Source organism: Bos grunniens, chromosome X, assembly GCF_055505025.1.
Source record: "Bos grunniens cultivar Pamir isolate PY7600 chromosome X, Bosgru_T2T1.0, whole genome shotgun sequence".
Classification (NCBI taxonomy): Eukaryota; Metazoa; Chordata; class Mammalia; order Artiodactyla; family Bovidae; genus Bos; species Bos grunniens.
In genome coordinates this window covers 24,294,423-24,438,601 of record NC_141194.1, presented here as the reverse complement: position 1 = coordinate 24,438,601, position 144,179 = coordinate 24,294,423, and the positions used below count along the sequence as shown (strand labels likewise).

The 144,179-nt window shown below is 39.0% G+C and overlaps 1 long non-coding RNA gene across 2 annotated transcripts; it reads left to right on the top strand.

Moving 5' to 3' along the window:
- The first annotated feature begins 28,219 nt into the window (after positions 1-28,219).
- Positions 28,220-135,565, top strand: LOC147339996 (uncharacterized). Of its 2 annotated transcripts, none has more exons than XR_015159479.1 (3): positions 28,220-29,363; positions 40,473-40,584; positions 57,630-58,900. It is a non-coding gene; the product is annotated as an uncharacterized LOC147339996 (long non-coding RNA). The 2 variants fall into 2 exon arrangements; XR_015159478.1 differs by lacking the exon at positions 57,630-58,900 and adding an exon at positions 133,339-135,565 and having other exon boundaries at positions 28,322-29,363.
- Positions 135,566-144,179: the final 8,614 nt, after the last annotated feature.

Sequence of the window (144,179 nt, the reverse complement as noted above, 5' to 3'; positions counted from 1 at the left end):
TCATTGGAGAAAACTCTGATGCTGGGAGGGATTGGGGGCAGGAGGACAAGGGGACGACAGAGGATGAGATGGCTGGATGGCATCACTGACTCGATGGACATGAGTCTGAGTGAACTCCAGGAGTTGGTGATGGACAGGGAGGCCTGGCGTGCTGCGATTCATGGGGTCGCAAAGAGTCAGACACGACTGAGCGACTGATCTGATCTGATCTGAGAGATGGCAAGAGTGCCATTGTATGTTGAGATGTGTAAGTCTGTGAAGGGAAATGTATTTTGGGAGTTATTAGTATACAAATTGCCAGTTGAAAACATAGAATTAAACTGGAGTGCTCAAGAAGACTGTGAAAAGAGGGGAAATGGGTGTCCTAGGATTAAGGCATGGTGTATTTAATCACTTACTGGCCTGGTAAGGGAGGTTGATCTTAGAAACAAGATTAAGGAAAGGCATCCAAAAAGAGTAAAAATGTTCAGAAGAGGGACTATCATAGTAACTTTAATCATAGATTAAAAGTGCTACTGAGATTTAGATGAGGATTAGGTAATGATAATGTTTAACATTTATTGAATGAGTATTGTTTGCCTGGTACTAAGTACTTTACCTGGATTGATTCATTAGTTTTCAATAATACCATGAGATGAATAGTACTGTCTTCATTTACAGATGAGGAAAACAAGGCTGAGAGAAAGTAAGAAACATACTCAAATTAAGACTGTTAGTAAATGGTGCATATGGGATTAGAACTCAGGTGATGTGAGTCCAGAGATTGGATGCTTAGCCCGTATGCCCTGTTCTATCCAAAGGGTCTGAAAAAATATCCACTGATTTTTTCTTTATTATGAAGAACAAACCGGGATTTATCAATCCAGAAAAGACTGAAGGCTTTGAAGATGTGCTTTCTTCTATATACGCATTTGAGGTTCTTTTGAATGATAGAATGAAGTAATATTGACTTCACTAGAGCCTACAAGTTTGAGGAGTCATGTAAAGGTCCTGAGTGACAGGAGAGCAAAATAAGTGATAATGTACATGGAATTTTGGTTGGTTTTGACATTGCGTTAAAAAAAAAAATGACATTCCAGTTTTGCTTTAAGAAGATTAAGTCCAATCTCTAGCTTCACTAAAGTTGCATAAGCAAATCATATCAAAGAGTGTCATTTTCAGTTGCCCCATGGATTGATTGATGTCAGCTTCTTTGATATAAAACTCAGTTTTTAAAAATTTGGAACTTTAACTCTATGAAAATGGTAGAAAAATCTCTTCTAAATCTGGTGCCTAGCTTTCTTCTGGAAACTTAATTCTTTTCCACTGCCCTGATCTGTAGAAATTATTGTGTTATTGAAGGGGACCTCTGGCCTTCTTACCTGTTACCCTCTCATTCTTCTGGAATACTATGACATGTTGAAACAGGAGCATGTGCTCAAGTGTACCATGGCAGATTTAGTTGTGGATTCTGCCTGGAGAGTTTAAGTGAGGACTATTCCACACACAGTTAGGAATATCCCTCTTACTTGAATTAAGTAAAGTGTGTTCACATTTGGACATCATTTATTCCTTCTTGTACCAGATATCTCTAAGACCACCTTCAAGATAGATGATTTTTTAGAAGAATTCCCAGAAACCAGAAAAGCTATTCAACTCACAAATATAGTTTATTATGGCAAAGCATATAGATTAAAATCAGGAAAGGGAAAAGGTGCTTAGGGAGAAGTTCAGGAGACACCAGGCATAAACTTCCAGTTATTTCCATTCCTGAGGAGTTCCACAGTCAGTTCTTGATTCTTCGAGCAATGATATGTGACAGCACATACCAAATGTTAACAATCTTGATCTATTGGCATGGAGCAACTCATCTCCATCACTGACCTTAGCTACTCAGTCTTTAAGCCTCCATGGAGATCAAACTGAGACAGTACACCTCAGAGCTCCAGGCATACACAAACAGACATACACCACAAACAACCACTGTTAGAGTCAATATCTGGTATGGCCCAATGCATCAAATGTACAAAGATACTCTGACCAGGCAGGATAGTCCAGAGGCTCGGAGGCTACATCCCAGGAGCTGGACAAGGGCCAGTCTGAAAGACCCATAGGCAAGTGAAGGTTTGGGCAGCCCGGGTCTTGCAGTTAACCATGACTGCACAGTATATACATATATGTCTAATATTTTTGTCCTATATAGTTTCTTAGTGTTTTTTTTATATATGAAAATTATTTCCAACTATGTGTTTATTTTTCTATTTTATAAAACGCTTGTTTCAATTCTAATAACTTTGTTGTTTAGCTTTGCCTACAAATATCTGTAATCATAACTATTTACACATCAGTGAAATAATTATCTTTGAGTACTATCTGATATTGTTAGGCCTTATTTCTTATTTTTGTCTGGTTAAATTGATTTGAACCTCTGGGAAGGCTTTTAGATCACTGGGGTGATAATTTTCTCATGTATTACTAAAAATGAGAAAACAGACAACCCTTTAGCATATGCAAAAATTTAGCATGAGAGAACACAGAATACACATTTTTATGAGTTAAATAGTTATTGTGATCAGTTATATATAAGAGATTGAAAAATGTGACAAGTTCTTATGTAGTTCTATTTCAGTAATTCAGAAAATAAAAAAAAAAATAATATATTCTAGGAAAAAATTATAAAGTGCTTCAGAAATGAGAAGAAAAATTAATGCAACATGATAAGTACTGAATAATATAAGACAGTAGACAAACTAGAAAACACTAACAAAGACATGGCAATAAAAATTGAGTGCAAATAATTGATTAATTATGCATTTGTGTTTTGCTTTTCTCACTGTTCCGTCAGCAATTTTTTTTGTGCCCCTTTAAGAAACACCCCCAAATATCAGTCCAAGTTAAAACTGACACTTCTCTACACTCCAAGGGAGAAAATACAACTCCATCAATCATTTATCCATCCTCCTGGCCAAAGTGCTTGGTCTAGGGGTGAGTCCATAATCCCCATTAGGTTGTTTTCTTGACATTGATGGAAAGACATGTTTTTTTTCCTGTCGCATTTGGTAAAGTTGGACAGTATACGCCAAGAGCAGAGGCTCACAAGCCTACTGCACAATAAATCCCAAGGGGAATTTTTAATACACCTGTTACCCAGGTCAAAACCTATATCAAGTAAATCAGAGTTTCTGGTTTATAAAATCTGTGCTTCAGGTGTGTTTACAGACTCCCTAGAGAATTCTAATTGGCAGTCAGTGTTAGAAAACCTGTGGTCCAAAGAGTAGTGGTTCTCTACCTTTGGTGTGGATCTGAATCCTGGTGGCCTGAATAAAATCCAGATTGTTTGGCCCAACTACACCATTTGAGTTTATTTTTCATTAGGTGAGCTGGGTGGGACTGGGAATTTGTAGTTCTCTTAATTGCCTAGGTGATGCTGATTCTAGGACCAGACAGTGAGAATGATGCTTTGCTTCTGAAGAGAGAAAAAAATTGAAAGTTAAAAAAAGGACAGAAATCTCAGGTAATTGAAATGCACAGGTAGATCTGGATGGTGGACCTCATGAGAACTTGCATTTCTTAGAAGGTTACAGTTTATGTCACTGTGGCATTTTATGATCACATTTTGAGACTGACATTTGGTCATTATAACTAGTCATGGTATCTCCTGTGTTGTATACTAAAGCTTAGAAGTTTCGTCTCAAGGTATTCAAATATTTCTAGTCTAACAATAAAGAAACAGGATCAGAATTAAACAGTTTACTTGAAGCCCCTAGGAAAGTAATTGGCAATCACTGCTGCTTTGTGGTACCTTCAGGCATCTCTGCACACCTCTTGGGGAAGATGGAAAAATGCACCAGGTGTGCCAACAATTAAAGTGTGGGGAGTGAAGGTGCCGTGAGTCAGATAGCTTGAATACCTGCATGGCTCTGGATGTTGAAAGCCATAACTCCAGATTCCAAAGGCCAAAGCCATTCATGCCAGGCAGCCTTCTGTTCTAAAGTGAGGTGCTCCTTTATCTTGCCAGGGACCTGACCAAAAGTGGTCCTACAGTCATTTGCTTACTTCTCAACCCAGAGACATATAAGAGATGAGGTGGAACAAGTGGAAAGAGTATTGCTAGGGGCTTGTTCAAGATAGCAATGTTCTCCATCCACATGGTGAAGGGAGAGAGTCTGCTTTCCCCTTGTTTCACACCAAGTGCAAGTGGCTTCAGAAAGTCCACCCCCAGGGAAGCCAGCTTGGTAGTAAACTCATTGCAGATACAGTGAGTGACCTTTGACTTTTTACAGTAAAGAGACTCCAAGAGAAAATCCACTAATTCAAAGATCCCTCCATGGTGGCTCAGAGGTTAAAGCATCTGCCTGCAATGTGGGAGACCTGGGTTCGATCCCTGGGTTGGGAAGATCCTCTGGAGAAGGAAATGGAAACCCACTGCAGTATTCTTACCTGGAGAATCCCATGGAGGGAGGAGCCTGGTAGGCTACAATCCACAGGGTCACAAAGAGTTAGACGCGACTGAGGGACTTCACTTTACTTGAATTTTAGATTTTTATTTGAATTATTAAACTTTTCTCTGAGTACAAGCAGAAGGTTACCACCCCAAAAACAGCTGAAGGAAGTCATACATGTGCTGTTTTTCTGTATGTACACTTAAGGCTCATGGAGTGGTGGGACGAAGTAATATTGGCTGTTCTGCAGTGTTCAAAATGTCAGCAATCAAGACAGGTTTCTCTCAGGTCAAAAGAGCACAGTAAGTGTTATATGGACTTTGGATTAGTTCTCAAACATTATGATATGGTATGTCCGGAGAGTGTGTAATTTCCTTGGTTCTGTCTTGCCACAACAAAGATTTGAAATGGTGGACCAGTGTTACAGCTCTGTTACAGCTCAGAGTTTCATTCAACAAACAAAGGATAGTACACCCTTCAGGCATGAGGGCAGGCCAACCGTAGAAGAGAGGCCTCAATCTTGGCTTCCTCTTTTTTGTCTCCTCCCCCCTGAGCCTGACCTGTGCAAATTGGGCTAGCCAAGAAGGGGGTGTGTTTGTTTCACCTGAAGATTTTACTCCAATACATGGATTTTCCTTCTGTTCCATTTTTGTGGGCTTTTCACTTTCTTTGTCTTTTAGCCACTGCCATTTTGGACTCCTTTTTCCTATTCTAACTATCTAACAATAATAATCATGATCAAACAAAAGGGTGTTATCACATAGAAGGCTGTTGAAAACCTCAGATGGCTGGACACCCCTCCCCACGCCTTCTACCATCCATTTCAGTTCAGTTGCTCAGTCTTGTCCGACTCTTTGTGACCCCATGGACTGCAGCACATCAGGCCTCCCTGTCCATCACCAACTCCCAGAGTTTACTCAAACTCATGTCCATTGAGTTAGTGATGCCATCCAATCATCTCAGTCTCTGTTGTCCCCTTCTCCTCCCTCCATCAGTCTTTCCCAGTATCAGGGTCTTTTCAAATAAGTCAGTTCTTCTCATCAGGTGGCCAAAGTATTGGAGTTCCTACTTTCTACCCTTAGAATTTCTGATTGAAAAGATCTGAAGTTGAGGCTGAGGATTTTCACTTCTAAAGACTGCATAGATAATGGTGATGCTGTTGGTCTGGAGCCCACACTCTGAGACCCACTAGCTGAACATTAAGAGCTACTATTTGAAGTGAGATCATCTGAGAATAAAACCAACAGAGATAATACGGGAACTTAGAGAGTCCTGGTGATAGAATCTGAGCACTTAGATCAGGAATGCTAGAATAGCAGGGATTCTCACCATATGTTTACTTTTAATTTAAATTAAATTGCATAATTGAATTTTAAGTGAAAGCATCCAAAGCAAAACAGAATTCTAAATTAAAGCTGCATTAGAGGTTGCATTACTACTGAGTCTCCAGCCCCATACAGAGGTCAAACTGTCACAGCAAGACCCAAAGCCTCAGGCAAACAAAAACAGACATTCCCATTGTTATCATAAGCTATCTGGTATGACCCAAAGCCTCAGGTGTATGCAGGCACTCTTATTAGGCAGGAGAATCAGAGGACTCAGAGTTTTTCTACAAGGAACTGGACAAAGGCTAGTCCTAAAGAGCTTTGGTATGTGGGGACTTTAGGCAAACCAAGCATGCTGGGTTGGGACCTGTTACAGCCCAGTTTATAAATTCTTGTTATTTTATGTACGGTGTCCTTTATCCTGTATACTTTATTCAACAGTTTTGTTATGAATGAAAATGTTTTATAAAACTGTAAAGTATTAATTTGCTTCCTTATAAAATATTTATACTAATTATACTGAAGTTTGGTTGTCTGGTTGTGTTCACAAATAATTAAAATCATAATTATTTACATGTATACAAAAATCTGTCCAGATTACCTTCTAATACTGCTAAGCTTTAATTCTTAGTCTGCTGGAATCCATTTGAATTTGTGAGAAAGCTTTTAAATATTAGGGGTGTTAATATTTGCATTGTGAACTTAAATGAGAAAATAGGGAAGCCTTCAGCCTGTTCAACAAACTTAACATGAGAGAAAGAGAATAAGCATTTTTATAAATTTAAAAAGCAGAATAGCAGTGATATTCAAGATATTTGAAAGTGTAACTTTTTGCAATTCTGTATCATTAATTTAAAAAAAATAATATTTTTCTAGAAAAACAGGAACTTAGATTTTGCTTCATGATTCACAACTAAAGGTGAATGTAGCCATGATAAGTCAGGTTTATCCTCTGAAAACACAAACAAAATAAAAACAAGTAGGCAAGCTAGAATATACTAACAAAAACAGGACAATAAACATTCTTATCAAGTTGTTATTTAATGAGAAACTTACTGTTTATTCCCTTCCCCCACCCTGGTGCAGTTTATATTAATAAATCCACTTTTAGAACCACTCAGCCGGAATTTCAGGACAGGTTGTTTAGGAGTTGACACTACCCCATATGCTATAAATGAGAATGCAGAGGGGTCCATCAAGCAAACTTCTGTCCCCCAAGCCAAAGACCTTTGAGTTTGGCTGAGCAAATAGCCATGTTAGGGCAGTAAGAGGTCTTTTCCTGAGATTCCTAGGAAGATAAAGTCTCTTCCCATGTTACTTAGTAAAGTTTTACAGGATAGGCCTAAGGTTGTGGTTCCCAAACTAACTGCACATGTTAATGTCCAGGTAAAAGGTTAAAACACCTGTCAATTAGGGCATACCACACCTCAAATTCATGAGAAATTCCAATTGTAAAAACCATGTATCAGTTGTTCCAAAAGAATCCACAGAGGATTCACATTTATACATTATATTGAAAACAAGTCGTCAGGGAAGTAGGTTTCTCAAAATTTGGCATGCATTGAAATTAATGGAGTGCTTATTATTAATAGAATCCACATTGATTGACCATACTCTCCCCTCAGACTCACTACCTATATAGGTGTGGGTGAGTAGGGTTGAGAACTGAAGTATTTACCACGTGCCCGGATATTACTGCTCTGAGGGCCATATTTTGAGAAGCACTGCTCCACTCTTAAGGGAAAGATTGAATATGCCACTTAAAAAATTGCACTGCTAATGATGAGAGTGTGTAGCGTAAGAGGTTTTTTACTTTGATTTCAAAGAATAGAATTTTAGGCTACTTAGGTCTTCCAGATAGGCTTGCACATATGGGCCACCTGGAAATTAGATTCCAAAGACTATGGTAGGTTATGCCAACGCTGATGTTTTGTGGAACACATTTTTTGAACTACTCATGAAAATTAAGTACTCTCCTTTGAATATTTTTCTTTATTTAAAATTTATTTTATTTATTTTGGCTGCAACTGATGTTCATTGCTGGGCTCAGACTTGCTCTACTTGTGACGATTGGGGGACTTTTCCTTGCAGTGCACAGTCTTCTCACTGAGGTGGCTTCTCTTTCTTGTGAAGCACAGTCTCTAGGGCTCACAGGCTATAATAACTGAGGAACAGAGGCTCAGGAGTTCTGGCTCTTGGGCCCTAGAACTGGGCCTGAGTACTTGTGACTCAGAGGCTGAGCTGCTTTCAATCATGTGGTATCTTCCTAGATCAGGGATGGAACTCATGTCTCATGACTGGCAGGCTGATTGTTTCCCACTCAGCCTTTTTGAAACAATATAGGAGGGATTACTATTTCCTGATCATAGTAGAAACTTTTGATTCTGGAGGATACTTTAAAAAACCTTGGCACTCAGGGGAGGCCCTGGTGTGCTGATGGAAATGCCTGTGGGTGTACCAGGCCCCCTGAGAATTTCTGAGGAGGTAGTCTGCGTATCATGGGTGAGAATGTGCTCAACTATGAAGTGGCCACCTCTTGCTGAGGAGGAGATAATGCAATTTGAGAACACATCCTCAACTCTAGAGTCAGGGTCTACATTTGCCAGAGGAAAATGTTGCTGTTTTTCTGATCAGAAGGTAATGAAAAAGTTTATTGAAAGAAGCAAAAGTGGTCAGCTTTTACTGTGCCTTTACAGATATGTGTGTTTGTGTGTGTGTGAGTGGAGGCGGGGCCGGGGGGGACCCTCTGGGAATTCGTAACATGAAGGATTTCTGTTAATGTGACTCCTTTTCGGAGAGGATATGTTCAAGAGTATCAACAGTGTTTCCTCACCCTCCGTTGAATGTTGCACACTGAGTCTGACATTTGTTTAAAGAAGTCATGAAGAAAACTACCTGTTATTTTCCAGGAGTTATAGTATGGTTGTTGTTTTGTCATATGATTTCAGTTTCGATGCCTGAGGAAGGTATGGAAATCACACCCATCGAGCAATAGAGAAGAAGCAGGGAGGCCTGGCGTGCTGCAGTCCAGGGGTTTCTCACAGAGTCGGACACGACTGGGCGACTGAACTGCAGAAGAAGTATAGAAGCTGATGATCAGATGGAAGTGACTGTCTCAAGACCCCAGAGAAAGACTTTGAAGGCTTCGCATTGCACTCAGACATGCTGGAGCCCAAGCGTGGCTGAGAGTCCTGATGCAGAGAGAGTTTGCAGCTGTTGGGCATCCTGGCCTATGCCCGTCTGGGCAGCTCTATGTCTTCTCTGTGGCCAGCCTGGCCCAGGGCGGTATGCAACCACTACTGCCCGGTGGCAGGTGGAGGTATGCTTCTTTGCCTCTTGGGAAGACGATAACCGCACAGAGCATGCCAGCCATGACGAGTGTGGCCAGAGCAGTTGCCGAAAGGGCGACATGCCCCGCAATATTTGCAGGGTTTGGAACACTGCAAGCAAGAGCTCCGCTGCCTCATCACAGAGGTGGACTGCAGACTCTCCCTCCTGTTCTAAAGCCAGGTGCTCCTTTCTGTTACCTAGGACCAGCCTGTGAAGGGTTCTTAGGTTGTGGATACAGCTTGTCGCGGGTAGCCATGTTCTGTAGCCGCTTGGGAGGGGGAGACCGCCTGTCTTTTCCTGGTTGTGAGTCCAGCACAAGAAGCTTCTGAAAGTTTGCCCGAAAGAGGCCAGCTCAGCCATTCCCTCGCTGCAGACACACTTGAGCGGCCTTGGGATCTTCAGAGGCTGTGAAACTCCCCCAGGTCATTCGCTGGTCCCAGGATCCCTGGTTCACCTGTGGGCTCTATTCGCCCTAAGAATAATCCTTCCTTCAGAGTTTGAGAAACTGTGACTTGCAGAATTCAGGGACAGAGGATCCTGGTGTACCAGAGCCCTAGGTTATTGCCAGGAGTCAGAGATGACTTGGCAACTAGGCAAGCAGTGCCCACCCTTGCTTGCTTTGGAAACCTAGCTCAGTGATTAGAGCCCCTGAAATCCCCAGGCAATGTGAGCCATCTTCTTCCAAGTAGACACAGGGAGTGTCCTTTCAACCTGTGCGGACAAGTCGCTCTTCGAGAAAAAAGACTAGTCCGAAGGCTTCTTTAGAATGGTGGCCTCATCCATGGCCCTGGCGAATTAGCTTTTTTCAGTTGCTCAGTCATGTCCGACTCTCTGCATCCCGGCTCCTGTGTCCATGGAATTTTCATGGCAGGAATCCTGGAGTGGCTTGCCATTTCCTTCTCCAGGGGATCTTTCCCAACTCAGGGATGGAACCTGTGTCTCCTGCATTGCTGGAGGATTCTTTACCATCTGAGTTGCAAGAGTCCTTCGGGAAAGTTTTCTCTGAGAACAAGCAGAGGTGGCAGCCCCAGAGGCAGCTGAAGGAAGCCCCAGGCTTGACAGAGTCTGCCCGCCCAGGGAAGGCTCACCGAGTTCTTTGAAGGTGTGCTGTCGGTTGCCTGAGCTTCTGAGAAGACACACCACTGTGAATGACCCTCTGGATTTCCTCACACCCCAGTAAGTGTTCTCTGTCATGGCATGTGACTGTTTTTGACCCAAGAGTGTGCATACTGTTTTTCTGGACACGGATTTTTCGAACTCTGCTGTCCTCTTGAGTCGTAGAAGCCGTGTGTCCCAAGTAGGGCTTGGTTTTGTGTGTTCCCTCTGGCAGAGGTGATGCTAGAGCTGTTCCTTGGAGGACAAGGGGCAGAAGCAGGGAGGCAGGCTGGAATTCCGCCACCGAAAGGGGCCCCTGTTTGGAACATGTCCGCCTTGGCTCATTTTCAGTCAGCTTATTGGGCTGGACTTGTCTTTTCACAGTATCCCCGTAGACCACAGTGGTATCTTGTACACGTTCAATGTAGACAATGCTTAACTGATTTCACCTCTATAAATGTGGATTTGCCAAAGACCCATTGGGAAACTAGAGAGTCAGAAACCGTAAGTCTGCTGTGTAGTTACCGGAGTCGCACCCACCTCACCCATTTTCAAACAATGAACAGAAATGAATTCCAATTGCATTATAGAAGTGTAGCATCAATTTCATTCATACGTATGTATCAACGACAAGCTGTGTCACGTCCATAGCCATGTGATTACTTTCATGGATGTCCCACCTTACGAAACAGCATGGGTGAAATGGGGAGTCTCCCAAAATCGTTCCCCCATCATGCAAGCCAACGTCCCTTGAGAAGGACCAAGGACACTGTCTGGTTGCATTTCTGTGAGGTCAGTCTCTGAGAATCGCGGAAGCCATGCTTTTGCTCAAGCCTTCTGCTAAAGATGGGCTGACGATGTTTGAGTCACGATCCCCTGATTTTTGACATGTCATCTCCAACGTTTAAGAAACCCTGTGGTCACACTGTATCACCTTCAAATGAACCAGTTCTCCAGGACTAACAGGCATGTCCCCTTGGTATTTATAACATGTGCCTCGGTTTCTTATTTTCTGATAGTATTTCAGACAACGCATCGAGGCAATATTTCCTCAAACCCTGGCACTCAGAAGAAGGCCTGGTGTGCTTGTGAGAAAGCAGGTAGGTGCCCCAGGCTCCCCTCAGAGTCTCTGAGGAAGTGGTCTGCATGGTGTGGGTGAGAATGTGCACAACTACGAGGTGCCCAACTCTTGCTAAGTTGGAGACCACGTACTTTGTGAACAACTGCTCTGCTCTAGGAGTCAGAGTCTGCATTTCCAGTGAAAAGGTTGCTTGTTTTGTAAATGGAGGGAAGAAAGCAATTTTGTTATGTGAAAGTAAAAAACAAAATACCATAAGATGTTTCGCTTACTGTGGCCTTGCAAATAAGCCTGTGTCTTATGCCATGGTCCACAAGGTATCCTGAGACGTTTGTTTCTCATTGTATTTCAGTTGGCTGCCTAAGCAACATGTCAAAGCATGTGCGGTCCTACAGGACAAAAGTTGAGGACTGGACAGAAGTCAGTTGTCTGAGGCCCTTGGTGCAAGGTGGGAGAGCTCCAGTGGCCACCTGGAAATGCAGGAGCCAAGACCTGGGCTGGAGGCCATGATGGGGAGCAGGTTTGCAACTGCTGGAGGTCCTGGCCTGTGCCCCTCTAGGCTTCTCATCATCTTCTCCATACCCAACATGGGCTGCAGTAGTATGCAGCAAGAGCTGCTCCATGGCGTTTCTGATGTGTATCCTTACCCTACAGGGGAAGATGGTGAGTGCACCGTGTGTGACCACAGGAAAAAAATGTATGGCGAGTGAATGTGCCGTGGGTGAGATGCACCCTAAATATCTGCATGGCGTTGAGCACTGAAAGCAGTCGCTCTACTGGCTCATCACAGAGTCTGACCCCAGACTCCTAAGTACCCCCCATTGGAAAACGACCGGCCCCTCTGTCTTACCAAGGACGTGATTGAAACGGTCCTTCGATTTGGGAAACGGCTTCCTCAAGGCAGCTGTATTACCAGCCTCTCGGGAGGGGGAAGAGAGTCTGCTTTTCCTTTGTGTCAAGTCAAGGGCAGGAAACTTGGCTCAGCGGGGCCCTCACTGCAGACCCAGGGGTTTGCCTTTAGCCTTTGCAGACAGGATGCTCTACAGAAGTGTTCAGTAGTCCAAAGACTGCTTTCTGGAATGTTGGCCTCATCGGTGGTATGAGCAATAGTCCTTCATAAGTGTTTCCTCTGAGAACAAGCAATAGGTGGCAACCCCGGAGGCAGCTGAAGGAGGCCCCTGGCTTGGCCATGTCTGCCCACCCAGGCGAGGCTCACCGAGTGCTTTGAAGAAGTGCCGTCAGCTGGTTGGGGGTCTGAGAAGACACACCACTGTGAAAGACCCTCTGGATTTCTTCACACCCCAGTAAGTGTTCCCTGGCATGGAGTGTGGCTGCTTTTGTCCCAAGAGTGTACTTTGTGATTGGGGACATGGGACTGTGGGACCCGGCTGTCCTCTGTGAGTCGGAAAGTCCGTGTGTCCCAGCTGGGGCTTGCTTGTGCGTGTTCCCTCGGGCAGAGGTGATGCTAGTGCTGCTCCTTGGAGGAGCACGTGGCGGGAAGCAGGGAGGCGGGCTGGAAAGCCGCCACCAGAAGGGGTATCTATGAGGAACACGTCTGCTTGGGCGTGTGGTCGGTCAGCTTACTGGGCTGCCCTTGACTTTTCACAGTATCCCTGTACACCACAGCGGTATCTTGTGCACATTCAATGTCGACAGTGCTTAACCGAAAGCTTCTTTGGGAAACTACAGAGTCAGGAACCATGAGTCTGCTGTCTAGTTACCCCAGTCGGACCTATCTCATCCATTTTCAAACACTGAATGGATAGTATTAAAGTTGAATTCGTGAAGAATAGTATTTTAGCATCAATGTAGTTCATATGTACATAGTGACTACAATGTGTGTCATGTCCGTGGCTGTCTGATTACTTTGTTGACAGCCCAGCCTGCCTTACCATACAGTTTCCGTGAGATGGGAAGGCTCCCAAAATTGTTCCCCCATCATGCAGGCCAGTGTCCAGTGAGAAAGACCTAGGATGCAGTCAGGTTATGTTTCTGTGAATTTTATTTCTGAGAGTCTCGAAAGCAATGTTTCACTCCTGCCTTCTGCTAAATATAGATGGATAATGTTTTTGAGTCACAATCCCCTGATTTACCACAGATCACCCCCCAAAATTAAGAATCCCCTTTGTTCTGGCTATTTCACCTTGAAATGAATCCGTTCTCCTGCAGTAACCGACATGTTAGCATTTTGTTTATAAATTGTCCCAAGATTTCTTATTTTCTGATAGTATTACAGACAGGGTGTCAATGCAATAATTTCCTCAAACCTTGGCACTCAGGGGAAGCCCTGATGTGCTTGTGGCAATGCAGCGTGTGTGCCCCATGCCCCCCTTAGAGTTTCTGAGGAGGTAATCTGTGTCATATGGGTGAGAATGTGCATGACTATGCAGTGCCCAGCTCTTGCTCAGGAGAATAGCATGCACTTTGAGAACAGCTGCTCTGCTGTAGTAGTCAAGGTCTCCATTTCTAGCAAAAGTGTTGCTTTTCTTGTAAATGGAGAAGATAAAGCAATTTTTTATGTAAAATAAAAAATAAAATATGATAGGATGTTTAGTTTACTGTGTCCTTGCAAATTAGCCTGTGTCTTATGCTGTGGTCCACAAGTTATCCTCAGACTTTTGTTTCTCATTGTATTTCAATCTGGCTGCAAGAGGAATGTGTTAAAGCATGCCCTGTCCTACAGGGCAGAAGTTGAGAACTGGACAGAAATCAATTGGCTCAGGCTTCTGGTGAAAAGATGGGAGGTTCCCCTGTGTACATGAAAAATGCAGGAGCCAAATCTTAGGCTTAATTTCACGATAGGGAGCAGTTTTCCACCTGTTGGAAGTCCTGGCTTGTGGCCACTGGGGCCGGTCATTGTGTTCGTGGCCAACATGGGCTGTGGTAGTATGCAGGCAGAGCTGCTCCTTGGCATTTCTGGTGTGTCTCCTTGCCTCTTGTGGAAGATGGTGAATACACCGAGTGTGCCCACAGGAAAAAAAGTATGGTGAGTGAAGGTGCCGTGTGTGAGACATACCACAAATACCTGCGTGGCTTTGAGCACTGACAGCAACAATTCTGCTTGCTCACGTCAGGCCTGACCCCAGACTCCATCCTGTTCTAAAGCCAGGTGCTCCTTTCTCTTTCTGAGGCCTGCCTGCAAAGGGTTCTTAGAGTTTGACAATGGCTTGTTCAAGGCTGCCATGTTTTCTGGCCGCATGGGCTGGGGAGATAGTCTGCTTTTTCCTTGTTTCAAGCCCAGTGCCGGAAGCTTCAGGTAGTTTGCCCCAAAAAGGCAAGTTGAGCAGTTGTCTCACTGCAGATATGGCGAGTGACCTTGGGCACTTGGAGACCAAGAACCTCCTCCAGTACGTTCACTTGTCCGGGATCCCTGCTCCCCTGTGAACTCTACCTTCCCCCGGGCAATAACCCTTTCTTCAAAGTTTCTCTCGGAGAATAATCAAGAGTTGACAAAGTCAGAGAGCCTGCAATGATGTTGCTTCTTGGCTGTTTCTGCCTGTGCACTGGAGCTTCCTAGTGTTCTGGAAAGAAGTGGTGCCACCCACTCTAAAGAACATAGCCTGCTACAGCCAGAGGAGAGCCAGTGGATTCCAGAGAAAACAGTGAGTCTCTCTCATGTGGAATCTGGTTGCTCGTCCTCTGGTGACGTGCTTCATCCTGTGAAAAGAGCATTGCTGTGCCCTCTTGTTCTCACACATTAAATGTGTTAGTAGTTGCATCCTTTGTGCAGGTAATTTTAAAGGGGTGGCTTGAGTGACAGATTTCAGTAATCTGTGATGCCACATTTTAGTCTACCATTTTTATGGATTATACATGTGCATAAAGGAAGAGAGATAAATCAAAACACCCATGTATTAATACATGGGCCATTGCTTAATTTCAGAAATGTCAGATTAGTGGAAATGTTGCTATATATATATCATCTTTACATTTTTTAACCTTATTTATATAATTTATTTTTTATTCCAACTCTGAAAAATGGAATTTTAGTTTAATTTTTAAAGACGTAAATTTTTATTTAAATGTACATCCACCTAAAGTTAAATTTGCAGTTTGATAAAGAAAATCTCATAGTATCACAAACTTTACAGTATTCTGTCATAGAGAAAATATTAAAGTTTTAGGATTTTTTTAAGGAGAGGTGATTTACTTGCTTTCATTAAATAGGTCATGAAAGGTATATTCCAAAATTTTCAAAAGATAAATATATTTGTCTTTTTCAGATGTCTGCCTCAGTTGTAGGTTTAGTGCCTATATAGTGTATTTGTTTAAATTGCAAATGAGATTATGATAGTATAACAGGATGTCAGTTATATAAAAAATACTACAATTTGGACGATAGGCTTACAAAACTGTCAGAAATAGATTTTTTTTTTATTGTTAAAATTGACTCATCCATATGTAAAATGCTCAAATATTTGTCATGGTGAAATGCACTTTAAAAAATATGTTTAATATTTATAAAATGGTTTTCTTTCCCAGACTGTCATATTGGATATTAACAAAGTATTATGCCCATTTAGGTATGTCTTTTATTTGGGGAATTACTCTGTAAAAAATTGATAGTTTGTCATATTGGCCATTTAGTGAATTACTTATTTGAAAAATTAAATTGAAGAACCTTTCCTTCAAGTAAGTTGAGCTAAAGATGGACTCTGCTGCTGCTAAGTCGCTTCAGTCGAGACCCCATAGACGGCAGCCCACCAGGCTCCCCCATCCCTGGGATTCTCCAGGCAAGAACACTGGAGTGGGTTGCCATTTCCTTCTCTAATTCATGTAAGTGAAAAGTGAAAGTGAAGTCGCTCAGTTGTGTCCAACTCTTAGGACCCCATGGACTGCAGCCTACCAGGCTCCTCCATCCATGGGATTTTCCAGGCAAGAGTACTGGAGTGGGGTGCCATTGCCTTCTCCAGATGGACTCCAGTGGACATCATTAGCTTTGCTTGTGCAGAAAATTACCAGTGTGTTGAAAAATCATGTTGCAGGTTTACTTTGGGCAAGTGTACTTCATAAAATCCCCATTTATGAGATTTAAGAAGAACCAGTGTCATCAGTGGTGCTGTGGAAACCAAAGTGATCCAAACTGGGCCCAGTTCCACTGTCCACTGGATTGATGTTAGATACCCTGATACTTGACTTAGCATGCATGCACGTTCTCTGATACTACATAAACATCTGTTTGTCAAAATTTGGCATCATAGCTTAATGTATATTGTAGAATTATGTCATCTGAATCTGCTACTCTCCTTCTTTCTGGAGTGTTGACTCCTAAGTCCTGTCGGATCTGTGGGAATTCCAGTGCTCTCCTTCAAGATGAAGTCCTGTTGAATAAGAAGCATGGAATCCGATCTCCTTCAGCATACCTTTCTTCAGAATTTAGGCAACAGCCAGAGGGATGTCAGTCAGGATAACTTCACTTCAAACTGGTTGCTGCTGCTGCTGCTGCTGCTAAGTCGCTGCAGTCCTGTCTGACTCTGCGACCCCATAGACGGCAGCCCACCAGGCTCCCCCGTCCCTGGGATTCTCCAGGCGGGAACACTGGAGTGGGTTTCCATTTCCTTCTCCAATGCATGAAAGTGAAAAGTGAAAGAGAAGTCGCTCAGTCGTGTCCGACTCTTAGCGACCCCATGGACTGCAGCCCACCAGGCTCCTCCATCCATGGGATTTTCCAGCCAAGAGTACTGGAGTAGGGTGCCATTGCCTTCTCCGTTCAAACTGGTTATTCTCATATAATTGGAGTTGGGGATCATTTAACACTGTTCAGTGGTAAAAGAGCCACCTGCAATGCAGGAGACATGGGTCCAGTCCCTGGCCTGGGAAGATCCCCTGGAGATGGAAATGGCAACCCACTCCAGTATTCTTTCATGGAGAATCCCCATGGATGGAGGAGCCTGGTGGGCTAGAGTCCATGGGATCCCAAAGAGTCAGACATGACTTGGTGACTAAAGGACAACAACTAGACCTTGTTTTCTTTGGAATCCTAAGTCTATAATTAGAGCCACTAAAATCCCCCTGCAGTGCAGTAGTCTCAGGTCCAATCCCTGGGTGGAGAACATCTCCTGGGCAAGGAAATGGAAACCCACTTTCGTATTCTTGCCTGGGAAATCCCATGGAAAGAGGATCCTGGTGAAATGCAGTCCATGAGGTCACAAGGAGTCGGACATGACTTAGTCACTAATCAACAACAGCATATCATTTCCTCATCATACTGTCTGGGATCCACTAGACTACCCTCAGGTTCCATGTTTCTTTAGAAGGACCCAAAACTCAGAAAAAGCTGTTAAAGCCTTGCTTCTGTTTTATGGCAGCACAAGAAGACTCATTAAAAGGAGCAACATGAAATGGGGTGGAAGGAGGAATCCAGGAGCAACTGGGTGCAAATGTGCCATCATCCTGTTCACTGGCATTCCATTCACTGAACTGAACTCTGTCAACACTGACCTTTTTACTGTGTGTTGCCAACCAGGTAAGATCTCCCTAATTTTGGTCCGTTAATCTGGAGAGTCCCTATGATTGATTTTATTAGCCCCTCCTTCTCCAGCACCAGTGTGATGAAGATCAAACTGATACAGGTGAAAGTCTCAGGTCTAAACCAACAGACACGCCCCCACAGTTACAATGATAATATCAACTATGTGGTGTGGCCCAAACCTTCAAGTTTACAAAGATTCCTATCCTCGTGGACTTCTAAGGGCTCAGTGGAGCATATCCATCCTCATTACTGGAGACCTCTGCCAGATACAGGTTTTCAGCCACTCAGGCCCACCAATATAGAATTTTTACAGCAGAGTTTATAAATTCATATTCTTATATATGGTACTTTTTATCATATGTAATTTATATTTTGAAATAAATGGTTGTATAACTATTGATAGTTTTTTTTAATTCTAAGAATATTTTAATATTATAATGATACTAAAACATAGCAACAGAATACAAATAGAATTTAATATCTTACAATAATTTCCTTTGTCCTGGAGTAACATTCATTCTAACAATGTACTTTCCATATTCATTTCTTTTTTTCTCTTTTTTTAATACTTCAATTAAAAATATTTATTTTATTTTTTATTTATTTTAATTGGAGGCTAATTACTTTACAATATTGTGGTGGTTTTGCCATACATTGACATGAATCAGCCATGGGTGTACATGTGTTCCCCGTCCTGAGCCCCACTCCCACCTCCTTCCCCATCCCATCCCTCTGGGTCATCCCAGTGTACCAGCTCTGAGCACCGTGTCTCATGCATTGAACCTGGACTGGTGATCTGTTTCACATATGATGATGTACATGCTTCAATGATATTCTCTCAAATCATCCCCCCCCGCCCCACAGAGCACAGAGTCCAAAAGACTGTTCTATACATCTGTGTCTCTTTTGCTGTCTCACATATAGGGTTATTGTTACCATCTTTCTAAATTCCATATATATGCATTAGTATATTGTATTGGTGTTTTTCTTTCTGGCTTATTTCACTCTGTATAATAGGCTCCAGTTTCATCTACCTCATTAGAACTGATTCAAATGTATTCTTTTTAATGGCTGAGTAATATTTCATTGTGTATATGTACCCCAGCTTTCTTATCCATTTGTCTGCTGATGGACATCTAGGTTGCTTTCATGTCCTGGCTATTATAAGTGCTGCAGTGAACATTGGGGTACACGTGTCTCTTTCAGGTTTCCTCAGTGTATATGGCCAGCAGTGGGATTGCTGGGTCATATGGCAGTTCTATTTCCAGTTTTTTAAGGAATCTCCAGATTGTTCTCCATAGTGGCTGTAGTAGTTTGCATTCCCACCAACAATGTAAGAGGGTTCCCTTTTCTCCACACCCTCTCCAGCATTTATTGTTTGTGGACTTTTGGATAGCAGCCATTCTGACTGGTGTGAGATGGTACCTCATTGTGGTTTTGATTTGCATTTCTCTGACAATGAGTGATGTTGAGCATCTTTTCATGTGTTTCTTAGCCATCTGTATGTCTTCTTTTACCATTGTAGCAATTCTTTGTATTCTAATGTTTCAGTCATTTTGCAATGCCTACTGATATATAGTCATGATTATCAACATACCCACAAAATAATTTTGAGTATTTTCTAGTGTTTATATGCCTCAATACCTATTTTTGTCTACTTCAGTTTAGTTCAACTTTAAAGAATACTATTAAATATTTAGTGATAATTTTTATACTGGTAACATATATGAGAATATATTCGAGACTTCAGCAGGTATAACAAATTTATTAACCTGACAGAAAATGGAATAAGTGTTTGTATGAATTACAAAATTATTGTGAGAAGAATATATGATAAGTGGAAAAAGCTGTGACAAGTCCTTATGCATTTCTATATTAATAATTCAGAAGACAAATATTTTTCTAGAAAAACTTTGGATTTTCCTTTGCAAACGAGAAGAAAAGATGAATTCAACAGGATAATCTTTGAAAGAACAAACTGAACAAAGTAGAAAATACTAAGAAGACCTTTGTCAATAAAAATTCCTCCCAAACATTTATTTAGTTTCATATTTGTTGTTTGCTATTAACACTACCCTGTCCCCAAATTTTCGATTCTACCTTTAGGAACCACTCACCATTAATTTCATTCTAAGTTATTTTAGTGGAGTTCACCCTTCCCCGCACACTAAGGGTAAGAATGCAAAGGCTCCATTGATCAATCCTTTATCCCCCTTCCCAAAATATTTGAAGTAGAGGTGAGCACATAGCCCATCTGGAATCAGTGTGAGGAGGTTTTTTTCTTGAGATTTCTGAAGAGATGAGGTCTTCTTCTGCTCCCTTTGCTAAAGTCAGGCCACATAGGCTAGAATGGAGTTTCTCATACTTCCTCTGTATTAGAATTGTCAAGGTAGCTTTGAAAATTTTTGTTTCCCAGTTACTCCCTCATTTCAAAGTGATCACAGTCGCTGGTTGTAAAACCAGTGCTTCAGGTTTTTTCAAAGAATCACCTGGGGATTCCACTTATTAGAAAATTTAGAAAACCAGTGATCCAGGGAAGAGTGTTCTCAAACTTGGGCAGACATTCTTTGGCTTGGTTGGCCCAATCTCACCCTGTGAATTTGTTTATGTAGACTTTCTCTAGGTTAGATTGAGAATTTGCCTCTCTACCTACCATTTAGCTGAGGCTGATCAAGGACCACAGCTTGAGAATAACTACTCTATGGCAAGATTTGGGTATGCCATTGAGAAGGGTGCTCTACTTTTGAAAAGAGAGAAGTATGAAAAAATATGTTTTTAGGCTAGAATTTTTAGGTTACTGATCCCTACTGGATTGTCTGATTGGGTAGAACACCTGAGAATCTGCTTTCTAAGAAGATTCTAGGCCATGGTACCGATGATTTCAGGAATCACCTCTTGACAACTATTGCTCTTACACAACATCTTGAGGCTGAAATTTGTTTAGTATAACTAATAATAACTACTATGTTATATGTCAAGAGTTATACTAAGGCTTTGTGTATGGTATCTCATTTCAGTTCACTTGCATAGAGAACATTGAAGTATCTCGTCACCAAAAATATAGTGGCGATTAGAATTAAACTACCTTCTGAAGCCTCCAGGCCAAGAGGTGGCAGAACTCAGATTGGAACCTAGAAAAGCAGGACCCCAAATCTGTGCTCTTAAGCACAAGGAGGAGGAGGTTTCACACCAGATGAAGGTGCCTACCCCGTGTCCTTCTTGGCAGGTAAACTCTTTCTTGATGGTAAGTTGCAGGCCACAGCAGTGTGTAGCCACTACTGCTTTGTGGTTTCCCTAGGCCCACTTCCTCACCTCTTATTAGAGAGGATGTATCTACCCATACTGCCTATAGGTAAAGGTGGTATGAGTGAAGATATTGGCGGCTAAACATATCCCTGAAATCCTGCATTGAACTGGATAATGAAAGCAGCAGTTTTTCTTCCGTGAGAATTTGTTGGAGATGCTAGAGTCTGAATCCATACCTCCCAAATACCCCTATATTTAAAGTTAGTGGCAGGTGATCTTACAAAAGAACCGGGCCAAAACTGGTTCTGCAGGCATTAACCTGTCACTCAACTAAGCAGTATAAAAGAGTTGAGGTGAAAGACGATGCAAAGACTTGCCACCCTGACAAGGCATTTTCTCCACACCATTAGAGGAGAAAGATAGCTTTCCCAATGTTTCAGGCCAAGTGCAGGGGACCTCAAAAGTTTTGCCCCCATCCAGGCCAGCTCAGCAGTAAACTCATTACAGACACAGTGAAAAGAGGCTTCCCCGAGAAAGTCTGCTCATCCCAAGATAGCCATTTGGTTGCTTGGTTCAAGATATGACCAGAGATGATCTATTGTTAAAAGTATTCTCTGAAAATAACAAGGCGAAAGAAAGCTGAAGTAACTAACAGTTGTGGCTCTTTCTGCATGCACATTTTAGGCTCCCAGAATGACAGGACAAAGCGATACTGGCTGCTCTGGAGGCTCTGAAACTTCAGTGGTGAACAGAGGATCCTCTGGTGTCAAAAAGCACAGCAAGTGTTATCCCACATGCAGTCATTGGGGCTCTCAAGTGTTAGCATGCAATATAATCACCGGGGACATTGTTCAAACTTAGCTGCTGGACACCTCCTCTGTCCCCAGAGTTTCTGACTTAGTCCATGTAGAGTGGCGTCTTGGATTTTGTATTTCTAACAAGTAGCATAGGTGATGTTGGTGCTGTGGTTTGGGGAACCACTGTTTAACATCTAGGGCTACTATTCGAAGGAAGGTTTTCTGAGAATTAAGCCAACATGGATAAATTGGGACCCTAGATATTCTTGATGATGTGGTCTGAGTGCCTACTGTCAAGAATGCCAGAATAGCAGGAATCTCACCATTTTTCTTTTAATTTAAATGAAATAAAATAATTCAATTTCAATGAAAGCATCCAAAGCAAAGTAGAATTTTAAATGATAACTAGTTTAAATGTGTATATTCATTTAGCTTAATTAAATTCGTCATTTAGTTAATAAATTGATCTTGTAACCAAAAGAATACCCCCAAAATCTGTAATTACAGGGTCCCTTAGGAACTGCTGTAATTTTGTTTCGTGAAAAAAAAATGTTGGAAATACTGCAGACTACTGCAAGAGTAAGTTTCAAAATTTTGCAGAAGAGAAATGACTTTGCCTATTCAAAATGATTCTTACTGAATCATATAATTAATTCCTCAAAGCCAATATTTATCAGTGATACATACATTAATTTGCAAGGAAGAGTTAAATTGATTTAATTAAAGTACTATATTTGAAGGCTAAAATATTTAAAGATTTTTAAAATATGAAATAGCATTTTAATACTAAGTTAAAATAGACTCATATTTACATAATATGTTGAACATTTTATCATGGTGAAATTCTTTCTGAATGTATGTAGTGTTTAAAATAATGTTTTTCATCTTCATATTCTGAAATAATGGACACAGCATTATTCTTAAAACCATTTTTGGTATACCTTTATATTTGGTCAGTGGTTTTAGGAAACTATAGCTTTGCAATGCAGGCCTTTGCAAACTGACCGTTCGTTTAATGACATATTTGGAAAATTCACTTTAGGTAGGTTGGTTTTTAGTAAATTGAGCTACAGATGGACTCTTGGACATCATTAGCTTTAACTGCTCAGAATTATTCCTGTTGTTTTGGAGAACTGCATTGCAGCTTTCCTTTGGAGAACTGCCCTTCCTACAACTGGAATTGGTGAAGTTCATGTGAAATTAATTCTTTCCTCAGCAACACTGAGTTTGTATAAACTAAGCTAATAAAAGGGTATGATATTCAAGTAAGCAATGAATGAATTGACATTGGCTTCATTGATTAACAAGCTCTTTTAAAAATAAAAAAAGTTGGAATTCTGACTCTATTAATATAGTAGAAAAATCTCTTCTAAATCTATTGCTTTACTCTCTTTCAGAACATGGATTCTTCTTTGCTACTGACCTGTTCTATAGACTTTCCAGTGCTTTCAGGGAAGTCACAGCAATGTCACTTCATTTTCCCACCAGTGATGTGTGCAAACATGCGTCATTTTAGTGAAGATAATCCCATCCCCAGTTCCATTGTGGTTACATAAACCAAACTGGTCAAAACAAGCATATGCTCTTATTGGCTTTGTTGATATATAACCTTGTTTTCTTTGGAATCCTAACTCTATAATTACAGTCCCTAAAATCTTCCTGCAATACAGGAGCCTTGGGTTCAATCCTTGTATCAGGAAGATCCCCTGGAGAAGGAAATGGCAACAAACTCCAGTATTCTTGTCTGGATCCCTAGTTTGGGGAGATCCCCTGGACAAAGAAATGGAAACCCACCTCAGTATTCTTGAATGGGAAATTCCATCGATGCAGGAGCCCGGTGGGCTACAGTCCATGGGGCTGCAAAGAGTCAGACATGACTTAGCAACTAAACTGCAGTAAAACCTTGTTTTCTTTGGAATCCTAACTCTATAATTTACAGTCACTATATGACAAGTAAACCAGCTGTCTTGCTTTCTGCTGGCAGATTGATACCCTACTACTGCTCTCATCAGTGATACTTCTGCTGTTGTTTTTCTTATGTGGCACAATGAAACAAATATGGGATCAAGGTACCCTGGACGAAGATTTGGCCAGATCTTTGTTCAGGACTCTAGGTGACTAGGGGATGTAGGCAAGATCCCTTCCAACAACCAGTCAGCAATTCATTTGTGTGTGTTGGTTAAAAAATATTTTAGGGGGACTTCCCTGGTGGTCCAGTGGCTTAGACTCCATATTCTCAGTGCAGTGGGCCCAGATGTGATCCCTGGTCAGGGAACTAGATCCTACATGCCACAACCAAGAGTTCACATGGGGCAACTAAAACATGGCATAGCTAAGTAAGTAAATGTAAAAAAACGTATATATATTTATTTGGACATATTCTGGACCCATCAGAAACCTGGAACAAATAAAATATTATATTTGATATACTGTTATTTGTGTTTTCTATTTTATATACATAGCATAATTTTGACTGATAAAATCTTTAATACCAATAAAACTAATTTGATTCACTTATGCGGTTTTGTGACTATACAATCACAAACTACTATTTACATTAGCAAATTCTGTTTTATGTAAAACTGAATGTTACCTGTGATAAAAATTAAGATATTGGATTTAATAAAATTAAAATATTTCAAAGATACCATCAAGAAAGTGGGAAGAAAACTCACAGACTGGAAGAAAATACTGGCCATAATCCACACTTTTAATTTATTTTTTCCATTCATAAAAGGTATGTTAATCTGGGTTGTTATGGACTGAATTGTATCTCCACAAAATTCACATGTTGAAGACCTCACCTTCAAGGTGACTATATTTGGAGACAGGGCTTTTAAGGAGATAATTAAGGTTAAATGAGATCATAAAGGTGGGGCCATGATCTGATAGGATCATTGTCCATAAAAGATGATGACAAGATGCCAAAGATCTTTCTCTTTCCATATGTGCACCGAGGAAATTTCATGTGAAGAGAGTGAGAAGAAAGAAGTCTGCAAGCCAGGAAGAGATGCTTGACCAGAGACCAATCCTGCTGGCTCCTGGATTTTGGACTTTCAGCCTCCAGAACTGTGAGAAAATATCTCTAATTTACCCTGTCTGTCCTATTTTGTATGGCAGCCTGAGCAAACTATGCATGGGACAGTGCTTGATACCAGCTGACAAAAATCAAAAGTCATCAACAGCTCACCCCAACACTAGACAATCTATAAATGAATGTTTTAAGTTCTTGTGAATTTTTCCTGCTAATCATACACTTTTTGCTCCATCATGCTAGTACTTCCATAGTAAAGGCCACTTTTACTCCTCTGCCTTACTAAGATATTGACATCTGCTCTCCTCCACTGATCTTACCATTAATCCACCCAAGTAAGCCAAACACATTTCTCACACTGTAGTTTTAGTCAACCATTTTAAATGAAAATCTGATCACATCAATATACTGTTTCCAATTTATAGACCAGTTTAGATTTATTATCTGCCTTTTCTCAACTCTCTAAATATATCTGCACCATCACCTTATGGGGCTTATCTTTGTTAAATGAAACAAGTACAGAGTTCAAATGAACAATTGTTAATACTATAAGGAGTGGTGCTAAGATATGCAGAATATAAATCAAAATAGCTATGGAATTTCAGAGCTAAACAGTTTCAATAGAAGAAAGCTCAAGATGTTCATACACAGTATGTGAAAAGAAGGGTGTCTAGATTTTTTTTTTTTCTGTAACCTTCTTCAGGCAGGATATGTTTCTTAGTCATATCCACATCACTGGCTTCTCAGATGTCTATCTCAATAAAGGCTCTTATTAATAAAGATTAAGGAGCTGACATTTCCACTAGGAAAACACCCAGAAAAGTCAAGAGTATAGCTAAGAGAGGAGTAAAAAGGCTGACTCCATCCCTCACAAAAGAATGAAGACTTTTTCTCCCTAGACTCATAACTTCAACAAGTTGCTCTTAATGAATACATATTTTTTTTCAATTCCTATATTCCCATTTTAGTGTTTTGACATTTCTTTCACTAATTTTTGCCTTTAATTAAAATTATGGTTCTCTTTCCTCAGATAATAACCCCTGGGTGAGTGGGACTGTTGGTGTTCAGTTGCTCAATCATGTCTGACTCTCTGACCCCATGGACTGCAGCACGCCAGGCTTCCCTGTCCTTCACTACCTCCTGGAGTTTGCTCAAAAGCATGTCCGTCGAGTTGGTGATGCCATCAAACCATCTCATCCTCCGATGTCTGCTCCTCCTGCCCTCAATCTTTCCCATCATCAGAGTCCTTTCCAATGAGCCGGCTCTTCACGTCAGGTGACCAGAGTATTGGAGCTTCAGCTTCAGCATCAGTCCTTCCAGTGAATATTCAGTGTTGATTTCTTCGAGGATTGACTGGTATGATACCCTTGCTGTTCAAGGGACTCTCAAAAGTCATTTTCTTGCACCACAGTCTGAAAGCATCAGTTCTTTGGCTCAGCCTTTTTTATGGTCCAACTCTTACATCTACACATGGCTACTGGAAAAACCATAGCTTTGTCTATATAGACTGTTGTCAGCAAAGTGATATCTCTGCTTTTTAGTATGCTGTCTAGGTTTGTCATAGCTTTTCTTCCAAGGAGCAAGCATCTTTTAATTTCATGTCTGCAGTCACCATCTGCAGTGATTTTGGAGTCTAGGAAAGGGTGGGTGGGACTAGTGGGATGTAATCTCTTCCTTTAGAGTTCCACACTTAATAGATGGTTATTGCATGTTTACTGAATAAAAATCACAGTGACATTTTTTGACCATTTGTATTACATCACAAATAAAGATTTATGTTTCAGTCACCATGGACATGGTTTTTGTGAAATGGTCTAACATGATTTTTACCATGTCTAAAACAGACAAGTGATTAGTATCTAAATTATTTAAGAAACAGCTACAAATAAAAACATATAATCTCTAATAGATAAGTCAACAATTTACAAAACAGGAAATCCAAAATGTGAAAATAGCATTGGTAGAGTTGCTCAAAGTATACAGTTCATTCCCAGAATGTTAATTGAAACAACAGTGAGTCAATCAGAATTTGTAATAATAACAAATTGGCAGCATTTAAACAGCTAGAAAATGCCAGGTTTGAGTGAGGATGAGGATGTATTGTCCTACTGGTACACATTCTGTGGAGCAATCATGCAGTACATTATCAAACTAAATGTATGTGACCAATCATCTAGCCATTCTACTATGCATATTTCCCATGGAAGTCCTCCTGTAGGTCCGTGAGGAAAAAGGCAGGACGATGTACATCACTTCGTTAGACCTTGCCTGGACTGCTCTTCTGAAGATATCCCCATAGTTTATCCTGTCTTCTTTTAGGTTTTAAGTCAAATGAGATCTTCTCAGTGAGAGTTTGTTTGACCAATTCATTAATTTGGGGATCTTTGTCTCATTCCTCAAAAATCCTTATCCATCTCCCTTGCCTTGTTTTACTCCATATATTTTTCAACACATGGAATATGCTTTACTTATTTACTTTTTACATAGCCTTATTATAATCTAAGCAACATTTGTTGTTGCTAGATCTCCAGTGGTGCAAGGAGTGCTTGACACATAATAGGTGCTCAATAATTTTTTGTTGACCAAATGAATTCAGTCCTAAGAATCTTAAGACTTCAAATACAGATGTGATGTTGCACCTTTCCCAAAAGATGCAGTTTCTCTGGGTCTTGAGGTAAACAGATCAAAGTATGAGCTTATCCTGACTTTATTTTCCCCTGTGCCCTATAACAGAGATAAAGGGAAATGGAAAGCTACTCCAGATTGGTTGTAAAGATTCAGAAGAAAAGTTTTTGTTCACATTCAGGTCTCATAGCCTATGAAATCTCTTTCAATTATTACCATTTAAGAGAGTACCTAAACTGAAGTGTTTTTAAAAAAGCAAATTTTAGTTTTTACTGGTTGCTTTTTTTTTGCCACAGAAAGCCAACATCTGGCAAACAGGGGTCTGTAGTTAACTACCATAGTGATTATTCTGTCTCCTACAGCCCATACTCATGTGCCACTCTCTGAGGCACACTCACAAAGAGAAGTGGACAAGAAAAATTCCCTCAGTGGGCATAAGAGGGTGTGCACTAAAAGTTCTCTCCACTTACAACCATTACCATTCTTATTCATAAAGAAATGATACATGCTTGGAGCCAGTAACCACTATATGCTAATTCCTCTTTACTGTTTTTCTAAATAAAATATACTTTAAAAAATTACTGTTATCCCATTTTTTTCCCTGCAATAATATTTCAGGTGTGTTGAGGTGGTTAAATTGGTTATTTTTCACATAGGCTTTATCTCATTGCTAAACTGTATTTATAGAATGATCTAATTATTAGAGTCTAGTACAGCAACAACTCTTTTAAGAACTTTCTATTTCAATAGATCTCTAGACTTTTCTTGTAAAGAAAGGAGCAGTTTTGGTCACCTCTTATCACATTGGCATTAGGCAGGGTTACCTCAAAATAGGTTAAAGCTAACCTATTTAAAGCTATTAAAAGGTCTGATTGAATTTACTGAAGGGTTTATATAAGAGGTAAGGACAGAGTTAAGAGAACCAAACAGAAGTGCTGGAACCCTTAGAAAACCACAAGCCACAGTGGGAATCCTTTTACTTCCCCTAATACTGGGAGGCAGCAGCGGGGGGGAAAGATGATTCAGAAGCCTTTCATAGCGTCAGGAAGGAATATATGCAGGAAGATAGAGTTTTAGAGGAATAAAAGTAGCTAAAACCCAAACTGCAATAGCATGTACTACCAAAACTGCCTGTAACTCACTGCAGACACACAAGCTCTCTTCCTAAACAAATAGAGGACAGAGTGAACTGCAGGTTCTGCCCCTAGAATTCCCTTCCCCATGGTTTAGCAAGGCTCTCCCTCAGTGAGGCTGTGATGTAGGAACCTTGTGCTTCCAGCTGCCTCCAGCATGCAGGCAAACTCATTCACGAGTCAGATCCATGCTTTATCTGACTCCTGTCTGCAGGAATGCCCCCCTGGAAGCCAGAGATGTGGGTTGGAGGGAGAGGTCGCTAAGCCAGAGTAGTGGGGACATTAAGAGCCCGTGCTCCTCTTAGTTACTTCTGCTATTGAAGCTGCTTGGATCCGGTATCCTGTTTCATTTTCCTTTAAAGAAATGGAATACTCACATATAAATTCAAATGTATGAGAATATGGGTCAGATAGCACGTAAATCTACAATGGGAAGCTGAGCCCACCTGGGCACTTGATTGTCCATACTCAGATGTTCATTCTCGGTCTAGAGGTCTAGAGCCAATTAAGGGTTGATGGTCAACTGCTGCTGGAGGAGGTCAAGAGGATGTGACCTCTGATTGACTCTCCAGGTGTAGCCTGGAAGTCAGAGGCTCCACCCCTTCTGGTGGTGGTGGTGGGAGGTGTGTTCCGCATGCTGCTCCCAACAGCCGGAGCCATTGCAAGGCGCAGCCCTGAGAGAGTCGGCTATGTTGAGACCATCTGGATTTGCGGCTGAACCCCGTTAATGTGGCCACAGAAGCTTCTAGGATGCTGGAGGGCCGGCATGGAGATCTCATTATGTGGCACCCAAGACAAGCCTCGGGGGTAAGTTCCTTCGCTACTTAGACCTGCCACCTACCAATCTGGAGTGGCCGTCTCTTTCTTCAGTCTCCCTGGCCTCCTGGTACGGGGCTGTGTTGCAAACCAACAAACATGGACAAGTTTTTGGCAGAATATAGAATAGCCCTCCTCCAACAGACGGGGTGTCTGACTTTTGTTGTGGTTTGCCTACATGCCACAGAAACTTGGAAGCATCCTGAGGTCACGTGCCAAGGCGTTCTGAATGCCAGCCTGAGCTGACTGTGAACTCTCTCTTATTTTTAGCCTTACTCAAAACCAGCTAGCTTCTGAGTTACCTAAATTCATCAGAAAAGCAGTCATAAATGTGGAATGTATGACTGCAGAGTTCTAAGAACTACACTACTTGCTTCATTGTGGAAAAGTTGAGTTGCTGGAACTTGTTTCTCACTTTAGAGGGACTATCCCCATGTGCCATAGATTAATGGATGCCTAGTAACTTCGGTGATGTGGCCGATAGGTCTATATTTTGGCATCTAGGGTGCTGGCTGCCTCTTTGTGAAAAGACTCAGTTAGCAAGATCAGTGTAATGGGCCAGAGGGATGTGAATAAAACCCCAGCAGCAGAGCATTGTATTTTAAACAAGGCGGCGATGCCGTCCTTAGAGAAAACAAGGAACTCAGACTGCTGCCTTTGGCAAGGGAAAGCAAACTTCTGATTTGCTGTACTGATATGTATCGAGAAGAGTGTTTGCTAGGTTAGCTCTGTATTAGGTGTCAGTGTTGAGATGCCCCAGCTCTGTGAAATAGGCCAGTTAAATGACATTCCTGATGCTGCACCTTTTAAGTTTTTGCAGGGGGCACCAATTTCTAAGGGGCTTCCCAGATGGCTCAGTGGTAAAGAATCCACCGCAGTGCAGCAGACACAGGAGATGCAGTTTCAGTCCCTAGGTCGGGATGATCCCCTGGAGTAGGAAATGGCAACCCACTTCAGTATACTTGCCTGGAGAATCCCATGGACAAAGGAGCCTGGTGGGCTACTATCCATGGGGTAGCAAAAAGTTGGACACGCCTGAGCACATGACACACACAAGTGGCACTAATCTTTGAAATCCTCTGATGTGGTAACGTGTTGGCTGACTATTTTGGAAGACAGACACAGTTCCACAGTCGTCAAATTGGCTCTTCTTTTCTTAATAGTTCTTACTTCACGCATCCAGGAAGCAATGTGAGGTTTCTCCTAGATACTTCATAAACCTTTGCCAATATCTCTTCAGTAACTAAGGAAATAAGCACAGACTAAGTCTGTGGTCTGTCTGAACCCACTGTTAGGTGGATGTAGCCCGAGATTCATTCTGTATGTGATTTCCCTGAGTCTACACTTTGATCAGTGGCATTACAACTCCCCAGGAATTAGTGACAGTTCGTACCTAACATCTAATAGTTCGCCAAAGTTTAGAGTTTTATTTTCCCCAGTGCCCATACATCCAAGTAAATGGCTGTCATTCCCTCTAGGAAGAGGCTTGAAGGAGTCACTGCAGTCAATCCTGGCTGCATTGCACAGTCACCATTCAATATGACTTGGGCTCCCAATCAGTCAAGGCACTCTGGGTCTTTGATCTTGACTTGAATGTAGGATCTGGGTAAATTTACCCACTAGGGTGATGCATCATGCTTCCACTTGCTCTACCAAGAACTTGAAATATTACCAGAAGGTTAGCCTAAAACAACATTCCACTAACCATTCCACTGGAATTTAGGATCTGGTAGTGTTTTATCTTTGTTTAGGAAACCTGAAATTGTCCTTGCTTCTTAAATCTACTGAATTACTAAATATCTTTCAGTTGTATGAAGTACTGCTTTACTTTTATGATTCAGTTCCATCATTTCAATGGGAAGGAGGGAGAAGGACCACCATGTAATAATTTTATTGATGACTATTTATTCATTTGCCAACAAATATTTATTGAATATCTACTACCTGCCAGACATTGTTCTAGGTACTGGAAATGAAGCAGTGAGTAAATCAGAAAAAATACTGCAGTCTTCATATACAGCTTGCATACTGGTGTGTGAAGACCAACAGTAACCAAGATAAATAAGTCAAAATATATTGTATGTTAGATGATAACAATACAAAGTAAAACAAACTACAGAAGGGGAATAGAAGTAGTGAGAGAGAAGAGTTTGTACACTTGAAATTTTGAATTGGTTGGCCAGATATGTCCTTCCTGTGAAGGTGACATTTCATTGAAGACCTGAAGGAGGTATGAGAGTGGGCTCTGTAGGCATCTGGGGTCAGAATAGTAAGGACAGAAAAGAGCAAGTGTGTCTACACCTCAAGGAGGGAACATGCCAGGCACGTTTGAGAAACAGGGAAGACTAGTAAGTGATGCATAAATAATTGAAGAAATATCTATTTAAGTATTAGTAATGGTTAACATGAACACTAGTAGAATTCAAAACCATTTGTACTTTTTCATCATTAGGCAGGATGAAATCAAAATCAAACAAGTTTCTCATAACTGTTTGAAAGCAACAAGGGAATGTTGAATGATACAAAGGAATGCTTACAAAGTAGGCCAAACGTAACTGTACTTTGTGACCCTAGATCTGTAACACGATATGACTGTGTGTGTGCTCAGTCGTGTCTGACCCTTTGCAACCTCATGGACTCTACGCTGCCAGGCTCCTCTGTCCATGGCATTTTCCAGGCAAGAATACTGGGGTGGGTTGCCATTTCCTACTCCAGGAGATCTTTCCAACCCAGGGATCGAAACTGCATCTCCTGCATTGACAGGCAGCATCTTTACCACTAGTGCCACCTGGGAAGCCCTATAACACAATATATCATTTTGAAATAAAATGTAAAGCAGCAAGGAAAGTCACCAAAAGGTTTTCTCTGAGTTGTGAGCCTTGAGTTAGAAAGATCTTCCTCCTTTTCCTTTTCTGTACTGTCTAGTGTCTACAGTTTTGCTTTGCTTTCTCTAAAGGAACTAGAATACAGGCCTACCTCATTTAATTGTGCTTTGCTTTGTTTTGCTTCACAGATACTGCCTTAAAAAAAGAGTTTAAGATATGAGGCAGCTCTGCATGGAGTGTCTTTTGGTACCGTTTTTCTAACAGCATTTGCTCCCTTCGTGTCTCTGTATCACATTTTAGAAATTCTTTTTTTTTTTTTTCATTAGTATTATGTTTGTTATGGTGATCTGTGATCAGTAATTTGATGTTACTGTGACTTGGTTAAGATTCAGATGATGGCCCACACTTTTTAGCAATAAAGCATTTCTTAAGGTGTGTACATTTTTAAAGACATATTGCTACTGCACATTTAGTACAATACAGTATAGTGTAAACATAATAACTTTTATATGTGTTGGGAAACCAAAACATTCGTGTAACTTTATTGCAACACTCGATTTACTGTAGTGGTTTGGAACCACAGTATTTCCAGGATCTGCCTCTATAACAGTTAAGAGCTAAGGATTTGAATCAGACCTGAGCTGAAATGCTGGAGCTACTTGATCTACTGTTACCTTGGCTAACTGTTCATATCCGTAAAATGGAGATAAGGATAATGACTTTATAGGATTGTTTTAATGCTAAAGGTGGTACTGTTTTTAAAGGTGTTAATATAGTGCCTGATTGTCACAAATACTCAATGGTAACATCATTATAAATCAAAAGTATGGCTCTTGAAATCGAATACTTTTTAAAAAGTTATTGGTTTAACTCAAACAATAACTCAGACATGTTAAATGATACCTCTCATCACTCAACTTAAAACAGAGATCTCAGAGTAATTTCTACTCAAAACTCTCTTCATGGATATCACTTTTTTGTTGTTATTTTTTTTTTTTTTGCATCTGTGGTGAGAACACTGAGGATCTATTAATACTTTCTTTGCAAATTTTGAGTATATGATACAGTATGATTAACTCTAGTCACCATGTTGGGCATTCAATCCCCAGGACTTACACATCTTACAGGTAACTGAAAGTTTGTTCTCTTTGACCAGTTTCTTTAACAGTTCAAACAAAATCCACCTTCTGGTTGATAAGTGTATAGATAAGAAAAGATGTTTATTATATTTACAAAAAATAGATTGTTTTTCTCACTTTAGGAGTGCTACATGACTTTTATAGACTCTTTGGAACAGGTGGGACATCTGAGGAAAAATATGTCAAAGATAACCACTATAATATGTATATGTTTCTGTCCAGTATTTTACAGTATGTATTTAAAAATTTTTTTCTTAATCTGAAAGATGTTTAAATTATGTAATTTGATTAATGCAAAATAACACTTTTGAAATGTCTTAGTTTTTCATAACTTAAGCCAAATGTTCATGTTATTTTTTTTAACTAAAAGAAGCATTTAAAACATTAAATAATAGATACTTAGATTTAGGTTCCAATAAAATTGGAATCACATTTTATAATATGACCAGTTCTTAAAAAATTGCTCTTGTATAACGCCAGACAAATAATATTTCAAGATAAAGTTTAATTAAATGTGTTTTGTTAGAATTTTAATCTAATTTCTTTCATTTTCTTCTATAAGATTTTAAAATGTAAACATAAAAATGACACACTAACCAAGAGAAACTGTAACCCTTCCCATTGTTTTAAAGTGCTTATTCCTAGCTCATGCAAGTCTGTCAGCACGTTTTCAATCTAATCTACCAAGGTCAAATGCACTCTGGAGATATTTCTTAATGGAATTTTCAGGCGAGTCAATGCTATTGTACAGTAGACTAAACAATTTGATGACCAGCACATTTAGAATATATATTATGTAATTTCAGAGAACTTTGGAAATGCAGAGGCTCCTTTCTAATGCTAAGCAGTATCTTTGGCCATCCGTTCTGAAGAAATAGAAAAAAGAATTTTGGTGACTTATTTCCAGTTAGACAAACTGCAGATGAATGTTGAGTGTAAATTTATTTCTTTCAGCTATTACATCAGTAGGCTAAAAGCCTGTACAAAAAATATTCAGATGGACAGTAAGGAAGGCAAGATACAGCAGCTCGAAGCACTTGGCTGTCGTTAATTTGTTAACAGTTGTTCATGCATCAATATTATTAGATGTTATGGAAGGTAGATCAGGTCTCCATCCATTAACCAACTTATGAATATGACATTAAATTAGAAGAACTTTATTTTATGTTATTAAGTAGCAGGTTAAGCTATGAACTATATGTTAAATAATGCCATATTTTAAATAATGTCCTGATTCATTTAAATGTTATGGCAAGAATAATATGTATCAGAATAAAATTTGATGTTGAACAGAGTTATTCTATTGTTGAAATAATTTTCTTTCTTTTATTTGATCATATTTACTATGTTTCTCATATTTCTCCATTGTTTGGTCTAGTGTGTCTTTTCTTACCTCATTTTTAATTCCTCTTGCTTTCCTAACACATTAATGGTGGTTTTAAAAGCAATCTCTCTATATTCCCAAAGTCTCTCCCTTGAATATCTTCATCTACTTATTTTATTATTTTATTATATATATGTATATAGCTGGTATATATATAGTATATACCAGCTATATATAGATAAAAACCAAATATTAGACTTTTATTCTAGACTTTCCAGTGGCCAATTTCTAAGTCCCCTCTCTTTCTTTCCCTTTCCACTTAGTTTACTATTAAGTTTCAAAATATCATCTGAAGTATCTCATCAGTTTCTTCTCTCCCCTTCAGTATCCGTTGCTTTAGCCATAAACAAGATTGGTAAGAGCTATAGCTCTCCCCAGTGATAGCCAATAGAACTTTCTGCAGTATCTTTGTTGTCAGATATGGTAGCCATTAGGGGAGCTATTGAACACTTGAACTGTGGCTTATGCAATTGAGGAAGTGAAACTTTATTTAATTTTAATTGACATTAAACCTGTGCACATAAGGCTAGAAGCTACTGTATTGAACAGCACAGGTATAGATTGGTGTCAGAAGTTCCAAGATAAAGACTTCTGGATTTATCTTAAATCCAAGAAAGTGGACATATCACTCTGCTGCTTAAAGACTTTCCATGTTTCCTCTTATGTTATTACATAGTTGGATTCCAAAGGCTCACATATAAGGTCCACGTTGATCTCATTCTATAACACTTTTCTAGTCAAGTTTACATTAAACTTGTCGTTCTATGCTGTAATCCATCCAAACTGAAATCTTTTTGTTCTGAGTCCATGGCTTATGCCTTCTCCACACTCATAATTTGACTCATATTGTATTCACCTCTAGAAATTCTTTGCCAAAACTGTGTTTCCAAATCATCTTAATTGCTTTTAAGAAAATTTCAAATGTATTTGGAATTTTAACAGCAGAATACATTTTGTGAAATTGTGTATAATGAAACCGTTTCTCCACCAGTTACATCAGTGGACCAGAGCCAGTTTATTTCAGAAGCCCCAGGGTGCCTTAAGACTATTTGTCTCATTATCCCTGTTATTTTCCCCTTCAGGGAACTGTCCTTAATAAACATTATGTTTCTTCTGCTGGTTAGTTTTTTTAAAAAATTATTATTCAATTTATTTAAACTAAAAGAAAAAAATAAGTTCACCCATTTATCTGACCACACCTGCTACCTCTCTACTCCCAACCCTCACCTCTAGCAACCAGAGGCTCTGTTCTGTCTACGAGCTTGGTTTTTTGTTTTATTTTTAGGTGCTGTATATAAGAGAGATCATATGGTATTTGTCTTTCTCTGTCTGACTCATTTCACTTAGCATAATGCCCTCAAGGTCTATGCATGTTGTTGCAAATGGCAATATTTCATTCTTTTTTATGGCTGAGTAATATTCCACTGTGTACCTACACCACAATTTTTTCATTCATTCATTGATGAACACTTAGTTTTTTTCCATACCTTGGCTGTTATAAATAATACTGCAGTGAACGTAGGGGTGCATATCTTTTTGAGTTAGTGTTTTCATTTTCTTCAGATAAAGACCCAGAAGTGGAATTGCTAGATTATATTATAGTTCTATTTTTATTTTTTTGAGGAAACTTCATACTGTTTCATGTAGTGTTGCATCAATTTACATTCTTACCAACAGTGTACAAGAGTACCCTTTTCTCTAATTTCTCTCCAACACTTGTTAATTCCTTTTTTTTTTCTTTTTGAATAACTGCCGTTCTGACAGGTGTGAGGTGATATCTCATTATGTGGTTTTGATTTGCATTTCTCTGATTAGTGATATTGAGCATCTTTTCATGTACCCTTGGCTATTTCTATGTCTTCTTTGGAAAACTGTCTATTCGGATCTTTTCCTCATGTTATAATGGAATTAACTGTTTAGTTTCAGCTGAAGTTGCCACTAATTTTATGAAGTTTTTCCCAATTTCCCCTGTTAAGAAAGCTCTCCCTCCACTGAATCAGTCTAGTTGTCTTTATTTCCTCCTGCTGCTGCTGCTGCTAAGTTGCGTCAGTCGTGTCCGACTCTGTGCGACCCCGTAGACGGCAGCCCACCAGGCTCGCCCATTCCTGGGATTCTCCAGGCAAGAACATTGGAGTGGGTTGCCATTTCCTTCTCCAGTGCATGAAAGTGAAAATGAAGTTGCTCGGTTGTGCCCGACTCTTAGTGACCCCATGAACTGCAGCCTACCAGGCTCCTCCATCCATGGGATTTTCCAGGCAAGAGTACTGGAGTGGGTCACCATTGCCTTCTCCACTACATCTGCTTTGTTCCATAATCTTCAGTCTCTGGTCTACTGTCTAGTATATAGAAACATGCAAAATAATGGATTATCAAATGATTGGTTAACAATAACTGAATTAATGTGGAATTTTGAATTTGCTACTCTTACTATCATCAGAGCATTTCAAACGCAAGTAATTACCTCATTAGATACATAAGAATTTATAAATGTATTTCATATATGGAAATGTGTTTTATTTTTATTTATATATATTCTCTCAAATATGGAAGTAGTCTCTTATAGCTAAAGGGTTTGCATATTTTATACAAATTGTTTTCTTTTTATGTGCATATATAGCACATATTTTTGTCTGATATGTCCTGAAAAAAGCAATTTTAATTTTTTAGTCTTCTGGATAATTGGCTCTGTTCTCCATTTTATTTCTCACATGTAGAGCAGTCTCAAACATCATAATTATATGCTACAAAGCAAAACATCATGTGAAAATATTTATTTGGAACCAGAATATTATGTTGAGAGAATTTTCCCACCATGAACATTTGTTTGCCATCTGTATTCAGTCCAAGCAAGTTGCTCATTACTATTAAGGAAACTTGGATAGTAGACCCTCTAACTCCTTGGAACTATTAAACTATAGCAGTTACCAATATAGTAAAACTATGACGCTCTGATGCGCTGTTTAATGTTTTGTGAACTTTCTCTGGAATATCCTGAGATGTTCACTTATTCCCTAAGAAACAGTCTCAAATAGTAAATAGGTATATTCATATTGGGCTTCCCTCATAGTTCTGTTGGTAAATCATCTGCCTGCAATGCAGGAGACCTGGGTTTGATTCCTGGGTCAGGAAGATCCCCTGGAGAAGGAAATGGCAACCCACTCCAGTATTCTTGCCTGGAGAATCCCATGGACACAGGAGCCTGGTGGGCACAGTCCATGAGATCGCAAGAGTTGGACACGACTTAGTGACTAAAGCACCACCATATTCACATTGTAAATACAAACCACACAGTCTTTAATGCTTTTATTTCAGTGGTAAACTTTATATTTGTATGACTACAGAAATGAATGATTCTTGGGACTTTCCTGATGGTCCCATGGTTAAGATTCTGCATTTTTGCTGCAGAGGGTGTAGGTTCAATCCCTGGTCAGGAAACTAAGATCCCACATGCTGTATGAGTCTTCCAATAAAACAAAACAAACTCAAAATCTGTTGTAAACAGTATTAAATGACAGGCTGTACTAAGGATTAGACATTAGGCATTAGACAGGGTTCAGTTGCTAAAGAAGACTCACAGCACCAACATGTTAAGACTTAAAAATGTGTCAGTTCCTTGCATGGAAAGGCCCCAACAAGGCACCAGCATTAAAGTCCAGATACACGTGTTCCCCATCCTCTGGGCTTTCAATTTTGTTCCATTGTTCTATATTTCTGTCTTTGTGCCAGTACCATACTGTCTTGATGACTGTGGCTCTGTGGCGGATTCATGTTGATGTATGGCAAAACCAGTACAATATTGTAAAGTAATTAACCTCCAATTAAAATAAATAAATTTATATTAAAAAAATAAAATTAAGCACATATTCTCTAAAAAAATAAATAAATAAATAAAGTACAGATACAGGTCACAGCCAGAGGCTTGCTCAGAGTAAGGGTGTGAGGAAACCAAGCTACTGGCCTCCCTTTGCAAAGGCCATTACTAGGGCACACATTTTCTTTTAGACCAAGAACACAGTTTTCTCTTAAATTGAAAACCACCTACATGGGCACATAAAACCACAGAACTCAGGAACCCAAAATGGAGTCTCAACCAGAATTTCTTATGTCCCAGGGGTCCCACAGGCATCTTCTTGACGCATAACCTGCCCCTATGGCACTTTCCAGGTCCCTCACCAAGACCAGGTGCAAATCATCAGTCTTCTTGTCAGTGAATATTGCTGACATGGTGATATATCACCCCAGATCTCCTCAGAACTACAGTTACAAAGCAACACTAGCAGTCCGTGCAGTTTGTACCCTGGCCAGGCTCAGGGCTGGGTGGGCATTTTTCTTATTTCAGGGCATTTTCAAACCTGGCAGGGGGGATTGACTCTCACAGTTCAGACACCTAATAACAGGAACCATTTCTTTCAATGTGTAAAAGTAACAAAGGATTAGTATTCAGAATATATGAGTCACTTGTAAACTAGAGGGAGAGAAACTCCAAACATATTTTTAAACACACACACATAAAAACTTACTAATGGGTTAGGAATGATGAAAAATACCAACAAAAAAACTTAGCAGATTGCAGAATTTTCAGAAGTCTGCTAAATACATTTCAGTAAGAATCTGGGAAAACAAAGGCCTTCACAAGCTGCCATTAGTAGTGGAAAGTGGTCCAGTCACTTAAAAGAGCAATTTGACAACCTTTACCACAGGGAAGGATGTTTCTACCTTAAGATTATTCATCTCCTAGGAACATACTTTAGAAAAATTAGAAAACATAACATGGGAAACATTTGCATGATTATTTATTACAGCATTGCTTGTAATCATGAAAAATTAGAAACAATGTATAACCTATAAATGGAAAGTATAGATACATTAGTTACCTATTTTTAAATGGACTACTCAGTAGAGGTTAAAATGAATGAACATTCTTGTATCATGAGTCAGAGATGTAATATCATACAAACCCTGAATAGTGAATATTCTATTAATTCTAAAATTTTAAAACATAAAGCTGAGTGGAAATCAAATTACAGAAAGACACAAATTTTATTGCATCACTTATACACAATTAAAAACCAGATTATTTGTGGGACCATTCAGATGTCATGAAATATAAAATTAGGAAAGATGAACACCACCTTTTTTTTTGGATAGTAGTACTTTTACGGAGAAACTTAAATATTCTTAGTGAGGGATCCAAAATGATTTATTTCTCTGAAAATAAGAACTTATGATAAATATGGCAGAAAGTTAACTACAGCATTTGGAAAATTAAAACTGTGCCTCCTAGAATTTAGGCAGTAGAGACAAGTGACAGACTTGCATCTGAAAAAAAAAATCTATCAAATAGATATGGAGGCCACAGAGGTCACATTGCCTCCCCATCAAAAGTAAAAGAAAATAATAACTTTTAAAGTAGCATAAAATGTGATAAAAATGGACTTCATGTGAAGAAACCTCTCTGGGCTTACCTTGGATTTTTCCTAAAATTACTGCCTGATTGGTTGTAGAATACAGCCCCAGCTTATGAATAGAAACTAAGTGAAGTGTCCTCAGCTCCCAGCAATAGTAGAGACATTTTCAAAGTCAAGAGTGATGAACTTCAATGGCTCCATTTGGAGTGCTTGTAAATAATTCTCACAGACACAAAAGAAACACTCCATGGAATAATAACTGGCATGAGGACTCTGCCATATTCAGAGGAAGTCATCAAGGAAATAGGTCTGTCATTCAAGTCAGTCTTTTCTTGATCCTGTAGGCTGCTTGTTTGGAGTGAGAATGAAGCAAAGGAAGTGAAATATGAGAAGGGGTAGAGATGACAAAGATGAAGAACCAGATAATACCCCAGGAGTGACGGAGGACTGGACCAGGTAAGAGACCCAGCTCTGAACTGAATGAGGCTATGGAATTGATCATTACAATACAATGGGCATTTTAATTGTAAACTTGAGACTGTACCTTATGACTAAGTGTGGCCAGATCCCTTTTCATTATTTAACAGTGATCGTAAAGATTATGGGACCTGTTTGCGATTTCATCCTATGTGGGGGAAGAAATGGTCCTACAGAGTTGGTCTAAAGGGTCAGTGAGAGGAACAAACGTTTTATATTTATGCCTTAAGAGACACTAGTTGTACAATAAGTGGATCTTGCGGTTATTTTGTGAAAGACAAATACAGGACACAAAGGAAAATGTATCTTCTATAGAGCAGTTGTAATATAGACCTTAATCTGCTTGTCGATGATTTGTGAGCATCATTATAATAACCTAGAAGAGAAAGGTAGAATTTGGTGAATATATATATTATAAACTACTTCACAATTCTGATCTAACTAAAACTTGTAGCATTTTTCAGTTTTTTTTGTGATAATCACTAATGTTACACATTGCAGTCCTATATATTTGTTTGAGATGCCACATGTGGTATTGTCAGAAAATACCACAATGGAAGCATGAAGGAGAATTGGGGAATCATTCATTTAACACAGGGACAAAGAATGTGTTGGTTGAGTCTAATTATTACCTGAATCATTTAGATAAATTCCTCCTCCAGTGTTTGAGGCTTAAGTAAGAAGTTTGATTACTTTTGTGGGGGTGGGGAAGGGGATTGTTTCAAAGTTTTTGACTTTCTTATTTTCACTTGTCACAGTGTTTTTGTTTTCTAATGTGCAAGTTCTCTGAAAGCCTATAATTTCCTCTACACAATTACAGTGAAGTATGACTGAGCAATTCAAGTGACCATTTGAGGTAATGGATTTGAGTTGCTACAAACTAGTTGAGTTAGAAGCTGTAATATTTAATGCAGCAATGCTCAGGGTGAACTTCTGTGTCACACAACTTTAAAGCCAGATGATGCTTATCTGAATAATTTGGATGATGTGATCTTTACTGCAAAGTGCCTACTATATGCAACATAACATTACATGACATCTAAGGGATCTTGACAAAGTTTGGAAAGATGAAACCTGTGAGGTCATAGTCTTTAACTACTAGCATGATATGACATACCAGCTGCTGAGTAAAGCCAGAATGTATGTTCTTTCTATAGGGTTGGATGATTAGCTGTAGAGTGATTTATATCAAAATGTCAACATGAGTTCCCAAACTTGTGTCTACTAAGCACTCTCTATCCCATATTGCTACATATAATATCCTTTTCTCTCCCTCTAGAGACATGACCAGTGCCCCAGGAGGCATTTGATGGTTTAACCAGAATGTTAAGTGACTTTTGAATTCCTTAGAATTGACTGATCATGTACTCTAATCAGTAACACTTTTCTAAGTGTGCATCACACACACCCATGTTCTTTTAATTTATAATTTATACTTATACTAATGTTCTAGTACATTATGTTCATTACTCAACATAAACCAATACTAGAAATGTAAGATTTTTGAGTAAAGATTATATAACCATTATTTCTGCAAAGATATTTTACAAGAGTCTTCAGCCTTAGATTCCAGCTTTGAAATTCTTAATTGCTGTTTGAAGGGGAAAAAAATTAATAAGATGCCATAAGTGCTTCAGTGTGTGTTGCCCCAATGTGATTTCATTCTGGAAGTCCACTGAAAGTGGAATTCAGTAACCAGGGGAATGTTATGTGACAGAAATTAGGCAGTCTTCAAAAACAATCCATGTAGCTGATATAAATGTATGCATGCTATGCTATGCTAAGTCACTTCAGTCGTGTCCGACTCTTAGCGACCCCATAGACTGCAGCCTACCAGGCTCCTCCATCCATGGGATTTTCCAGGCAAAAGTACTGTAGTGGGGTGCCATTGCCTTCTCCGAATGTATGCATAGATCAAGCTAATTTTGAGAACAAATGTCTGGTGCCATAGGGTTGTGTTCATGAAATGCATTGCAAAAGAAAATATTAAAACACTTTCCTGGCTCAAAGATGTAGAAATGAACACTGTTATAGAGCATTTGTGGGACAAACACAGAGGGGATTTTCCATTACACCAGAATTGTTGTGGCTTCCCTGATGGTGTTAGTGATAAAGAACCTGCCTGTCAATGCAGGAGGCATAAGAGATGCGGGTTCGATCTCTAGATCAGGAAGATCCCCTGGAGGAGGCATGGCAACCCACTCCAGCATTGTTGCCTGGAGAATCCCCATAGACAGAGGAGCCTGGTGGGCTATAGTTCATGGGGTTGCAAAGAGTCAGACACAACTGAAGTGACTTAGCACACATGGAGCTTTGTTGCAATTTACTTGCAAGAGGCAACAAAGGTAAAGTCAATGATTTCAACATAAAGAGAGCTTTTCTGTCCTGTAAAGGGCTTCCTGGTAGCTCACTCAGTCAAGAATTTGCCTGCAATGCAAGAGACGAGGATTTGATCCCTGGGTCAGGAAGATCCCCTGGAGAAGGAAATGGCAAGCCACTCCAGTATTCTTGCTTGGAAAATCCTATATAGAGAGCAACCTGGCAGGCTACAGTCCATGGGGTGGGGGTGGGGGGGTGGGTCGCAAGAGTTGGACGTGACTTAGCAACTAAACCACCACCACCACTTATCCTCTAAAGGTAGGATGAAAATCCACTTTAATGACCCCTTGCTCAGACGAACACTTAGGGCAAATGGGAGCATCTGTAACCCAGGGCTTAGGAGACAGAAACAAACATGTCCCAGTAACCAGACACATAGATTCACGTGTTGGATCATAACCGTGTTAGATCATTCAAGCATTTGCAAAGGTATACAGTGGCTTTTAAGGACAACCATAGCTGTTCAATTCTTTATTAAGTGTAGAGTCTGGAAACTCCTTTAACTTACTAGAAAGATCATGACAAAAGGTAGCCTTTTCCATGCAAAGTTGCAAGGGATGGTGGAAAAAAAGGAAAATAATAAAAGGAATCATTTCTCTTGGTTATTCCTTGAGGAAGGTCTCAACTCTTTGTTGAAGAGGGAATGGAAGTTAAAATAGGAATACTGCTGCAGCACTGCACAGTACTGCTGGAACCAGAGTTCCAAAAGAAATAAATGTGTACTCAGGGAGAAAGAATTTTATGTGAAAATATAATCTGGGGTAAGCATTCATAAATTATATGGTCTGTGGGTCAAATCTGATCCTTGCACCAGTTTGTGTTAACAAAATTCTATTGAAACACCCATTTATCTCTGTATTGTCTGTGACACATTTCACAGTATAATAGCAGAGTTGACTAGCTACAACAGAAACACTGTTTCTTACAGAGCCTAAAATATTTATCCTCTGACCCTTTACAGAAAAAGTTTTCTGATATATAGGCACTGGGGTTTGATATATACCATTAAAGTTTCTGAAAAGACTTGTAATTAATATAAACATTTAATGAGTAAATATTCATTTATTTTATAGGAAAAATAAGTTGCATATATGTAAGTATTTCCCTGGGTATTTTATCCTGAAGGTCTGTGTTATATATGTGTGTATAAAACCATTTAGTAGACAACACATAGTACATTCTAGAATGTAGATTCAGCCATTCTTCATCAGTCACTGGGACTCTATTCTCAGTTTACTTTTTTAAAAATTAATTAATGTATTTTAATTGGAGGTTAATCACTTTACAATATGGTACTGGTTTTTGCCATACATTGACATGAATCAACCATGGGTGTACATGTGTTCCCCATCCTGAAACCCCCTCCCACCTTCCTCCCCATCCCATCCCTCAGGCTTGTCCCAGTGCACTGGCCCCGAGTGCCCTGTCTCATGCATCAAACCTGGACTGGTGATCTATTTCACATATGATAATATACATGTTTCAATGCTATTCTTTCAGGTCATTCCACCCTCGCTTTCTCCCACAGAGTCCAAAAGTCTGTTCTTTACATCTGTGTCTCCTTTGCTGTCTATCATATAGGGTCATTGTTACCATCTTTCTAAATTATATATATATATATATATATATGCATTAATATACTGTATTGGTGTTTTTCTTTCTGGCTTACTTCATTCTGTATAATAGGCTCCAGTTTCATCCACCTCATTAGAACTGATTCAAATGCATTTTTAATAGCTGAGTAATACTCCATTGTGTATATGTACCACCGCTTTCTTATCCATTCATCTGCTGATGGACATCTAGGTTGCTTCCATGTCCTAGCTATTATAAACAGTGCTGCAATGAACATTGGGGTACACGTGTCTCTTTCCATTCTGGTATCCTCAGTGTGTATGCCCAGCAGTGGGATTGCTAGGTCATATAGCTGTTCTATTTCCAGCTTTTAAGGAATCTCCATACTGTTCTGCATAGTGGCTGTACTAGTTTGCATTCCCACCAACAGTGTAAGAGGGTTCCCTTTTCTCCACACCCTCTCCAGCATTTATTGCTTGTAGACTTTTGGATCACAGCCATTCTGACTGGCATGAAATGGTACCTCATTGTGGTTTTGATTTGCATTTCTCTGATAATGAGTGATGTTGAGCATCTTTTCATGTGTTTCTTAGCCATCTGTATGTTTTCTTTGGAGAAATGTCTGTTTAGTTCTTTGGCCCATTTTTTGATTGGGTCATTTATTTTTCTGGAACTGAGCTACAGGAGTTGCTTGTATATTTTTGAAACTAATTCTTTGTCAGTTGCTTCATTTGCTATTATTTTCTCCCATTCTGAAGGCTGTCTTTTCACCTTGCTTATAATTTCCTTCATTGTGCAAAAGCTATTAAGTTTAATTAGGTCCCATTTGTTTATTTTTGCTTTTATTTCCTTTACTCTGGGAGGTGGGTCATAGAGGATCCTACTGTGATTTATGTCGGAGAGTGTTTTGCCTATATTTTCCTCTTGGAATTTTATAGTTTCTGGTCTTACATTTAGATCTTTAATTCATTTTGAGTTTATTTTTGTGTATGGTGTTAGAAAGTGTTCTAGTTTCATTCTTTTACAAGTGGTTGACCAGTTTTCCCAGCACCACTTGTTAAAGAGATTGTCTTTTCTCCATTGTTTATTCTTGCCTCCTTTGTCAAAGATAAGGTGCCAATAGGTGCGTGGATTTATCTCTGGGCTTTCTATTTTGTTCCATTGATCTATATTTCTGTCTTTGTGCCAGTACCATACTGTCTTGATGACTGTAGCTTTGTAGTATAGCCTGAAGTCAGGCAGGTTGATTCCTCCAGTTTCATTCTTCTTTCTCAAGATTGCTTTGGCTATTCGAGGTTTTTTGTATTTCCATACAAATTGTGATGTTCTTTGTCCTAGCTCTGTGAAAAATACCGTTGGTAGCTTGATAGGGATTGCATTGAATCTATAGATTGCTTTGGGTAGTATACTCATTTTCAATATATTGATTCTTCCAGTCCTTAAACATGGTATATTTCTCCATCTATTTGTGTCCTCTTTGATTTCTTTCATAGTGTTTTATAGTTTTCTATATATAGGTCTTTTGTTTCTTTAGGTAGATTTATTCCTAAGTATTTTATTCTTTTTGTTGCAATGGTGAATGAAATTGTTTCCTTAATTTCTCTTACTATTTTCTCATTGTTAGTGTATAGGAATGCAAGGGATTTCTGTGTTAATTTTATATCCTGCAGCTTTACTATATTCATTGATTAGCTCTAGTAATTTTCTGGTGGAGTCTTTAGGGTTTCCTATGTATAGGATCATGTCATCTGCAAACAGTGAGAGTTTACTTCTTCTTTTCCAATCTGGATTCCTTTTATTTCTTTTTCTTATCTGACTCCTGTGGCTAAAACTTCCAAAACTATGTTGAATAGTAGTAGTGAGAGTGGGCACCCTTGTCTTGTTCCTGACTTTAGGGGAAATGCTTTCAATTTTTCACCATTGAGGTTAATGTTTGCTGTGGGTTTATCATATATGGCTTTTATTATGTTGAGTTATGTTCCTTCTATTCCTACTTTCTGGAGGGTTTTTTTCATAAATGGATGTTGAATTTTGTCAAAGGCTTTCTCTGCATCTATTGAGATAATCATATGGTTTTTATCTTTCAATTTGTTAATGTGGTATATCACGTTGATTGATTTGCAAATATTGAAGAATCCTTGCATCCCTGGGATAAAGCCCACTTGGTCATGATGTATGATCTTTTTAATATGTTGTTGGATTCCATTTGCTAGAATTTTGTTAAGGATTTTTGCATCTATGTTCATCAGTGATATTGGCCTGTAGTTTTCTTTTTTTATGGCATCTTTGTCTGGTTTTTGTATTAGGGTGATGGTGGCCTCATAGAATGAGTTTGGAAGTTTACCTTCCTCTGCAATTTTCTGGAAGTGTTGAGCAGAATAGGTGTTAGCTCTTCTCTAAATTTTTAGTAGAATTCACCAGTGAAGCCATCTGGTCCTGGGCTTTTGTTTGTTGGAAGATTTTTGATTACAGTTTCAATTTCCGTGCTTGTAATGGGTCTGTTAAGATTTTCTATTTCTTCCTGGTTCAGTTTTGGAAGGTTATACTTTTCTAAGAATTCATCCATTTTTTCCAAGTTGTCCATTTTATTCACATATAGTTGCTGATAGTAGTCTCTTATGATCCTTTGTATTTCTGTGTTGTCTGTAGTGATCTCTCCATTTTCATTTCTAATTTTGTTGATTTGATTCTTCTTCCTTTGTTTCTTGATGAGTCTGGCTAATATTTTGTGTTTGAAAACTTCTCCTTCTTCACGACTCCCTCCCCAGAATGGATCTCCATCCCTAACTCCTCTGTCTCTCTTTTTGTCTTTTATATTTTGTCCTACCTCCTTTTGAAGAGAATGAGCTGCATTTCTGGGTGCATAGTGTCCTCCACCAGCATTCAGAAGTTGTTTTGTGGAAGTCGCTTCCCATTCAAATGATCTTTTGATGAATTTGCGGGGGAGAAAGTGTTCCCCCTATCCTATTCCTCTGCCATCTTAGGACCGCCCCTGGATTCAGTCTTAAATTGCCAAAAGAAGAAGTGGAGTTGTTCTGTGGTTTAAGAAATTATCCAATTGGAGACTGCTGTATTTTGAATGAGGCATTCATGAAGATTTAGAATCTCTCCTTTCACATAAATGGACAATTCTCCAAAAAGGGACTCCAAATGGGTGCTAAACTATGACATTAGTGTGTTCACAGTGCCTCCTCAGGATTCTAGGCCTATGCTTCTGAGGAGAGCAGGATCTGTGAGACACCAGACTCTCCTCAGTTTACTTTTATGTGGTAGTATTTTAATTTTAACTTCTTTAATAAATGACAGTGTTGATACTCTTTCACATGCTTATTTGATACATAAATATCTTTACTGATAGTATCTGTTAAATGTTTCATTCATTTTTAATTGGATTGCTTTATTTAAAAAAATTTTTTGAAATATAGTTGATTTTTAATGTTGTGTTAGATTCAGATGTACAGCAAACTGGATCAGTTATACATACACATATATCCAGTCTTTTTAGATTCTATTCCCATAAGTCATTATAGAGTATTGAGTAGGGTTCCCTGTGCTATATAGTAGGTACTTATTACTTACCTATTCTGTATATGAGTATGTATATGTCAATCCCAATCTCTCAATTTATCACTCCCCTGCCCATTTTGCCCCCCTGGTAACCACAGGTTTGTTTTCTGTGTCTGTGACTCAACTTCTGTTTTATAAATAGGTTCATTTGTATTGTTTCTTTAGATTCCACACATAAGTGATCTCATATGATATTTGTCTTTGTCTGAGTTACTTCCTTAGTATGACAGTCCCTAGGTATTCTCAGTTTTAAATTGGATTTCCTCTCCAGTGGTACATCATTTGGGTATTTCTTCAGACACAAGGAGCTTAGAGTATCATCCAGTTGAAAAGATCTATTAAGATTTTTGCAGACAGAGAAGCAAATAAAGTAAGAAACCAGTTTCCCAAAAGGTTGTATTAACTGTTTTTGTCCTGAACTTTTGTGTTACTTTCCCTGTCCAGGGCACAGAAGATCATAAGCCATTCAGCCCAGCTTTTATTTCACTTTAGAGTTTATCTCTCTCAGAAGTCCATTGCAAATAATTTACCTGGACATGTATTTTTGCGGTTGGAATATAATACTTCTTTGCATCTCTTTCCATCTCAAAATATCATTGTCTTGCCCTTTTTCTTTTCTTTTTTTTTTTATAATATTTCATGTCAGTAAACAAGAATGAACTTTTTCGCATTGATTTTCTCTCCACTAGCTACTTTTACTATCAGAGATAGAGTTTTGAGGAGATAACCTTCCTGTATTGTGTGATTGAGGAAATAGATATACAGTTTTCACAGTAAACAACTTGATAAGAAATTTGATCCAACTTTTCTGTCCCAATCTGCATCATTTCTTGTTTCAGTTCAGCTTTAAAAAGTTTATTCCTTTGAATCATTGTCTTAAATAGGTTGTCTAAAGATTAATGTGCTACTAGTGGGGCTGACTCCATAATATCTTGCTATGAGTTAACAAAAATGAGGGAGAGCCTGAGGAACTAGTAGGTGTTGGAGCAGAAGTTTCAACAAAAATGAGGAAGGTGGCAGGATAAAGCCCAGGATATGGTGGGTAGCAAGCAGGTGATGGGTATAGGGATGAATGGATAGCACAGAAAAACTGACGATGTCAGTAGAAATGACATACAATCTTCTCCCACTTTACAATCTTACCTAGGGCCAGATCTGCCCAGAAATTCAGTATACTGACTATTATTTCATCAGAGAGAAAGAGAGTATGGGGGAGAAACATAGATAGGAGAAGGAAGAGGAGGAGGAGTAATGGAAGGAAGGAGGATAAGAGAAGAGAAAGAAGAAACCCTGCCTATGTGTAGTTGCTAGATGTCTTAGGAATTTCTAACAGATGGGTCTAAATAACTATTTCCTATCCTGGGACTTTATGGTTTTGCTTTTCTGGATCCCCTTTTAGGTGGCTCAGATGGTAAAGAATCTGCCTGCAATGCAGCAAGCCCGGGTTCAATCCCTGGGTTTGGGAAGATCCCCTGGAGGAGGGTATGGCAACCTACTCCAGTATTCTTGCCTGAGAAACCATCCTCGTGGCTCAGATGGTAAAGAGTACACCTGCAATGCAGCAGACCCGGATTCAATCCCTGGGTTGGAAGATTCCCTGGAGGAGAGCATGGCAACCCACTCTAATATTCTTGTCTGGAGAATCCCATGGACAGAGGAGCATTGTGGGCTGCATTCTATGGGTGGTGAAGAGTCAGCCACGACTAAGTGACTCCGTTCACTTTATCAGTTCAGTCACTCAGTCGTGACTAACCCATTATTTATGTAGTTTCTTCAGAAGGGTTTTGTCCTAAGTGAGATAACTTTGGCAGAGTGAAAGAACTTTTACATTTCTTAGCATTCTTGGGTTATGGCTGAAAAATTTCCCATAAACATATACTAAATGTAGGGTAAAATAGAATGCTCTGGGCCCTCGGAAGTATCTCGTTGCACAATGAATAAATGAAAGGGGGCATTATCTGACATGGTAACAAAAAGCATAGCATCAGGGAAAGAGTGAAGCATTAGCTACACCTTTCTTTGTGTTTTATTTTTAGTCTAAAAACTTATTTGACAGTCTATACTCAGGAAAATCTTGATGTTTACTCTTGCCATCTCCTGTTTGACCACTTCCAATTTGCCTTGATTGGAAAAGGCAATTTGCCTTGATTGGAAAACTCAGCAGTGGTCACAGAACTGGAAAAGGTCAGTTTTCATTCCAATGCCAAAGAAAGGCAATGCCAAAGAATGCTCAAACTACCATACAATTGTACTCATCTCACATGCTAGTAAAGTAATGCTCAAAATTCTCCAAGCCAGGCTTAAACAGTATGTGAACCATGAATTTCCAGATGTTCAAGCTGGATTTAGAAAAGGCAGAGGAATCAGAGATCAAATTGCCAACATCCACTGTATCATTTAAAAATCAAGAGAGTTCCAGAAAAACATCTATTTCTGCTTTATTGACAATGCCAAAGCCTTTGACTATGTGAACCACAACAAACCGTGGAAAATTCTTAAAGATATGGGGATACCAGACCACCTGACCTGCCTCTTGAGAAATCTATATGCAGGTCAGGAAGCAATAGTTAGTACTGGGCATGGAACAACAGACTGGTTCCAAATAGGGAAAGGAGTACATCAAGGCTGTATATTGTCACCTTGTTTATTTAACTTATATGCAGAGTACGTCATGAGAAACGCTGGTCTGGATGTAGCACAAGCTAGAATCAAAATTGCCAGGAGAAATATCAATAACCTCAGATATGCAGATGACACCACTCTTATGGCAGAAAGCGAGGAAGAACTAGAGTCTCTTGATGAAAGAGGAGAGTGAAAAAGTTGGGTTAAAACTCAACATTCAGAAAACTAAGATCATGGCATCCAGTCCCACCACTTCTTGGCAAATAGATGGGGAAGCAGTGGAAACAGTGAGAGACTTTATTTTGGGGAGCTCCTTGGAAGAAAAATTATGACCAACCTAGAGAGCATATTAAAAAGCAGAGACATGGCCAACAAACGTCTGCCTAGTCAAGGCTATGGTTTTTCCAGTGGTCATATGGATGTGAGAGTTGGACTATAAAGAAAGCTGAGCACCGAAGAACTGATGCTTTTGAACTGTGGTGTTGGAGAAGACTCTTGAGAGTCCCTTGGACTGCAAGGAGATCCAACCAATCCATCCTAAAGGAAATCAGTCCTGAATGTTCATTGGAAGGACTGATGCTGAAGCTGAAACACCAATACTTTGGCCACCTGATGCAAAAAACTGACTCATTGGAAAAACCCTGATGCTGGGAAAGATTGAAGGCAGGAGGAGAAGGGGACGACAGAGGATGAGATGGTTTTATGGCATCACTAACTCAATGGATTTGAGTTTGAGTAAACTTTGGGAGTTGATGATGGACAGGGATGCCTGACAAGCTGCAGTACATGGGGTCACAGAGTCAGATGCGACTGAGTGACTGAACTGAACTGAACTGAACTGACTCAGGAAAATAATCTCACCCCTCAAATAACCATTAAATATTTATATCAAGTTAGATTGCATTTATAGAAAAGTATTATGAAATGAAAGGTAGCAGATTTAATGAGAGGAATATTTTATTGATTTACTTGTGCATATCTGTCACAGCCTTGTGTCACAGAGGTTCAGTGCTATTTGTGGCTATTCATTGACCCAGAGTAGTACATTTGTCCCTCAGTGGATCATCAGCTAGGAATGGTTCTTAGAGTACAGAATGACTATAGTGGTAAAAAAGGAGATAAAGTAAGTGTTGTAAAACCCTCAGAGAGGATGTACTTGACTATAAGCATGTTAATGTAAATCATCCTATTATATTCTATTCTCTGTTGTCCCAATGAAAATTGTGCTATTTCAGTCCACCAATCAGTGCTTAGCTGTGCTTTTAGATATTCCACTTTATCTGAATATCCTTTTCTTCTCTTCTCCCACTTTTTTAATGAAGCCTTAAGAAAAAAAAATTATATTAACTTACTGTGCCTTGGTAGCAGTCACTGTGAATTCAAATGCACATTTAATTTAAAATAAAAATTAAAAATATATAAAATGATTATATTTCTTTATGCAAATTTATTTTCTTTCTTGCTAAAAAGGTTTAGTTATTGCTTTTGCTTTAGATGCAACACAAATGAGGCATGAGAGCTCCCGTTTCTTTTTCACGGTTGAAAACAACATTGAGTATTAGCACAGTCATTAATATTATATAAAATCTCTAGTTCAGTAGGTTATTGATTTGTATGAAACCACACAACAAAGAAAGTGACTATTTGAAAGAGCCTACAGCTGAACTGTGATAATAATCATTATAGATTCTTGACTTGAACTAATCAACAGGTATTAAGTTATGTTTTTAGGACTTTGAGCTGCTTTTTATGTTGCTACATGGATGATTAGTGAAACAAGGAGTTTGAGCCTTATTCAACACACACAGTTTCATTATTCTCTTTATCTGGTAAAACACTGATTATGAAGTCAAATATAAACTTTAATTTTATATTGGAAAAATTTTAAAGCCATCACTCTTCAGATGTGATCCAAAGCCATAACCAGGGAATTCACAGGAAGAGTGTATTCACATTAATAATCTATTATTTATGTAAAGTTGAACTGATACTGTCATTTAGAGCAAATATTTGTTAGTATGAAAAATGACTCAATGTCTTGAAACGATGATCTTTTAAAAAACAGTTACATATTGAAATTTTAATTTTATTTTTTGTAAACAGTCTAAGGAAATACATGTTGAATTCATAGTTTTATGAACATATTCTCAGTCACAGTGATATAATGGTTCCAGTAGAAAACAGTATTTTGAAAAGTAATTCTCATGCTAAGCATATCAAATCAGCAAATGCAGTGCATTTCAGTGTCTGGTATCTGTGTTTTTCCTTTCTCAGATTTGGTATTTCCAACTTGTCTTGGTATAGTAATTTGAGACCAGTTTGGATACTACAGACCAAAGGGAAGCGATTTTTCCCCTGGAGGATATTTGACTATGTCTGGAGACTTTTGGGTAGTCACAATTTCTAAAATACTTCTAGAAAGCTTATTATACACTTAATACATCTGAAACCAGACTACCCACATTTCAGATGTTCAATAGCCACTTGTAATTGGTGACTACTTGTACTGATCAGAATAGCTTGCCTATATTCTCACCTTTATTCACCCATATCTTATGTACAGAAAAAAAGTAATAAGGATCTGTTCTGAGTTGTGCCACCAAGTGTGACCAGTATGTTCTTCTATTTAGCAAAGGAATTTGTTCATCCAAGGATTTTATTAAGTTTAAAACTTTCATATTAATGTTATATCCCATCTTGAAAATTACCACTTTTTATGATTTTTAGTCACAAAATCAGAAGGATTATCAGGAGGATGTGGTACAACCTCCATTTTAGTCCATCAGTTCTTGTACTTACAGTGTCAAGCCCATTGAGCTGTATCACCTGTATCTCTATCACAGCCTAAAGTCAGTTTAATAATATTAAAAGAGGAGGTACTTTTCTGAGAGGAATCTTAAATAGTATTTTTCATTTACTCGAAGGAATTCTTGTATACAAAGACAGACAAAATATTTAAGTAGACTTCTTTCATTTAAAATTAAATAGACTATTCTTGTGATTTACTCCCATTTAATGTGACACTGGAGTGCTCATTTGTATTTTCATGAGGATGATGAATCTGTGATTAATGACTTATAAATGATATTATGTCAAAATTTAAAGTACAAGTATTATGGAATTAACTTTACTCTGGGCAAATCAGCAATAAATTAGGGTTATTGTCTGAGTAGCCAGACAGTGCTAACCAGAATCTTGGTATTTTTTGGAGAAAGTTGAAAATGCATCTCTCCTTAGCTTTTATTCTCCTGCAAAATATAGGGCTGTCATAAATATAACATAAACATAACAAGTATCATTTTAATTGCTACTTTGAAAGAGTGAAGCAACCTCAAAATATTAATAAAACAGTGTATTCTCCCACAGAAAGCATAAACAAATTGTTTAGATGATTTAATCTACTGTTGAAAACTCCCGTACTACTATATATGGCACCTGCGATGAATTTGAAGAACACATATTTTGGTCGAAGTAACTTAATTTTGGTGCCTTTCCTCCCATGAAATCTCTCTCAAATGGCCAGGAACTTGGGGGAATTTCTGTTTCTGGTTCAAAGAGGTGGCTTCACACTTGGCAATTTGAGGTGTGGTTGATACAACAGCCAAGTCTTTGAATTTCTCTAAAACACATTAAGAAATTTCTCCACTCACAAATGATGGGAATCTTATAATTGAAGAGAACAGATTGTCAAATGAAACATGATGGTAGGTGATAGAATTTGTTGAAATAGAGTTATCTATTCTTCATTAATTGTTGCTGAAATGCACCATCTGCTTTAAAAGAATAATCATTTGTGGCATATCATCTTGATATGCCATTCATATGGCATATGTGTCATTCATGACACATTCATGAGAAAATTAGTTTATTTTTGAACATCCACTTCAGTTCAGTTCAATTCAGTTCAGTTGCTCAGTCATGTGTGACTCTTTGCGACCCCATGAACCACAGCACACCAGGCCTCCCTGTCCATCACCGACTCCCAGAGTCCACCCAAACCCATGTCCATTGTGTCAGTGATGCTATCCAACCATCTCATCCTCTGTTGTCCCCTTCTCCTCCTGCCTTCAATCTTTCCCAGCATCAGGGTCTTTTCAAATGAGTCAGCTCTCTGCATCAGGTGGCCAAAGTATTGGAGTTTCAGCTTCAACATCAGTCCCTCCAATGAACACCCAGGACTGATCTCCTTTAGGATGGACTGGTTGGATTTCCTTTCAGTCCAAGGGACTCTTAAGAGTTTTCTCCAACACTACAGTTCAAAAGCATCAATTCTTCTGTGCTCAGCTTTCTTTATAGTCTGACTCTCATGTCCATACATGTCCACTGGAAAAAACATAGCCTTGACTAGACGGACCTTTGTTGGCAAAGTAATGTCTCTGCTTTTTAATATGCTGTCTAGGTTGGTCATAACTTTCCTTCCAAGGAGTAAGCGTCTTTTAATTTCATGGCTGCAAATGACAATTCCTCAATGATTTTGGAGCCCAGAAAAATAAAGTCAGCCACTGTTTCCACTGCTTCCCCATCCATTTGCCATGAAGTGATGGGACCAGATGCCATGATCTTCATTTTCTGAATGTTGAGCTTTAAGCCAACTTTTTCACTCTCCTCTTTCACTTTCATCAAGAAGCTCTTTAGTTCTTCACTTTCTGCCATAAGGGTGGTGTCATCTGCATATCTGAGGTTATTGATATTTTTCCCAGCAATCTTGATTCCAGCTTGTGCTTCTTCCAGCCCAGCGTTTCTCATGATGTACTCTGCATATAAGTTAAATAAGCAGGGTGACGTTATACAGCCTTGACATACTCCTTTTCCTATTTGGAACCAGTCTGTTGTTCCATGAACATCCACTTACTAGAGTCATTAATTTTGTATATTTGGCCAGTATGCTAGGGCAATAATACAGTGGGTGATCTACCTTTCAGCCAGATAATCTGTTAGATCTGGTAGGGAATGACTCCTTCATTTCTTTCAGAATTCTTGGGTAAAGAGAATGAAGATATGTCTTGCCAGTGAAGTTATATCAGAGGTATAGTACTGGTCAAATTGATATCTAAATGCTTTAAATATTTTGGGGAAGCTAAGTTACATAAATGTCCATCGTAAGCCTTTGACAGTTATCTTCCAAGTAGGCTGCTATGTGCATAAATAGTATTCTTGCCCAGAAAATATAAAATGGTTTGTGTTTTATAAGCAGGTAGTCAAGAACAGTGTGATAGGTAATATTAATGACTCAGTATTTTACCTTAGATGTAATACATTCATTTCTTCATAGCATGTGAAACAAAATATGTTCTAGGCAAATTATAATAGTAGACAATATACTAAATATTTGAGTCTGTTCCTTTAAGGGTCACCTAAAACATCTTTGTATCTTGTTCAATTCCTTCTCAATAATCTAATGATTGATTCTCATTCTGTAACATGAAAGTTATTCATTTTAGCTTGAATATCTTTGGCAGGTGTTTCTATCTAATTCCCCCTTAACTATTCCCTTCCTTTTAGAAGACGAGCACGCTTAAGGGAAATGACTATCTTCGATTCTTCTAAATAATTTTTCTCAAATCTAGCACTCTTAATAAGTATTGGTTTTAATGAAACTGAATACTATATACTATTCCCCATTTTGAGATTAATTGGCTGTTACATATTAAGGAAAGAGTTTAATACACAACACATTTTTCAAAGAGAAATCAGCCAGATGGATTTTTTTCCATTTCAGTGGTTGACACACTTTTATATTTATTCCACGTGGCATGTGCTCTTTCTGTCACATCTCTCACTTTAATGAGTTGATAATGTCACCAAATGGTTTTTGGCTATATCAGAACCAGTATGTGTAGGAAGTAACTAGAATTCCCTTATGAATACCTGCAAATGTCAAAAGAGTTTCTATGGCGGCATTAAGGGAAAAGAGAACATCTGAGTTAGTGAAAAAAGGGAAGACACACTTTCTGGTAGATCTGTGATAGAAAGTACTTTGGATGGTGCAGTCTCTTCTTCAGAAACACAGGAAGCAGAGCTGACTCACTGTGTCTGTGTGTGTGTGTATGTAACTGTGACTCACCTTGATTCTTTGTTCACCTAAAAAGGTATCTAGTATACTAGATACTAGTGTATTTACTAGTATATTTATTTACATCCATGGAGTTGGTTTAGGTTTACTACTGAACATTGAAGAGTTTGACAAAAGCACATGTATTATTTAAGCTACCTATAACAAATACAGAGAAGGGAATGGCAAACCACTTCAGCATTCCTGCCTTGAGAACCCCATGAAGAATATGAAAAGGCAAAAAGGTAGGACACTGAACGATGAACTCCCTAGGTCAGTAGGTGCCCAATATGTTACTGGAGATCAGTGGAGAAATAACTCCAGAAAGAATGAAGAGACGGGGCCAGAGAAAAAACAACACCCAGTTATGGATGTGACTGGTGATGGAAGCAAGGTCCGATGCTGTAAGAGCAATATTGCGTAGGAACCTGGAATGTTAGCTCCATGAATCAAGGCAAATTGGAAGTGATCAAACAGGAGATGGCAAGAGTGAACATCAACATTTTAGGAATCAGTGAACTAAAATGGACTGGAATGGGTGAATTTAACTCAGATGACCATTATATCTACTACTGTGGGCAAGAATCCCTTCGACAAAATCGAGTAGCCATCATAGTCAACAAAAGAGTCCAAAATGCAGTACTTGGATGCAATCTTAAAAACAACAGAATGATCTGTGTTCGTTTCCAAGGCAAACCATTCAATATCACAGTAATCCAAGTCTATGCCTTGACCAGTAATGCTGAAGAAGCTGAAGTTGAATGGTTCTATGAAGACCTACAAGACCTTCTAGAACTAACACCCCCCAAATTTGTCTTTTTCATTATAGGTGACTGGAATGCAAAAGTAGGAAGTCAAGAAACACCTGGAGTAACGGGCAAATTTGGCCTTGGAGTACAGAATGAAGCAGAGCAAAGGATAATAGAGTTCTGCCAAGAGAATAGCCCACACCCTCTTCAAACAACACAAGAGAAGACTCTACACATGGACATCACCAGATGGTCAACAACCAAAATCACATTGATTATATTCTTTGCAGCCAAAGATGGAGAAGCTCTATACACTCAGCAAAAACAAGACCAGGAGCTGACTGTGGCTCATATCATGAACTCCTTAATGGAAAATTCAGACTTAAATTGAAGAAAGTAGGGAAAACCACTAGACCATTCAGGTATGACCTAAATCAACCCCTAACAATTATACAGTGGAAGTGAGAAATAGATTTAAGGGACTAGATCTGATAGACAGAGTGCCTGATGAACTATATGGACAGAGGTTCGTGACATTCTACAGGAGATAGGGATCAAGACCATCCCCAAGAAAAAGAAATGCAAAAAGCAAAATGGCTGTCTGAAGAGGCCTTACAAATAGCTGTGAAAAGAAGAGAAGCCAAAAGCAAATGAGACAAGGAAAGATATAAACATCTGAATGCAGAGTTCCAAAGAATAGCAAGGAGAGGTAATAAAGGCTTCCTCAGGGGTCAGTGCAAAGAAATAGAGGAAAACATAGAATGGGAAAGACTAGAGATCTCTTCAAGAAAATTAGAGACACCAAGGGAACATTTCACGCAAAGATGGGCACAATAAAGGACAGAAATGGTATGGACCTAACAGAAGCAGAAGATATTAAGAAGAGGTGGCAAGAATACAGAGAAGAACTGTACAAAAAAGATATTCATGACCCAGATAATCATGATGGTATGATCACTCACCTGGAGCCAGACATCCTGGAATGTGAAGTCAAGTGGGCCTTAGGAAACATCACTACAAACAAAGCTAGTGGAGGTGATGGAATTCCAGTTGAGCTATTTCAAATCCTAAAAGATGATGCTGTGAAAGTGCTGCACTCAATACAGAAGCAAATTTGGAAAACTCAGCAGTGGCCATGGAACTGGAAAAGGTCAGTTTTCATTCCAATCCCTAATAAGTGAAAGTGAAGTGAAAGTGAAGTCGCTAGTCGTGTCCGACTTTTTGTGACCCCATGGACTGTAGTCTACCAGGCTGCACCATCCATGGGATTTTCCAGGCAAGAATACTGGAGTGAGTTGCCATTTCCTTCTCCCTAATAAAGGCAATGCCAAATAATGCTCAAAGTACAGCACAATTGCACTCATCTCACATGCTAGTAAAGTAATGCTTAAAATTCTCCAAGCCAGGCCTCAACAATACATGAACCATGAACTTCCAGATGTTCAAGCTGGATTTAGAAAAGGCAGAGGAACCAGAGATCAAATTGCCAACATCTGATGGATCATGGAAAAAGCAAGAGAGTTCCAGAAAAGCATCTATTTCTGCTTTATTGACTATGCCAAAGCCTTTGACTGTGTGGATCACCATAAACTGTGGAAAATTCTGAAAGAGATGGGAATACCAGACCACCTGACCTGCCTCTTGAGAAACCTATATGCAGGTCTGGAAGCAATAGTTAGAACTGGGCATGGAACAACAGACTGGTTCCAAATAGGGAAAGGAGTATGTCAAGGCTGTGTATTGTCACCCTGGTTATTTAACTTATATGCAGAGCACATCATGAAAAACGCTGGGCTGGATGAAGCACAAGCTGGAATCAAGATTGCCAGGAGAAATATCAATAACCTCAGATATGCAGATGACACCACTCTTATGACAGAAAGCAAGGAAGAGCTAAAGAGTCTTTTGATGAAAGAGGAGAGTGAAAAAGTTGGGTTAAAACTCAACATTCAGAAAACTAAGGTCATGGCATCTAGTCCCATCACTTTGTGACAAACAGATGGAGAAACAGTGGCAACAGTGCCAGACTTTATTTTTGGGGGCTCAAAAATCACTGCAGATGGTGACTGCAGCCATGAAATTAAAAGATGCTTCCTGCTTGGAAGAAAAGTTATGACCAACCTAGACAGCATATTAAAAAGAAGAGACATTGCCAACAAAGGTCCATCTAGACAAGGCTATGGTTTTTCCAGTAGTCATGTATGGATGTGAGAGTTGGACTATACAGAAAGCTGAACACCGAAGAATTGATGCTTTTGAACTGTGGTGTTGAAGAAGACTCTTGAGTGTCCCTTGGACTTCAGGAGATCCAACCAGTCCATCCTAAAGGAAATCAGTCCTGAATGTTCATTGGAAGGACTGATGTTGAAGCTGAAACTCCAATACTTCGGCCACCTGATGTGAAGAGCTGACTCATTTGAAAAGACCCTGATGCTGGGGAAGATTGAAGGCGAGAAGAGAAGGGGACGACAGAGGATGAGATGGCTGGATGGCATCACCAACTCGATGGACATGAGTTTGAGCAATCTCGAGGAGTTGGTGATGGATAGGGAAGCCTGGCGTGTTGCAGTCCATGGGGTCGCAAAGAGTAGGACATGACTGAGCAACTGAACTGAGCGGAACTGATTGCAAATAAAACTAGCCTCCAGGCATTAACTCAAAGACTGACATCTGCCTACTGAAACGAAGCATGCAGGGAGCCAGGAGCTTCCTAGTCTCATCTTTGTTGTGCACTTAGTATTTGTATGACTATGGCAAGACGTTTAACCTGTGAGTCAGTTTCTACATCTGTAAAATCAGAGATTTAGATGTCACATACTTTAGTGACATCACTTTAGTGGGTGTTTACCCTGAAGGTTTGCATGTGGTTGTGTGTGAATAAGACAGCCTTCATTTAATTCCCTCCTATATCACTTAGCTAGTGCCTAAGATTGTCTCATCATATTCAAAAGCGATATAAATAAGCATGTGTTAGGAAGATTAAACACAAATAGGGATGTAAAATGCTTATGATATATAGAATCTTATGAGTTTTTAAGCCATCAAAATGCCTTAAATATTTTTGTTTAATTTTAGTATAAAGCCTTCTATTTGCAATATGAATAGCAGTATGAATTTGCAATATGAATAAACTCTTCTGGTTCAGCCTTTTAAATTATGTTCCAAGTTTGATCATAAGTACTAAAGAAAAACATAGTGTATTTTATTACATATGCTTTATTGTATGGAAAAGTATTTCTGAAGATACGGAGTGTCAAGAGCTAAACTAATTAGTCAATGAAAGATGTAATGTAAACCTCTTTAGTGAGTAAGTCAGTGCTGTGCTGTGCTTAGTCACTCAGTCCTGTCCAACTCTTTGAGACCCTATGGACTTTAGCCCACCAGGCTCCTCTGTCCGTGAGATTCTCCAGGCAGGGATAGTGGAGTGGGTTGCCATGCCCATCTGCAGGGAATCTTTCCACCCCAGGGATCAAACAGAGGTCTCCCCCATTGCAGGTGGATTCTTTACAGTCTGAGCCACAAGGGAAGCAGTGTAAATCAATATAAAATGCTTATTTCTATATGGATTTTGGCGTATTTCAAATCTTTGCTCTTAAAAAGAATTTATAATCTAGATATCAAAGTAAGAAGTAAACAGTAAAAGTAGTATAATTCATAGATGTCAAGAACAAATATTAATTACTGGACTTTGAACAAGTCAGATTAGCATATGATTTGGTGATGAGAAAAATCCTGAGTTAGGAAACAGACAGTCATTCAATTGAATGTTGATAAAGGGCTAGACTGTAATGAACAAAAAGTGATGCACATGAAGTGGAAGAACGGCATGAGTATTAGGGCAGGAGTGGAAAAGACCGTGATGTGTTTTGGAGACAGTGGATAGATAGGGCTGGACATGTTAAGGAGATAAGGCTAAAATGATGAAACTGAGATCCTTAAATGCCTGTTTAAGGACTAGAATTTTTCCTTCCAAGACAGAAAGAGCAAAGTGTAATTTTAACACAGGACAAGTAATTTGCAGGGGTGTACCTAGCCTTTCCTGATAGCTCAGCTGGTAAAGAATCCACCTGCAATGCAGGAGACCCTGGTTCGATTCCTGGGTCAGGAAGACCCCCTGGAGAAGGGATAGGCTATTCACTCCAGTATTCTTGGGCTTCCCTGGTGGCCCAGATGGTAAAGAATTTGCCTGCAATGCAGGAGACCTGGGTTGGGAAGATCCCCTGGAGGAGGGCATGGCAAGCTTACATGCTGATGTTATTGGCTAAGTCTAGCCTTTACATTGATCTGATTTGTTGTCATATAGCAGGTACTTTGCTCTGACTGGCTGACTTCTACCTCAGTTTGCTCTGATTGGTGGACGCTTCGTCTGTACATTGCTCTGATTGGCTGACTTCTAACCTGACCCATTTGGCTTACCTCAAGCCTGTGCATTGCTCTGACGCATTGCTCTGATTGGCTGACTCCTAGCCTGAACCTTGCTCTGATTGCCTGACCTCAGGCCTGTACTTTGTCCTGATTGGTGGAATCCTAGCCCATACTTTGCTCTGATTGGCTGAGTCCTGGCCTGTACTTTGTTCTGACTGACTACTACTTAGACCGTCCATATGTATGATTGGCTGAATAATAGCTCATACTTTGCTGTGATTGTCTGAATCCTTGTTCTGATTGGCTGACTCTTAGGCTGCATCTCTGATTGACTGGCTGACACCTAAACTATGATTGGCTGATTGTAGCTTGTACTTTTCCCTGATTGCCTGACTCAAAGACTATAAATTACTCTGATTTGTGGACTTCTAAACTGTATTTTAAGCTGACTGGCTGACTACTAGCCAGTACTTTACTCTGAATGGCTGACAGTAGCCTGTAATTTGCCCTTATCAACTGACTCCTAATTTGTATATTGCTCTGATTGGCTGGCTCCTAGCCTGTGCGTTGCTCAGAGTGGCTAACTCCTATCATGTATATTGCTCTATTAAAGACTCTTAGCATTTCCCTGCACTGATTGGCTGACTTGAAATTGCACACTGCTCTGATTGTCTGACTCTGGATGGTCCATTGTTCTGATTGGCTGACTCCTAACCTGTCCTTGGCTCTGATTGGCCTAGCTGGAGCCTGTACATTGCCCTGATTGGCTGCCTCCTATCCCCTACTTTCTCTGATTGGCTGACTCCTGCCCTGTATTGCTCTGATTATCAGAGTCCTAGTCCTATGGTCTGATTGGGTACTACAGACTCTGTTCACTGCTATAATTGGCTGAATCCGAGCCCACAGTGTGCTGAGATTGCCGGACTCCTGGCCTGTATGTGGCTCAAATTGGGTAACTCCAAGTCTTCTTTGCTCTGATTGGCTGACTCTTAGCATACACCTTGTTCTGATTGGTGAAAACTAGCCTACCCTGATTGGCTGACTTCTGTCCAGTACTTTGTTCTGATTGACTCCTAGCTAGGTCTTGGCCCTGATTGGCTGACTCTGAGCCTGATCTTTACCCTGATTGGCCAAATCTGAGCATGTACATTTAACTGTTAGGCTGACCTCAAGCCTGTAATTTGTCCTAATTGGCTGACACCTAGCCTGTATTTTGCTCTGATTGGCTAACTCCTATCCAGTACTTTGCTCTGATTGGATGACTTCTGGCCTGTACTTCACACTGATTGGCTGACTCAAAGCTTGCATGCTGAGGGTATTGGTTAAGCCTAGTCTTTACATTGATTTTATTTGCTATCTTATTGTATTATGGTCTGACTAGATGACTACTCGGAGAAGGTAATGGCACCCCACTCCAGTACTCTTGCCTGGAAAATCCCATGGGCGGAGGAGCCTGGTAGACTGCAGTCCATGGGGTCGCTAAGAGTCGGACACGACTGAGTGACTTCCCTTTCACTTTTCACTTTCATGCATTGGAGAAGGAAATGGCAACCTACTCCACTGTTCTTGCCTGGAGAATCCCAGGGACGGGGGAGCCTGGTGGGCTGCCATCTATGGGGTCGCACAGAGTCAGACACTACTAAAGCGACTTAGCAGCAGCAGCAGATGACTGATTGGCTGAACTCTATCCTATTCTTTGCTCTGATTGGCTGAATCCGAGACTTTACTTTGCGCTGATCAGCTGAGTCCTAGCCTGTACATTTCTCTGATTGGCTGAACTCTAGCATACATTTTGCCCTGATTGGCTGACTCCTAGCTTGTATTTTTCTCTGACTGGCTAACTCCGATCAGGTAGTTTGATTGTCTGACTACTGGCCTGTACATTGCTCTGATTGGCTGATTTCTAGCCAATACCTTGTTCTGATGGGCCAAACGCTAGGCTATACTTTGCTCTGATTGGCTGACTCCTAACCTGTTCTTTTCTCTTATTGGCTGAGTCCAAGCCTGTACTTTGCCCTAATTGGCTGAGTAATAGCCTGTACATTTATTTCTCTGATTGGCTAAACTCTAACCTGTACTTTGCTGTGATTGGCTGACTCCTAGCCTGTTCCTTGCTCTGATTGGCTGAATTCAACCCTTTACTTTGCCCTTAGTGGCTGAGTACTATCCTGTATTTTGCTCTGATTGGCTAACTCCCATCAGGTAGTTTGCTCTGATTGGCTGTCTCCTAGCCAGTTCCTTATACTGATTGGCTGAACGCTAGCCTATACATTTCTCTGATTGGCTGACTCTTAACTTGTCCTTAGCTCTGATTGGCTGAGTTCAAATCTGTACTTTGCCATGACTGGCTGAGTCCTAACCTGAACATTTCTCTAACTGGCTGAACTGTAGCCAGTCTTTTGCCCTGATTGGCTGACTCCTATCCTGTTCTTACTCTTATTGGCTGAGTCCGAGCATGTATTTTGCCCTGATTGGCTGAGTCCTAGCCTGTACATTTCTGTGATTGGCTAACTCCCATCACGTAGTTTGCTCTGACTGGCTGTCTCCTACCCAGTTCCTTATACTGATTGGCTGAGCTCTAGCCTATACATTTCTCTGATTGGCTGACTCCTAACCTGTCCTTGGCTCTGATTGGCCTAGCTGGAGCCTGTACTTTGCCATGATTGGCTGAGTCCTGACCTGAACATTTATCTAACTGGCTGAACTGTAGCCAGTCTTTTGCCCTGACTGGCTGACTCCTCACCTGTTCTTTACTCTGATTGGTCTAGCTGGAGTCTGTACTTTTCCATTATTGGCTGAGTCCTAGCCTGTACATTTCTCTGATTGGCTAAACTCTAGCATGTACTTTGCTGTGATTGGCTGACTCCTAACCTGTCCTTGGCTCTGATTGGTCTAGCTGGAGTCTGTACTTTTCCATTATTGGCTGAGTCCTAACCTGAATATTTCTCTGATTGGCTGAACTCTAGCTTGTACTTTGCTTTGATTGGCTGACTCCTAACCTGTCCTTGGCTCTGATTGGTCTAGCTGGAGTCTGTACTTTTCCATTATTGGCTGAGTCCTAACCTGAATATTTCTCTGATTGGCTGAACTCTAGCCTGTCTTTTTCCCTGATTGGCTGGCTACTGGTGTGTACATCGCTCTGATTGGCTGGCTCCTAGCCAGTACCTTATTCTGATTGGCTGACTGTAGGCTCTAGTTTGCCCTTATTCAGTTAAGTTCAGTTCAGTCGCTCAGTCGTGTCCGACTCTTTGTGACCCCATGAATCGCAGCACACCAAGGCTCCCTGTCCATCACCAATGCCCGGAGTTCACTCAGACTCATGTCCATCGAGTCAGTGATGCCATCCAGCCATCTCATCCTCTGTCGTACCCTTCTCCTCCTGCCCCCAATCCCTCCCAGCATCAAAGTCTTTTCCAATGAGTCAACTCTTCTCATGAGGTGGCCTGACCCCTAACTTGTATATTGCTCTGATTGGCTAATCCTTAGCCTGTGCATTGCTCTGATTTTCTGACTCCTATCCTGTAGTTTGTGCTGAGTGGCTAAGTCCTACCTGGTAGTTTTCTCTGATTGGCTGAGTCCTGGCCTTGCCTTGCACTGGTTAGCTGACTTGAAATTGCTCTGTGCTCTGATTGTCTGACTTGGGCCTCTACATTGGTCTGAGTTACTGACTCCTAGTCCAAACCTTGCTCTAATTGGCTGGCTCGAGCCTGTACTTTGCCTGGATTGGCTGACTCATAGTCCCTACTTTGCTCGATTGGCTAACTCCTTGCCTGTACATTGCTCTGGTTGGCTGGCTCCTAGCCTGCACTTTGCACTGATTGGCTGACTCAAAGCTTGCATGCTGTCCTGATTGGTTAAATCAGGCTTTATATTGGTCTGGTTTGCTGGCTTATAATCAGTATTTTTCTTTGACTGCCTGACTCCTACCCAGTTGTTTGTTCTGATTGGCTGACTCCTTGCCTTTATTTTGTCCTGATTGCCTGATTTTAGCCTGTGCATTTCTCTGATTGGCTGATTTCTAGCATGTACTTTGCTCTGATTGGCTAACTCCTATCCGTTAACTTTCTCTGATTGGCTGACTCCTGAATTGTATTTGCTCTGATTGGCTAACTCTTAGCATGTACGTTGCTCTGATTGGCATACTCCAAGTCTGTACTTTGCACTGATTGGCTGACTTGAAACTGGTATTCTGCTGCGATTGTCTGACTCCATCCTTTGCTTTGGTCTATTTGCTGACTCCTAGTCTGTACCTTGGAGAAGGCAATGACACCCCACTCCAGTACTCTTGCCTGGAATATCCCATGGACGGAGGAGCCTGGTAGGCTGCAGTCCATGGGGTCGCTAAGATTCAGAAACGACTGAGTGTCTTCACTTTCACTTTTCACTTTCATTCATTGGAGAAGGAAATGGCAACCCACTCCAGTGTTCTTGCCTGGAGAATCCCAGGGATGGGGGAGCCTGGTGGGCTGCCGTCTATGGGGTCTCACAGATTCGGACATGACTGAAGCGACTAAGCAGCAGCAGCAGATTGTACCTACTGTGATTGGCTTCCTTGAGCCCGTACTTTACGTTGGTTGGCTGACTCCTATCACGTCTACTTACTCTTATTGGCTGACTCCTGACCTGTAGTTTGCTCTGATTGGCTATCTCCTAGTATGTATATTGCTCTGATTGGCAGACTCCATGTCTCTATCTTCCAGTGATTGGCTGACTTGAAGCTGGTATTCTGCTTTGATTCTCTGACTCTAGCCTGTGCATTTTTCTGATTCACTGACTCCTAGACTTTACCTTACTATGATTGGCTGATTTGAACTTGTACTTTACCCTGACTGGCTGACTCCTATCCCCTACTTACTCTGATTGGCTGACTCTTGGCCTGTAATTGATCTGATTGGCTGACTGATAGCCCATAGTTTGCTCTGATTGGTTTACTCCTAGTCTGTACTTTGCTCTGAGTGGCTGACTCCTAGCACCTCATTGCACTGGTTGCCTGCTTCTTAGCCTGTTCTTTGCTCTGATTGGTTGACTCCTAGCCTGTGCTTTAGTTACCGAAATATATGTGGCTTCCTGCTGCTTGCTGCTCAAAAGCCAAAAAACAAGCAAGGTTAATGGCTAGGAAAGATTGCTTAATTTCAGATGCTGGAAGCCATGGTGGCAAGATGAATGTCTGGCCTAAGGCCAACTCCCCACCACTGGCAACTATTGTGGTAAGAGCTTTCATGGACAGCAGTGGGCTACGAGCAGAAACAGCATATTCAACTCTGACATTCACCTTCCGATTGCTCATCGGTGATCTGATCAGAGTCATATTGGTTGTTTTAGGTACCCTTAATCTTCAGTTCTAAGGTCCGTTTGTTCCCATGTATTTGAGGTAAGTTCTTGCAATTGTGGCAGCATATGTCGTTGGGTACAGCCTGGTCATCATGAAGCTAACTTTTTCACCCTAGTTTTTGATATCTGTAGTCATCACAGGATGTACCTCAGAATATTATCTGTAGGACTAAAGGTCCTTGACTATGCTTAATGAGTACATTATTATTATTTGGTTTCCTTTACTGTTTTCTTTTGTTTTCATATTTTCTGATGTTTCTGATTAAACTTATTCTTTGACTAAAGTTTTCCACACACAAAAGGCTGACTGAGGACATGGTGGGTGCAGAAAGGCAAGGATCATGGGGTTCTGCTCTGTTTCAAACCTCTCTTTTATTGATTACTCTGCAATCATGAATAGGGACAGGTACAGAAGGAAAAAAGGAATATTACTTTGTCATAGTACCTGGACAAGCATTTGAAAATTATTAGACATTACAATGAGAATAATAATCAAAATGCATCTTTGTATTTTTTCTGAATGTATTTTTCTTAGTGGTTAAAGCAGATGTACAGTGTATGTTTAATAGACCACGAACAGGCTGTGCTTGTTAGCCTAAAATTCAAGATAAATCATGTGTAGGCCAGCCTTATTTCCCCATACCTCAGTATGTGAAAATTTCTTCCATCATTTGCCTCTTTTAATTGTAACTCCTTTCAAATAAAAATAGAAAAAATTGATCATCAATTATTTCTCTGACGCTGGCAGAGTGGCTCTTTTCCCTGCTCTGGGTCCATCCATTTCTCTGGGTGCTTGGCCTTGTTTTTGTGTATATATTTGCCTAGTTGTTCATGTTGGAAAATTAATCAGATATCATGAACAGGCTCAGAGAGAGGTATGTTCACAGGGAAATGCTTTCTAGGCCATACATTTTATCATTTATATCCAGTTGTCATACAGATGTTGTACATGTGCTTTAAGTCATAAACTTAAAGCCAGCAGTGCTACATATCACAAGTAGTTATACTCTGTGACCACGTTATTGGACAATATTTCCATCCTGAACATTGGGGTCAAAATATGATTAGAAAGAAGACAATTACTTTCCTTTAAAAGTCTGTTACCAAATTCAGATCAATATTCCACTAGAACTTTGCTCTCTTCATAGATACAAGGAAAAAAAATTAGATCGACAATCAGTTTACTATCAATAAAATTCATTTAGCTAATTAAATTTAGTGTAATCTTAATCCTGCCAAGGACAAAATTCGTTTTTCAAAATTCCTTTTTCAGACACCTTTTTTTTTTTTAATCATCTCCTGCTGCTGCTACTGCTGCTAAGTCGCTTCAGTCGTGTCCGACTCTGTGCGACCCCATAGACGGCAGCCCACCAGGCCCCGCCGTCCCTGGTATTCTCCAGGCAAGAACACTGGAGTGGGTTACCATTTCCTTCTCCAATGCATGAAAGTGAAAAGTGAAAGTGAAGTCGCTCAGTCGTGTCCGACGCTTAGCGAACTCATGGACTGCAGCCCACCAGGCTCCTCCGTCCATGGGATTTTCCAGGCAAAAGTACTGGAGTGGGGTGCCATTGCCTTCTCCTATAATCTAAATCCCCACAAATTTGTCCTGCATTTCCCTATACAGAAACAAACACCTGTAGGACAGAAGTGTTATCATCATTATTTCTCAACAAAAATATTTCCGTTCTTTATACCTTCTCTTTGCTGACAACACATACCCTACTTGCTTTACACACTGCAATGGTTTCCTTATCACTTTTCACATCACAAGTTTTAACCCTGGAAAGCATAACAAATCCAAGACACAAGTGACTGAAATGTTATAGCAACATTTCCGGATTGGCAAATAAAAGAATATATTCCATAAACTTTCATAAACATTCACTTTATCACACCATAATTTTTCCTTAAGGATACAACATGCATGTTTAAAAACCCAAACATCTTTAGTTTCCTTCTTGTTCTTACAAGAAGACAAAAGTAGATATATTTAGATTTGTTTTATTTGTAAATGCTTATGTTTTTTAAGGCCAATTCAATAGAACTCCTTTAAAAGTTAACCTCAACAATACTATCCAAAGTTAAAAGCCCATATTGACACATGCAGACCTCCAGACAAATGGATGTCTCATGGTTTCATCATTTTTACATTTCATGAATTAGACATTGCAGTTAAATGTATCCATTTATGAATAACAGAATAGCCAGTTTTACACACACAATTTTAAGCCTTCTCTTTTCTTCCCTTTGGCTTGAAGTCTCACTTATTAATACAAAGATGAAGGCTCAGGCAAAGTGGACATGTTTGTAATTCAAGGACATGATGAGAGTCAACTTCCAACTTTCTTCTAGGCATATTTTTGTTTTAGCATGGTCTGAAAAAATTGTTTTATCAAGCTCGCCTTCTTTAACTGCACATGCAAAGAGAAATGGTTTTTAGAATTGCAAGAGTTTCATCTTAACCAATTTTCTTAGGAATCTAAAGAATTCTTTGCTATATATTGTCCAAAAAAAAGTTTCTTTTTTGTTAGTCATGATTCCATGGCTAAAATTTTTCTTAATGAATTGAACCTGAATTTCCCATTTTGCATAAGGCAACACAATGCCACTGACACAAATGGAATACACACACATGCACCAAACAACAGGTCAGTCACAAACCCTCTCCGAGGGAGACTGGTACAGATTCCCAGACAAACACCTCCCCATCATGAAGCATTCCCAGTGGTAGCCGACATCAGAACCAATTGGCAAAATGCCCAAATGACACTCACCAACGTGAGTGTCATGGTGCTCACCAACGGTCCTCAATGATAGATAGATGTCAGAACCAATTGTCAATGCACCAATAGCACTGTTCACAAACAATCCTCAACATCAGACACACATCAGAACCAATTTGCAAAATGCTGAAATAGCACCTCAAGCCCCAAACAGTTCTCAACATCAGAACCAACTGGCAAGAATGCCTAAATAGCACTAGCACTCAAAAATGAGAAGATCGCCCATGTGCACACTGGTGGACTAACCAAGATTTGGAGCTCATCAGCTCGTCTCAAGTCTAAGTTTCCATTCCACCAAGGAAAAGCATAAGTTGGCAGCCAGTGCCAAGCAAGGGAGAAACAGGGAGGATTCTCAAAACAGATGGTTTTGGCAGCTGCTAGGAACGTCCCCGAAATCCCCTACTCTGGGCTAGCTAGCCACAAGCAGCAGGCTCATACGTTGTCATGGCCACAGGTCTCCCCTGGAAAACCCAGGAGAACCAGGTGCCATGAAAGCTCAACAGCCAGCAGTAGGCAGCCCCAATATGGGCACCAAAATCTGTTACCAAAAGATGTGTGGGGTCCGGTTGCTCTCCTCTCAAAAGCCAGTAAACTGGCCAGGTTGTTGTAAAGAAAAGTTTACTTTATTTCAGAGGCCTGCAACTGAGTGGTAGGAAGGCGGATGTCTGTCCAAAGATGGACCACCACCCCCACCCCCACCACTGGCAACCACTGAAGCAAGAACTTTTTTAGATAGAAGGAGAGGACTATATGCAGAAAAGGCACAGTCAACGTTGAATCATCTTGGTTGTCTTAAGCGCACTTAATCTTCAGTTCCAGGGTCCATTTGTTCCCATTTCTTTGAAGCCAGTTCTCAGAATTGTGGCGGCTTATGTCATGAGAACAGTCTGGTCATCATAAAGTTAACTTCTTCACCCTAGTGTTTTAGTATCTATATGACAGCTTACAGGATGTGGCTCAGAATATTATCTATAGCCCTCAAGAAAGATTTAAAGGTCCTTGACTATGCTTAATCAATACATTATTGTTATCCGTTCTCCTCTGACTGCTATCCTTGGTTTTCACATGTTCTCGTTTTTATGATTAAGCTTATTCTTTGTCTGAAGTTTTCCACAGACCAAGGGCAGGCAGAGGACATGGTGTGTGGAGGTAAGGACCTCAGGGTTCCTCTCCATATCACTTTGCTCTGATTGACTGACTCTGATTGCCTGTACTATGCCCTGATGGTCTGACTCCTAGCCTATAAATTTCTCTAGTTGGCAGACCTCTAGCCTGTACATTGCTCTTATTGGCTGTCTCATAGCCTGTACCTAATGCGGATAGGCTAATTCTAGTCTGTACTTTGCCCTGATTGGCTGACTGCTAGCCCGCACATAGCTCTTTTTGACTGATGCCTAGCCTGTACTTTGCTCTCATTGATTAACTGCTAGCCTGTACTTTGCTCTGATTGGCTGACTTTAGACCTGTACTTTGCTCTCATTGGCTGACTGCTAGCCTGTGCATTGCTCTCACTGGCTGACTCTTCACTTGTAATTTCCCCTGATTGAAAGTTAAAGTGTTAGTCGCTCAGTCCTGTCCAACTCTTTGCCACACCAGGGACTGTAGCTTGCCAGGCTCTTCCAACCATGGGATTATCGAGGCAAGAACACTGGAGTGGGTTGCCATTTCCATCTCCAGGGGACCTTCCTGACCCAGGAATCAAACCCGGGTCTCCCGCATTGCAGGCAGACGCTTTACCACCTGAGCCACCAGGAGGGATTATATGTAGAATCCCGGTCACAGCGTTACTTTGGGAATTAAATGAGATCATATAGTTAAAACATTTAATGTTTGCTAGCACTAGAAGGTAATGCTAGCACCCCACTCCAGTACTCTTGCCTGGAAAATCCCATGGACGGAGGAGCCTGGTAGGCTGCAGTCCATGGGGTCGCTAGGAGTCAGACACGACTGAGCGACTTCCCTTTCACTTTTCACTTTCATGCATTGGAGAAGGAAATGGCAACCCACTCCAGTGTTCTTGCCTGGAGAATCCCAGGGACAGGGGAGCCTGGTGGGCTGTCGTCTCTGGGGTCACACAGAGTCGGACATGACTGAAGTGACTTAGCAGCTTAGCAGCAGCACTAGAAGGCAATGGCACCCCACTACAGTACTCTTGCCTGGAAAATCCCATGGACGGAGGAGCCTGGTAGGCTGCCATCTATGGGATTGCACAGAATTAGACACGACTGAAGCAACTTAGCAGCAGCAGCAGCAGACGACTGATTGGCTGAACTCTATCCTGCTCTTTGCTCTGATTGGCTGAGTCTGAGTCTTTACTTTGCGCTGATCAGCTGAGTCCTAGCCTGTACATTTCTCTGATTGGCTGAACTCTAGCATACATTTTGCCCTGATTGTCTGACTCCTATCTTGTAATTTTCTCTGACTGGCTAACTCCCATCAGGTAGTTTGCTCTGATTGTCTGACTACTGTCCTGTACATTGCTCTGATTGGCTGACTTCTAGCCAATACCTTGTTCTGATTGGCTAAACTCTAGGCTATACTTTGCTCTAATTGGCTGACTCCTAACCTGTTCTTTTCTCTTATTGGCTGAGTCCAAGCCTGTACTTTTCCCTAAATGGCTGAGTCATAGCCTGTACATTTATTTCTCTGATTGGGTAAACTCTAACCTGTACTTTGCTGTGACTGGCTGACTCCTAGCCTGTTTCTTGCTCTGATTGGCTGAGTTCAAGCCTTTACTTTGCCCTTAGTGGCTGAGTCCTATCCTGTATTTTGCTCTGATTGGCTAACTCCCATCAGGTAGTTTGCTCGGATTGGCTGTCTCCTAGCCAGTTCCTTATGCTGATTGGCTGAACTCTAGCCTATACATTTCTCTGATTGGCTGACTCTTAACTTGTCCTTAGCTCTGATTGGCTGAGTTCAAACCTGTACTTTGCTATGACTGGCTGAGTCCTAACCTGAACATTTCTCTAACTGGCTGAACTCTAGCCAGTCTTTTGCTCCGACTGCTGCTGCTGCTAAGTCACTTCAGTCGCTTTTGACTCTGTGTGACCCCATGGACGGCAGCCCACCAGGCTCCGCCATCCCTGGGATTCTCCAGGCAAGAACACTGGAGTGGGTTGCCATTTCCTTCTCCAGTGCATGAAAGTGAAAAGTGAAAGTGAAGTCGCTCAGTCGTGTCCAACTCTGAGCGACCCCATAGACTGTAGCCCACCAGGCTCCTCCATCCATGGGATTTGCCAGGCAAGGGTACTGGAGTGGGGTGCCATCGCCTTCTCCTTTTGCTGTGACAGGCTCGGACTCAGCCAATAAGAGTAAAGAACAGATTAGGAGTCAGCCAGTCAGAGCAAACTGCCAGTCAGAGCCAGTCAGTTTGCTCTGACTGGCTGACTCCTAACCTGTTCTTTACTCTTACTGGCTGAATCCGAGCCTGTATTTTGCCCTGATTGGCTAGCCCATACATTTCTCTGATTGGCTAAACTCTAGCCTGTACTTTGCTCTGATTGGCTGACTCCTAGCTACTACATTGTTCTGATTGGCTGAAGTCTAGCCAACACTTTGCTTTGATTGGCTGACTCCTAACCTGTCCTTGGCTCTGATTGCCCTAGCCGGAGCCTGTACTTTGCCATGACTGGCTGAGTCCTAAACTGAACATTCATCTAACTGGCTGAACTCTAGCCAGTCTTTTGCTCTGATTGGCTGACTCCTAACTTGTTCTTTACTCTTATTGGCTCAGTCTGAGCCTGTACTTTGCCCTGATTGGCTGAGTCCTAGCCTGTACATTTCTCTGATTGGCTAAACTCTAGCCTGTACTTTGCTTTGATTGGCTGCTCCTAGCTACTACGTTGTTCTGATTGGCTGAAGTCTAACCAACACTTTGCTTTGATTGGCTGACTCCTAACCTGTCCTTGGCTCTGATTGGCCTAGCCGGAGTCTGTACTTTGCCATAATTGGCTGAGTCCTAACCTGAATATTTCTCTGATTGGCTGAACTCTAGCCTGTCTTTTTCCCTGATTGGCTGGCTACTGGTGTGTACATTGCTCTGATTGGCTGGCTTCTAGCCAGTACCTTGTTCTGATTGGCTGACTGTAGGCTCCAGTTTGCCCTTATTACCTGACTCCTAACTTGTATATTGCTCTGATTGGCTGATCCTTAGCCTGTGCATTGCTCTGATTTTCTGACTCCTATCCTGTACCTTGCGCTGAGTGGCTATGTCCTATCTGGTAGTTTTCTCTGATTGGCTGAGTCCTGGCCTTGCCTTGAACTGATTAGCTGACTTGAAATTGCTCTGTGCTCTGATTGTCTGACTTGGGCCTCTACATTGGTCTGAGTTACTGACACCTAGTCCAAACCTTGCTCTGATTGGCTGGCTCGAACCTGTACTTTGCCTGGATTGGCTGACTCATAGTCCTTACTTTGCTCGATTGGCTAACTCCTTGCCTGTACATCGCTCTGGTTGGCTGGCTCCTAGCCTGCACTTTGCACTGATTGGCTGACTCAAAGCTTGCATGCTGTCCTGATTGGTTAAATCAGGCTTTATATTGGTCTGGTTTGCTGGCTTATAATAAGTACTTTTCTTGACTGGCTGACTCCTACCTGGCTGTTTGTTCTGATTGGCTGACTCCGGGCCTGCCCTTTTCTCTGATTGGCTGACTCCTGGCCTTTTTATTCCATGATTGGCTGACTCCTTGCCTTTATTTTGTCCTGATTGGCTGATTTTAGCCTGTGCATTTCTCTGATTGGCCGAGTTCTAGCATGTACTTTGCTCTGATTGGCTAACTCCTATCCGTTAATTTTCTCTGATTGGCTGACTCCTGAATTATATTTGCTCTGATTGGCTAACTCCTAGCATGCACGTTGCTCTGATTGGCATACTCCAAGTCTGTACTTTGCACTGATTGGCTGACTTGAAACTGGCATTCTGCTCCGATTGTCTGACTCCATCCTTTGCTTTGGTCTATTTGCTGACTCCTAGACTGTACCTCGGAGAAGGCAATGACATCCCACTCTAGTACTCTTGCCTGGAAAATCCCATGGATGGAGGAGCCTGGTAGGCTGCAGTCCATGGGGTCGTTAAGATTCAGATACGACTGTCTTCGCTTTCACTTTTCACTTTCATTCATTGGAGAAGGAAATGGCAACCAACTCTAGTATTCTTGCCTGGAGAATCCTAGGGACGGGGGAGCCTGGTGGGCTGCCATCTCTGGGATCGCACAGATTCGAACACGACTGAAGTGACTTAGCAGCAGCAGCAACCTGTATGTTGTTCTTATTGGCTGACTCCTAGACTGTACCTTACTCTGATTGGCTCATTCTAGCCTTTACTTTGTCTTGATTGGCTGACTCCTAGCCCAGTTTTCTCTGATTGGCTGACTCAAAGCTTGTTGGGGGGCTTAACTGATTAAGTCTGGCCTTTATATTGGTAGGATTTGCTGTCCCCTACCCAGTTGTGTGCTCTGATTGGCTGACTCCTGGCCTGTACCTTGCTCTGATTGGCCAGCCGTAGCCTGTAATTTGCCCTGATTAGCAGACTTCTAGCTTGTATATTGCTCTGATTAGCTGATTCCTAGCCCCTACTTTGCTCTGACTGGCTGGCTCTTGGCCGATACGTTGCTGTGATTTGCTGACTCCAGGCCTATACTGTTTTGTGATTGGCTAACTCCTAGCCTGTACATTGCTCTGATTGGCTAAATCCTTTCCTGCACTTTGCACTGATTGGCTGACTTGAAGCTTGCACTCTGCTCTGATTGTCTGACTCTAGCTTGTGCATTGGTCTGATTTGCTGACTCCTAGACTGTACTTTCAGAGAGGGCAATGGCACCCCACTTCAGTACTCTTGCCTGGAAAATCCCATGGATGGAGGAGCCTGGTAGGCTGCAGTCCACGGGGTCGTGAAGAGTCGTACACGACTGAGCGACTTCCCTTTCACTTTTCACTTTCATGCATTGGAGAAGGAAATGGCAACCCACTCCAGTGTTCTTGCCTGGAGAATCCCAGGAACAGGGGAGCCTGGTGGGCTGCCGTCTCTGGGGTCGCACAGATTCAGACACGACTGAAGCGACTTAGCAGCAGTGACAACAAACTGTACCTTACTGTAGTTGGCTGATTCAAGCTTATACTGTGCCCTGATTGGCTGACTTCTAGCCCCTACTTTCCCCTAATTGGCTGACTCCTAGATTGTTCTCCTCTCTCACTACTGATTCCTAGCATCTCCTTTGCTGTGATTGGCTGCTTCTTAGTCTGTACCTTGCTCTGGTTGGCTGACTCCTAGCCTGTTCTTTAGTTACCAAAATGTAAAAATCTCAACATTCAGAAAACTAAGATCATGGCATCTGGTCCCATCACTTCATGGCAGATAGATGGGGAAACAGTGAATGACTTTATTTTTTTGGGCTCCAAAATCACTGCAGATGGTGACTGCAGCAATGAAATTAAAAGACACTTACTCCTTGGAAGGAAAGTTATGACCAACCTAGACAGCATATTAAAAAGCAGAGACATTACTTTGCCAACAAAGGTCCGTCTAGTCAAGGCTATGGTTTTTCCATAGGCTTGGAGAGTTGGACTGTGAATAAAGCTGAGCACTGAAGAATTGATGCTTTTGAACTGTGGTGTTGGAGAAGACTCTTGAGAGTCCCTTGAACTACAAGGAAATCCAACCAGTCCATTCTAGAGGAGATCAGTCCTGGGTGTTCATTGGAAGGACTGATGCTAAAGCTGAAACTCCAATACTTTGGACATGTCATGTGAAGAGTTGACTCATTGGAGAAGACCCTGATGCTGGGAGGGATTGGGGGCAGGAGGAGAAGGGGATGACAGAGGATGAGATGGCTGGATGGCATGACTGACTCGACGGACATGAGTCTGAGTGAACTCTGGGAGTTGGTGATGGACAGGGAGGCCTGGCATGCTGCGATTCATGGGGTTGCAGAGTCGGACACGACTGACTGACTGAACTGAACTGAATTGAACTGATACAGGTTCCAACTGCTTGCTTCTCAAAAGCCAACAAACAGGCCAGATTGGTGGAAAGGAAATATTGCTTAATTTAGATGCTGGCAACTGGGGTGGCATGAGGAATGTCAGGCCCAAGGCCAACTCCCCACCACTGGCAACCTTTGGGGTAAGAAAGAGCTTTTATAGACAGAAGGAAGGGGCTATATACAGAAATAGCATAGTCAGCTCTGATAATCGTCTTAGAATGGTCATCAGTGGTTTGAGTCATCTTGGTTGTTTTAGGTACCCTTAATCTTCAGTTCCAGGGTCCATTTGTTCCCATTTCTTTGAGGCCAGTTCTCAGAATTGTGGCACCTTATGTCATGGGTATAGTATGGTCATCATGAAGTTAACTTCTTCACCCTAGTGTTTGGTATCTAGATGACAGCTCAGAGTATTTTGTCAAGTGTCTCAGAGTATTATCTCAAGGCTTTGAGAAAGATTTAAAGGTCTCTGTCTATGCTTGATTGGTATATTATTCTTATTTGATCTTTTTTGACTGTTTTCCTTGTTTTCCACATGTTCTCATTTTTCTGATTAAACTTATTCTTTGACTAAAGTTTTCTGCACACAGGAGACTGGCTGAGGACATGTTGGAGGGTGCGGAAGAAGGATCATAGGGTTCTGCTCTGTTTCAACCCTCCCTTTTCTTGGATACTCATCAGTCTTGTATAGGGACAGGTACAGAAGAAGAAAGGGAATATTACTTAGTCATAGTACCTGGACAAACACTTGAAAATTACTAGACATGACAATGAGGATAACAATCAAAATGCATCTTTGTATTATTTTATGAATGTATTTTTTCCTAATGGTTAAAGCATATGTACAATGTATGCTTAATAGGCCATAAACAGGCTGTATTGGTTAGCCTAAAGTTCAAGATAAATCACATGCAGGCCAGAATTATTTCCCCATACCTCAGTAGGTGAGAATTTCTTCCAGCATTTTCCCCTTTTAATTATAGCTCCTTTCACAGAATGTGTCGATAATCAACATATTTTCCCCACATTGGCAGAGTGGAAATCTTTTCCCTGTTCTGGATCCATCCATGTCTCTCAGTTCTAGTCCTCACTTTGATCTGATTGGCTGACTCCCAGCCTGTGATTTTCCCTGATTGTCAGAGACCTAAATTGTACTTTGATTGGCTGACTCCTAGTCTCTACCTTGCTCTATTTGGCTTAGTACTAGCTGGTACTTTACTCTGATTGTCTGTCTCCTAGCTGTACCTTACTCTGAATTGGCTCTCTCCTAGTCTTTGCTTGATTTGCTGACTTCTAGCTGGTATTCCTTAAATCCTAAGCATCAGGAGAGATAAGAAGTCCTTCTTAAGTGAACAATGCCCCCTCCCCCCCAAAAAATAAGAAGAAAACCATAGAATGGAAAAGGCTATAGATCTCTGCCAGGAAAGTGGAGATACAAATGGAAAATTTCATGCAAAGGTGGGCACAATAAAGAAATAAATGACAAGGACTTAACAGAAGCAAGGAGAAAAAGAGATGGCAAGAGTACACAGAAGAACTATGCAAAAAGGTCTTCATGACCGAGATAACCACGATGGTATAGTCACTCACCTAGAGCCAGACATCCTGGATTGAGAAGTCAAATGGGCCCTAAGAATCGTTATTATGAAGAAAGCTAGTGGAGGTGATGGAATTCCAGCTGAACTATTTCACATCCTAAAAGATGATGCTGTTAAAGTGCTACTTTCAATGTGACCGCAAATTTGGAAAACTCACCAGTGGCCACAGGACTGGAAAAGGTCAGGTTTTATTCCAACCACAAAGAAAGGCAATGCCAAAGAATGCTGAAACTACTGTATAATTGCACTCATTTCATGTTCTTCAAGGTAATGCCCCAAATCCTTCGAGCTACCTTTGACATTACATGAACCGAGAACGTCCAGATGTACAAGCTGCGTTTAGAAAAACCAGAGGAACCAGAGATCAAATTGCTAATGTTCATTGGATCATAGAAAAAGCATGAGAATTGCAAAACACATCTGCTTTATTGAGTAAGCTAAAGCCTCTGATACTACACTTGATTTTAGCCAAAAGGCCGAGAAGCGATTCCAATCCCAAAGAAAGGCGATGCCAAAGAATGCTTAAACTACCGCATAATTGCACTCATCTCACACGCTAGTAAAGTAATGCTCAAAATTCTCCAAGCCAGGCTTCAGCAATACGTGAACCGTGAACTTCCAGATGTTCAAGCTGGTTTTAGAAAAGGCAGAGGAACCAGAGATCAAATTGCCAACATCCGCTGGATCATCGAAAAAGCGAGTTCCTGAAAAACATCTATTTCTGCTTTATTGAATATGCCAAAGCCTTTGACTGTGTGGATCACCATAAACTGTGGAAAATTCTGAAAGAGATGGAAATACCAGACCACCTGACCTGCCTCTTGAGAAACCTGTATGCAGGTCAGGAAGCAACAGTTAGAACTGGACATGGAACAACAGCCTGGTTCCAAATAGGAAAAGGAGTTCGTCAAGGCTGTATATTGTCACCCTGTTCATTTAACTTATATACAGAGTACATCATGAGAAACGCTGGGTTGGAAGAAGCAGAAGCTGGAATCAATATTGCTGGGAGAAATACCAATAACCTCAGATATGCAGCTGACACCACACTCATGGCAGAAAGTGATGAGGAACTAAAAAGCCTCTTGATGAAAGTGAAAGAGGAGAGTGAAAAAGTTGGCATAAAGCTCAACATTCAGAAAACTAAGATCATGGCATCTGGTCCCATCACTTCATGTGAAATATGGGGAAACAGTAGAAACAGTGTCAGACTGTATTTTTGGGGGCTCCAAAATTCAAATCCTGAAAGATGATGCTGTGAAAGTGCTGCACTCAATATGCCAGAAAATTTGGAAAACTCAGCAGTGGCCACAGGACTGGAAAAGATCAGTTTTCATTCCAATCCCAAAGAATGCTCAAACTACCACACAATTGCACTCATCTCACATGCTAGTAAAGTAATGCTCAAAATTCTCCAAGCCAGGCTTCAGCAATATGTGAACTGTGAACTTCCAGATGTTCAAGCTTGTTTTAGAAAAGGCAGAGGAACCAGAGATCAAATTGCCAACATCCACTGGATCACTGAAACAGCAAGAGAGTTCCAGAAAAACATCTATTTCTGCTTTATTGACTATGCCAAGGCCTTTGACTGTGTGGATCACCATAAACTGTGGAAAATTCTTCAAGAGATGGGAATACCAGACCACCTGACCTGCCTCTTGAGAAACCTATATGCAGGTCAGGAAGCAACAGTTAGAACTGGAAATGGAAAAACAGCCTGGTTCCAAATAGGAAAAGGAGTACGTCAAGGCTGTATATTGTCACCCTGCTCATTTAACTTATATACAGAGTACATCATGAGAAACGCTGGGCTGGAAGAAGTATAAGCTGGAATCAAGATTGCTGGGAGAAGTATCAATAACCTCAGATATGCAGATGACACCACCCTTATGGCAGAAAGTGAAGAGGAACTAAAAAGCCTCTTGATGAAGGTGAAAGAGGAGAGTGAAAAAGTTGGCTTAAAACTCAACTTTCAGAAAAAGAAGATCATGGCATCTGGTCCCATCACTTCATGAGAAATAGATGGGGAAACAGTGGAAACAGTGTCAGACTTTATTTTTTTGGGCTCCAAAATCACTGCAGATGGTGACTACAGCCATGAAATTAAAAGATGCTTACTCCTTGGAAGAAAAGTTATGACAAACCTAGATAGCATATTAAAAAGCAGAGACATTACTTTGCCAACAAAGGTCCGTCTAGTCAAGGCTATGGTTTTTCCAGTGGTCATGTATGGATGTGAAGAAAGCTGAGTGCTGAAGAACTGATGCTTTTGAACTGTGGTGTTGGAGAAGACTCTTGAGAGTCCCTTGGACTGCAAGGAGATCCAGCCATTCCATTCTAAAGGAGATCAGTCCTGGGTATTCTTTGGAAGGAATGATGCTAAAGCTGAAACTCCAGTACTTTGGCCACCTCATGTGAAGAGTTGACTCATTGGAAAAGACTCTGATGCTGGGAGGGATTGGGGGCAGGAGAAGAAGGGGACGACAGAGGATGAGATGGCTGGATGGCATCACCGACTCGATGGACATGAGTTTGAGTGAACTCCAGGAGTTGGTGATGGACAGGGAGTCCTGGCGTGCTGTGATTCATGGGGTCGCAAAGAGTCGGACATGACTGAGTGACTGAACTGAACTGAAAGCCTCTGATTATTTGGACCATAACAAACTTTGGAAAATTCTTCAACAGATAGGCGTACCAGACACCATACCTGTCTCCTGACAAATCTAAATGCAGGAGAAGAAACAACGATGAGAACCAGACATGGAAAAATGAATTAGTTCAAAATTGGGAAAGGAGTATGTCAAGCTTATATATTGTCACCCTGCTTATTTAACTTATATGCAGAGTACATCATGCAAAATGCTGGGCTGGATGACTCACAAGCTGAAATCAAGGTTACTTTAAGAAATATCAACAACCTTAGATATGCTAATAATATCACTCTAATGGCAGAAAGCAAAGAGGAACTAAAGAGCCTCTTGATGGAGGTGAAAGAGGAGAGTGAAAAGCTGACTTAAAAGTCAACATTAAAAAAGCTAAGATCATGACATCTGCTCCCATCAGATCATGGCAAATAGATGTGAAAAATGTGGAAATGGTGACAGATTTTATTTTCTTGGGCTCCAAAATTACTGTGGATGGTGATTGCATGAAATTAAAAGATACTTGCTCCTTGGAAGAAAAGCTGTGACAAACCTTGATGGCATATTAAACCGCAGAGACATCACTTTGCCCGTATAGTCAAAGCTATGGTTTTTCCTATAGTCTTATATGGCTGTTAGAGTTGGATCATAAAGAAGACTGAGTGCCAAAGAATTGGTACTTTCAAAGTGTGGTGCTGGAGAAGACACTTGAGAGTCCCTTGGACAGCAAGGAGATCAAACCAGTCTATCTTAAAGGAAATTAATCCTGAATATTCCTGGAAGGACTGATGCTGAAGCTGAAGCTCCAGTACTTTGGCCACCTTATGCAAAGAGCCAACTCACTGGAAAAATCCTGATGCTGGGAAAGATTGAGGGTAAAAGGAGAAGGGGGTTACAGAGGATTAGATGGTTGGGTGGCATCATCGACTCAGTGAACATGAGTTTGAGCAAACTCCGGGAGATGGTGAAGGACAGGGAAGCCTGGCATGCTGCAGTCCATGGGGTCACAAAGAGTCAAACATGACTTAGCAACTGAACAACAAAGTATCACATATATTGTGTGTACGAGTTGCCCCTGTTTGCACATGGCATGCTGGCTGTTAACAATATGTGAGTTAAACAAACTTAGTTCTTGTTTACAAACTCATTTAAATGTTCTTTCATCCATCTTCTGGAGTTTTTGCATCTTTTTATTAGTTTAACTCTTTCACTTTTTATTTTAAAATATTAGCTATTTTTTTAAACTTTTTATCCTGTATTGGGGTATAGCCAATGAACAAACCATGTTGTGATAGTTTCAGGTGAATATATACACACTGCTGTATTTAAAATGGATAAAGAACAGGGACCTACTGTACAGCACATGGAACTCAGCTTAATATTATGTGGCAGCCTGGATAGAAGGGGGGCTTTGAGGGAGAATGGATACATGTGTGTGTGTGTGGCTGAGTCCCCTCAGTGTAACTGTTTTAGATTAATCTTTTTCATATGCCACCTTGCAGGCTATGAGTTTTGATGTTACTTAAGAATTCTTTTCTTTTATTAGGTTAATTTTTCTTATTTACAGTTTATTGATGTATTCAGAAGATTTGATTTTACTCCTTTTTTCTTACTCTATATTATCTATGTCTAATATTTTCCCCTTTCTTTTTCATAAGCATATTTTAATATAATTCTGTTTTTATTTATATTCAGAAGCTTGGCAGTTAATTTTTATCCTTCTGTTGATTTATTATATAAATTAAAAGATGTGTAATTAAATCACTAGAACGTATTGGCAGGAGTGCTTATGGTGAATCAGATGTATTTGCAATATTGCTGGAATGAAAATCCAAAATAGGCTAGTTTTAAATAATTACAGTGGTATCTTGAGAACCTATCATTGATGACTTGTAGCATTTCTGTTTATTTAATTTTTTAAAGAAATACAACATGACAAATGATCTTGGAGGCACAGACAAAATAAAGAAGAAGAAGCAACACTGATGACTCTGAATTAAAAGTAAAATCGTGTATATCATAATGATACACCTTAAAATCAATGACACTTGTGAACTATGATATATAATTACTAAGACCTTTACTGAACCCTCCACCATGAAAAATGAGTATATTAGTAGACTCTGTCTTTCCATCTCTGCTGTCTAATAATTATTTTTACATTACATATAATGTAAGCTCTATAATATATACTTTTAGAGTAATAATAATCTATTTTTGACTTGTCAACTTAGTATTTTATATTTTACTTCCCTCAATGGAAAATGTTGAAATTATTATATTTATACTTTCTCACACCCCATGTCATAATTTTAATTTCTTGTTAAATGGAACCATATGAAATTGCCCATTTTCCAAGGTCAAAACTGCCAACTCTTGACAGTTTCATATAGTCTAACTTAATTACTATTATTTTTATACTAAGTTTTTATCATTTTAACTCACAAAACCATAATTTACACACAGCCTAGGAGATTTATTTGTATATAGCAATTGCCTCTGTGTAGAATGTATATTTTCAAAATCAGCTTCCCTGTGGATCTCTAGGGCAAGTATTTTTCTCTCAGTAGGAAGTGTACCCAATACTTTCTCACATAACACACCAACATAAGTTTCTCTAGATATTTTTCTACTGACCACAAATATGGAGATCTGGGAAGTATGCTCTCAACTTTGGTGACAACTAGTAGTCTCTTATACAAATGCTGTCTAATTTTTGACACAGAGATATCTACAAAATGTACAAAACTGTGTTAACACTTGTATGAATGTCTAAAGATAGATTTGAGTCTGTAATTTCTAGGAAAGTAGAAAAATTTCAAAAACCAAAAAAGCAGTAGTAACCAATTTTGATAAATCAAGCTAGGAGAAAAGGAAAATAAAGGAGAAAGAAAGGTGTAAAATTCAAATCACATTAAGAAAAACAAAATAGTATGACAGAAATTAGACTAAATCAGTAATAGAAATTTGCTAATTATGCTTAACAAGATTAAAAATATGTACTATAAGGGTAAAAATAAGGAACAAGATAAAGACAATCCAGATTTTTTAAAATAACAGCATAATATGATTATTAGTGATACAATCAGTCAGAGTAGAATTTAAAATCATTCAGTGAAACAAGCTTGGATTTTTTTGTCATCAAATGATATGGCCCATCAAGAGTATATATAACAGCTTAGTATAATTACTTATTGAATAAGGTAAAGTTAAAATGTAAAATGAAATGTTTTCCAAAAATACTGTAAATAGATGAATCCACATAAAGGGAATCCTTCATGTATTTTCTCAGAAATTGACAAATAAAGTACACAAAAAATAGAAAATTTAAGTAGAGTTAATAAGCTTAGTCAAAAAGATGAATAGAGAAAATTGTGCACAAGAAACAATTCTTTGTTAAGTCATTCTGGAACTTTCCCCAAAACTGACCATATTAGAGCCACATAGAAAATTATAATACAAAAAGAGTATCGTATCGGCTACATTCTCTGAATTCTGTACAATGAAACAAGAATTAAAAATAAATTGAGAACTTCCCTGGTGGGCAGTAAATGGGAATCTGCCTGCCATTTCAGGGAACATGGGTTCCATCCCTGGTCTGGGAGTGTTCCACATGTCTTGGAGCAACTAAGCCCAAGCACCACAACTTCTGAGGCTCTCACACCCAAACTACTGAGCCCTCATGCTCCAACTATGGACCTGGGGCGCCTAGAGCCTGTTGCTCTGCAACATGTGAAGCCACCACAATGAGAAGCCCACACACAGCAACAAAGATAAAGAAATAATTTTTTTTAAGGATTGCCTATAAATATTTTAAAAATTTAAAAAATAAATTGAAAACCTTATTTTGCATTTGACTTCAAAGACAAGTTATAGTTAGGATTATATATATAAAGTAGAAAATGTAATGGGAATAATGTAATACATAAATTCTTAAAGCATTATTTGTACAAACCTGAGAAAGTTCAGGTTCAAGATGGCAAATGGGGTACCCACATTTCTGTCACACTTTCAGTTTCAGTGAAAATCGCCCAGTCGTGTCCAACTCTTTGCAACCCCATGGACTATACAGTCCATGGAATTTTCCAGGCCGGAATACTGGAGTGGGTAGCCTTTCCCTTCTCCAGGGTTCCTTCCCAACCCAGGGATCGAACCCGGGTCTCCTGCACTGCAGGCAGATTCTTTACCATCTGAGCCACCAGGGACACATTGACCTCTTATTTAGCAGAAGGTCCCAGAAAGAAGTATAAAATATGAAAGAATTAATTACCTTAGAAGAAACTTTGCAAATCATGTGGTTAAACAACAAGGAGATATATGGAGACCTTGTCAATTAGTATTGGTTGTCACATTAGCCCTGAAAGCAAAACTGGTTAAAGAAAACACTCATAATAGAAAAAAATGATTTTTCACTTAAGAACGTGTGTGTGTGTGTATTTCTGAAATATACATGTATCTGAAATGCAATATTGACAAACTAAATGTTGTAGATTCTTAAAAGAAAAATTATTCATGACCTAGTAGATGTTATCCAAAGAATTCAAGGAAATTTCACAATTTAAAATATGGTAATGTAATTCTTTTGAGAGACACATTAAAAGGAAAAATAAACCATACAAGTATTTCAAAAGCTGCTGGAAAAGACTAACAACATTAACAGCAAAGTCTATTAAAAGTTTTAGCTAAATATAGATTTCTTTCAATCTTATCAAGTGTATTTTTCTAGAAATAGGGAGCAAATATGGTACCTAAATGTGAATTAATGAAGTAGTACTCTTAATATACTCAGTAATATGCATGGCTAAACATGCATAAGTGAAAGTCACTCAGTTGTGTCCGACTCTTTGCAACCCCATGGACTATACAGTCCATGGAATTCTCTAGGACAGAATACTGGAGTGAATAGTCTTTCCCTTCTCCAGGGGAATCTTTCCAACCCAGGGATTGAACCCAGGTCTTCCACATTGCAGGCGGATTCTTTACCAGCTGAGCCACAAGGGAAGTCAGAAGATATTAAGAAGAGGGGGCAAGAATACACAGAAGAACTATACAAAAAAGACCTTAATGACCCAGATAACCACAATGGTGTGATCACTCACCTAGAGCCAAACATCCTGGAGTCTGAAGTCTAGCAGGCCTTAGGAAGGATCACTGCAAACCATGTTAGTGGAGGTGATGGAATTTCAGTAAAGCTACTTCAAGCTTCACTCAATATGCCAGCAAATTTGGAAAACTCAGCAGTGGTCACAGGACTGGAAAAGGTGTTTTTATTCCAATGCCAAAGAAAGGCAATGCCAAACAATGTTCAAACTACCACACAATTGCACTCATCTCACATGCTAACAAAGTAACACTCAAAATTCTCCAAGCCAGGCTTCAACAGTTCATGAACTGAGAACTTCCAGATGTTCAAGCTGGATTTAGAAAAGGCAGAGGAACCAGAGATCAAATTGCCAATATCCATTGGATCATTGAAAAAGCAAGAGAGTTCCAGAAAAACATCTACTTCTGCTTTATTGACTATGCAAAGCCTTTGACTGTGTGGATCACAACTAACTGTGGAAAATTCTGAAAGAGATGGGAATACCAGACCACCTTACCTGGTCCCTGAGAAATCTGTATGCAGGTCAGGAATCAACAGGTAGAACTGGGCATGGAACAACAAACAGACTGGTTACAAATTGGGAAAGGAGTACGTCAAGGCTGTATATTGTCACCCAGTTTATTTAACTTATATGCAGAGTATATCATGTGAAATGCCAGGCTGGATGAAGCACAAGCTGGAATCAAGATTGCCAGGAGAAATATCAATAATCTCAGATATGCAGATGTCACCACCCGTATGGCAGAAAGTGAAGAGGAACTGAAGAGCCTCTTGATAAAAGTGAAGGAAGAGAGTGAAAAAGCTGGCTTAAAACTCAACATTCAAAAAACTAAGATCATGGCATCTGGTCCCCTTACTTCATGGCAAATAGATGGGGAAACAATGGAAACAGTAGCAGCCTTTATTTTCTTGGGTTCCAAAATCACTGCAGATGGTGACTGCACCCATGAAATTAAAAGACATTCTTTAACAAGTGGTGCTGGGAAGACTGGTCAACCACTTGTAAAAGAATGAAACTAGACCACTTTCTAACACCATACACAAAAATAAACTCAAAATGGATTAAATATCTAAACGTAAGACCAGAAACTATAAAACTCCTCGAGGAGAACATAGGCAAAACACTCTCTGACGTACATCACAGCAGGATCCTCTATGACCCACCTCCCAGAATATTGGAAATAAAAGCAAAAATAAACAAATGGGGCCTAATTAAACTTAAAAAGCTTCTGCACAACAAAGGAAACTATAAGCAAGGTGAAAAGGCAGCCTTCAGAATGGGAGAAAATAATAGCAAATGAAGCAACTGACAAACAACTAATCTCAAAAATATGCAAGCAACTCCTACAGCTCAACTCCAGAAAAATAAATGACCCAATCAAAAAATGGGCCAAAGAACTAAATAGACATTTATCCAAAGAAGACATACAGATGGCTAACAAACACATGAAAAGATGCTCAACATCACTCATTATCAGAGAAATGCAAATCAAAACCACAATGAGGTACCATTTCATGCCAGTCAGAATGGCTGCGATCCAAAAGTCTACAAGCAAAAAATGCTGGAGAGGGTGTGGAGAAAAGGGAGCCCTCTTACACTGTTGGTGGGAATGCAAACTAGTACAGCCACTATGGAGAACAGTGTGGAGATTCCTTAAAAAACTGGAAATAGAACTGCCTTATGATCCAGCAATCCCACTGCTGGGCATACACACTGAGGAAATCAGAATTGAAAGAGACACGTGTACCCCAGTGTTCATCGCAGCACTGTTTATAATAGCCAGGACACAGAAGCAATCTAGATGTCCATCAGCAGATGAATGGATAAGAAAGCGGTGGTACATATACACAATGGAGTATTATTCAGCCATTAAAAAGAATACATTTGAATCAGTTCTAATGAGGTGGATGCAACTGGAGCCTATTATACAGAGTGAAGTAAGCCAGAAAGAAAAACACCAATACAGTATACTAACACATATATATGGAATTTAGAAAGATGGTAACAATAACCCTGTATACGAGACAGCAAAAGAGACACTGATGTATGGAACAGTCTTTTGGACTCTGTGGGAGAGGGAGAGGGTGGGATGATTTGGGAGAATGGCATTGAAACATGTATAATATCATATATGAAACGAGTCACCAGTCCAGGTTCAATGCACGACACTGGATGCTTGGGGCTGGTGCACTGGGACGACCCAGAGGGATGGTATGGGGAGGGAGGAGGGAGGAGGGTTCAGGATGGGGAACACATGTATACCTGTGGCAGATTCATTTTGATATATGGTAAAACCAATACAATATTGTAAAGTTAAAAACAAAAAAAAATATTAGTAAAAAGAAAATAATAAAAAAAAATAAATAAAAGACACTTGCTCCTTGGAAGAAAAGCTATAACTAACCTAGTTCAGTTCAGTTCAGTCATTCAGTAGTGTCCAACTCTTTGCGACCCCATGAACTGCAGCACACTAGGCTTCCCTGTCCATCACCAACTCCCCGAGTCCACCCAAACCCATGTCCCTTGAGCCGATGATGCCATCCAACCATCTCATTCTCTGTCATCCCCTTCTCCTCCTGCCCTCAGTCTTTCCCAGCATCAGGGTCTTTTCCAATGAGTCAACTCTTCACATGACATGTCCAAAGTATTGGAGTTTCAGCTTCAACATCAGTCCTTCCAATGAACATCCAGGACTGATCTCCTTTAGGATGGACTGCTTGGATCTCTTTGCAGTCCAAGGGACTCTCAAGAGTATTCTCCAACACCACAGTTCAAAAGCATCAATTCTTCGGCACTCAGCTTTCTTTATAGTCCAACTCTCACATCCATACATGACCACTGGAAAAACCATAGCCTTGACTAGACGGACCTTTGTTGGCAAAGTAATGTCTCTGCTTTTTAATATGCTGTCTAGGTTGGTCATAACTTTCCTTCCAAGGAGTAAGTGTCTTTTAATTTCATTGCTGCAATCACCATCTGCAGTGATTTTGGAGCCCAGAAAAATAAAGTCAGCCACTGTTTCCACTGTTCCCCCATCTATCTGCCATGAAATGATGGGACTGGATGCCATGATCTTAGTTTTCTGAATATTGAGCTTTAAGCCAACTTTTTCACCAACCTAGACAACATATTAAAAAGCAGAGACATTACTTTGCTGACAAAGGTCTGTCTAGTCAAAGCTATGGATTTTCCATTAGTCATGTATGAATGTGAGAGTTGGACTGTAAAGAAAGCTGAGCGCTGAAGAATTAATGCTTCTGAACTGTGGTGTTGGAGAAGACTCTTGAGAGTCCCTTGGACTGCAAGGAGATCCAACCAGTCCATCCTACAGGAAATCAGTCCTGAATGTTCATTGGTAGGACTGATGCTGAAGCTGAAGCTCCAACATTTTGGCCACCTGATGCATAGAATTGACTCATTTGAAAAGACCCTGATGCTGGGAAAGATTGAAGGCAGGAGGAGAAGGGAATGACAGAGGATGAGATAATTGGATAGCATCACCAACTCAATGGACATGAGTTTCGGTAAATCCCAGGAGTTGGTGATCGACAGGGAGGCCTGGTTTGCTGCAGTCCATGGGGTTGCAAAGAGTCAGATATGACTGAGTGACTGAACTGAAACATGGGTAAAATCACTCAGAATTTTTCTGGATTAGAAAACATTTAAAGTGAGCAAAAAAATATAAATGTTCGAAACAAGAGTAATTTGGTTTGCGGTAGTGAAATATCTACATGGCCTAATTTTGAAGTCAAACAGCCATTTAGAAGCAAAGAATTCAGTCATCTTCATACCAAATGCACATACATACACACACACACACACACACATACACAGACATCTATCACATTATGTACATGACTAGTAAGTGGTGAGAAAAGCATGTGGTGGTGGTTTAGTCGCTAAGTCGTGTTTGACTCTTGCGAAACCATGGACAGGCTCTTCTGTCCATGGGATTCTTCAGGCAAAAATACTGGAGTGGGTTGCCATTTCCTTCTCCAAGAGAAAAACATAAACAGATACAATTTACAATAGTAACCCAGTAAAATTTCGCCCCATCTCTAGTGCTGTCACTCTAGTCTCCTAACCTCCAATCCTTTATGTTTTAACTTGTCTCTTTGTCTTCACCCTTGATTCCTTGCAGTCTTCAGTCTTTTTCAACAAAACAACCAGAGCTATCTTTTTTTTTCCCCTTCAGTCAGAGCTACCACTTAAAGCTGAAGTTAGGTTTGTTCATAACCTCCAATAGCTTTGTTCTCACTCAGACTGAAAGTCAAAGACCTTACAGGACCTTGTACAATCATGACTCCCTTTATGTCTGTGACCTCATTTTCTGAAACTATCCATTTAGTTCTCTCTGTTCCAGCCACATTGGCTTCCCTCCTTTTCTTAGAACATACCAGATATGTGTTTCATCTCATATTGTTCCTCGCATATGCTATTTCTTTGCCTGAGTACAGTTCCCAGTTTTGCACAGGACTTCCTTTCTTTTCTCCTCCAGTTATTTATTTAAAGATCATCCTCTCTGTGAAGACCTTACAAGTTCATCCTATTTAGATTTGTGTTGCCCAGCACAGGTCTCTTCTTTTCCTTAACACTCATCACTATGTTATGTAGTTTATATTTCCCTGATTTATCCTACTTATTTCTATCTCCCCATTGACAAGTATCTAAGAACATGCAGGTTAGGAACTGCCCAGCTTCATTAGAAACATTCATGTAGATTACAGCATTTTTTTACTCCCCATCTTTGTGTAATGTGCCACCTGCACAAATGTATAAGGTAGCCCTGTTCTCATGATATATAATACATACAAAGCCTGTTAGAGCATCGATTTTTGCTGAGGTTTTTTTCCCTCTGTCATGTAAGGAGTGAGGTTAATAGTCATGGGAGATGAGGACAAAGAGGTAATGAGACCAGAGTGTGGATGGGCTTTGAAGGTCTTTGTAAGAACTTGGAATTTCTTTGGATTGAGGTTGGAAACCACTGGAGTTGTAACAACATGAGTGGTCTAATCCAGCTTTTGCTCTCTAAGGATTACTCTGGCTGCTATGTTGAGAATAGAGTAGATGTGGAGGAAGATGGTGTTAATGGACATCAAATAGAAGACTGTTATAATGAATCAGGCCAGAAATGAAGGTGACTTGGGAAAAAAGGGACAGCACGTCAGAGGTGGAGAGTTGTACTCAGGTCTTGGATATATTGAAAGTAGAACCAAGAAACCAAGAGTTGCTGATACATTGGATGTGGGATATGGGAGAAAAAGTAGAGTTAAGGATAACCAAAGAGGTTTTGAGCCTGAGCAACTCGAAATATGTAGCTGCCACTCACAGAGGTGGGAGAAGTACCTAGAACAGCATGTTTGTGTTGGTGGGAGATCAGTAGTTGGGCTTTGAATATATCAGGTTTCAGATTTTTTTGGACAATTGGATATAGTTAGATATATGACATTGGACTTTAAGGGGAGATATACAAGCTGAGGATACACATTTATGATTTATCAGTCTATCAATGGGCTTTTTATTTTTAATTGTGGTAAAAAAATACATAACATTTAATGTACCATCTTAACCATTTTAAAGTGTAAAATTAAGTGATGTTAAATATTATAGATGGTTTTTAAGCCATGACCATGAGAAGATAAACCAGAACAAAGAGAAAATGCCTCAAGATTGATTCCTGGGGTACCCAATGTAAAAAAAGACAAGGAAGACCCAACAAAGCATAGAAGGAAAAACCAGTGAGAAGGAAGTGGGAAAACTAGGAATATGGGGTGAGTTACAAGTCAAGGGGAAAAATAGTTTCAGCATGGAAGTAGTGATCAACTATGTCACATGCTGATGAATATTTAAAATAGATGAGCATTTAGATTTGACTATTTGATTTAGTACTGTGGGGCTCATTAGTGACAGTGGTATAGTAACATTGTTCATCTCTAGTTTTTCACCTCTGTCTTTACCCATGTCCTTTTCCTTGTAACTTTTCAGTTCTTCCCACTAGTGGCAAAGTGTGTCTCTGTCCCTGATCTTGAACTTTGAGCCATATTATTTGTTTTGGCTGAAGGATCACAGAAAAGAGATCGGAGCTTCCCTGATAGCTCAGTTGATAAAGAATCTGCCTGCAATGCAGGACACCCAGTTCAATTCCTGGGTCAGGAAGATCTGCTAGAGAAGGGATAGGCTACCCACTCCAGTATTCTTGGGCTTCTCTTGTGGCTCAGCTGGTAAAGCATCCTCCTGCAACACAGGAGATCTGGGTTCGATCCCTGGGTTGGGAAGATACCCTGGAGAAGGGAAAGGCTACCTACTCCAGTATTCTGGCCTGGAGAATTCCATGGAATGTATAGTCTATGGGATTGCAAAAAGTTGGACACGACAGAGCGACTTTCACTTTTAATGCCTTCTGAGATACGTATATTTCCATTTGTCTTGCCCTTCTGTCTCACCATGAGGAGAGCATGGTCTAGTTAGCCTGCTGGTCTGAGGAGGATGAGATACCCTTGGAGACCCATACCCAGTCTGTGGCTTAGAGCTGTCCAGCCTACCACATGTGCCCATCAACTGCCTCCTAGACAGTTGATTTTGATAGGCGGTTGATGTATAGTCTGTGCTTGTTATACAGTTGACTGATGTGGTGACCTTGACAAGAGCTGTGTCAATGGAATGATGGACAGAGAGCCTATGTGAAGCAAGTTCAAAGGAAAATGGGAAGAAAATAATTGGGTATAGGCAGTGTCTCAAAACTTCTGTGCAGTTTTTATAGTTTTCTCATAAATGGTGAATAAGAAATTGGAATGTATCTGGAGAGAGATGTGGAGTAAAAAATGATTTCTTTCTGGATGGCAGAAATGACAGCATGTTTGAATGCTGATAAGAATGATCTAGTGTAATGGAAGGCAGGAGGGGGAGAATGATGATGCAAGAAAAACAGGTAGAGAATGATTCCAGTCACTCTGAAGGATACCATGTAAACAGGTGAAGATTTTTTGGCTTATGAAAATTTCAAGTTCAGATTGTCCTAACCCGAAAATCCACGCATTTTCTACTGAAATATTCTATCAAGTTTCTCTGTCTCTCTAAAAGCAGTAAATGTGGAACATGAGTGGGAAGATGTGTAGTAAAGCCAATTTAGTGGAATGATCATTTAAAGTCTGGAGATCTTCCTATGGTGTCCTTTAGATGCATGATCTCAGGCAGTCCTCTAATTATTTGGATCACTTCATTTCCTCACCTATTAAAAAATGAATAGAGATATGACTTCTAAATTTCCTCATCTAGTTCTGAAATAGTATTATTCTTTGACCTGACAATTATGCTTCAGATGCTCCTCTGAGAGCTGTTGCCATCATTATGTAAGCACATAGCTTACTGGCATCCTCTGATATAACAGATCTCAAAATTCCTCTTTCACAGTAACATCCAAAACTCACCTAAAGTCAGATATTTTAGAATATCTGACATCTGCTTAGTCTCCCAAGACTGGTGGAATAGATTGAATAATAGTTATTTTAGGATGTAATTGCTGCACTGTTAAAAAATAAATCCCTTTGCAACTAAATAATGTCATATTTCTGAGCCACTTATGTAACCAAAATGATTTATCCAAATAAAAGAGCATAATTTTGGGAAACATTTAAAGAGTCATTGCAAATGGTTTTCATTACTAGCCTGCTGTGCTGTAAAAGTATGATTCTCCATAGTTTAGCTAGTAGCTATGTGGAACAATGGCAGTTTTCTAATATTATGTGTTAAGAAAGCTGAGCTTAATAGCAATAGAGAAAATTAGGATATAGAATACAAGAAAGGGAATATGAAAGTGCTAATAGGCCCTAAATACCATGGAACAAATAGAAGATAGTGGTAAGAAATTGTGGAAAGAGATTAAAAAGATGACAGTACTTGATAAATTTCTATACAAATAGTAGAGAAGTAGTTGACAACCAAGAGGAGTAACATAAATGGAAATGAGAACCTGAGTAGAACAGACTGAGAAAACAAAGGGGGGAAAAAAGGAAGTTTCTAGTAAACTTAACTTTGAATATTCAAGTTCAGGGTAACTAATGTCTGTAGTTTTAAATCCCACCAAGCCCAGGGATTAGGGGTATGGATAAATAATGATAGGTGAATATATACTAAATATAGATAAACACATTTTCTGAATATGAATAATTACATTTTATTTAAAATTTGTATAATTTTAAAGGATATCAAGAAACTAAGTTCAGCATAGCATACTAACTAGAATTGGGCAATGCCCATGCATATTAAAATCCTAAGTAGTCCTCAGTTAAGAATTTCAGTGGCCTGGGGTGGATGATTGGATAAAAAATAAGACCCATCTGTATGCTTCATAGCAGAGAATCACTTCAGAGCTAAAGATATGCACAAAATTAAAGTGAGGAGATGAAAAAAGATACTCCATATAAGAGTAAACAGAAAGCTGAAAGAGCAAGACACATATTAGACAAAGTGAAGTCTCTGAGTCGTGTAAAACTCTTTGCAGTCCTATGGACTGTAGCCTGCCAGGCTCCTCTGTCCGTGGAATTTTCCAGGCAAGAATACTGGAGTGGGTTGCCTTTCCCTTTTCCAGGGGATCTTCCCGACCCAGGGATTGAACCTGGATCTCCTGCATTTCAGGCAGTTCTTTACTGTCTGAGCCACTAGGGAAACCCCATATTAGACCAAGTAGACTTTAAAACAAAGTCTGTAATAAAATACAAAGAAAGGCTTTATATAATGATAAAAGGATCAATACGAAAAGATGATGTAACATTCATTAGCATAAACATACCTAATATAGGAACACTTATATGAAGCAAATATTATGGACATAAATGGAGAAGTTGACAATAATAAATAAAAGTAGGGGACTTTAATCACCCACTTATATCAGTGGACAGGTCATCCAGATAGAGAGTTAGTAAGGAAACAGTGGTTTTAAATGACACATCAGACCTGTTGCACTTAACAGATATCTATCTTTGGGACATTCCATCCAAAACCAGCTTAATGCACATTCTTTTCAAGTGCACAAGGAACTTCCTTCAGGATATATCACATTCTAGGTCACAAAAATAAATCTCAACAAATTTAAAATTTAATCAGGCACCATTTCTGACCACAATGGCATGAAACTGGAAATCACGGGAAGGAAAAGGAAAAAAACACAAATACATGGAGACTGAAGAATACACTAATAAAAAACAATGAACGAGTAGAGAAATCAAAGAGGAAATCAGAGAATACCTTGAGACGAATGAAAATAAAAACACAATTTTTCAAACTATGGGACTCAGCAAAAGCAGTTTGGAGAGGGAAGTTTATAGATACAAGCCTACTTCAAGAAACAAGAATAATCACAACCTAACCTGCCATTTTAAAAAGTTAGAAAAAGAAGAACAAATAAAGCCCAAAGACAGCAGAAGGAAGGAAATAGTAAAGATCAGAGAAAACAAATAAAATAGAGACAAAAAAGAAAGAAAAGATCAATGAAACCAAGAGCTGTTATTTTTTTAAGATAAAATTGACAAGCCTTTAGCCAGACTCATTAAGAAAAAAGAGGACCCAAATAGACAAAATAGGAAATGAAAAAGGAGATATTATAACCAATATCACAGAAATACAAATAATCAGAATATTGCAGTCATGTGCCAACAAATTGGAGAACCTAGAAGAAATGTATAAACTCCTAGAAACATACACTCCTCCAAGATTGGATCAAGAAGAAACAGACAATCTGAACACAGTGATTATTAGTACTGAAATTAAATCAGTAATCACAACACTCCTAACAAACCAAAGTCGAGGACCAGGTGGCTTCTCAGGGAAACTTTTCCAAACATATAAAAAGTTGATAACTATCCTTCTCAAACTTTTCCAAACAACTGAAGAGAGAAGCCTCCCAAACTCATTCTCCAAGGCCACCATTGTCCTGATACCAAAACCAGACAAGGACACTACAAAAAGAAAGAAAGAAAATTGCAGGTCAATATCTCTGATGCATATACATGCAAAAATTTGCAACAAAATATTATAAAATTATAATGAACAATTAAAAGATCATACACCATGATTAAGTAGAATTTATTCTAGGGATGCAAGCTTGTTTCAATATCTGAAAATCAATGTGACAGACCACATTAACAAAATGAAAGCACATAATCATCTTAACAGATGCAGAGAAAGTGTTTGATAAAGTTCATTACCCATTCATGACAAAAACTCTCAACTGAGTTAGTGTAGAGGGAACATACATCAACATAATAATGACCATTTATAATGAACAAGCAACTAACATCATACTCAGTGGTGCAAAGCTGAAAGCTTTTCCTCTAAAATCAGGAACAAGACAAGAATGCCCACTCGCACCGTTTCTACTTAACATAGTATTAGAAGACCATATTGTCTTCCAAAACAGTCAGACAGGAAAAGAAATAAAAGGCATTTATGTGACATAAGGATTTTTAAAGTACAGTCCAAATGGGGTATGTAAAGTAAGTTGAAATAGAAATTGGAGTAGCAAGCAACTAAATTCTTAGACTCAAAGTCAAACTATGATTTTTAAAAATGACTCATCAGAATATTTTAACTAGTAATTCATTATAATTATATAAGCAAATAAGCTGTTAAATGATATATTCTGAAATTTGATTGAACTTCAAAATAGTTTCAGTTCTTGCATATGAACAAAGTGCAAAACAATATTCTGCTTTAATGTCATCCCCCCAAAAAGACAATGAGCAGTCTCACTGAGATTCATATTGGCCCAATACTGAAATGTCAAATGTATGATATTAGTTAGCCCATCATTTCTTCAGGTCCTGTAAATAAAGGTTTAAGGAGAAAATAACTAATTCAAAGAGAAATAATCTGCATTACTATGACTGGTAAATCATTTTAAGAAAGCAAGAGCTACTAAATCTTGTTCTTTTAATGGAATTTCCTGTCACTATGCCACCTTTCTATGGGCATTGGTCCCTATAGATGCAGCCACAGTAAATCCAATAAAAATAATTAGAAGCTAAAAGTTAGATTTTTTTTCTTACTAAAAAATGGATTAAAAGCAAAGAAGGAAATGGCAATCCACTCCAGTACTATTGCCTAGAAAATCCCATGGACAGAGGAACCTGGTAGGCTACAGTCCATGGGGTTGCAAAGAGTCAGACACGACTGAGTGACTTCACTTCACTTCATTTGACACCAAAGTAAGTCCATTTAGTCTCTCAGTTCTGTCTGACTCTGCGACCCCATGGACTGCAGCATGCCAGGCTTCCCTGTCCATCACCAACTCCAGGAGCTTGCTCAAACTCATATTCATTGAGTCCGTGATGCCATCCAACCATCTCATCCCCTGTTGTCCCCTTCTCCTCCTGCCTTCGGTCTTTCCCAGCATCAGGGTCTTTTCCAATGAGTTGGCTCTTCACATCAGGTGGCCAAAGTATTGGAGCTTCAGCTTCAGCATCAGCCATTCTAAAGACTATTCAGGACTGATTTCCTTTAGGATGGACTCTTTAGTTGGATCTCCTTGCAGTCCAAGGGACTCTCAAGAGTCTTCTCCAACACCACAGTTCAATAGCATCAATTCTTCAGCGCTCAGCTTTCTTTATAGTCCAACTCTCACATCCATACATGACTACTGGAAAATCCATAGTTTTGACTAGACAGACCTTTGTTGGCAAAGTAATGTCTCTGCTTTTTAATATGCTGTCAAGGTTGATCATAGCTTTTTCTTCCAAGGAGCAAGCATCTTTTAATTTCATGGCTGCAGTCACCATCTGCAGTGATTTTGGAGCCCCCAAAATAGAGTCTCTCATTGTTTCCCCATCTATTTGCCATGAAGTGTGGGGACTGGATCTTAGTTTTCTGGATGCTGAATTTTAAGCCAACTTTTTCACTCTTCTCTTTCACTTTCATCAAAAGGCTGTTTAGTTCCTCTTTTCTTTCTGCCATAAGGATGGTATCATCTGCATATCTGAAGTTATTGATATTTCTCCTGGCAATCTTGATTCTAGCTTGTGCTTCATCCAACCCACCATTTCGCATGACATCAAAGTAGTTTATCATATCATTTGGCTTAGTTTCTGTGTTGTTATAATGACACATGACTGAATTTGACTTCATTAAAAAAAACTCTTCATTATTACATACATACTATGCTAAATACTTGAAGTGTCATCTCATTTAACAACCTTTATTCCTGATTCAAGCCAAAGATACACTAATAGATGGTAGAGTCAGGATTCAGATCTAAATCTGCTTCCTTTTAAAATTATGTTTTATTGTCACAGACTGTCTTTTAAATACCATCTGGAGACAGGGTGTGGGAAGAGGAGTGAGGATAAGTAATAATAACTAGGCAAATGCATATATGAATATAGATCTATAGCTAGATAAATTGATGGAAAGATGTGTTACATACTATGGATGAATATTTAAACTTTATGGACAATTTGTAAAATTTTAAAGCACATCAACCACACTGATTTTGTTATAGCATACTAATTTCAGTAATTTCATCCCTCATCTCTATACAATTTTAACTATAACATATTTACCATGAAGGTATTAAATATTACCATAGCCAGAGGGTAAACAATAGGCAGGTCTGAATTCAAATCCAAGTTCTGCTAACCTACTGGCTATGTGACCTTGGAAAGTACAACAACTCATATAAACTTCAGTTTCTTCTGTTGTAAGATAGAGATTTGGAATATATTGTTCTATCCAGAACTTACCTGTGGCCAGTGGTGGTGGGTTCTGATACAGTTTGGGTCCAAGTTAGAATCAACCTTTTTTCCCCCCCTCACTTTCTATTGCTGAGTAACATAGAAAATAATTTAAGATGAGAGCTATCCTTGCCCTGAATTGCTTGCTTATTCCCAGAGTGTAGGTTGCAAACCTTCTCCTGGAGACCTTAGAGACAGATTACAAGATAATGGTCCTTCTTCTTCAACCAGTCTTGAATCATTACCAAGTCCTGCAGAGGTAGCCAGGCTAGTCTGTGCTGTTTTTGCGAGAAGTGTCAGCAATGGTGAAAATGATGCCTTGTTTGTTGTCCTTGAATTTGTCAGACCCAGTCTTCAGAGCATGTTTAACTTTGCAGTGGCTGAGCCTGGCTTGGGGCTCCTTTGTCCCTGGGATTCTCCAGGCAAGAATACTGAATTGGGTTGCCATGCCCTCCTCCAGGAGATTGTCTCGACCCAGGGGTTGAACCTGGGTCTCCCACTTTGCAGGCAGATTCTTTACTTTCTGAGCCACCATCACTTTGTAATTTTATCATTTACCCAACTTACTTCAATGAACATACATTTTTTGTAGATAATTTGCCAGACACTGTACTAGGCACTAGGGTTGCAATGATATATAGAGTAAAAAATACAGAGCACTTCAGTTTTTGGCCTAGTAATGAAAAGTTAGATTAAAAAAAAAAAACAACTATCTGAACCTGAAAAAAATTTAAATTAAAATGACCTTTTATCACAATACCAGAAATAATGCGATCAGTTTTTAAGCTGTTGATGTACTCAACCAGTTGATGCAATTATCCATTTGATCCTGCTTCATGTAGTAGCTGAATCCAAATCATTAAAACACAGTAAAGTCAAGAACTATTCTATACTGAAGAATTGATAAAAACTTTTAGATATTAAATTATTCTGATTGTTATCTACTCCAAGCATTTGGCCTAAAGTTAATCTTCCATATTGGGTGGTATACCAGTGTCACAAGAACAATCTTATGTTAAGTCACTTCAGTCATGTCCATCTCTTTGTGACCCTATGGACTATACAGCTTGCCAGGCTCCTCTGTCCCTGGGATTCTCTAGGCAAAAATACTGGAGTGGGTTGCCACTTCCTCCTCCAGGGGATCTTCCCAACACAGGGATCAAATCCATGTCTCTTATGTCTCCTGCATTGGCAGGTGGGCTCTTTACCACTAGTGTGACCTGGGAAGCCTTTATGAGAACTTGTGCACACAAAGAACATATTTAAGTTAAAGACACACAGAATCCTATGAATACAAAATTAAAAAGGCATTTTTTTCTAATTCTGAGGTGGAATACACTTTAACTGATGTTTTTGTTTCTATGTCTCACTGTTAACGGAACATAGAACTATGGCATTTTATGCAAAGTTACATGGAACAACAGACTGGTTCCAAATCGGGAAAGAGTATGTCAAAGCTGTATATTGTCACCCTGCTTACTTAACTTATATGCAGAGTACCTCAGGAGAAACGCTGGGCTGGATGAAACACAAGCAGGAATCAAGATTGCCAGTAGAAATATCAATAACCTCAGATATGCAGATGACACCACCCTTATGGCAGTAAGCGAAGAAGCACCAATGAGCCTCTTGATGAGAGTCAAAGAGGAGAGTGAAAGCTCATCATTCAGAAAACTAAGATCATGGCATCCAGTCCCATCAGTTCATGGAAAATAGATGCGGGAACAGTGGAAAGAGTGGCAGACTTTTTTGGGGGGGCTCCAAAATCACTGCAGAAGGTGACTGCAGCCATGAAATTAAAAGATGCTTACTCCTTGGAAGGAAAGTTATGACCAACCTAGACAGCCTATTAAAAAGCAGAGATATTACTTTGCCAACCAAGGTCTGTCTAGTCAAGGCTATGGTTTTTCCAGTAGTCATGTATGGATGTGAGAGTTGGACTATAAAGAAAGCTGAGTGCCAAAGAATTGATGCTTTTGAAGTGTGGTGTTACAGAAGACTCTTGAGAGTCCTTTGGACTGCAAGGAGATCCAACTAGTCCATCCTAAAGGAAATCAATCCTGAATATTCATTGAAGGAAATCAGTCCTGAATATTCATTGAAAGGACTGATGTTGAAGCTGAAACTCCAATAGTTTGGCCACCTGATGTGGAGAACTGACTCATTTGAAAAGTTCTGATGCTAGGAAAGATTGAAGGCAGGAGGAGAAGGGGATGACAGAGGATGAGGTGGTTGGATGGCATCATGGACTCAATGAACATAAGTTTGAGCAAGCTCCAGGAGTTGGTGATGGACAGGGAGGCCTGACGTGCTATAGTCCATGGGGTTGCAAAGGGTAGGACATGACTGAGTGACTGAACTGAACTGAACCATTGAAGTTAAGGAATAGGTTCTTAGGAATTTAATTTACATTGAATATCTTATCAATTACTCAATTGTAGTATCATTTTCCTTTTCACTTTGTGAATCTTTAGCCTTAAATTGCCATAATTAAATCATCAAGGGATGATTTTTACCAATTGGCCAAATCAAGGAGCAGACGTCTTTGCTGTAGTTGTGGTTGTTGTTTTGTTGTGTATTTTTATGCCTTCCCTAAAGGACAGATTATGAGTAGAGACCATTTGATCAAACTGATCGTTTGTATTCTCAAACAATGGATAGTTTTTCATACAGTGCTTTTTGATATCTAAATAAATGCTTTCAATGTTAGTTATAGACTTGCTTTATTAACCTGGGAAGTTCAGATATGTACCATGATAAGTAAAGTTATATCAGGTAACATATATGTGTATTTATTGGGTTGGCCAAAAAGTTCAGTTGAGTCTAACATTATGGAAAAATTCAAAGTTTTTGGCCAACCTAATATTTCCTATGAGTATATTCTCCTGATGTTTTCTTCACTTTTTCATCAAACTGGAAAAAGTGAGAGATTTTTGTAATTCCTGGCCATGGTTGATAGACAATATTCTATTAGCAATTTTTTTCATGTTAATGATTCTTTGCAATTTATGTCATGTTAATAATGTTTTTATAATGTTTGTAAACAATTTATTTCTTTGTACATATGTGGAGCTAATTTTAGCTATAAATTACAAGCTATACTTTGATAATTCCACTGTCCTTTATATAAACTATTTGGACAAATGTTAAAATTATTTTGAAAACAAATGACAATTTCATTTATTTCAGGATGAAAAATACAAACTTACTTCATGATTATATACAATAGTAAGTGTTTAGTAATTTTAGCAAGCAAGAAACAGAAATAAGGATAAAAATTATGAAGGTAAAGAAAATTTGTCTCTATTTACATACATATGTAAAATCTAATCCTTAAAACAATTTCTTGCATATGAAAGTTGCTCAGTCATGTCTGACTCTTTGTGACCCCATGGACTGTATAATTCTCCAGGCCAGAATACTGGAGTGGGTAGCTGTTCCCTTCTCCAAGGGATCTTCCTGACCCAGGAATCGAACCTGGGTTTCCTGCATTGCAAGCAGATTCTTTACCAACTGAGCTATCAGGGAAGCCCTTCTTGTATACAAACTATATATTTTATACACACCCATGAACATATACATATTAACATATTTATTTAACATTATATAGGAAAAAAAAATCCCTCTCCCCAAATTTCCCTAAAATTGTAAAATATTATTTATGCTTAAAATACAGATACATATCTACTTTGAGTTTAACCTATAATATATTTTTTTATCTTCCCCATTTTATTATTGGTATACACATTTGGTATTCATAAAATAGTCAACAATAGAACTATGAATGCATTCCTTATATCACAAGCAATGCAGAGTATCAGTTGTTGGATATTATAAATTGCATTTCAAATTGAAATTACTATTGGTTCAAAAATTCCCCTACAGTTAATAGAACAAACTCTTAAATGTCTACCCATTGAAAGAGTGTTGTAATGACCACAAAATCACTTTCACTCTTCTAAAGCATAAAATTTCTTACATATAAGAGTTAGAAAGAGATGTGAGGTAAAATACATTGAAAGAATGCTATACAGTCACAGAGAGAAAAAATAGAATTTATGACAACATAATAAACATCCATAGTAGTTACCTGATTATGTGTTATGTAGTAACTAATGGCATCACAGTTGAACATCAAATCTGTTATTTGAAAAAGCTAACATGGTTTCCATGATTGCAAAAAGAAGAGTGATTTCAGGAATTAGTTTTGATTATATACTAAAGGCTAAATTTCACTTCTGTTAACATCAACACAGATTAAATATTTCCTCATAAACAAGGTGGAAGTCAAAGTAGCTTTGAAAACAGCATCAGAGTTACTTCATTAACCCATTAGTTACAAATAGAATAATTGTTTAGGTATATTAAATCAATTTTGTGAGAAAATGCATCACGTTTTATGGACAGAAAAAATTTAAAAACATTTAACATTTGGATTTCCCAGAATCTATTTACCCCTCCAACATAAATGGACTCCAACAGGAATATTATATCTTTTCTTGTTATTTCTAGTCACTAGTATTTAGTGGCATCACTTAGTTGCTGTCCTTTATGCTCCCTGACTCTGATTTGTGTCTTGAGATTGGTGCACAAGGCACATTGTAAATGAGAAATTAGGTGTGTGGAAGTTGCAGTGAATTTAAGAACGCATTGGAGCAATGAGGTGTGAGGTTTTGGAGGCTGGAAAGTTCAGCATCTCAGTGGATATGTGCAGAGAGGATAGTGCAGCAACATTGGTGGTGAGCATCAGCGGGATTTCTGGGACATGGCATTGGCCATATCTTGTGTCCCTCAGCTCCTGTTCCCAACTGCTCCTGAACATTTTCAGGGAGGCCTGTGAACTGTCTGATTTTCTTCCAATAAATTCTTATTATGCTTAAGATAGCCAAGGTAGGTTTCTGTTGTGGGCAATCAAGAATGTTCACTTGTATTGCTTCCTTCTTTCTGAGGTACTTTTTTCTTTAATTGGCAATTGATGATGTAAATCTTTGGTGAACTTGAGCTTTAACAAATTTATGAGCATATGGCTTCCCTGGTGGCTCAAACAGTAAAGAATCTGCCTGCAGTACAGGAGACCTGGGTTTGATCCCTGGGTCAGGAAGATCCCCTGGAGGAGGGCATGGCAACCCACTCCAGTATTCTTGCCTGGAGAATCCCATGGACAGAGGAGCCTGGTGGGCTACAGTCCATGGGGTTGCCAAGAGTTGGACAACTGAGGGACATTCACAATGACAACAAATGGCTAACCAGGGTATTTTGACCCTATCCAAGGATTGTTGAAGAAATGAAAGAGCCTGTGGATTTTTGGGAAATAAAATTCAATGACCATTAAAATTTTTTTTCCACACTTAAATGGAAATGTATGCACTAATTTCAGCAGAAAAAAATAAAGCATGAGTAGTGGAATTGTGGGAAAACTCAGTAAAATTCTGACATAATATTATGGTGTATAAAATTGACCACACACAACCTAAAACCATTTTCACCCTTAATTATTAATCCAAAAGACATTGTGAGGTAAATAAGTAAACAAGAAACTCAATTTTCTGAGCCTGTAAGTAGGAAAGACTTTTGTGAGAAATCAATCTATTTTAGAGCTTTAATTGGGCTGTAATAGTATAGTGTTCAAATGGCCCAATTTAAATTGGTCCTTATCAGCCTATATTTTCCCACCCTGAATTGCAATTCACAATATCCAAATAGCTGGGGTCAGGACAATTGCTGAATGAATAAATAAATATCTTAACAAATACTATTTTGCAATATAAAATAGCATTAGTACAGATAACCCAATCTAAACAGTTATTAACATTTTTAACTAGAATCCAATCTCACAATATATATGCTCTATACTCCTAGGAGTTGTTAGCAAAGTTTAATGGAAGTTTGTCTCATCCATAGCTGATTCCAGACCTTGTTGCTCGGCAACTACCTGCCAGATCACATTTCCAAGCCATAATGTAACTGACTCCCTAGAGAGCACTTTAAACAAATGGGAGTTTTCAGCCACTTAATTCAATGCCCTTTACACAGGGATTGCTTCAGAGACCATGAGATTTGGGATTTTAAATGCCCCAGGACCCCTGTTAACTCTAGAGTTTTCATAGAATGCTGGTTGCATGTAAGTGCCTGGGACTGCAAAAGTGTGCACAGGCCCAACTGAAAGCAGGGGCCTGGCAGGCACTTCATTTCTGAACTGCCATGAAGTGAATGAAATTTCCAGTGAAGAATCTACTGACAAAACTTAAAAAGAGACTGAGAACAGTCTTGTATCATCATTTACCTAAATCTAAGGAGAGAGACAATGATAAAAATTATACAAATGAAGAGGTACTTAGAAATTCTGGGACATATAATGGTTATGGAAGTTAAGGAAGGATGGCATTTTAAGATAGTATGATCGTCAGGGCCCACTCTATCCGAGAAGGCAAAGTGAGTGAGATAAAACCATGGAATTTGAGGTAAAGTTGCTGATAAGACCAAAATAAATTGGCCTTATCAATTGATTGTTTTCTTATTGAGCACTTTACTAAGTCACTTTTTTTGAAAAAAGATTTTTTTTTTTGATGTGGACCATTTTTAAAGTCTTATACACTTTTTTACAATACTGCTTCTGTTTAGTATTTTATTTTTTTGGCCATGAGGCATGTGGAATCCTTACTCCCTAACCAGAGAGCGAATCCACACACCCTGCATTGGAAGGCAAGGTCTTAACCACTTGACCTCCAGGAAAGTCCGCTAACTCATTTTTGGTGGGTCATTGGTAGTTTACCTTTACATTTTATAAGCAATTACTCACCATCTCTATCTATGGCCCAAATAAAAGAAAGAAGAGCCAAGGAGATGGGGGGCAGGGCATCAAAGTAATTTCTTCATTGTTAGCATCAGGGCAGAATGGAACAAATCAATCAGAAGGTCTATCATACAGTTGATGCATAGGAGCTGTCAAAGTATCCTTTGTCAAGAGACTCAGATGGGGATAAAGGGCAAGAGGAAAGATAAGGGCAAACTAGAAATCAAGAAAACAAAGTATATCTGCAAATCAATGTAATACACCACATTAACACATTGAAAAATAAAAACCATATGATTATCTCAATAGATGCAGAGAAAACCTTTGACAAAATTCAACATCCGTTTATGATAAAAAAAAAAGACCCTCCAGAAAGCAGAAATAGAAGGAACATACCTCAACATAATAAAAGCTATATATGACAAACCCACAGCAAAACGTTATCCTCAATGGTGAAAAACTGAAAGCATTTCCCCTAAAGTCAGGAACAAGACAAGGGTGCCCACTCTCACCACTACTATTCAATATAGTTTTGGAAGATTTGGCCACAGCAATCAGAGCAGGAAAAGAAATAAAAGGACTCCAGATTGGAAAAGAAGAAGTAAAACTTTCACTGTTTGCAGATGATGTGATCCTATACATAGAAAACCCTAAAGACTCCACCAGAAAATTACTAGAGCTAATTAATGAATATAGTAAAGTTTCAGGATATAAAATCAACACACAGAAATCCCTTGCATTCCTATACAGTAACAATGAGAAAACAGAAAGAGAAATTAAGGAAACAATTTCATTCACCATTGCAACAAAAAGAATACAATACTTAGGAATATATCTACCTAAAGAAACAAAAGACCTATATATAAAAAACTATAAAACACTGGTGAAAGAAATCAAAGAGAACACAAATAGATGGAGAAATATACCGTGTTCATGGATCAGAAGAATCAATATATTGAAAATGAGTATGCTACCCAAAGCAATCTATAGATTTAATTGAATCCCTATCAAGCTACCAATGGTATTTTTCACAGAACTAGAACAAATAATTTCACAATTTGTATGGAAATACAAAAAACCTCGAATAGCCAAAGCAATCTTGAGAAAGAAGAATGAAACTGGAGGAATCAACCTGCCTGACTTCAGGCTCTACTACAAAGCCACAGTCATCAAGACAGTATGGTACTGGCACAAAGACAGAAATATATATCAGTGGAACAAAATAGAAAGCCCAGAGATAAATCCACACACCTATGGACACCTTATCTTTGACAAAGGAGGCAAAAATATACAATGGAGAAATTAACAAGTGGTGCTGGGAAAACTGGTCAACCACTTGTAAAAAAATGAAACTAGAACACTTTCTAACACCATACACAGAAATAAACTCGAAATAGATTAAAAATCTAAGCATAAGGCCAGAAACTATAAAACTCCAAGAGGAAAACATAGGCAAAACACTCTCCGACATAAATCACAGCAGGATCCTCTATGACTCACCTCCCAGAGTATTGGAAATAAAACCAAAAATAAACAAATGGGACCTAATTAAACTTAAAAGCTTTTGCACAACAAAGGAAACTATAAGCAAGGTGAAAAGACAGCCTTCAGAATGGGAGAAAATAATAGCAAATGAAGCAGCTGACAAAGAATTAATCTCAAAAATACACAAGCAACTCCTGCAGCTCAATTCTAGAAAAATAAACGACCCAATCAAAAAATGGGCCAAAGAACTAAACAGACATTTCTACAAAGAAGACATACAGATGGCTAACAAACACATGAAAAGATGCTCAACATCACTCATTATCAGAGAAATGCGAATCAAAACCACAAAGAGATACCATTTCACACCAGTCAGAATGGCTGCTATCCAAAAGTCTTCAAGCAATAAATGCTGGAGAGGGTGTGGAGAAAAGGGAACCCTCTTACAAACTAGTACAGCCACTATGGAAAACAGTGTGGAGATTCCTTAAAAAACTGGAAATAGAACTGCCATATGACCCAGCAATCCCACTGCTGGGCATACACACCAAGGAAACCAGAAATGAAACAGACACGTGTACCCCAATGTTCATTTCAGCCCTGTTTATAATAGCCAGGACATGGAAGCAACCTAGATGTCCATCAGCAGATGAATGGATAAGAAAGCTGTTGTACATATACACAATGGAATGTTACTTGGCCATTAAAAAGAATACATTTGAATCAGTTCTAATGAGGTGGATGAAACTGGAGCCTATTATACAGAGTGAAGTAAGCCAGAAAGAAAAACACCAATACAGTATACTAATGCATATATATGGTATTTAGAAAGATGGTAATGATAACCCTGTATGCGAGACAGCAAAAGAGGCACAGATGTATGGAACAGTTTTGGACTCTGTGGGAGAGGGAGAGGGTGGGATGATTTGGGAGAATGGCATTGAAACATGTATATTATCATATGTGAAACAGATCGCCAGTCCAGGTTCAATGCATGAGACAGGGTGCTTGGGGCTGGTGCACTGGGATGACCCAGAGGGATGGGATAGGGAGGGAGGTGGGAGGGGGGTTCAGGATGGGGAACACATGTACACCCCTGGAGGATTCATGTCAATGTATGGCAAACCAGTACAATATTGTAAAGTAATTAGCCTCCAAATAAATAAAAAATAAAGAAAAAGAAAACAAAAAAGGAAAAATTTGAAGAGAATTTCCAAAACTCTGAGATTCCTCCAGACTTCTCCTTCATACATATGAGGGAGTCCGTTTCAAAGACCACAGCTTGAAACCTTAGTAAAGTGTATAAGCTGGAACAGAGAGTGAAGTGGAACCCACCTATTCCTTCTAAGGAATCTAAGACCCATTGATCTCTCTCTCTCTCAGTTTCTCTATTTCTGTCTCTGTGTTTTTACATATATACACAGACACACAGGTGTATGCAAATACATTAAATTTTGTATAATATGAAATCATTTTTAGCCATCTTTATTACTAGTGCATAAGATCCTTCGTGGCAGGAAAAAAAAAATAATGTCTTACACAATGTATGTAGTGCCAGCAGAGTAAATTGCAAATTATATGGCTTCCTGTTGAAATGAAAAAATGGACAGAAATCGAAATATATTTACTCAAAATAGGGGTATGTCAGGAGAAGCCTAGATATATCTCTGGGCATCTGAGCTCTTTATCCATCCTGCAGACCTTTTAAATTGCCTACCCCACATTCACTTCACTTTTATTAATGCTAATGCTCTGTGAGGTCGAAATGTGTGAGGTATTATTGCCTCTGGTTAAAAATACTGTCCTCTTCATAGTTCCTTTGCAGTTAAGGTTCTGGTCAGTGAGAGATAAAGAGAAATCAAGTGTGTTGGGCTTTGAAGAAATCTCTAATTTTCCTAACGAAAGGGGGCAGATTCAATATCCCTTCAATTTGTTTTTCCTCTGCCCTTTTTCATCTTCCTGCCTTGAGCAAAGTCTTGATATTTGATACAGTGGAGTTGGTATATTACAACCATGACTTAAAAGGTCATATGATAAGCATAATGAGGAAGGAAGCTAGAAAACTGTTGTACACTTGCTATCTTTCTTAAAGAACTACATCATTCTCGAATTCCAGCTCTCCCTGCTTTGAGTTACCTGAGAAAATAAGATCCCTATTTGTCTGAGACATAGATAATTCCCTATCTATGAGGTGATTTCATTAATGATATTTATGTTATATCTGTGTTTATACATCTAAATGTATAGATTAAAAACAATTTAATACATAGATATATACATTTACATTGGCTTTCCAAGTAGCATTATTTACATATAGCAGCAGAAAAGACCACCAGGACTATTGTGTTAAATAAAATTAGGCAGTGATATACTTTGAAAAAATATTGTTGGATGTAAAAGTTGAGATATTTTCAATAAAAAGACTGTGTCGACATAGGAGCAGTGACGACAGTAGAAAATTCATTATAGGAAACAAAAAGCACTACGCCATAGTTGTTATAATTAAATGTATATAAATATAATTAAATATAATTAAATACATATAATTAAAATTCATCAATGTGAAAGGACAAGATAAATTTTATTAAATGCCTCAATTTAATCCATATGAGAAAGAGAACTGTGATTAAGGACATGTTGAAATCTTGACTGTTAAACTTATGTTTTATGAACATCTAAAAACCAGAGAGCAAATCATTATATGCAGGCCAGTATCCCACCATTTCAAGAAACATTTCTGCAAAAAGTGATTCCATCAAGGATTTGTTAAACATCATCTAACATAACATAAATATTGATTCGTGGGTCTAATAAATAGTAGAGGTGAGATGAAATGTCAAATGTTTAATGCAGGCAGATCTCATAAAACACTGGCAACATGTGGCCATTTATCACCTTTTGTTTTGCTTGCATGTTTGTTTTTCCTGATATATGAAAAGTGGCAGACTGAAAAAAGTATTAAAGGGCATTTTTGTTTGGGGAGATTAAGGGTTTGATCCCATGGTTTTGTGGAAAGTGCACAAGGCATGAATATGTTTGAGAACCAGAAATATCACACACTTGGGACCACATCAGAAAGACAAGATTTAGGTTTGTGAGGGAGCAACAAATTTGATTCTGTCTACAGCAGATTAAGAAAATGTACCCTTGGTGAATAGCAACAAGGAATGGAGTACTTTTTTTTGCTGCAACTCAGACAAATAAAACCATCAGGCATATAGAGCAGACACGATGTTTGCCCAGTTTATTTCTGATATTGATATATTTTCTCATTTGCAAATAGTAAGAAATTTCAAGGCTTTCCAAATATAAGTGAGAGGTTATCTTTCCTCCATCAGCCTCCTTTTTTTTCCCCTTCTATTCTTTGCCAGAAAGACCACACGGCATGCGGGATCTTAGTTCCCTGACCAGGGATTGAACCCATACCCCATGCAGTGGCAGTGCTGCGTCTTAACTACTGAACCACCAGGGAAGTCCCTTTGTCATTTTTCCTTTATACCCCTCTCTAGCCACTGCATCATCCTTAAAGAGTTCCTGGACTTACCAGAATGTTGTCACTAGCAGTTCATTTTGCATGTGAATTATACTACAGCCCTCACTAGGATTATGATACATTGTTTTTTCCACTCTTCAGTTCTATCTACTTATGGTTTTTAAAATTTTTAGGTAACAAATTTCCATCCCCTTATACATATGCATTACTTTCAAAGACAGCTCCATGGTCTGTGTTTGCCTAGTCTAATGCTTATCAATGCATCACACCCCCATGAGACGAAAACTTGGCTGTCTCGAATCCTTTCATAAAGCCACCTCATTTCTGATAACATATTTTCTTTCACAGTCTCTGATAACACCCCTTGAGAAAGCTATTTACTGAGAAAGTTGTGACAGAGTAACCCTTGTAGTCTATGAGACTCCCATTGACTTGCTATTTATGAGCAGAGGCAATCACTCTGTGGATTTCTGCAGTGATTTCCCCTCCGTGGTAAATAAAGGAAGCCAGTCTTCTTTGTTGTTCAGCTGCACAGTCATATCCTACTCTTTGCAACCCTGTGGAGTGCAGCATGCTAGGCCTTCCTGTCTGTTTGCCCAAGTTCATGTTCATTGCATTGGCATCCAGCCATCTCATCCTCTGACACCCTCTTCTTCTTCTGCCCTCAATCTTTCCCAGCATCAGGGACTTTTCCAATGACTCAGCTGTTCTCATCAGATGACCAAAATACTGGAGCTTCAGCTTCAGCATGAGTCCTTCCAGTGAATATTCAGGGTTGATCTCCTTGCAGTCCAAAGGACTCTCAGGAGTCTTCTCTAGCACTACATTTTGAAGGCATCAATTCTTCAGTGCTCTGTCTTCTTCAAAGTCCAGCTCTCACAACTGTACATGACCACTGGGAAGACCATAGCTTTGACTATATGGACCTTTGTTGGCAGAGTAATGTCTCTACTTTCCAACATACTGTCTAGGTTTATAATTGCTTTCCTGCCAAGAAGCAATCATCTGATTTCATGGCTGCAGTCACCATCCGCATTGATTTTAGAGCCCAAGAAGAAGAAATCTCACTACTTCCACTTTTTCCCCTTCTATTTGCCATGCAGTAATGGGGCTGGATGCCATGATCTTAGTTTTTTTTTTTTTTTTAATATTTAGTCTTAAGCCAGTTCTTTCACTCTCCTCCTTCACCCTCATCAAGAGGCTATTTCCTCTTCACTTTCTGCCATTAGAGCAGTATTATCTGCATATCTGAGGTTGTTGATGTTTCTCCCACCTGTCTTGATTCCAGCTTGTCATCCAGCCCAGCATTTCTCATGATGTGCTCTGCATATAGATTAAACAAATAGGGTGACAGCAGACAGCCTTTTTGTACTCCTTTCTTGATCTTGAACCGATCAGTTCTTCCATGCAGGGTTATAACTGTTAATTCTTGACCTGCATACAGGTTTCTCAGGATATAGGTAAGATGGTCTGGTATTCCCATCTCTTTAAGAGCTTTCCACAGTTTGTCACGATCCACACAGTCAAAGGCTCTAGTGAAGTCGATGAAACAGATAATATTTACTGCCTGAGCCACCAGGGAAGCCCAAGAATACTGGAGTGGGTAGCCTATCGCTTCTCCAGGGGATCTTCCCAACCCAGGAATTGAACCAGGGTCTCCTGCATTGCAGGTGGATTCTTTACTAGCTGAGCTACCAGGGAAGCCCCAGTCTTCTTTACATTCCATTGAAAGTGATGAATGATTAGCTTTAAACGTGGCCTGGGGTTAAATGATCTCAGGCTTTAGTGAATTCTGATTCCTCTCTGGAAAACTTTCTGTGAGTTCCACTGTGTTTATTCATCCTAGAGATGCATGCAGGCAAGGCTTACTTGCAATTAGAAGAGCTAATCCAGAGTAGCCGTGGCCTTGTGGGCAGATGCTACTCTGTATTTATTGATTCATTTGGCTTCCCACTTTCAAGCCTTAGAGGTAGCAATGGGGGGAAATGAACTCTGCAGAGTATAGCGAAGAACAAGTTGAAAGGAGTGTGTAAACAAATTGAAAGGTGGGTAAAATAAATACACCTGAAATGGATTTCCCTCTCTTATATTCATTAATGATTCTATGAGTAGACAGTGATTTTTTTCCCATTTTCCAGGTGTCCAAAAATATAGAGCAGTAACTTGACCCGCTGCTTAATATATATAAAAATGTTGATGGTGATGACATCTAGGTTATGCAGCAATAAACTACATGTTTCCTAAGTAGTGACTTTTTTTATTACATGTCACTTCTCCCCTGTAAAAAATAAAACTTTGATCACAAACTGATGAACTCTTCCCCTACATTATAATTAGCAATACATTAGCCGAGTTGATGTGGGAGAAATTTTATTAACACCATCTACCTTTATTTTTCTGGGTTCTCCATCCCCCCTCTGGGTGTTAGTGTAAGTCTTCTCACTGCTCTCAGCGACCTTTCTCTTTTTGATTCTGTGGAATAGAAAACACATGCTGCAGTGGACACTGAATCAGTTGGTGGTTTGTGGAGAGGAGGGTATTGACCTTGTAACTTACACATTTTTTTCTGTTACCTTTTGAGAGAACTGTGCAACAAAAAGGATGCAGGAAACAGTTACCAAGTTGAACTCCCAAGTGCCTGCCTTCTAGGGGAAGGTGGGGAAGGTATTTAAAAACAGGAAATTAAAAGAAGCATTGAGATTATAATCATGCACTGTGGCAGTGCTCAGCTCAGAGGACTGCCAATCTAAAAGAGGTATTCGTTGTTGTTGTTGTTGTTTGTTTTTTAAAGTCTTTATTCAATTTGTTACAATATCGCTCCTTTTTTTTTTTTTTTTTAATGATTTGGTTTTTTTGGGCCTCAAGGCCTGAAGAATAGCTCCGCAACCAGGGATCAAACCCATTCCGCCTGCATTGGAAGGCAAAGTCTTAACCTCTGTACCATCAAGGAAGTCCCTGAAAGTGGTATTTTTAATGGAAAGAACTAGAGAAACATATAAGACTCTTCCCAGTTAGGACTCAGGAATAAAAATTTAACTCACTGCCTAGTGTTGTCACCCGGAATATTTTAGTTATTTGTAATGTTCTCTTTCCCTCTGTCTCTCTGAATCTCAGTCTCTATATATGGTTGAATAACAGATATAAATGATTGAATTTATATATCTATATATAGACATATGTCATTTTGACTAAGGAGGAAGATTTTAGGAAGCATGTCTACTTGTATTTGACTCAGACAGCCAAGCAGAATAGAATAGGCAAGGGCTGACAACAACCCTCTCTGGTCAGAGGATCACAATTTGAATTGAAGAGCAGTTCTTACAGAGGAGTCAGAACAACACAAATCTGTATCGAACTTCTCAAGTACAAGTTGTGTGCTCTCAGTTTACTTATCTTAGGCAATGGAATCACATCACCAACTTTTCTGATCATTGAAAAATGTGTATAAAATATTTAGTATGGTGCTTGACACATGAAAATGATCTAAAGGTGTAACTATTTAAGTATTTTATGCAAATTATCTCTGCTTCTTAAAAAAAAAAAAAAAAAAAAAAGGTATAATTCTCCCAAACACGGATAGTGATACTGGTTTCAGTCAGTTCAGTTCAGTCGCTCAGTTGTGTCCGACTCTTTGTGACCCCATGAATCGCAGCACACCAGGCCTCCCTGTCCATCACCAACTCCCGGAGTTCACTCAGACTCAAGTCCATTGAGTCAGTAATGCCATCCAGCCATCTCATCCTCTGTCGTCCCCTTCTCCTCCTGCCCCCAATCCCTCCCAGCATCAGAGTCTTTTCCAGTGAGTCAGCTCTTCGCATGAGGTGGCCCAAGTACTGGACTTTCAGCTTTAGTATCTTCCTTCCAAAGAACACCCAGGACTGATCTCCTTCAGAATGGACTGGTTGGATCTCCTTGCAGTCCAAGGGACTCTCAAGAGTCTTCTCCAACACCACAGTTCAAAAGCATCAATTCTTTGGCACTCAGCTTTCTTTATAGTTCAACTCTCACATCCAAAAATGATTACTGGAAAAACCATAGCCTTGACTAGACGGACCTTTGTTGGCAAAGTAATGTCTCTGCTTTTTAATATGCTGTCTAGGTTGGTCATAACTTTTCTTCCAAGGAGTGAGTATCTTTAATCTCATGGCTATCACCATCTGCAGTGATTTTGGAGCCCCCAAAAAATAAAGTCTGACACTATTTCCACTGTTTCCCCATCTATTTCCCATGAAGTGATGGTTTAGTAAATAAAAATATTAAGTAGACAATGAAAAGGGATGAAACTACATGTTTTGTGAAAATTTATAGTGTTTTAGCTTGAAAATTTTATCAAATCTGATATGCCATAAATTTTATTACACAAAAACTTCCCAAATGGGAAAAGGATGAGTTTAAAAATAAAATTGGTAAGAAATAGACCTAACCCCAAACAAATTGTATCCACCCACATACACAGGAGATTGAGATTGACTCGGTAGACCTGAGTTTCAGCAGGCGCCAGGAGTTGGTAATGGTCAGGGAAGCCTGGTCTGCTGCAATCCATGGGGTCGCAAAGAGTCAGACACAACAGGGAGACTGTACTGAACTGAACATACGCACACAGAGAATACACCATGAAAGTGAAAGTGAAATCACTCAGTCGTGTCCGACTCTTTGCAACCCCATGGACTGCAGCCTTTCAGGCTCCTCCATCCATGGGATTTTCCAGGCAAGAATGCTGGATTGGATTGCCATTTCCTTCTCCAGGGGATCTGGCTGACCCAGGAATCGAACCCAGGTCTCTCGCATTGCAGGCAGACGCTTTACCATCTGAGCCACCAGGGAAGCCCACCATAGCAATGTTATAATGGATTACAAGCAATCAATCTAAAAATACTATCCTGTAGCAAAATTAGTTTTTTTATGATCTGAACCTGAACTTCAAAAATTAAGAAATGTTTGAAGTGTTTCTTACCTTTAATGGAATTAACTTACCAAAAAAGTTTTTTTTCTATTGGATTGCAATTTCATATTTTAGAACAAAGTATTGAGATTCTGTTGACCTCCTATAAAAATGTATTCCATTGTATCCAATATATAATATATGCTACTATATTAAAAGGTCATTGTCTTGTCTATGTGTTTATATGTGACATTTCTATCTGTCTTTATTTGATAGATTTGAGATTATACTATGAGTTTAAGGATTTATCTTTTTTCTATTCTCTTTGATGTGATAGTTGTCCCATATACTGCTTATTGGTTTCACGCATATTGTATCTGAGCTTATACAATTCTTTTCATCTATTCATTTAATATAGTGTTGTTTATCTTTGGCATATAATTTATTTCAAACTACGTTGCCTAGAGAGATGGTAAGTTAGGTTAAAACCGTCAACGTGAAAGATATGAAACATACATATCATGTTGGTTCATATTCAATTTCAAAGTGAAATATGTCATGTTGAGTTTCTGGGGTGGGGGAAAACAGTTATAAATTTACTAGAAAGGAAGAAAAATAAAAACTGTGGTAATTGCCTTAATGGTGTAGAATCAGAAAATCTTTATAAAATCCATAAATGCTGTTAGAAAGCAAACTACATAACTGTGTTAGGTAAGGTAAGAAGAGCAAAGTTTTCTAAAAATAGAATATGTTAAATAACCTTGGATTGCTTTTTTAAAAATTCAATTTTATATATATATATATATATATATTCTCTTTTCAGATTCTTTTCCATTACAGGTGTTTGCAAGATATTGAGTATAGCTCCCTGTGCTTACAGTAGGTCCTTGTTATTTATTTAATATATAGTAGTATGTATGTATTAATCCCAAACTCCTAATTTACTCATAGTTTGTTCTTAAACAGCCAATATAGAATTTATTGATCATTCCCTTTGGACTGGGGAAATGAATAGAAAAAAAAAAATTGTACAAGACAAACAAATGGAACTCAGAGTCTAAAGAATTTGTTCCACAAACCTGACGGCTCTCAGCCAGTCAGAAATATCATACATTCATTCAAATTTATTGACGGTTTTTTTTTTGTATCTCCTAACATGAAATTAAAAGACGCTTACTCCTTGGAAGGAAAGTTATGTCCAACCAAGATAGCATATTCAAAAGCAGAGACATTACTTTGCCAACTAATGTCCATTTAGGGCTATGGTTTTTCCAGTGGTCATGTATGTATGTGAGAGTTGGACTGTGAAGAAGGCTGAGCCCTGAAGAATTGATGCTTTTGAGCTGTGGTGTTGGAGAAGACTCTTGAGAGTCCCTTGGACTGCAAGGAGATCCAACCAGTCCATTCTGAAGGAGATCAGCCCTGGGATTTCTTTGGAAGGAATGATGCTAAAGCTGAAACTCCAGTACTTTGGCCACCTGAAGCGAAGAGTTGACTCATTGGAAAAGACTCTGATGCTGGGAGGGATTGAGGGCAGGAGGAGAAGGGGACAACAGAGGATGAGATGGCTGGATGGCATCACTGACTCGATGGACGTGAGTCTGAGTGAACTCCTGGAGTTGGTGATGGACAGGGAGGCCTGGCATGCTGCAGTTCATGGGGTTGCAAAGAGTCGGACGTGACTGAGTGACTGAACTGACTGAACTGAACTGAATGTGTACAGCATTATGAAAATCACTTGAGGAAAAGACAAAGGTCAAATTAATCTAAGGGTTATTAAGTATAGAGATGTACTAGAAGAGACAGCTTCTGCTGATCATAGTTAACAATTCAGAAGTGGAAATTGGTTCATACTGAGTCTAATGGAGATCAGATTGAGGCAGAAATCAAGTGCTGAGTTAATGGTAGATAAACATGGAGATTTATTTATCCACCCATTTGTTAAAAAAATATTTATTGGCACCTCTGTGCCAGGCACTCTTTAAACATGGAGATGTAACTGCAGTCATAAAACACACAATGATCCCTGCCCTCGTGGAGCTTATAAATTTGCTAAATTGATCTGCCTTAGACAGGACTTTTCTGTGTCAAATATTTTTTTATGATAACATGATTTGCTTTGAGAGATTAAGGCCTGCAAATGTTTCAAGCTTTCTACACGCTGGGGAAACATTCTGAGTGCCATTTACTTTTTTCCAACTTAGAGGAGTGTGATTTCTACCTTATAAAATAATGTGGAGAAATAGAGAATAAAATTGGTAGACCAGAGGGTAAGTTGTCTGCAAACTTCAGATTTCTGAATTAGCCGTGGGGATAGAGATCTGCAATGATTAGTGATTCCCTAGGACTCACTTCCCTTAGGAGACTAAAATAAGGGCTTGTGAGAGATTGTACCCAGTAATGGGAAACTATAAAGCCTCTTGTTGAGGCCAATACTTACCACAGCAATCAGCCTGACACTTCAAGTGTAGTAGACCCAATTAGCTTATAAAATCACGTTGAGGAGAGTTCAGGCCAAAAGCTAAAAGCATACACAGTAATGCTGTTTTGGCATATCTAAATATGTTTCTGAGTTTTAATGCTAATATTATGGCTAAAGAAATAAAGAATACCTTCTGGAAGAAGGTGATAGGGGGCAAAGATATAGAAATCTGATTATTAGACAAGAATGATAAGATGTTATGTTTGTTTACTCTAACTGCAGAGAAATTTGAAGAGGTCTCTAATAGTGGAATGAATGGATGGAAAGATGGTTCCAACTCAGTCCTGGCTTATGGACTGAGCTTGTCTATTCCTAGTGGCCAGTGTATTCCTATTTTCGACACATGGATACATCTAAATAAAGTATATTGGGTCTGATAGCTTCTTTTTGGTGGGATAGCATTTTATGGACTCAGATAAAGAAAAAGGGAAACATTACAATGTAATAACTGCAGAAATGAAACTAAAAAGAATTAAATTTTTTTTTGTTTTATCTTGTATCCACAATATAAATATAGGTTTCTGCTAAAATATGTAAACTCTTGAGCTTCCCAGGTGGCTCAGTGGGTGAAGAATCCACCTGCAGTGCAGGAGATACGGGTTCAATCCCTGGGTTGGGAAGATCCCCTGGAGGAGGACATGGCCACCCACTCCAGTATTCTTGCCTGGAGAATCTCATGAACAGAGGAATCTCATGGGTTACAGTCCATAGGGTCGCAAAGAGTCGGACATGACTGAATTGACTGAGCATGTACACATATTGTAAATTATCAATAATTTTCAAAATTGGCACTACCAATATAACTATTATGGCAATGGTTAATCCTATATTTTGAACTATTTAAGCAATCTTTTTGTTTTAGTATTTGTATGCACTATTGTAGGTGTGCCCTTATATCACTTTTTGTCTGTATCATTTTGTTTTATTGCTTTTAGTTTTCTCAGGTTCAATTTACTAAATAGTCCTTATCTCCAAATATAAGTGAGTGTACTAAAATTCCTTTGAAATTGGGGTGTGCTAAATTCAATGCTTTATTTCTAGTTTAGAAAGAAAATAACCCTATTAGAATAGTCTTTTAAAATAAATTTCCCAGTGGTCCTGACCAATATCTTCTTTAATTTCCCATTTAATTTTCTTCCTGGTTTCACACAAGGGTCTCTTTCAGTGCTCACCCAACCCCAGTTTCTTTCTCCTACCAATAGACATAAAGCAGATTATTTTCTCTGAGGTACTATTTTGAATTCATCTGAGTTACATATCTGGTACAAGAACTAAATTCTCTTTCATTGGTACCATTTATTCTTCTTCATCATGGATGATACGAAATGAGTAGTTCATGGGCAATTCCTCTAAATTAGAGACTGCTTATTGTTACATCTTGAGTTTTCTTCTAGGGTAAGTTTTTAGTCCTAGTAAAAAAACTTTTTCAAAGTTTATTGAGAAATTGTTTCTTCAAAATCCTATATATTCTAGATTCATAAAGCTAGATATAGTCTGCCAATTGATAATGTATTTTGACAGTAGTTACCGATTTATAAGCTTCCTATAGTCAACAGTATGTCTTAATTTTCCCAAGAAATTCTATGCAGTTATTGTTTTACACCTATTTTTTCCCTCATATCTTTCCACACCCAGCAAATGCATATGCCACTTGATATGACATGCACCTATTAAAGAAATAGTTTTACAGTGTCTTAGTCACATGCTTTCTTCAAACAGAAACACCCGTGTGGCTTTCTGGATGACAAAAGATAGCATAGCCTTGACAGTACTGTTTGCTGATTAGCAATTAATTAAAATCCCTAATTTAACTGAGAAGAAATTTATCACATTACTTTTAAATACATTTTTTTCCTGTAAATCCAACCTTATAATTATCCCCCTGCCTGTGATTAATACTGAACCACGAGCCACAAAGAGGCTCTTACTCATATCTTTTGGAGGACAGAATCAAGAAGGACTGCCCATGTAAAGCCTCTCTTGTGTTGCTCCTAGAGATTCAATGTGCAGAGCAAGAACAGGACATCTTTGTAATAGAGGTTTAGGTTCTGAATTGTTCATACTTGTATCCCATGACTAGTAATGTAAGTCTTGAGAGGAAAAGATCTGCCTCCACTCATGAAAGCCAATAAGACAAGATATTTCATCTCCCAGCCTGTCAGTTAATATGCTTTCACCCACAAGTGGCAGAATCTCCACCTCAAAGTGTATTAAAAAATAAGTAAATACATTATACTATATATCACAAAGCTCAGAGAGACTGCAGGAGGGCTTCAGGGTGAGGCATTTAAATAGCTCAGTGATGTCAGGGACATAGTTTCTTTCCAGCTCTCCATCTTCATTCCACAAAGCTGGCTACCTTTTGAGATGGGTAACTTCAGAAAACTCGGCAGCATATCTATGTAACAGTGCCCAGAGGAAGCTGAGATGATTTTTCTGCTCTCCTAGGAGTGAAGAAATATTTCCATGAGCTCACAAGCAGACTTAATCACAATATTAAGTCTCCAAATATTCCTGAACCAATCAGACCCAGTTTCCCATGAGTCACGTGACTGGCGGAAGCTGGATATCCGAACAAAACTGTGGTTCCTTTAAGGAAGACTAATAGTTGAATGAGCTCTTAAGTGAACAGGGTGTTCACTATTCTCTGCCATCTGGAAGCTATGATAGAGGTACTAATTTATATTATCAACTGCCCCGGGTAAGCATTTCAGTATACAATCCTGCCCACACCCTTCTCATCCCCCTGCCCTGGAGTAAAATCCTCTTTTTTCTCACCGCTCACCCCGTGTACGCAGTGTGCCATTTCTTAAGGGCCTTTTTTGAACTGACTCTGACAACAAACATTACCCCCAGTAATATGGACCGAGAACACCAGCTCACTCTTGTCAGGCAGGGTGCAGGCTTAAAAGGGGACGGTTATAACTTGAGCTGTTTTTTTCTAAGTCAGCTTCATGGTTGATTCAAAACATATGAACTGGAGGATAATGTCTGAGCCCGGATTATAGATAGTTCTGAATGATAGGATGGCCCGTGCCAAACGTTGAGGATCGTGTTATGTTTGATAGAAATAGTCCAGAAGGGAAATTCTTCCTCATGGTCAAAATTTTAAATGGCCCAGTTAATAGTTCACCTTACTTAAAAGATAGGATGGCCAGAGCTAACTCTAAATAGCAATTCATCAGCTGACACAAATGGCTTATGATTTAACTGGATCATCAGAGACTTGAAAGGAATAAGACTGTACTGCCTTAAAGGATGCCGTATAAAACCTAAATCTGTGCATAATGTATAATGCTGCTGGTCCCTAGTCAGCATTCATGTAATAAACTGGAGGGAGTGGAGATGCTGGCTCTCACGATTAAATCTGAATCACTCAGTGTTACTTCATACTTCAGATCGTCATACCTCTAGGTTCTCATTTTAGTACCCTAAAATGCATGCTTCCACTGTGCAATATATTTCTCTTAAATTCTAAATGACACCTAGAGGTTTCAGCCTTTTAATGCCATTGTGTAAACAGGCAAAAAAACAGGGAGGGGGGTGAGTAGGGAGAGGTTATGGCACTGATTGGAGTGATTGATCTTAATTATTAAGGGGAAATAAGGTTGCTGATATACAACAGAGGTAAAGAGCGGTGTTTATGAAATTCAGATGACCCATGAGCGACTCCTTACACTGCATTGTCTGGAAGCAACTGATGACGGAAAACCACTGCAGCTTTATGAAAGAAAGTCTCTGAGCGATCAAACCATGGTCAAGGCAGAAGAAAACTTTACTCTCCCTCTCTGGGTTCTGGCTGGTGTAAGAATTAAATTAACATGACACAGATTAACAGGAGAAAATCAAATTGAATTTCATATGTACAGGAACCCCACACACGAGTGACTAAACAACAACAAAGAGATTGTTACTGTTTATAGTAAGTGAACATGGCTCATTAGTTTTGGACATTTAAGAGAGGGTCAGAGACAGAAAAGTGAAATGAGACATACACACAGTCTGAGCTAAGGCATGGGGTAGGGCCTGGGGCTTCCAAGGACAGGAGGGTGATCCATAGGTCAGTAGGGGAACAGTTTGGAATTTAGATGTTTGCCCCACCATACAGAAGGGGCCACCTAGATAAAGTTTATCTCCAGTAATAACTCTCTTCTGGGAAAGTTTCCCAGTTTAAATTCTCCTAGGTAGTTAAGGGAGGGTCCATAGTTCATCTTGAGCCCTTGGGGTCTCAATTATCTTTAGATCAAAATAAACCTCAAGAAAAAGTGCCATGTTTTGGGGGAGGCTTATTCTGACCCCCTACACCACTTAGCAGTAAATAATGTGCCTAATAACTTTTTAATCAGCTCAGGAAACGGCTGAAGAAATGGAAACAGAATGGGTAATGGGAAACCTTATAAATACCTGCAATCTGGTGAACAATTGCAAAAATAGAGAATGACCCCCTCCCCCATGTTTCCTACCCTGTTTGTTGTGTCACAAACAGGAAGATATTTTAAATAATTGGTCTTTCTTCTTTTCTTTCTTTCTACTCTAAGTGGGATACACAGTGATGGGACGATTTAAAACACTGATACAAAATCTTTACCAAATACTGAGGCATCACCTAGAGATGGTGACTTATTACAATCTAACATCACCTAGAGATTGTTGAAGATGGTGAAGGACAGGGAATCCTGGCGTGCTGCAGTCCATGGGGTCGGAGAGAGTCAGACACGACTGAGTGACTAAACAACAACAAAGAGATTGTTACTGTTTATAGTAAGTGAACATGGCTCATTAGTTTTGGACATTTAAATAAGAAAGGATGGATTTGGATATTGAAAAGTCTGTGGTGTGCACTTATTATTTTTGGAACTCAGCATCTAAATAACACTTTTTGGGGGGAGTAGGAGGGGCAATTCTCCACTTGAGTTAATCCTGGTAGGCAGAGGAAGGGCCCTGCATTTTACTACAAAATTCACCATGGATCACATTTTCTCCCTTTCCCTCTAGCCATGACACAGGTGCATGACATAAGCTTGGCAATTAGGGTGTCCTGAGCCTTAGATTTTTTTTAATTCATTTTTAATTGGAGGATAATTGTTTTAGTGTTGTGTTGTTGTTTCTGCCATACATCAGCATGAATCAGCCATAAGTATACGTATGTCCCCTCCCTCTTGAACTTCCCACCCCATCCCACCCTTCTGCTAAGTCGTTTCAGTCGTGTCCGACTCTGTGCGACCCCATAGATGGCAGCCCACTAGGCTCTCCCGTCCCTGGGATTCTCCAGGCAAGAACACTGGAGTGGGTTGCCATTTCCTTCTCCATCCCACCCCTCTCAGATCAGATCAGATCAGAACAGTCGCTCAGTCGTGTCCGACTCTTTGTGACCCCATGAATCAAAGCACGCCAGGCCTCCCAGTCCATCACCAACTCCCAGAGTTCACTCAGACTCACGTCCATCGAGTCAGTGATGCCATCCAGCCATCTCATCCTCTGTCGTCCCCTTCTCCTCCTGCCCCCAATCCCTCCCAGCATCAGAGTCTTTTCCAATGAGTCAACTCTTCGCTTCAGGTGGCCAAAGTACTGGAGTTTCAGCTTTTGCATCATTCCTTCCAAAGAAATCCCAGGGCTGATCTCCTTCAGAATGGACTGGTTGGATCTCCTTGCAGTCCAAGGGACTCTCAAGAGTCTTCTCCAACACCACAGTTCAAAAGCATCAATTCTTCGGTGCTCAGCCTTCTTCACAGTCCAACTCTCACATCCATACATGACCACAGGAAAAACCATAGCCTTGACTAGACGAACCTTTGTTGGCAAAATAATGTCTTTGCTTTTGAATATGCTATCTAGGTTGGTCATAATTTTCCTTCCAAGGAGTAAGCGTCTTTTAATTTCATGGCTGCAGTCACCATCTGTAGTGATTTTGGAACCCAGAAAAATAAAGTCTGACACTGTTTCCACTGTTTCCCCATCTATTTCCCATGAAGTGATGGGATCGGATGCCATGATCTTCGTTTTCTGAATGTTGAGCTTTAAGCCAACTTTTTCACTCTCCACTTTCACTTTCATCAAGAGGCCTTTTAGTTCCTCTTCACTTTCTGCCATGAGGGTGGTGTCATCTGCATATCTGAGGTTATCGATATTTCTCCTGGCAATCTTGATTCCAACTTGTGTTTCTTCCAGTCCAGGGTTTCTCATGATGTACTCTGCATATAAGTTAAATAAGCAGGGTGACAGTATACAGCCTTGACGAACTCCTTTTCCTATTTGGAACCAGTCTGTTGTTCCATGTCCAGTTCTAACTGTTGCTTCCTGACCTGCATACAAATTTCTCAAGAGGCAGGTCAGGTGGTCTGGTATTCCCATCTCTTTCAGAATTTTCCACAGTTCATTGTGATCCACACAGTCAAAGGCTTTGGCATAGTCAATAAAGCAGAAATAGGTGTTTTTCTGGAACTCTCTTGCTTTTTCCATGATCCAGCGGATGTTGGCAATTTGATCTCTGGTTCCTCTGCCTTTTCTAAAACCAGCTTGAACATCTGGAAGTTCACAGTTCACATATTGCTGAAGCCTGGCTTGGAGAATTTTGAGCATTACTTTACTAGCGTGTGAGATGAGTGCAATTGTGCGGTAGTTTGAGCATTCTTTGGCATTGCCTTTCTTTGGGATTGGAATGAAAACGGACCTTTTACACTCCTGTGGCCACTGCTGAGTTTTCTAAATTTGCTGGCATATTGAGTGCAGCACTTCCACAGCATCATCTTTCAGGATTTGGAATAGTTCAACTGGAATTCCATCACTTCCTCTAGCTTTATTCGTAGTGATGCTTTCTAAGGCCCACTTGACTTCACATTCCAGGATATCTGGCTCTAGGTCAGTGATCACACCATCGTGATTATCTGGGTCGTGAAGATCTTTTTTGTACAGTTCTTCTGTGTATTCTTGCCATATCTTCTTAATATCTTCTGCTTCTGTTAGGTCCATACTATTTCTGTCCTTTATTGAGCCCATCTTTGCATGAAATGTTCCTTTGGTATCTCTGATTTTCCCACCCCTCTAGGTCATCACAAAGCTCGATGTTGAGCTTCCTGTGTTATGTACGCAGCAGCTTCCCACTAACTATCTGTTTTACATATGGTAATGTGTAAGTTTCAATGCTACTGTCTCAATTCATCCCACCCTCTCTCCTGCTGTGTTTGTTTTTCTAGATTCCATATATATGTGTTAATATATTTTAATATTTGTTTTCTCTTTCTGGCTTACTTTACTCTGCATAAGAGTGGAGCCTGAGAGTTTTTAACTTGAAGGCATTACAAAAAGACCAAGGGAAGCAGAAAAACCACGTGGTGTGGATGCAACAGTTAAGTATCCTGAGTCTACTGGTTTCAGGGCCATTTATTCGGGAACAGCAGTGCTAGCTGAGGTCTTCCTGAATTTGACTAAGTACGCCTATCTTCCTGCTAAGCTGCTAAGTCACTCCAGTTGTGTCCGACTCTGTGCGACCCCATAGACGGCAGCCCACTAGGCTCCCCCATCCCTGGGTTTCTCCAGGCAAGAACACTGGAGTGGGTTGCCATTTCCTTCTAATGCATGAAAGTGAAAGTGAAGTCACTCAGTCGTGTCCGACTCTTAGCGACCCCATGGACTGCAGCCTACCAGGCTCCTCTATCCATGGGATTTTCCAGGCAAGAGTACTGGAGTAGGGTGCCATTTCCTACATGTCTGTTATTTTACTATTCTGATTGTTTGGCCTTCTTCTCAACTCTATGAGTTTCCTGATATTCTTCCAATAGTTATTTTTCTGTTTCTGATTCTTAGCTTGCCTACATTACTTATAAGGTAAATCCTCATTGGTGCAGTAGGTAACTTATCCCCTACAGATCAGTTTTTGTTTCTAAAACAAAGAGCAGGAAGTGGGCACTTTAAGATTCTTTCAATTTTTAAATTCATTTGTAAAAAGAAAAATTACTTAAATATTTAAAAAATATGTTTTGGAAGTTTCCTTAATAAATGAATTCAACCATTCCAACCTGTAATTAATTTGATCTGCATAGAAAATAACTTGACAGATTTTTAGAAGTTACTCTCATGGTTTAAAAAATACTGTATTTTATTTTAAATACTCAAGTGAAAAATTATTCACTTAAATTATAAAGTAAGGAAATGCTTCACATATACCAACTATGCAAGCTACCATTTGTATCTCTAAATATTTGTCAAATTATAATTAACAACTCAATTGAGAAATATTATATGTCAAAATTCTATATGGCAAGGTATCTTTAACATTTTTTTAATGAAAAAGTGGTTACATGTAAATATTTCTATTCTTAGTAGTTTAGTTAGCTTGCTTATATATTACCAAGATTTGAAGATGCTTCCTCTGAAACTGGTTGCAAGTGATTTATACATTTTGAAAAATATGATGAAATGTCCAGAAGCCTCTGTTCTGCAAAGTATTTGACAAGCACATTCTTGTTTCAGTTGGGGGAAGCAAGCTAAACAAGAAAAACAGGAGAGTTGTTTGTAGTATCACAAGATAAATATCTTTTTGTAATTCAAGTTATAAACGGGAAAGAAAAATAAAAACAATGCTTTTCACGAGTGGTAGCACTAATTGCTTCTGATCTTAATTTTTTCCTGTGAATTTCCTTGAGTATCTTTTAGGTTACTGCTTAAATGTTTAATGAATGGATAAAATTATCTGTAACAGTGGTTAAATAGCAAATATTTTTTCAAATTTGATTTAAAAAGTGTCAAACACCATGAGGTTTTTTGTTGTTGTTGCACTAGGTTGATTCAACTTGAGGAAAGAAGTTGGTTGAACAAAGATATCTGTCAGAAAAAATCACTGTTAAATCCAAGCAGATTTATTTAGAAGCATCAATTAGAATAAAGTTAACCTTGTGTCTTTTCAAAGTGCAAAGGAGTAAAACCAATTTAACAAATACAAAAAGAAAACCAAAAGACTTCCACTAGCTATTTCTCTGTTATAGAAATATAACATCTCCAAGATATACTTCTTTGTATATTAATTCTAAACTAATGAAAACATGATTTTTTTTTCGAACTCAATATGTTTCAATATAAAACACATAAAACTTATGGAGAGAAAAGAGAGTCATGGTCCTCGAGAACTGCAATCCAGTAACCATGCAAAATAGATTAATTTGAAGATGAATTAAACCATTTTTTAAAAAAAGTAAAATTTACCTTGGATGTTTTTATAGGTGTATACACACATACACACACACATAATGTGTGTACTATAAGAGAATAAACAAATGACTAGTTGTAAAAATTCAGTATATGTACCTAAAAATTCATAGATTTTAAGCCTTTTATTTTGACAAGTGAAAATAATGCACTTTAGGCTAAAGATTTTGTTTAATCACATTTTATTTATTGATGTAAGATATAAAAATTTTTGAACTATTAGTGACTTTAAGCATGTAATTATTCTTCTATAGAAGCCTGCTTGGAACTTCTATGTATTTTGGGATAAATGTGTTATTAGATAAGTATTTTTCATAGGCTTGAAATGTGAACTAAGACTTTTAACTAAAGAACACAAAATGTTATCAATTTTAAATAATCCATTTTTATAGTTTTGACAGTCAATATTTTATTACAAAGTAATAACATTTACATATATATATATATATATATACAGAGTAATATATATGTATATATATGGAATATTTTAGAAATATATTCAACACATGCATAGGTGTAGGTAATATGTATAAAAATATAATAAGCTTCTGATAATTTTCTCTCTTTCACACACACACACAGAAGCATGCTGAATAAAAACCGCCTCTGCTGCTACAAGAATAACAATTATGGCTCCAAAATAGGGTTGTCATCTTGATGCTGAAGTATACGATTTTCATCCAGTTATGAAATTGCATTTTATTTTCACATGCACCTGTTTCTGTTCCATATTATATTATTCATTTGAACTCTGTTTTTTCTAGAATTGAGCCTTTGTGCTTTATTGAAGATTTTCAGCTCCTGAATGAAAAAAATAGTGGGTCAGACACTTTTTCTTTTGCCAAAAGACAAAAAGAGGCATATGTGGTCCTGAGATAATGCTTTTGGCTTCCTTCATTTAATATTGGAATCTTTTTCATTCACAAATCTTCTCAAGAATAAAGCAAAAGCCTTTATCCACCTCAATTTTAGAGGTTCTGTGTTCATTCTTAAGGGACAGTGCATAGTTTCTTTCCTATAGCCTCAGATTTAGAATGGTTAGAAGTTTCAGATCATTTACTCACTCAAGCCCCATACATATGCTTTAGATAATCCTCATTCAAAGTACATGCAGGTATACAATCTACAACTCGTATAAATGAAGCTAGAATACTTGTCTCCTGAGTCTGGCCAATGTATTGTTGGCAATAGCCAGAACATTAATAGTGTGATTTTTATTGTTTGCTTCTTTTAACACAGTATTCAAAAATAAGACATTAGCCCATTCAGGAATCAGTCTTCAAGCAGAAATAGAAGGAACATGAGATTAAAAACAGAAAGCAGACATTTAAAACCTGTGTTTTCTTGTCTATGGAGTAAATATATAAAAAATGCACTAAGTTTGGGGGACAATGTAATTAACAAAGAAAGATACCTTTGTGTTTAAACTAGTCATATATTGAGGCAACTTATAAAAGCTCTATAGAATCCAAGGAGGGCAGACTCCCCAATGCTCATTCAGATATACCAATGGAAAGTGTGTGTTAGTTGCTCAGTCACGTCTGACTCTTTACAACCCCATGGTTCGTAGCCCACCAGGCTCCTCTGTCCATGGAATTCTCCAGGCAAGAATACTGGAGTAAGTTGCCATTCCCTTCTCCAGGGGATCTTCCTGACCCAGGGATCGAACCTGGATCTCCTGTGTTGTGGGCAGACTCCTTACCGTCTGAGCCACCAGGGAAGCCCTGTACCAGTGGAGGCTAATGATAAATTTCTTACAGAGATCAGAATCAAAAGCCAAACAAAGACTTTTCTATAACAAGGATTCTTCATGGTACTTGTCTCACATGTCATCATCTTTCTATGTACCTGTGACTTTTGTATATTTCCCACTCTTTCATTCTGCAATTAATTTATCTGTTCTACTGTTCATGAACATTTGAGTTGTTCTAAACAATGCTATCATGGACATCCTTATAAATGTATCTTTGATCACATGGGGGATACTCAGTATATATCCTAGACTAGATTGTCATCATCATATCCTATGAATATATTTAATCATAATTGCTAATACCTAGTTTTTCAAAGTGGTTATACTCACAAAGTGTATCTGTGTACCCATTGTTACACTTCTTGAACAATACTTTAAATTATCTGTCTTTTAAAATATTTGCCTGTGTGTGTGTGTGTGTGTGTGTGTTATAAGTGGAGGAATCTCATTGTGGTTTTAATTGACATTTCCCAGAAAACTAAAATGGTTGTACACTTTTGTGTGTTTGTATTGGCAATTAGTATATACACTTTTGTAAAGTGCACTGTATGGGTGTCTAGTTGCTTTGTATCCTTCCCCATCATCTGACATTTTCTTTTTTTTTTTATTTTATTTTTAAACTTTACATAATTGTATTAGTTTTGCCAAATATCATAATGAATCCGCCACAGGTATACATGTGTTCCCCATCCTGAACCCTCCTCCCTCCTCCCTCCCCATACCATCCCTCTGAGTCGTCCCAGTGCACTAGCCCCAAGCATCCAGTATCGTGCATCAAACCTGGACTGGCATCTCGTTTCATACATGATATTTTACATGTTTCAATGCCATTCTCCCAGATCTTCCCATCCTCTCCCTCTCCCACAGAGTCCATAAGACTGTTCTATACATCAGTGTCTCTTTTGCTGTCTCGTACACAGCAAAATTGATGGACATTTTCCATCAATTGTTTTGACAATTTGAATGGTAGTTAATATATTTCATTGTGGAGTTAATTTATGCCTCTCAGATGAATGATGAAGTTGGGCACTATAAAAAGATTTTGGCCCTTTGAATGACTATTATAAAGTTCCCACTCAGGACTGTTGCCTATTTTATAAACACTGAATTTTCTCCCTCTTACTTATTTATAGAAGTGCTTTGTATAGAAATGGAATTTGTAATTCAAAAATTTCCATGCAAGAAAACTCTAGTCACATATATTTTCACAGTTGAGAACTAACATCACTCTTATGCAAACATTTCCAGAGAAAAGAAAAAGAGAGACCACTTCCTAATCTGTTTTGTGAGGTCAGCATGATTTTCTGTTGTAATTTTTTATTTGTATTGAAGTATCATTGATTTACTATATTGTGTTAGTTTCAGGTGTACAGCAAAGTGATTCAGTTTAGAATCACTTTCTAAAAATATTTTTTTCAGATTTTTTTCATTATAGGTTATTACAAGATATTGAATATAGTTCCTTGTGCTATAGTAAATCCTTATTGTTTATCTATTTTATATATAGTAGTTTGTGTCTATTAACCCCATACTCTTAATTTATTCCTCCCCTCCTTTTCCTTTTCCCTTTGGTAACCATAACTTTGTTTTCTATGTCTGAGAGCCTATTTCTGTATTATATATAGATTAATGTAGTATTTTTTAGATTCCACATGTAAGTGGTATCAAAAAATATTTGTCTTTCTCTGACTTAGTATGATAATCTCTAAGTCCATCCATGTTGCTGCAAATGATTTCATTTTTTTTTATTGCTGAGCAATATTCCATTACACAAATGTACCATATCTTCTTCCATTCACCTGTTGATGGACATTTAGGTTGCTTCCATGTCTTGGCTATTGAAAATATTAATGCAATGAACATTAGGGTGTATGTATCCTTTCAAATTATGGTTTTCTCCAGATAGATACCCACAAGTAGAATTGCAGGATCATAAAGTAACTCTACTTTTAGTTTTTAAAGGAACCTTTATACTGTTCTCCATAGTGGCTGTACCAATTTACATTCCTATCAACAGTGTAGAGGGGTTCCCTTCTTTCCATGCCCTCTCCAGCATTTATTGTTTGTAGACTTTTTATGATATCCATTCTGACTAGTATGAAGTAACAGTTTATTGTGGTTTTAATTTACATTTCTTTTAATAATTAGTGATGTTGAGCATCTTTTTGTGCCTGTCGGTCATCTGTATTTCTTCTTTGGAATGAATGAATGTTAGTTGCTCAGTTGTGTCCAACTCTTTGTGATCCCATGTCTGTAGCCCACCAGGCTCTTCTGGCCATGGGTATTCTCCAGGCCAGAATACCAGAGTGGGTTGCCATTCCCTTCTCCAGGGGATCTTCCCAACCCATGAATCGAACCCAGGTCTCCTGCATCACAGGCAGATTCTTTATCATCTGAGACACCAGGGAAGCCCTTCTTCTTTGTAGAGATGTCTATTTAGGTCTTCTGCCTATTTTTAATTTTTTTATATTGAATTGTATGAGCTGTTTTATATTTTGGATATCAACCCCTTGTTGGTTGCATCATATACCAATATTTTCTCCCATTCCATAGGTTGTCTTTTCATTTTGTGGATGATTTCCTTTGCCACACAAACCTATAAGTTTGATTAAGTCCTATTTATTTATTTTTGCTTTCGGAGGTTTATCTAATAAAATATGGGTAAGGTTTTATGTCAGAGAATGTTTTGCCTATGTTCTAGGAGTTTTATGATGTCAAAACTTATATTTAGGCCTTTAAACCATTTTGAGCTTATTTTTGTATATGGTGTGATGGAGTGTTCTAATTTTATTGATTTACATGTAGCTGTTTGACTTTTCCAATACCACTTGGGGCCAGAATTACTTTGATATCTAAGTATCTGAGGATAACTTTACAAGAAAAGAAAAAGCAGAGGCAATGTCACTCTCTCATGAACAGAAAAGGTACAAATCCTAGATGAAACATTAATCACTCAATATCCATCAACAGATGACTTGATAGAAACTGGATAACATTCTGTGGTATATCCATACACTGTGATCATTTTGATATTTGGAAAAACTAATACAATTATGTAAAGTTTAAAAATAAAATAAAATTTAAAAAAATAAAAAAATGAAAAAACTGATGATACACACAGCAATGTGAATGAATATGAAGAACAAAATATTGTCTTCAGTATGATCCTTCATATATGAAATTATAGAATAGGCAAAACTGTTTACTGTGACCAAAACTCTTTGGTAGTTACCCAGGGCCATGTGCTGGTAGGGTTAATTGTGTGTGGATGGGAGAGATGTTTTTGGATGATGAAGGTAAAATATTTTGATTGTAGTGGTGACTATGTGAGTTATTTACATTTGTGAAAATTCGTTGTTCTATAACCTTAAAAATGAAACATTTTCTTCTCTGTTAAATACATAAAATACATGGAAAATAAAATGAAACTATAAAATGGATACTTTTAAAAATCATAATGAGACATTACAACATTGACAGTAGAATGGCAACAATTAAATTTATTTATTTTATTTTATTTTTAAACTTTACAAATTGTATCAGTTTTGCCAAATATCAAAATGACTCCGCCACAGGTATACATGTGTTCCAATTAAATTTAAAAAAACTGTTTAACAACATGAAGTGCTAGAGAGCATGTAGAGTGACTATAACACACACACATGGCGGATGAGAGCAGATTGTTCTTGTGTTTTGGAAAACTCTTTGATAATACTAAGAAAGCTCATTTATCCAAGGTAAAAGCAGCTGTTCAGTCAATAGAAGAGCAGAAAAATTAATTGAGATACATAGTACAGGCAACAACATGAATGAACCTCACAGACCTAATGTTGACCAAAAGGAGCTAAACACATATGATACAATTCCACTTATAAAAGTTCAAAGAGAGGCAAAACTAAGCTAGAAGGCAGAGAGTCATGGTTACTTTTGGTGGGGTAGTGGTATGTTGGACTTCTGGAATGCTATTGTGCTTTTTTTTTTTTTTTTTTTTTACTGCATTGAGGGGCATGAGGTATCTTAGTTCACCTGCACCAACCCCCCGACCAGGGATCGAACCTGTGCCGTGTGGTGGAAGCTCTGAGTACTAACCACTGGACCATTAGGGAATTTCCTAATGTTCTATTTTTATGTGACTATTTATTACTAAGATGTGTGTTGTTTTTTTTAAATTCATCAGGTTGTGGAACTATGATTTAGTACTTTTTGTTTATCTAATACTTAAATTGAAGAAAGCTGAGCACCGAAGAATTGATGCTTTTGAACTGTGGTGTTGGAGAAGACTCTTGAGAGTCCCTTGAACTGCAAGAAGATCCAACCAGTCCATCCTAAAGGAGATCAGCCTGGGTGTTCATTGGAAGGACTGGTGTTGAAGCTGAAACTCCAATACTTTGGCCACCTCATGTGAAGAGTTGACTCATTGGAAAAGACCCTGATGCTGGGAAGAATTGGGGGCAGGAGGAGAAGGGGACGACAGAGGATGAGATGGCTGGATGGCATCACCGACTCGATGGACATGGGTTTTGGGTAAACTCCGGGAGTTGGTGATGGACAGGGAGGCCTGGCGTGCTGCGATTCATGGGGTCGCAAAGAGTCAGACACAACTGAGCGACTGAACTGAACTGAATACTTAAAATCTTTAAATTTAGATAATGAGATCGTATGGTGGTTCTCAAAATTCTCCACTGGCTTCTCACTACACTTCTAGTCAAATTTCAAATCCCTACTCACTCAACTCTGGCCACACTGGTCTGCTTTTTATTCCTTCAATTTTAAATCTTTTCACTTGCAGTTCCCTCTGCCTGGAACACCGTTTTCCAACATCTTGACCTAGCCTGCTTTTTATTGACATTCAGTTCTCTGCCATTCCTGAGATCTAAAAGCAGTTCTTTTTCACTTGATTTAAAATCCTGCATTTTTTTTTCCAGTGGAATTCTGACATCTGAAATTATCTGATCTATTTATTTCATAGTTTCTGGCTTTCCTGATTAGAGTGCAGAAGCCATTTTTGCAGAAACTTTGAATGTCTTGCTCTTTGCTTTATCCTCAGTAACTAGAATCCTGCCAGAGAGGCAGAGAGACGTTCAGTGAATAATTGGAACATGGGAATTTATAGATGAATGAGTGAGTGAATGAACTAAAAAGCGTATTGTATAGAAATTAATGACTATTGATTAACTATGAAATACTTTTATGGAACTGCATTAGGCAGGGAGAAATGTTAGGGAGTGATGTTTTTCTTCTACCTCTTAAATGACATTGTTGAAATATAGCCCAGGGAAAGGGCCTTGAGAATGATGATTTCAGTAGCTTTCCATTCCAAGTAATAGAACACTTACTTATTTACTTACTTATTTTATTTCATTTAATTTTATTTATTTATTTCCCTCAAGCTTTCATTATCCTACAGTGTCATTGCTGAAGTTTCAAAGGTGAATAATGTCACATAATGATTACATACTACCCTAAAAACCTGAGTATTATGAACATACATTTTTTCCAATACACTAAATGTATATTCTAAACACCTTATTCATAAAACCTATCAACACATCATATTTTTATACTTAAAGCAGATTATCATCTAATTTGTTTTGTTCACTTTCTAAAGAGTTGCAGGTGCAGGAGGGCATATAAGTGCCTTTTCATGATAATAATAATTTACTGAAATTTCTTAGACATAGCATTTTCCTTGTAATGTTTTAGCACCTATGTTCTCTTTAATACTTGCTGCATTTTGCTACCTGTAATATTTCATTTTCCCAGTTTGAACTATTAACAGGTTTTATAGTTCCTAAGAATTTTTCATCTTTTAGCCTTCAGTTCAGTTCAGTTCAGTTCAGTCACTCAGTCGTATCTGACTCTTTGCAACCCCATGAATCCCTCAAATCCTTATATTAATGTCAATAAATGGTGAATAACAGCAAACTCTATACAGAATTTAGCAAATGTGTATGAAAAGCCATATTTGCAAGGCTAAATGAATAGAACTCATCTATTATGATTAAAATTAGGTAACTTTTGCAGACCATACTCTAAATAGCTTACTATACCACTGATTAAGACAAAAGTTCAGTTGCAGAAACCAAAGTATATTCTTAGGAAGACATATTTGGAATGTAATTCATGTGAAATAAAACTATAGTTCTCATAGTCTCATTCTAATATATTAGTTTGAAGTAATTCAGTTTCTCAGTGGTGTCCAATTCTTTGAAATAATTATTTTTGAGAATGGTGTTCACAACATCAAGAAATCAGTAGTTACTAAGAAAGTATAGTGTTTTTCTAGCAATATCTAAGTGGACAGAAACATTTTGGTTTTAAACACTTGTGTGTACATGATTTTACTTGATTCTCACCACAACCTTAATTAATAAATATTTAGCTTCTTGCTGGGGATATTTTGAAATCGTTGTTTGCCAGTTCCAATATCATTTCTGAGATTGATTTTTTTAGCAATTTTCCTGCTTCTTTGTGTGTCTAGTTTTTTGTTTGTTTGTTTTATAGAATGCCATGTACTGGGGAGGATTTTAGAGGTTCTTTATTTTATTACCTTCCTCTTAAGAATGTTATGTCTTATTGGTTGATCACCATAGTTTTAACAACACTGTACTTACGAAAGCAGTGAAAGTATTAGTTGCTCAGTCATGTCCGACTCTTTGTGACTCCATGAACTGTAGAACCAGGCTCCTCTGTCCATGGGATTTCCCAGGCAAGAATACTGCAGTGGGTAGCCTTTCCCTTCTCCAGAGAATCTTCCCACCCTAGGGACTGAACCTGGGTCTCCCGCATTGGAGGTGGATTATTTACTGTCTGAGCCACCAGGAAAGTCATTGTGTGTGTGTGTGTGTGTGTGTGTGTTCAGTTGCTAAATTGTGTCTGATTCTTTTGTGACCCTGTGGACTGTAGCCTGCCAGACTCCTCTGTCTATGGGATTGCCCAGGCAAGGATACTGGAGTGGCTTGCCCTTTCCTTCTCCAGGGGATATTCCCAGCCCAGGGATCAAGCAAACCTTTCCTGCATAGCAGGTGAATTCTTTATCACTGAGCCACCAAGGAAGCCCCAACGTTAATGTATTTGAACACTTAAAATTAAGAAAGTAGACCTCATATTAAGTATTCCTACCACAACAAATGTGACCGGTGATGGAAGCAAGGTCCGATGCTGTAAAGAGCAATATTGCATAGGAACCTGGACTGTTAGGTCCATGAATCAAGGCAAATTGGAAATGGTCAAACAGGTGATAGCAAGAGGGAACATCAACATTCTAGGAATCAGAGAACTAAAATGGAGTGGAATGGGTGAATTTAATTCAGATGACCATTATATCTACTACTGTGTGCAAGAATCCCTCAGAGGAAATGAAGTAGCCATCATAGTCAACAAGAGTCCGAAATGCAGTATGTGGATGCAATCTCAAAAACGACAGAATGATCTCTGTTTGTTTCCAAGGAAAACCATTCAATATCACGGTAATCCAAGTCTATACCCCAAACAGTAATGCTGAAGAAGCTGAAGTTGAACAGTTCTATGAAGACCTACAAGACCTTCTAGAACTAACACCCAAAAAAGATGTCCTTTTCATTATAGGGGACTGGAATGCAAAAGTAGGAAGTCAAGAAACACCTGGAGTAGCAGGCAAATTTGGCCTTGGAGTACATAATGAAGCAGGGCAAAGGATAATAGAATTTTGCCAAGAGAATGCACTGGTCATAGCAAACACCCTCTTCCAACAACACAAGAGAAGATTTTACACAGGGACATCACCAGATGGTCAACACCAAAATCAGACTGATTATATTGTTTACAGCCAAAGATGGAGAAGCTCTATACAATCAGCAAAAACAAACCCAGGAGCTGACTATGGTTCAGATCATGAACACCTTATTGCCAAATTTAGACTTAAATTGAAGAAAGTAGGGAAAACCACTAGACCATCCAAGTATGACCCAAATCAAATCTCTTACGATTAAACAGTGGAAGTGAGAAATAGATTTAAGGGACTAATCTGATAGAGAGAGTGCCTGATGAACTATGGATGGAGGTTCATGACATTGTACAGGAAACAGGGATCAAGACCATCCCCAAGAAAAAGAAATGCAAAAAAGCAAAATGGCTGTCTGAGGAGGCCTTACAAATAGCTGTGAAAAGAAGAAAAGTGAAAAACAAAGGAGAAAAGGAAAGACATACCCATTTGAATCCAGAGTTCCAAAGAAAGCAAGGATAGATAAGAAAGTCTTCCTCAGTGATCAGTGCAAAGAAATAGAGGAAAACAATAGAATGGGAAAGACTAGAGATCTCTTCAAGAAAATTAGAAATACCAAGGGAACATTTCATGCAAAGATAGGCTCAGTAAAGGACAGAAATGAAATGGACCTAACAGAAGCAAAAGATGTTAAGAAGTGGTGGCAAGAATACACAGAAGAACTGTACAAAAAAGATCTTCACCACCCAGATTATCACGATGGTGTGATCACTCACCTAGAGCCAGACATCCTGGAGTCTGAAGTCAAGTGGGCCTTAGGAAGCATCACTAAGAACAAAGCTAGTTGAGGTGATGGAATTCCAGTTGAGCTGTTTCAAATCCTAAAAGATGGTGCTGTGAAAGTGCTGCACTCAATATGGAAGCAAATTTGGAAAACTCAGCAGTGGCTACAGGACTGGAAAAGGTCAGTTTTCATTCCAATTCCAAAGAAAAGTAATGCCAAAGAATGCTCAAACTGCTGCATAATTGCACTCATCTCACACGCTAGTAAAGTAATGCTCAAAATTCTCCAAGCCAGGCCTCAACAATACATGAACCATGAACTTCCAGATGTTCAAGCTGCTTTTAGAAAAGGCAGAAGAACCAGAGATCAAATTGCCAACATCCGCTGGATCATGGAAAAAGCAAGAGAGTTCCAGAAAAACATCTATTTCTGCTTTACTGACTATGCCAAAGCCTTTGACTGTGTGGATCATCATAAACTGTGGAAAAATCTGAAAGAGATGGGAATACCAGACCACCTGACCTGCCTCTTGAGAAATCTGTATGCAAGTCAGAAAGCAACAGTTAGAACTGGACATGGAATAACAGACTGGTTCGTAATCGGAAAAGAGTACATCAAGGCTGAATATTGTCATAGTGCTTTATAACTTACATGTAGAGCACATCATGAGAAATGCTAGGCCGGATGAAGCACAAGCTGGAATCAAGATTGCTGGGAGAAATATCAATAACTTCAGATATGCAGATGACACCACTCTTATGGCTGAAAGCAAAGAAGTAACAATGAGCCTCTTGATGAAAGTGAAAGAGGAGAGTGGAAAAGTTGGCTTAAAGTGCAACTTTCAGAAAACTAAGATCATGGCATTCGGTCCCATCACTTCATGGCATATAGATGGGGAAACAGTGGAAACATTGGCAGACTTTATTTTTTGGGGCTCCAAAGTCACTGCAGGTGGCGACTGCAGCCATGAAATTAAAAGACGCTTACTCCTTGGAAGGAAAGTTATGACCAACCTAGACAGCATATTAAAAAGCAGAGACATTACTTTGCCAACAAAGATCCGTTTAGTCAAGGCTATGGTTTTTCCAGTGGTCATGTATGGATGTGAGAGTTGGACTATAAAAAAAAGTGGATCACTGAAGATTTGATACTTTTGAACTGTGGTGTTGGAGAAGACTTTTGAGAATCCCTTGGACTGCAAGGAGAGTTAACCAGTTCATCCTAAAGGAGATCAGTCCTGAATATTCATTGGAAGGACTGATGCTGAAGCTGAAACTCCAATACTTTGGCCACCTGATGCAAAGTGCTGACTCATTTGATAAGACCCTGATGCTGGGAAAGATTGAAGGCGAGAGGAAAAGGGGACGACAGCAGATGAGATGGTTGGATGTCATCACTGACTCATGGACATGAGTTTGAGTAAACTCCGGGAGTTGGTGATTGACATGGAGGCCTGGTGTGCTGCAGTCCATGGGGTCGCAAAGAGTCAGACACGACTGAGTGACTGAACTGAACTTAAGTGAACCACAACAAAATGCAACAAAATTAAAGGAAATTTTTAAGTTTTGTTAAAGTCAGTCTATTTCACCTGTATCTTAGAAAGTCATGTTTACTTCTAGGTTATAGCTTTTCTGGGGTGTCAGTTGAAAGTCTTCTGTGTTCATGAAAGCCTTCTCCATTGGGATAGCCCAAACTCCAATGTCTCCCCACCATTCATGATCTCTAAAATCTCTGCCCTCTCTCTAGCCTCTTGATTATGTTCTCTGCTTGGTCTTCCAGAGTCTCACCCTTCATATGTTCAATTCAGGAACTGGCCAAGGACCCAAGCAAGAATTTATTCATGGGTTTTTAGAACTCTTTTCCTATAGTCCTCTCCTCTCAGTTTTCTATCTTTTAAGTTTCAGCTGTTTTTATGGACCCATTCTTTTTGCTTTGTCTTCTCCATCCAATGAGTCCATAGCTATCCTTGAGCTCTGATATGGTTGGATGGCATCACTGACTCAATGGACGTAAGTTTGAGAAGGCTCCACAAGTTGGTGATGGACAGGAAAGCCTGGCGTGGTGCAGTCCATGGGGTCTCAAAGAGTTGAACATGACTGAGCGACTGAACTGAACTGATGATTTGGAAAATACCTTCAAACACAGGACCAACCAGCCACCTCCTCCTCTAGTTTCCATCTGGTGTCATGCTGTTGTTTTGCTACCAGAATCTCCCATGGTATTTTCTATCCCTTATAGATCCAAGTTCTGTCTAACTATATCATCAGCTCTAGATCTGTATATCCTGAGTTTTCCTGTCAGTGAGTAAAGTCCTACACCCCTAGAATGTATAATTATCTACCTTATTCATCCAAAGACCTTAAAACTTTCATGGCCCCAGCTTTCAATATTGCTACAGATTAGCATCTGATTCCTAAATCAGTTTTCTAGTACAATGCCTTTGTCAAAGAGATGCTATTTACCCATCCAAATTCCTTTGTCTGTGTTTGGACCAGTGTGGTGTATGGTCCTAGCTTCTGAAATATCAGCGTTACTCATTTTGACTGAAGTCAGTTGGGCTAAAGCAAAACCCAACTTTGTTCTGCTAAAACTATATCAAAATGTTGAAAAACCTCAAAGATCTTACCTTAGCAGGCAGAAATATTTTTCTGTTGAGCATCAATTAACTTGAACACTACCTCTGAAATTGTCCAACAGAAGATTTAAAGGATTTCAGAGCTTTTCACTGAAGGCTATCTTCATTTATCCTGTTTCTAAAGTAGCCATTTTCATAAATGGTTGTATTCAATCCCACTTTTGTCCAGTACATCATGCAAAATGGAATGAAAAGAGAGTACACAATAAAATGTGAAGACTCCTAGCAACTTAGTCCTCAAAAATAAGTGGGGAATTTTTTCCCCCCAGTGTCTGAAAGATTTCCCTTTATAGGTCTGCTGAGTTGTATTTTGTCAGGCCCTATTAAATTGTGTTGTCATAGCTACATATGAATCGTATAGAATATAGAAAGACTTTATTTCGGCTTTTATAAGCATCTGCAAACAAGGGCAAAAAAAGATTTAAAATGTCTGATTTTACTGAGGCTTTTCAATTTCTTGTTCATTTCTTTAAGTTTCTTGTGCTAAAGAGCCATACTCTTGGCATTTAGGCATATTCAGGAAGTCTCAAGGGACTTTGAGCATTTATAAATTGACAGTTGTTTCTAAAATGTGTGAATAAAAATGAATTATTTTGTGAATGTTTCATGTATTTTCAGTAACTGCACAATGCATTGTCCTTACATTCATAAATACATATTTGGTATGTGTTTGTTTATGTGTATGTGTGTGTTGATTTTTTTGCCACTCTTTTAAAAAAAATTCTTATCAGGGTATAGTTGATCTACAGTGTTGTATTAGTTTTTGCTGTCCAACGAAGTGAATCAGTTTTACATATATCTATATCCACTCCTTTTTAGAGTCTTTTCCCATGTAGTTCATTACAGAGTATTGAATACAGTTCCCTGTCCTATACAGTAGGTTCTTATTAGCTATCTATTTAACATATGGTAGTATGTATATGTCAATCCCAATATATCCCTCCTCCCTTCACCCCACCACCTCTGGTAAACATAAGATTGTTTCCTGCATCTGTATGTCTATTTCTGTTTTGTAAATAACTTCATATGTACTTTTTAAAAAAGATAACACATATAAGCAATATCATACAATATTTGTACTTCTCTGACTTCACTCTGTATGACAATCTCTAGGTCCATCCATGTTACTGCAAATGGCATTTTTTTTCATTCTGTTTTATGGCTAACATTCCATTATATGTATGTCCCACATCTTCTTTGTCCATTCCTCTGCTGATGGACATTTGTTTCCACGTCCTCGTTATTGTAAACAGTGCTGCAATGAACATTGGAGTGCACGTGTCTTTTTGAATTATGTTGTTTTCAGAGTATATGCCCAAGAGTGGGTTTACTGGGTCCTATGGTAGTTCTATACTTAGTTTTTTAAGGAGCCTTTTTACTATTCTCTATATGACTGTACCCATTTACATTCCCACGAACAATGTAGGAGGGTTCCCTTCTCTCCACACTGTCTCCAGAATTTATTGTTTGAGGATCTTTTGATGATAGCCATTCTGACTGGTATGAGGTGATATCTCATTGTAGTTTTGATTTGCATTTCTCTAATAATTAGTGATATTAAGCAACGTTTCATTACTAGCCACCTGTGTGTCTTCTTTGGAGAAATGTCTATTTAGATCTTCTGCTTATTTCTTGATTGAGTTGTTTGTTTTGATGATATTAAGCTGCATGAGCTGTTTGTGAATTTTGGAGACTAATCCCTTGTAGGTCGCATTATCTGAAAATATCTCCTCCCATTCTATGGGTTTTCTTTTTTTTTAATTTATGATTCCTTTGCTGTGGAAAAGTTTTGAGTTTAATTAGGTCCAATTTTTTATTTTTGTTTTTATTTCAATTGTTCTGAGGGATGGATCATAAAAGATGTTGCTACAAAAGTGTTCTATGTTTTCCTCTAAGAGTTTGATAGTGTCCAGTTTCACATCTAAGTCTTTAATCCATTTTTAGTTTATTTTTGTGTGTAGTGTTAAAGGTTGTTCTAATTTTATTTTTTTTAACATGTGGCTGTCCAGTTTTTCCAGCACTATTTATTGTGTTACTGTTGATTTCTCATTTTATTGTTGTTAGTATTTGCCTTACATATTGAGGTGCTCCTATATTGCATGCATATATATTTATAGTTGTTATGTTTTGGATTGAACCATTGATCATTATGTAGTGTCCTTCTTTGTCTCTTATAGCATTGTCTTTGTTTTAAAGTCTACTTTGTCTGATATGAGTATTGCTACTCCAGCTTTCTTCTGATTTCCATTAACATGGAATACCTTCTCCCACCCTCTTACTTTCAGTCTGTAAGTGTCCCTAGGTCTGAGACTGCATATATACAGCATATATATGGGTCCTGTTTTTCTATCCACCCAGCTAGTCCATGTCTTTTGGTTGATCTCATCACCATTTATTGAAGAGATTTTCCTCCATTGTATAGTCTTGCCTTCTTTGTTATAGATTGACCATAGGTGCAGGGGTTTATTTCTAGGCTCCCTATTCTGTTCCATTGATCTATATTTCTATTTTTCGTGCCAGTGCCATACTATTTTGATAACTTTATCTTTGTAGAATAGTCTGAAGTTAGGAAGCCTGATTTCTCCAGCTCCACTTTTCTTTCTTAAGATTGCTTTAGCTATTTGGAGTCTTTTGTGTCTCCAAACAAATTTTAAGAGTTTTTATTCTAGTTCTGTGAAAAATGCCATTGGTAATTTGATAGGAATTGCATTGAATCCATAGATTGCCTTGGTTTTTAGTATAGTCATTTTGACAATATTGATTCTTCTGCAGAGGGGAATTTTTAGGACAATGAGGCTATTTTGTGTGATACTGTAGTTGTAGATACATGACAGCATGCACTTGTCAGAATTCATAGAGCTTAATAGCACAAAGAGTGAACCTTAATTTATGCAAATTAGAAAAACTATTTAGAAGGTCAAGATGGATTGCAGAATGTGATCAAATAATCTAGTTGTTTTAAATCTGTGAGACAGTCTAACAGGGCTTGGAGAATATATGGATAGGTTAAGTCACCCAAGTAAATGTAGACCTACATCTATTATGCATGTACTTGATTTCCTAGTTCATTATCTTCTGAATGTATTTTTAACCATATAAAAGTATTACATAAATATTAAGTATTTAATATTGTGTTAAGTATTATAACACAAGGTATTACAAGAAACATCTCAATTGGAAAACTTCAGATTCAGATTTCAGTAGTGTTGAGAGTTTGTTATTCACCAGGGTCTTTAAAAAGTATTTTCTCAAAATAACCTTACACATATATAAAATATATAATTATATATTATAATTGTACATAACTGTTAATAATACATATAATCTATTAACATAAAATATTATGCCAAACATATTTGATATAACATTCTCTTTAAGGATTCATAAATCTAATAAAAGCACTAAAATTATCTTTTACTTTTAACAATTCTAATTTTGTTGATGAATGCACATTATATATTAAATAAACATTTATATGTATTCTTCTAGCTATGTTCATGAATGAGATGGAATGATTATTTTTACAAATGACTAAAAACTTGTATATGACGTTCATTAAAAATACAAAGTCTCTGTGGTAGTTATTGCCATGGCTACAAAACCTTTTCTTTAAGTTATGCTCAATGAGTCACATTTCTTAAGTCTTTTCCCCAGGTTTTGGTACTATGTCACCCAGATAATAGAGTACCAATTCTATCTCCATCTGATCAACATAACAATTTATTAAAATAAATGTTAAAAAGGAACATTTTGTTAATAATACATTATTCAGTTCAGTTCAGTTCAGTCGCTCAGTCGTGTCTGACTCTTTGCGACCCCATGAATCAAAGCACGCCAGGCCTCCCTGTCCATCACCAACTCCCGGAGTTCACTCAGACTCACGTCCATTGAGTCAGT